Source organism: Engraulis encrasicolus, chromosome 16 (assembly GCF_034702125.1).
Source record: "Engraulis encrasicolus isolate BLACKSEA-1 chromosome 16, IST_EnEncr_1.0, whole genome shotgun sequence".
NCBI lineage: Eukaryota > Metazoa > Chordata > Actinopteri > Clupeiformes > Engraulidae > Engraulis > Engraulis encrasicolus.
The window spans coordinates 23,364,463-23,508,641 of record NC_085872.1 but is presented as its reverse complement, the minus strand read 5'-3'; the positions used below and the strand labels follow the sequence as shown (position 1 = coordinate 23,508,641).

At 43.8% G+C, this 144,179-nt stretch overlaps 1 protein-coding gene and 2 long non-coding RNA genes across 3 annotated transcripts; 1 reads left to right on the top strand and 2 right to left on the bottom strand.

Annotated features, from left to right (window-relative positions):
• The first annotated feature begins 5,840 nt into the window (after positions 1–5,840).
• LOC134465405 (uncharacterized) lies at positions 5,841–8,223 on the top strand. The gene is made up of 5 exons (XR_010038151.1): positions 5,841–5,939; positions 6,604–6,644; positions 7,182–7,270; positions 7,616–7,760; positions 7,930–8,223. It is a non-coding gene; the product is annotated as an uncharacterized LOC134465405 (long non-coding RNA).
• A 4,885-nt stretch (positions 8,224–13,108) lies between these two features.
• Positions 13,109–13,742, bottom strand: LOC134466411 (uncharacterized). The gene is made up of 2 exons (XR_010038293.1): positions 13,645–13,742; positions 13,109–13,449 (listed from the first exon to the last, which is right to left on the bottom strand). It is a non-coding gene; the product is annotated as an uncharacterized LOC134466411 (long non-coding RNA).
• A 31,906-nt stretch (positions 13,743–45,648) lies between these two features.
• cdh7a (cadherin 7a) lies at positions 45,649–110,017 on the bottom strand. Its single transcript, XM_063219039.1, has 12 exons — positions 109,662–110,017; positions 104,499–105,040; positions 84,729–85,023; positions 81,582–81,701; positions 76,667–76,834; positions 75,456–75,643; positions 74,600–74,853; positions 73,641–73,777; positions 67,535–67,656; positions 61,860–61,977; positions 58,932–59,183; positions 45,649–49,771 (listed from the first exon to the last, which is right to left on the bottom strand). Exons 2-12 carry the CDS (start codon positions 104,742–104,744, stop codon positions 49,260–49,262), a joined length of 2,412 nt encoding a protein of 803 aa, XP_063075109.1. The 5' UTR covers positions 104,745–105,040; positions 109,662–110,017; the 3' UTR covers positions 45,649–49,259.
• Between the last annotated feature and the right edge of the window lie 34,162 nt (positions 110,018–144,179).

Here is a 144,179-nt window from a genome sequence, read left to right as displayed (position 1 = left end):
TGCTGATGCTTTTTTGCTGGATGTGCGCACTTTCCACTACACCTTAGATGGAGCAGACATAAGTAAAGCAATCCTCGTTACAATGCAATGCAATGCAATACAACCTGTATTTATATATTGCGCAATATCACAGAAGTTGTCTCAAAGCGCTTTAATGGACTGAATTATTCTCAAGTATTGTCAATTGCTTATTCTTTCTCCATTGACTTTCCATAGATATAAGACATGATTAATCAGTTATTCTGCCTGTGGTTGCCTTTTTACTTGATGTTTGTTTCAGGTTGTTTCAGGACATTTTAAACTGTTACAATGTTGAATACAATGTTTGTATGACTGTATTATGAAATTGATTATGTTGATCACTGTTTTGCTGCAGCTTCTGAGACTCATTCAATCCATTTATGATTAAATAAATGTACATTTTACACCCTTTGTGTGGATAAGAGAAAAGAAGCATCATGTCTTATCAGCATATCAGCCTAAAAGCACCCACATTATAGTATCAGTCTGATCTAAAAGCCTCTGCAAGCAACAATTATTTTAGGACTAAAAGAAAAAGTAACACTTCAACCTAATTAACATTAGCTTCTCAGGACCAACGACTTAGGGTTAGGATGGATATTGGGAGTGGATTTAAAATTGATGACATGTACAAGAGATCAATTGTAATTACATTCTCATGGCCTACCATTGACTGATAAGGTTTGGAGTCATTTATCACAAAACAAATCCTGCATCAACTTCCCCCCAAGATGTTAGGGAAAGTTCTGAAGCAGTTTACTGAAGCTAAAAAATACCAACCACTGAGAGTATTGTTAATGTACTCTCCATGATACCAACACATGATGTGATATTGCACAAATGTTTACATCTTGAGGCATACCTCACCACAACCACAGTGATTTAATAGTGGTTCTTGGACTTTCCATGCATGATCGTATTTCTACAGTACGTACATTGAGAGGCCTGTTATGTTTTCTCGTGTGGCTTGTAGTAAAAGCCACTGAGCAGACCACAGAATGGTTGTTTTTTTAAAATGTTGCCCTCCAACAGGTACTCAGTTTCCACTTAAGACATTAAGCGTACAGCTCTGCATAATGCTGTCAAGGTCATCGCCAAGGCCAAAGCTGCGGTTAGCTCCTGTCCTCGTCTTTCACACCCTTGGGTCAAATCAAAATGTGCCTGCGCTGCGAAGGACGAGGACGAGCGGGCGTGCGGTGGGTCGGTCGCTCGGTCGGACGGCTGGCAGGCCAGTCAGCAGGGGCAGGAGGAGCGTGGAGGATCGGCTTGCCTTGGCTTCCCTTGCCTTGCCTTGCCTTGCCTCGCTCGCGCGCCCGCTTGTTTGCAGCGTAATCATTAAGTGTGTTGCTGAATGTGATCCCGGACGCTGTGCTGAGCTTGCAGACCGTTTAATTACACACTCTCCTGAGCATGTCATTCCCATAGCCACACAGCCAAGCTGCCCTTTACAGTGAGGACTGCACCGGCCTTATCTCCTCTCCCACCCCCATAAGCCAACATGCATCTGCACATACGTATCTAATCTGTGTGTGTGTGTGTGTGTGTGTGTGTGTGTGTGTGTGTGTGTGTGTGTGTGTGTGTGTGTGTGTGTGTGTGTGAGAGAGAGAGAGAGACAGAGGGAGACAGAGAGACAGAGTGAGTGAGTGTGAGTGTGTGTGTGTGTTGTCTTTACTGTATGTGCTTGTCTGAGAGAAAGCGAGTAAATATACTGTAGGTAGACTATCCTTTCTCACAGACTTAATTTCTGGATTCTGAGGCCCTGACATGGCCAACCGGTGGGGCACTCGTCTACCGTGCGGCTGACCCTGGTTCGATTCCCACCCTGGGTCCTTTGCCGGCCCTTCCCCATCTCTCTCTCCCCGCTCGCTTCCTGTCACGCACCTTCACTGTCCTATCATAAATAAAATAGTATAATGAAACATAATAATTAATTAATAATTAATTAAAAAAGACAAAATAAATCTTAATTCTCATTCTCATTAACTTGAACACTCATGCACAGATAATGTAACCTGCCCATTACGTCATATCTATGGCTTAGTTCCAGGAACAGGTGTTCATTAGTTCTCTATCTGAAATTTGGATTAATCATGTATGCATACATCTTCGTATAAATTTTCGAGTACGGACTTCCCGTGATCGTGCGGCTCTTGTAGGAGAGCAGCTGTCCACGAGGTGGAGCGATCATCAAAAGTGCTTCACGGGGTCCGCATGCGCGGACCACTGCCCTTGAGAAGCTGAGATAGTTGGATTATGTGGCATATGGGGCAAGATCGCTGGCCGTGGTGCTGAAATGTCTATGCGGTAGACAGACTATCTCGAGCTTGGGGGTAAGGAGCACCACTGAGAGCTCAGGCAGTATCTGCGCCCGAAAATATGTGCAAGTTCTGAGCGGACATTACCCGGCCAATGATGGTCAGAGAGCAAAGGAGTAAGGTGAACTAAAGAGGAACCTAGTGCAGGACACCTGATGAATCGACCGAACAGCGACGGAAGGGAAGTGAACGGGGAGGGGGTGGGTGTGTGCAAGAAAGCAAATTCTAACTGGAGATAGGTGAGAATATATGCTGTGTAGTTAATTAAGGAGCGTTCCAAATTTCAGTGCGCTAAAATTATACCGAATTTTCCGGCTGTGCAGAAAATGAGATTCAGGTGGGTGAATAGGCGTGCCTATCTTTTCGCTCTGAATTCCGACAAAGGCGGTTGAGCGGAGAATAGAATGTAGGTGGTAGTTAGGGAATGTCAAATTTCATTATGCTTCTCCCGAACTTTCATTTTTAACAAAACGTGCATTTAGAGTATCACATTCTAACTCTATGACAACATTACCCATGCTCGGCCTTCGCAGTGACACAACACCTTCGGCTCTGCTACACTCGCTCAGGAAAAGAGCTTGTTCACGTACAATCTGAGTTCCCCCACGCTGGGGAACTCCACCCACTTTGTCGGGAAACAATAAACTTTGAGCATCTCCAACGGTGCTGGGTAGAGGCCTGTTCAAGGCAGTGACGTGGTTTAAGCAGAAACTTTCTATTGGGACTAAGAAAATGTTTGGCTTAAACTGTTTAAATGTTTGGCTCAGCCTTTTCTGCCCTGGACCAGTAGCAAACCTAGGGAGGTGGGTCAACCATGCTGTTTAAGAACGTTAGTTGATGCTCTTGTTCAGACAAAGTCTCGAAAACATTTGAAAGTCATGATAATCAGGCTATGACAACACATCCAGTCAGAGAGGTTGGATTAGAGAAAAATAGCACTTAATTCTGTACAAATTGAAGTCAGAATGTTTTGCCAAGTCTTCCTTCTTCATGTGTTGCCAGTGCAAGTTACAACTTACTTAGGGCCTATCGTGATGGTTTCATGAAACATTTTCACTAATTTAAAACTACCTCCCTTGATCTTGTTAGATGTGCTCTGGCTCAGCAAGTGCGCATCATTTTTGGTGGGTGATCTAAAAACAGGGTCAGCCTTAAAGCAAAGTCCATTTGAATCATTTATGAAATATGTTTCCATGACATGACGATGGAAAATAAATCAGAAAATTAAGGTTCTCATGAGACATGAGTAATAGCAGGGCCGCTGACAGCTTTTTTGCCAGGCCTGGGACAAAGTAATTTGAAAGGGCCCCCAATCCAATACATACAATGTAATGAGGACCCAATTTTGGGCCCTCTCTCTCCCTGGGCCTGGGACAACTTATCCCTTTGCCTGCCAACACCCCCCCCCCACACACACACACACACACACACACACACACTCTCCACCCCCTCCCTGTAGGCTTCCCTGGGTAACGAGTAACAGCAGCAAAGAGAGAGCTCACTCCCCTTGACTTCAAAAGCAAGTGTCCATGGCACCAAATGTGTACTTTGACAGCAGAGCCAGAGAGCTGTCCTTACTGGTATGTCGATAAGAACACAACCATAGCCCCATACTGATCAGTTTATCAATCAGTCAATCCATGGGGTTATTACAAACAGACTGTGTATGTGTTTGACTGTATGTGTGGGTTAAGATGTATATGTCTTTTATCTTCTTATTTATTTTGTATTTTCTTTAGGTCTTGTATTTCTATATTTTTCCAACTTTTTATTTAATTATACTATTTATTGCTGACTGATGGAGACTGGGACCGCAAACTTAATTGCCCACTGACGGGATTAATAAAGTTTCTGAATCTGAATCTGAATCTGATAGAGAAATGGCCATGTTGCCCATTCCACAACAGGCAGGTTGCCAGACTTGCTTTATATTTAGAAATGGTACGGGCCTTGTTTTGATAAGGTTTGGTGCTTGGAGTTGCATTATCTGTAAAAACCCCCCCCGATAACCTCAGACAAGGAATTCAGGGACCGCAAAGGAACACAAGCCCACATGGTTAACTTCCAGTAGATGGCTGAGAATTCAAACTGTCCATTAGTTACTTATTATTATACACCAATATACACCATTATTGAGGTACGCATGGGTAGCTGTCTGAAGTTGACGTGTAGCGCAGGCAGGGACATGATTGACAAGCAGACACACCGCCATGCTCTACTACAACATCTGTACGGGTTTTATTGTGTGTGATAAGAGACCTAGCATAACTGAGAAACAGATGGCAGAGCTTAACAGTCATAAAGATAGTGCGTTGTCTAAAGACATGTGTCAGTCTTTCAGTCAATAATGTGCTGTTGCTGTAATCAATTTGTAAATAAAAATATGGAGATCTCGAACAACAGAAATTCTTCAGGTAGGCCTATATGGTTGATATTTGTGCACATCTGAACATGTTTCACAAGCATGTGTAAATGTTGTATGCATTTAGGCAATTGTAGGCTTACGGACTGCCTGCTGTCATGTCCTTTAATGAGTCACATTGTCCCTAAATCATTTCTGCCACTATGAAAAGCAACTAAAGAGGCATTGATGACTGGATCAATTTCAAGAACAAGTTAATTAGCAGCTCCCCGACTGAGCACCTATGATTGCCTTGCATGGTTGATCAAACGGAATCATTCATGTCCTTTTGCTTGTGAAATTATATGCAAGGTACTCACATGACAAAGTGTCTTTGAGTTATTTCTACCAGGGTAAATCTTGAACAGTATATATACTTAAGGCCAACAGGAAAAATGTATACATATATATTACATTTTAACCATACATACACAATAGCACACATGCACATACATGTATCGTCAGTTCTGAAACATTTCTCATTGTGACATTTTATCCTAAAACCCTGATACCTTCAATTAGTCTGTGGTTGCAAAAGGCATTGAACCTTTTACGATCAAGCATGACCCACTCTCTATTCTAGGTCCATTAATTTTAACACACGACTAATTAGTTTCCTCATAAACAATGATTTTCAGATTTTTTTCTCGATCTTCAGAACAAAAAATGGAAAGCGCCTGCTAGCTTTAACACCCTGTTGTGCTGCTTTCTCTGTATGGTATGTTTCTGTTGTATGCTGTGTTATTACTACACAGTCAGTGCTAAGTCAGAAAAGCAGTGTCGGCTAAGCAGCGGGGGAGAGTGGAGGAAAAGCACAAAGGGAAACACATGAAAGGACAAGACCGTGGTCTGTAAATACCTTTATCCCGTTATCCAGACTGAAGGCCAAGACGGTCTATCTTGCTTAGTTATCGAAATTATAATTACCCTGCAGGAGGCAAGCCCATTTTTTTAACAGAAATTGTATAACATCCTTAGTTTCACATATCCGGTTGTTTCCCACTCGAAATGTTGCGTGTTTTTGAGGAAATTACGATGAATGTAGCGAAAATTATTACTAACGTATCCTGAGGTGCGGTCCAATCCAAAGGCCGGTTGCTACACATCCACCAATGGCATTTTCCGGCGAGTTAACGTCACACCAGGAAGTGAACGTTCTCGTCTTGTGTGAACGTGTGAAGTCTTCACGGAGAAACTTTCAGGTAAGACTTCATAATGTTTCATAATGACTACACATTTGATATATGTATTTCAATTGTTGTATTGTTGTAAATCATTAATGCTACAACTCTTTTCTGCCGCCATTGTTGTTGGTCATAACGTCGATGGTCATGTGCCAGCTGCCCAGGATGATATGGGGGTAAACTCTGCCGACAGCTGGCAAGCTCTACCTGTTATTTCATTTCAGCAGATAGTCTGAGCACATAAACTAGAATAGTTCTAGGTTTGTGGCGTGCACCTGCAAAATAGTTCTAGGTTTGTGGCGTGCACCTGCAAAATGCATCATTCCTCACTTATTGTTTATATTGTAGGGTGACTCTGTTGGCAGAATTTATGTTGAGACATTGCTTAATATAATTCGCGGAGGTCATTTTCGTACCGCGAAATTTTGCGCGAGCAACCCGCGAGGTTATAGTTTAATGTTTTATCTGTCGTCTTAATATTGTGCATATTCATACTTGGGCTGTTGACATGTGAAAGTTGAATGTACCCATATGCTGAACTTAAGTTAGATGTTTGTCATTGTGCTAATGGACCTTTAGATCAGGCCATTTCATATTTGTCTCTAAACTATGGAGGCCAATTTCATGTCGTCGTTCCTTTTAGGAGTAATGTTCTCCCTTGTGTTGTTTTCTGTCATTGCAGAAGCGATGTCCCAACAAGAATCTGCCAGTAGGCTACCACATGTAAGTACACACACTCCCAGTATAAGAAAGCAAATTTACATCTATCAATACATTGTGCAGTTTTAGTCTGTTAATGTGACTATTACCAGTCAAGTAGGCCTACCCAGATTGTGCAGATGTAAGCTTACCACTCTGTTGCGGATAAGCACATTTCTCCTTGGGAACTCAGAGCCTTGGAAGTACTGTAAATTGTCTTGTGAATGTGGTCTTTGGTAATTTTTCAAATACTACCTTTACAATATGCTTCCTGATTCTAGACCTGAGATCCAATTCCTCTGTAAAGCTATTATTGTTATATTTAATAAAATACAAGACTATTGTCCATATCCATGGCTGTAGCATACAGGTCGAGTGCCATTCAATGAAATATACCTCATTCAGTATCTATTTACTGGATATTCATACCATGCTGACATTTTTTAACCCCAAAACCTGTCACTATTATACAAGTTCAGCTACTTATTAAAGTTGTTTGCATACAAAATGGATATTGTTCTCATTACCCTCCATGTGCCTTTTTTGTACCTCTCTGAACAGTACACCTCAGCAGGCACACCATAGAAGGACCACTCCTGGATAAGGATTTGAGCCACTGTCACGACTGCCATCTACACTATATTACACACGTGAGTCATTATCATAAGCCTGGTTCTAGCAATCCATAGCCTTGCCCTGTGTGGCTCTTATGAGGTGAAGATAAACAAAATGTATCCAAGTGATTTGTACGAATAATGTCCCAAGCTTAATAAACCTAACACATCAGTAAGTGAGACTGAAATTAGGCCTACACTTAGGTATAGAATCAGGAAGCATAATGTAAAGGGTAGTATTTTAAAAGGTACCAAAGATTACATTCACAAGACAAAAACTGTAACATCTAAGACCTATTTCCTGAGTCAAGCGATCACCCTCATAATTTGTGTATAGTAATAAAATATAACTGGCACTATATCCATGGCTGTGTGTTTCAGGGCAGCAGATGTGGGAGGTGGTGATCAACGTGACTCGTGAGCAGGTGGAGGACTTCCACGGCCCCGCGGACTACTGCTTCCTGTGTGTGGCCTGGAGCCACCTGAGGACCTCCAAGAGCTGGCAAGGACACGGTCCGCATCGCCCGTAAGTTTCATCTGTCTTTCACGGCTTTTTGTTCATAACATCATAATACAATTAGCTACAACAGGCAGAACGAAGCATTTTATTCAGAGGCCACTGGGCCTTTGTTCTGACACCTGACTATCTGAACTGTCTAAAATAATTTGTCAACCCTTTCTCTTGCTCTTTTCAGAACATGGACAAACCAGATCTGCTGCATCATCAGCTGCTGTGACGGGCCTTCCATGGTGTTGCTGTGATTATTGCAAGGACAAACAAAAACTGTTTTGTTTGGTTTATACAAACCAAAACAATATGTAAATAAACTACACAATTTGTACTGCTAAATCCTGCAATTGTAAGTAGTTATTAAGTAATGGCTGTGTGCATTTGTATTAGTAAAAGCAGCATATAATAAAAATACATTACACATACGTAAAGCCTGTTCTGGCCTTTTCTGTTCAGCATTTATGAGAAGTCAAATGGTAAAGGCATGTTAATATACAGGTCTCAAGCACAAGAAACATTGGGATGATAATAGTAAGTGTTTATTTAAAAAATAAACGTCAACACGACTCATGACGTAAATGTATATGGGGGTTCTTCTTGTGTTGTTGGTCAACACATTGCTTCAGGGACTGAAAGCAGTACTATGTATTACTTAAGTCATATTGGTTGAGACATCAGGTACGTTTAATGAAATGTAAATGACTGTTATTAAAATGGAGGATAAAGGGCTGGAGCTGGAGCTCGCTGGCAGGTTCCATCTTCATGATCTCCACACACCCATCTGAATGAACAAACATGAAGAAAATAAACCAGGAAGTTTTAATCATGAAGCTGTGGTACCATGGTGTATGAAAATAGCTGGATAGCTGTTTTGTCTGTGGGATGTTCAAGCATATACAAACACACCACATTTTAAAAATGTCATACATGCTTTAACAACCGTTGCACATAAAGGTAAATCACTCCAATGTCACTTCATGTTCTACTTCAGTAATTATAGTTGCAAATATCTTTGTAGTAGCTGTACATTGGCATTTTCTGACATCGATTTAGCAGTAGGCCTAGTGTGTGTTGACCTTTCATATCTGTTTAGCTACATACACCACCGTCAGGATACTGTGTGTGGTGGGCTAGACATTAAATACAGGGCACATCAAGATTCCTGGTGGCACTTCAAATTGGCCTAGAACTATTCATACAAAGCCTACCCATCTGATGATGAATTACTGGTGTATATGCTGTCTGTGGATAGCTGGTACATGCATGAAGTAAGTTAGGGTCAATTAATCTGATGTTGAACATAATTTGAAGAACATGCCCGCAGACATGGCAGCACAAGAACGTAGGCTATTGTTTTCAAAAAACAAAGTAGCCTTATGAAAAGGGACTGGAGACTTGGAGACATTGAAAATTGACTAGCTCTTAAACGCATTTGCTCCTTAGACATACTTCTGTAACTTTTCGGCTACTCCTACAAGCCATGCGTGCGGTGCACCTCCTTTTTCATTACCTTGCTTTGAGTGATCACATAGCCTACTTGTTTTGAGAGAAGGCTCACAACTATAGTCGCAGATTGCATGTTGCAAGACTGTTCAACTTGTATGTAATAGTCATTCCCCCCCTGTCATTAGGCCTACGTTTAAATTACAACGTGATGAATGAAGTGGGTGACATGAGAATGGGACTCGCTAGCTAGTTCTAAGCTAATATTACTCAAGTGCCATTATAAACTACCCTTCAAGATTTCATTACCGTTATATATTGATATTCGCCACAGTTATTGATCAGCAGTTTTTTTCATGGGTTATGTTTCAGTGAAAATCAAGGTTTCTTTATTGACACTTACCACGGAGATTTATATGAGTACAAGAGTACAACCAGACAGAGAGGAAAAAAAGTCCCCAACACGAATGCTCCAGACAGCGCGTGAATGCTTCAGACAGTGGAACCCGAGGACGTTTATGCCTTGTTGTCACGGAGACGCGCAATTTCGCTGTAGTTGTCCTGAGTAAATGCCTGTTCAAAAATGAGACGCTTTAAAACGATATTTTCGCTAAATGTGCGCGAAACAAAGGTGGAAACAAATCAAATACTACTTTCCGGGTTTTTATAATGCTATACTCAAAAAATGGGCTTGTATCTTTGATGGTAACTATTGAATTGACATTTTTGGGTCCGGCCTTCAGTCTAATCCAGATGTGTGTTTGCTGCAAGCCATGGTGATAAACCAAAAGGCAAGGAGGTGGGTGCAATGTCCATATTTTTTGTTGAATATCACAACTAGTGTGGATTTGTGTTCTTGTCAGAGCACACAGGTAGACTGTAGGAGAAGCTGTGAAGCTGTACAGTGCTTCGCACGTGTATGTCTGAAAAAGGCACAGACACAGGTGTGCAAAATGACTTCACTAGTCTAAATTTGGAGTCACACTATATTATGCCACCAAATGCTAGAACAACAATTTCTAATCCACAGGATGTAGCCAGGATGTAGGAATTGTTTCCACATAGCTACAACAGAAGATATGATTGCAATTGCCTCAATGCATTGGAGCCAAAAACTGGTAATTGTGATGTAAAAGCATAGACTAGGTAAGAGACTGTAGTATGCGGCTCAGGTATTTGACGTGAACCGAGGCTGAAGGTGTGCAGCCAGCCCTGTAGCTGCACTGTGGCTAAAGTGGCGGCACATCAGACATGTGACCTCTGTTGTGTAGTCCAAATAATTACACATTTTTGCATGCACACAACTCACAAATCACTTGCCTAGTGAAGCCAACAACCACACTATTGATTTTCATTCATTCTGAGGTACAGTACATGTCTGATCTAGGGGGAAAGGCGAGGTGAGTCAGAAAAGAGGTTTGATCAGTCTGTTAGAGCCCAGTCAAATGTTTTGACTTTGTAGGCCCCATGAGCCGCCCGGAAGGAGTGTAATAATAATAATAATAATACTTTCGTTTTATATAGCGCCTTTCAAAACAACCAAGGAGGCTTCACAGAGTGTTGTGTTGGGAAGTGTGAGTGTGTGTGCGCGTCAGTGTGTGAGCGTGTGTGTGAATGCATGTAAGTGAAAGTGCTTGTGAAAGTGTAAACTTAGGTAGGGGAGAGGGGGGCACAAAGTAACGGTTTTTGCTTTTGAGCTGATATCTTCACATATAAGGCAGTTACATTATTTATTTTTTAACACATGAAACGTACACATCTCTGTTACATATTAGCACTGGTGATTTGTTATAAAAACCTACCATTGCTTTACATTTTTACTGTTTGTGGAGGATGTAAAATGTTACATTTTACCCCACAGGTAGTGTAAGTTGTAACAGGGGGAGGATTAGTTGTAACACATGCTGAAAATATGTATTTAAAACAATTAATTCAGTATAATTTCACCACAAGTGTGTTTGTTTATAAATCTACGATACTTAAAGATACTTTCTTACCAAAGACACTAATACAAAATAAATAAATAGGCTTTAGAGGCTTTACTTTTATTAGTCATTAAAAATCACAAAATCCAATCTCACAGTATAGCTTAATAATAACTTTTATAAACACTTATTATGAATAATATTCAAATAAATAGAGCCATACTTCAAATAAAATGTGATAGGTTTGCATTTGTGTGCAAATTTTATTTCACCTTTATATTACCATTGACAAGAATGAGAATTTAACTGAGATTGACCGTGTTACAACTAGCCCCCTTAGCCTCAGCCATGATTGTTGTTAACCTAGCACTGGCTACGAAGTAGCAACAAACTTCATTATGGTATCATTTTGTAACTGAGAAAACACAGTATCCGGCAATATCGGAATAGTTTTGGTAGCTTGTACCCATGCTTCACTAAACAAAAAACAAGCGACGTGGAAAAAAATACTTTCAGGGTGCTAAAACACACTTTGTGGAATAACTCCATGAAATCTCAACGAAAATGTTTGAAACTTTTCCGAAGGCTTCTGTTGACTGAAACAATCGTGTTTACAGAAGTAGGCAGAAAATGATTGGTCCGTCTTGATAAAAAGTCCGTGTTACATCTTGCCCCCCGTTAGTTTGTGCCCCGTGCTCCCCTAGCCCATTACAACCTCATCTCCTCTTTGAAGTCTGTCCACCAAAGTGCAGAGTGTGTTAAGAGGATTTTTTTGACCATTATTCCAAAAGTGCATCGGTGAGGTCACATACTGATGGTGGTCGAGAAGGCCTGGCTCTCAGTCTCTGCTCTAATTCATCTCAAATGTGTTCTATCGAGTTCAGGTCAGGACACTGTGCAGTCCAGTCAAGTTCATCCACACCAGACTCAATTATCCATGTTTTTATGGACCTTGATTGTGCACTGGTGCGCAGTCATGTTGGAAGAGGATGGGGCCTGCTCCAAACTGTTCCCACCAGGTTGTGGACATGGCATTATCAAACATGTTTAAATGAATGAATTCAAAGTTATATAAGTCCTCCTGCATCAAAATTCACACTCGGCAAAGATAGTGCAGACAGAGATGTGCCATTCCCCTGGCAACATTCAAACCCAGACTCATGCATTAGATTGGCAGATGGAAAAGAGTGATTCATCACTCCAGAGAAGGCATCTCCACTGTTCTTGAGTCCAGTGATGGCATGCTTTACACCAGTGTTTCTCAACCTTTTTTAAGCGAGGCACCCTTTCAATTCATGAAAAATTTCAAGGCAATCCAAACCAACAAGCCGTAACATGGCATCGCATCCGATACCACACAAGCTTAGAAAAGTAACACATTTGGAGACGTCACACAACCTATGTTCGAAGTTATAGCTGACTGGGGCGACCTATATTTACTTTATTGTGCGTAAATGGCAAATGAAAGATTCCACTGACTAGCATTAACTTATCAATTTAGACAAATATGTATTATATTACATAATTTATTTATTAACCACGTTTCCCCGGCACCCCCGTTGATAAACACTGCTTTACACTACTGCATCCGGCGCTTTGCATTGCACTTGGTGATGTATGACTTGGACGCAGCTGCCGTTTCCATGAAGCTCTCCGTGAACTGTACATGGGCTTATCTGAAGGTCACATGACGTTTTGAGCTCTGCAGCAATTGACTTAGCAGAAAGTTGACCATCTTTGAGCTATGCGTCTCAGCATCTGCTGACCCCTTAGTCAGTTTACGTGGCCTACTACTTCATGGTTTAGCTGCTGTTGTATTCCATTTTTTTTTATAATAAAGCTGACAGTTGAATATTGGATTGTGGAATATTTAGGAGCAAGGAAATGTAATAACTGGATTTGATGCACAGGTGGCATCCTGTGACAGTCCCATACCGGAATTCACTGAGCTCATGAGAGCAGCCCATTCCTTCAAAAAAAGTTTTAGAAACAGTCTGCATGCCTATAGGCGCTTTATTTTATACAAGTGATTAAGATACTTGATTCCAATCATTTGGATGGGTTAGTGAATACTTTTGGTAATATAGTGTGCATTGTCAGTTTATGATTCCAGTGTTCACAGTTGACTTTATTGTGGAAGTGTTTTGCCCAAGCACAAGAAAGACAAGTCATTGAATTAGCAGGTTTTGGAGAGACGTGTGGTGTCACCTGTGGAAAAGGAGGGAAAGGAGAGAAAGGAGAATTCCAATAGGCCCCACCCTCCAACCCACCAAACACAAATGGCATTAGCAGGAGGAATCAGCTGAAGAAAACTTTGTCCATATTGCAGCAGTAGCCTAGAAAAAAAAAAGGGAGAGCGAGAAAAACAAATGTGTATCAAACAATTGTAGCCCACCATACCCTGGCATAACTACTTGGCTCACTGAATGCAGAGCTGTTAGCAGACAAGCTGAAATATTTACATGCCACTGAAGTTGGCAAGTAACATCATTATGCATCAGTCTAAAACACAAACAAACAAAAACACTTACTTGGTTCAGCAGTGTGTCTAACAACAAAGGGCAAAAGGCAAATTAAGGAGTAACTGTGACATGCAGCCTCTTCAGTGGAATTCGCTGGAAACTCAGGTGCCGTTTCCACGTAGCTGGATATTTTTATATGTGGATATTTTTTTCTCCTGCTTGTATTGGTTTTGCATTGGTTTTGGCCTTCCGTTTCCACGTAGCAGATATTTAAAAATCCAGGTGCAGGAGAAAAAAATAGCAGGAGAAAAAAATATCCTGTTTAGGGGTCTGAAACGCATTTGTTACAATGGAGGATTTTTTTTATCCACATGTTGCGTTTCCACGTAGCAGGAGAAAAAAATACCCTGCTAAAAAAATATCCTGCTACGTGGAAACAGCACCTCAGGTAACACCTGATTAGCATTTAGTCGAGGCCTACAGGAGAAAGTAATTTTATTAAACACATTGTATACAACCGCACACACCAACACACATGAAGTCGGCAGTCATTACGGATCATTCTAACCACAAACAAAACACTTACTTATTGTTAATGTTCAGCAGTGTGTATAACAAAAATGAGCGCAAAGGAACACCATGGAGTACTTCACTTCTAGTGAAGTTCTCAGTGGAAATGCAGACAGTCTGAGGGCACAGGTGTCCTTAATGAGCTGTGTGTCTGCTTTAGGCTGATTGGGGCTAATTGGCTGGTGCTGGGGTGAGTGGAGGAGCTGACAACAGAGTGTGGCAAACAGTGCAGCAGGGAGAACAATAAAGCCTGCCAAACAGAAATAAATACTGTAGCCTATATATACCACGAGAAACGAGAAAATTCAGACCCTTTATTCAGACTTAACCTAAATGGCATTTGACAATAAAGCCTGTCACATAGAACTAAATACTGTATGTAAAAACAGAAATGAGAACATTCAGACCCTTTATTAAGACTTAACCTGAATGGCATTTGACAATAAAGCCTGTTAAATAGAACTAAATACTGTATGTAAAAGCAGAAATGCGAACATTCAGACCCTTTATTAAGACTTAACCTGAATGGCATTTGACAATAAAGCCTGTTAAATAGAACTAAATACTGTATGTAAAAACAGAAATGAGAACATTCAGACCCTTTATTATAGACTTAACCTGAATGGCATTTGACAGGGCCTGTGGCATTGGGTGTTCTCAGTTTTGCACGCCTTGATTTTAGAATTTACTTCTAGTGTCTGGGGTGTAGTAAAGCTTGGTTTGTTTGGTATGCTGTTATTTCCATGTCTCGAGTCTAACCCGGGAACAGCTTGGACTGGATCATTGATGTATCGCACAAGGGACACTTGTGTGTTCTGTTATTGCTGGCTGTGTGCGAGAGTTATTGTTCTGGTGGGAGGTGAATCTTCACCCCATCTCTGGTGCAGGGTCCTCTTGCCCAGGTGCTTCTGCACAGTATTCTGCTTGGTTCTCCTTCAGCCCATTTCTAATTCCCCTAAAAACATAGATTCTTAATAGGAATGCCTTTGTGCCTTCATTGTGGATAAGACAATGAACACTATGAGAGGAAGAGAGAGAGTGGAGGATTGGGAACGGGCCCAACACAAATATCCAGATGGTGATTGTTTAAAATGATCCTACCTGTTCTTTTAACAAGAGTATCTGTCAAAATGCATAAACAGTCTCCAAATTACGATTAGATATCCCTCTGTACTCCAAATCATGTGAAGCCATGTATACTGTATGAAGCTTGTGAAAAAAAGTTGCTTCAAAAGCTTAATTTTATAAAAAGGAAAAAATGTGCAGTATTTTTCAGGTTCCTCAATTATCAGACAGTGTACACTTGTATATCAACACTTAATCAAAACAGGACCTATTAACCCGAAAAAAGAAGCGTGGAGGCATCGCCAAAATGGTCTCAGAGTGCAAGGGCATATGCAAATGCAGAGAGCAGTTGTTATCCTGAGCTGAAAAAGAAATACAAACTAGTCTCTTGACATAAAAGTTGACAAAATGAGAAAAGCTGAGCTCACATTGATCTTTTAGCTATCCACAAAATGTTTAGCCTATGTTTCCGAATAATGAGAGATTTTGTTGGATGATTATGTGAGAAAGAACTATGCCAAAGGCTAATAGACTTACGTTAATGAGCCACACCGGTATTACCTATATGTTGGCCGTTCTGTGTTTCCAAGCCTTTGACAGTGGCCCCAACAGTTTTCAAATCAGTGTTTTATTTGTTGAAAAGTAGTGATAACACAGTTTATTATTTGCTATGCCTTAACTGATGCCCAAAATTGGTTCTACTTTTTGGCTCTACTTTTCTGAAGCCCCCATCATTCTGAAGCAGCCATTCTGTCATAATAAGCCAAATCAGTGGTCATAGGGGAGTGATGGAGGCCTACATTTCCTACAGCCAGACTACCCATGTAACCATGTAACCAGAGTAACCAGCATGTTCTTGATAACTTCTCAGTTTTTCATTCCAACAGAATGTACTTATCTGATTGTGTGACCGGAATCCATCGCGTGTTTGAAGTTTAGACCTTAAACGAGGACCTTGAATTCTTGGCATTTTCAATATGAATGTGGAGCTTATGAGGGAATGCATTATGCAGGAATTGCTTTAAAATGTAGCCTATGAGTTTGACAAAATATTTGAAATAAAAAGAACAAATAGATGACATGCTGGATCCCCAAAATCAGAATGTCCTAATCTCACAGTCACAACAAGTAACCCAAAGTATTCAAGCTGTGGTACATTTCTAACAATCATCCAATAACGCTTTCTAATGACGTGTGAACATTACAAAAAATATCAAGGCAATGGAATTATCAGTGATAACGCCTGGTCTTAGTGTAGACATGGGAAATTGTATATGGGTAGTCAGGGAGCTTAACTTCAGCTTTAGACTTTAAAACTGCCGAGTATTATCAAAACGATTGGCTGTGGCTAGAGGGGTTGCTATGGAGACGAGACCGAATGGTAATGAGCTGCCTGGTCCTTTTTACTGAGTCCATATAAGCTGTGGTGGCTGGAGTCCTTAACATGGGCACAATAGAGCTATTAGTAAGGTCATATTACTTTAGCTCAAGGTTTTGGAAATTGCTAAGAAAAACAACTCTGACAAAAGGCCTTGTCATGTTAACTTAAAGTGATACTGTCCCATTTTTGGAAATAAACTTATTTTACATCTTCCCTTGAGTTAAATAGTAGGGCTTTACCATTCTCCTGTACGTTCAACCGTTCACTGGGTATGGCAGTGCAAATTTTACCTCCAATCTAACAGTTAACATTGAGTCCTATGAGACCAGTTAGCCGCCAGCTGGTCTCATAGGACTCAATGTTAACTGCTAGCATGGAGGTAAAATCTGCACTGCCATACTCAAAGAACGGTTGAAAGTACAGGAGAAAGGTAAAACTCAACCATTTAACTCAATGAGAGGTATAAAATTAGCTTCTTTCCAAAAATGGGACAGTATCACTTTAAGCCTGTCCCAGTACGTGTCTTTGGCTACAGCACGTGGTCTATTGAAAGTAATGTACAAATTTGCATTCAGACCTGGAAAATCCCGTAGGCGGTAGGCCTACTAAAGTATTCACTGAATTACAGTGTGATTTGTTGGAAGTTTGGTCCCCAGTTATCTTTGTTTCTCTGTCTCTTAAGCCATATCAATTCCCATTTGACTGGAAGTGATTACAAATTGGTTTAAATATGTTTGAAACTTTGATGATAGGCCAAATATGATAACTTAACAGATGTTAAATGTTTCAAAGTCCAATTTAGACGTTTTACCTGATGACTAAAAATACTCCACTGAACTACGGTTTAATGACACAGTTCTTTCAGTTACATCACCTTATACAATATTGATTAACGGATTCAGTGTCACAGATATCTGCAAAGGAACTTCAAAGCTGTAAAAATCTCTTCTGAGATGTTATGACAGTGTATGACTGTAGTATATAGATCGTCCTATATATGAAGCTTTGGGAGTGGAGGAGGACATTTCCAAAACATAAAACAGGAATTTATATTCGGGTTTGTCCATTGACCTCTGAGGCCTTTCTTTCAAACTGTGTGTTGCTTTTACTAATCACATTTAATTCCCAGTCACACTGCGCTTTCGTCACAGGTAGAATGAAACAATGCAAAGTGAGACACCACAATTTTCTCAGTGGATAATTGCCTAGGACTGTGGTTCTCAAACTTTTTCAAATCGATGACCACTTTGTCCCCCCAAATATCTTCAAGGACCACCTGTCAAATGAATTGACAGTTGACATGTGCTAATTTGACACTGCTAATTTGCATATATGACCACTTACTTTTTTCACATTACAAGCCTTACAAGCTTTGTTTAGCTTTGTAATAATGATACAAAAAGAGCATACAGCTACCTTGTCTTGGAAAAGTAGAAATCCGCTCACGGACCACTTGAGCTCTGTCGCGGACCACAAGTGGTCTCCGGACCACACTTTGAGAATCACTGGCCTAGGACTATACAGCATATTCTCACATGCCAGTGAAGTTCCACATATTGTCCTCTATAATTTTTTTCATGCATATCTGGAGCAAATGAGCTTCTCACTCACTTATAAACTCACAATATACTGTATCATGTTCAAAGCAAACACCCCAAACAGCTCTGCAAAGCCATGTGAAGCTAGTCTACCAGTCACAAGTAGGTAATAGAAAATTGTCCTTAAGCCTTTTGGGAACGACGTACTATATTATGAAAACAAAAAAACGGCAAACACTTGGCAAGTGCCATTCTGCATTAATTATTAATCATCCAAAATATTACATTTATTTATAAAGCTTAATGTCAGTGTCACAGCCTGTGGGCCAGTGTGTTACTATACACTTGTATTTTGAAAATCAATGCTGGACATGTTGCTGTTGCTTTGAGTAATGGGCGAGACATTCACTACTGATCTTAGAACCGCCTTCTGTGCTTACAGGCACTTTGCCAGAGTAGAAGGAGACAAACACAGCCGTTCCGACGCCGTTGACTTTGCACCACCTTGCCAATTTTAAGTTTATAGTCACTGGCACGCGTAAAAAGGCGCCCGGCACAGCTGAGGAAGGTGGGCACCATCACAGGCTAAATAAACAAATAAATAAATAATAACGAGTGAACACATGTTGAGTGCTAAATAATGCATGTAGTTATCTGACCGCGGGGAGTTATTAGAGCCAGGATCACTGCCAACCAGCAAAGCTTCTTGTCTCCCTGGCTTTCCCCCTGGCTTCCTCATAAATCACAGCTGAAATCTGATCATCCCAATGGCCTTTCCATTATTTAAACCTCAGTGGGTCAAAACAGGTCAATTTGGCGCAAAGTAATTTTACAAAGTCTTTGTACAGAAAAAAAGGAAAAGGAAGGAATAAAAAATCGCCAGAACTCTAGCGCTGACATAGCAGGCCCAGTGTGCTAGCTGATGGAGTCCCAGGGCTGAAGTGGTAGGCGAAACTCCAGCACTAATTATGTATGTGGGTTTCAGTACTTAATATGCTCCCCATGCAAGGGGTCATGGGGGAGAGAGTGGAATGCTTAACAAATGTTGGGGTGAGGAAAGAGAAAAAAAAAACATGCGGTAGGTGAAGTTTAACCTCACTTTCTGCTGCGTGAGTCTGTGAGTGTGTGTGTGTGTGTGAGCCCTGTAACACAAATGAAATCTGGTCTGTGAGGTGTGGCGCGATGCGATGTGGCGCAGTGGTACACACCAATCAGGTTTCTCAGCAGAAATATCCTTGAGGTCCCCCAAAACTCCAAAAAGGTGTATTGACGCCCGTGTTCCACCGGCCCCATTTGTCAGCCACGGGCGGGGAACAGGTTGGATTCAAAGCCATTAAAGCCATATACAACAGCACATCTGTGGTGCTGTGCCTTGCCTTGCCTGGCCTAGAGTGAATGATCCTTCTTCCCCAAACTCAATACAGCTAATTTAGCAGCAAGGTCTGTAGGCGTATGATTCATGGGCCTCGTTGCTGCATTCGTTTTTTCCACATGTACTTAGAGGCTAACTGGATTAATTGAAATGGGGGATCTTTAAAACATTTATTAATCTTCTCATAGTTCGTAGGTGTGCTTTCAAGTGTCCGTCGGCAGTTAGACAGAGTGCATTTATGTAATGAATGACGTCAGTGTGAGCCGCATAAAACACCGTAGATTTGACTTCACATACTAGAGCTACTCAGTGGAGAAGTAGCGGTACTATAATTTTCAAACACTTACCGGTATAAACTCCTTTGTTAACTCAACAAGCCTGAGTTCTTACCCACTTGCACTTAGTTCTTCAAATGCACTTAGTAGTTCATCAAAATGAGTGTGTTGGAGGGTGGCTATTCAAAGAAGCAAGAGAATGCATTGTTCATTTCTAAACCCTTGCCTTGTGCTGGTACAATTCAGATTGTAAGATTTTACTAGTGCTTTAGTCAAGACATCAGGGGGCAACTGCGGTTCAGCTTAGAAAAAGGAAACCCACTCACTAACAGTTATTTTTTTTAAAAAGAATACAGTGTGGCAAGGAGAGATGCTGAGGAAAAAAAGCACAGGACGGCACTATTATGGTTCCTTTAACCCTGAAGTGTTGGGCTATTTTTGTGAGCGGGGTCATTTATGACCCAAGGGGTTTATATAGAAATACCACTATATAAATCATTTTTGGGGGTCATTCAATTTTATTTACATCTTGGGCATACTTGTCCCTCATCTAAAGCAAAAAATAATGAACATTTTGTTGTTTTGCTAAAAGGTAGTCAAACTTACATGTGCATATTGCTAAATAGAGAATTTGGTCATTTACATAGACAAAACAAAGTCTCAAACTTATGCCTACTCAAAATTTCTCTGAACCTTTGTTTATACATTGTAGCTCTGAAAATGTTTCTGCCATATGTAATAGAGCAAAGAGATGATTGAACTGATGCTTGAGCCTTTGTACAACCAGGACTTTTCCAAATATGGCATTGATTTCTACACTGTAAACTGGTTTCCACTCTTTTTGATCATTAGGATGACCTCCATTTCACATTCTTATCATGTGTGTAGTATCACTGTGCAATGATATCAACAATGTATGGAGCAATAATAGATGAAATTCTACTTGGATGCCCTCAAAATGTGCTTGATTGGCCACTGCAGGGGGTGCCCTATTTATTTATAATATATTAGGCCTATATTTTAATATCATAAATGTTTATATTATAAATGTTTTAGGTCTAATGACCATGAATATAAAAACTAGAGTTTGAAAATTAAAACAGAAATGGAAATTATAATGTTGAGTATCTCAGGGATCCTCTCGGGGTCATAAATGACCCCACGAATGTTTTGATTGTAACTTCCATATAGATTGGCCTATCCTCACAAAATTCATTCACAGCATGCACAACATAGCCTATGTATTGACAAACTCCTATAGAAGGGCAAGTTTCTCAGATCAGAATTACAGTAATGGTGTACAAAGATATGTGCCCGGGGTCATAAATGACCCCACTCGGTCGCTTTAGGGTTAATAACTATTCAGCTACCACTCCGGTGTTTCGTTTTTTGAAGGGTTGTTCATGGAACTGAGAGGAACCATGGAGTGATTCCAGTCACCCCTCATGTCTTTTCAACATCCTGTCCCCTCTGTCCGTGGCCTCAAACTCTGCTCTTACCACTTGTCTCCTCTCTGAGTGAGCGGAAAAGTACGAAATTGTTTTGTAGGATGAGGCGTGGTGCACCTTCCCCATAGGGTATTCTTCGCTGCTTGTGAGCTTTCAGGTTAGACAAGCTGAAATCAGGGGGTAATTTTTCTGTTGGCATGACTTCGGGTTCACTGAGCTGGATCTCCCAGTGGACGATCTGACAAGCTAGCTGAACGTCTTCTTGTTCCCCTGCCTGTCTCGCGGGCCCTTTTGTTTTTATTTAGATCGCTAAATTAATGCCTGCTTCATAGGCCTGTCAGCTTGCAAATATTTCCCTGTCAAGTCTCCTCTCTGAGTTCCTCAGCATCAAACGGAGGGTTCTATCCCGAGCAGTGACAAGACGAGGTGAGAAGTTGGAGAAGGTGAGAGGGCTAAAAAATGGTGCCATATCCATATATCGTGCATGGTTTTGAACTCACTCCCCCTCTCATTCACAGGGCCTCTGATGACATGTAAAACTATTGCACTTTCATTGTTTGTTCACAGCTGTCATTAAAAATAAGATATAATGATTTTAATCTTTGAAACGATTCATGCATCCGATTATGAATCTCTTGTTTTAAAGATTCTCAGCAGGAGCTGACAGACACACTGTAATTACTACAGAGAACACGGTGCCTGTGCTGTTCTTATACACGTTCATAAATAAAGGTGTGAACAAAGCTCTCCTGATTATAGCTGCCAACATGGCCGTAACTACCACTGAGGACACAGAGGTCATGTCCTCTGTACTTTTTTTTCAGTACTGTAAAAATTATCTATAATAAAAATGGATATATGATCAGCAATGATAAATTTAGTCTGTATCCACCACCATGATTTATCCTCAAGGCAGTGATTAATGAAAACAAACCTAAGAGTTATACTGTGTTTGTATCATTCTAAATGTACAATATGCAGTACAGCACGCTGTATTTGACCTCAGTATTTGAAAATGTCGGGTTACGGCCCTGGCTGCCAATAAGAGTGAATAAAACACATGCATGAAAGAAACACAGAAATGAAAGATTATTAGGCACAGTATTAGGAGGCGACAGTGTCTTGGAGCTATTGCATTGTCTTCTTTTTTTCCACGACGCCATGAAAGGGCATCTAATAAACGTCACTGAGATTAATAATAAGGAGTCATGCTTCAATTTCAAACCCATTTTAAGCAGTGCTAAGCGACGCTTCAGCGCCCATTACTCTGTGTCACATACACAGACAGTCCATATATCCAGGTACAACACACTAACCGCTCTCTACAAATGAATCTGGTTATGGAAAAATAATAGTTCCTGGGGAGTTCCCGTCACTGTACACTCATACTGAACTGCCGCTATGGTTTCATCTTCCGCATGCATGGTGACATCTTCCGCGTCGGTTTTCCTCTGGCCTCCATCCAATTGATCCTTCTCTTTCCCGGAATACAGCATCCACGAAACGCATGGGCCGGATTGTACCCAACCTCTGCCTTTATTCAAACCTTATCGAGACAGAACACAAGAGTGACACATTTGTATGTGCAGATTAGTTGACAGTGTGAGCAGTCTGACTGAAAAGAGAGAGAGAGAGAGAGAGAGAGAGAGAGAGAGAGAGAGAGAGAGAGAGAGAGAGAGAGAGAGAGAGAGAGAGAGAGAGAGGGCGGTGAGAGAGCTTCATGCAGAAGCGTCTGCATCCTTCGGTCCTCCCCAGAGTTCCTAGCTGCCTTTTCAGCCGGACTCACAGCGCCAAGCACAAACACAGAGAGCCAAGCTGATCACACCATTCGCAGAATTGCATTACAATGCCAGATCACTTTGGCACTCCTGAGGATTATTGTGGCCCCAGCCAAATGTGGCAGGCCGATAACATTTTAATACACCCCTCTCTCTTCTTTTGTCTTTGCCCATCATCTTCTGCCTGACCTCCGCCACCCCCGTCCAACCCACCTAGAGACCATGCGGGGGGAATAAAGTCTAAGCCTGGATGAACCTTGGGAAGGGGGGGGGGGTGGCAGTGGGGGTGTCTCCTCTCTTCTGCAGCAGTTTGTGTGGCTAGGCAGCGATAAAGGTTTTTTTTCTTTTCTTTGCGTTTTGTTGAAGATATGGGGAAGCCCGAATTCAGGCCCAAGATCTGCAACCGCAGCTAAGTGTCAATATCTACACAGGGCTGATAAGAGAGCCGCTATCATTCCTACCTGGATAAGTTATAGGGACATTCTGTCAAAGGTTGTGATAAAGTAGCCTATATGTCCCTTTTACAGCTATCTGATCCTTCTGCATTTCCTGCCATAGCTGAGGAACACTTTGAAATATTGACTGAAACAGCAGACATGGAAAGACAAACCACCAAAACATTCCATGCAGCAGCTGACACGCTAGTGTATGGCCCATTCAGTCTTCACACATTTCAACAGGGGAATGTTTAATTGACAGAATTGTAATATTCAATTCACAGACCTAACATTTGCACAGTATACATATAGTCCAGCATCGGTAAACAGATGAATAAATTAAATTTGAAATCCAAATTGCTTACATGGGTTGTGATGGGCTTCAAGACCAAAAGCCTATCCTCAGATTACCCCGAGTTCAAGCAGACTCACAAATAAGCAGATTGCCTTGCACAGCAGATCTGAGGCAGGCAATGCTGCGCTCTGGCTAGGACGCTTTCAGATGCACATGCAGGTGTCGGGAACGGAGCCGTTTTACATGGTATGGAAATAAGAATAAAGGTTGGAAGGAACAGTGGGAGAAACAGCAGCCCACACAGTTGCCAGGCGTCAGTCGACCAGTGGTGCACACACACAGAGCATTCATCCGCCTTTCAAAGAGCTTTCAAACCCAAAAAGACAGCCATCCGACTGTCATTATTTTTCTCCCCTGCAATTTCTGAAACAGTCCCTGTCTGTTAAATGGATTCCTACTGCTAAAACAAAGCTAAATAGAAATGCTGATGCCGGGATAAAAAAATGAAACTGTGCAAAGTGAGCTGGTGTGTGCGGAAGGGAGCAATACATTTACCTCGAGAGTTATTGCTCAACTGCAACAAAAGACTTTAATTTCCCTCTGGCTGTGCGGGGAGTTTTCTTTTGTTTTGATGGATCGGCATCTCAGAAGCGACGGGACCGTATACTTTAATAATTAATAATGGAAAATGCATCAAATAATTGCTGCCATGTGTCATCTTAAATGCTGTGTTCTCCAACATTGACTTGGCCTTCTGCAATTTCACAATAGGGTCTCTATTCCCAGCGAGTGCCTAACAAAGAGTTGACTAAGCACAAAAAAACATTAAAGGGGTGCTGCTGTGGTCCCGACTTGTTCACGCTAACATTGATATGCATAAAATGCAGTGAGGGAAGGGCGGAGGACTGCATTGCTTCGGGGACTTTTCGAAAAGTTAGAGCCACTGAAACAGAATCCTCTCGCTGCTTCATACTTCAAGCATGCATTGCATTTCAGTTGGATTACAGTAGGCCTATACTACAGTAAATGTGCGGCTGGCAGTTCAATGCACATTTTTTGCATTGTTGTTCTAAGGTTACACTGTAGTGTAATTAGTTTTCCATTAAAAAGAAAAAAAAATCTGATTACAAAATTTCCCAAGCGATCAGTCAATTAACCTATTAATAAGATGCTGATATATTTTAATGGGGAAAGTGAAACTGTGAAATCCAAAAAAAAGGGAAAAAAAAGATCTGATGTGAGTTGGGGGTGGGGGGTGGAAGGGGGGTGGGTGATGTCTAAAACCCTCTCGACCTTTCTCTCAGCCCATTAAAAGCGACTGCCAGCACCTGCCTGGTAATTAATGTGCAAATGTGACTGTGTCCACCACCCGCCCCCTCCGCTCAACCGCAGACTACGCCAGCTCTTTTTCTTCCCCTCCCCTCACTTTCTCTCAATTAGTCCGCAGCCTCTAATGGAGATTCTCATTATGGGGAGCAAATTGGTTTTAAATTCCAAGTCCATCAAAGGCTAAGTAATCTTGAGCCTGTACAAGAATGCAAAAGCTGCCTCTTTGTGTTGTCCTCAGAAATCCTGTCTGTCCTGTCTTTGATGCAGGTTCCTGAATTCATTCACTTAGGCCCGAGATGAACAGAATAGTAATAAGTGTGAGGTGAGGTGAGATGAGGTGAGGTGTGGCGCTGTGTGGTGGGGTTGCGTGAGGAACACCTTTCCCTGTGGTGAAGACAGGCGAATACAAAAAAAAACTTTACCAAAGTGGATCCTAACAAAAACATATTTTTTGACAGTGACAGTGACAGTGACCTATAAATGTTTTTTTTTTTTATTAAGAGTCTTTTCATCCACATACACTTAAACAAGAGCACCTCGCCTTGAAGAACGTTGTTGCTATTCAATGTGTTGCTAACGCATGTGACACTAGTTCATGTGTTACTGCTCCCATTGTTTGAGTTGGCACCCTGAGACTGGCTGAGTGCTTTTGAGCCAAGAAGTTTGCGCTCTGCTTCAGACATGACAAAGACCAAGGGCACGGAAGAACCATTACTCCAAAGACTTAAACTTGTATTTGCAAAGCCTTTTGGATATGAAAATACAAATCAACAATGTTAAGATGCCTTCCCTCATTTCGAAATTGCGGTTTGGCTGCCAAAAGAGGTTGAGTATGCCGTGTAATGTTTAATCTACATAATTCACATTATTTTTTTAACTGCTTTCATAAATATAATATATCAAGTGATGTTGTTTAAAAAGAAACAATGCTTGTGACTGACATTCACACTTTTTCCAATAGCTTTTCATGTCTTCATGTTTTCATTTCTTGTTAAGGTGTTTTTCTCCGCATGCAAGATCAGTAGGAGAGCTTACATATTTCCTATAAAGCAGTTGTGTCTCTTCTCTTCAGTCAAAAACATGATTATAAAAAAATCACCAAAAATAACAGAAAAAAGCAATTGTGTCTCTTCTCATCAGTCAAAAACATGACTATAAAAAACCCACCAAAAATAACAAAAAAAAGCAAATGACTTTGAGCAGGCCTTGTCAGCGTGACACGCCAAAGGTCATGAAACGCTCTTGGCCATGACAGATGCATTACCTGCATCTGGAGTAATCCACGCTAAATACCTCGTTTTACAGTGTGCAGAGAGCCAAGTCTTGGCCGTGAGATTAATGACGGAAAAGTATAGCCAACGCTAACGTTAACGTCAGAACTGGTTAGTCTTCACATCGGGCTGCCTCACAGGCTATTATGTAAGGGCTGGTCTGATCTGTGTCTGCACTGTCCTGATAAGACCTTGTTTGTTCCAGTGCTTCAGTCTTATTGGCCGGCACTGTTTGCCAGAGGACTGCAGCCAGTCAGAGAATGTCTGGAGGAGGAGACCCTCTGGACTGACTTGTGTTGTGCGGCATGCACGTCCCGTTCTGACAGTACAAATGGCACATTTGAATATTACCAGGATTTTTTTGTCCTCCAAAGGAGGACTCACGAAGCAGAACGCTCACTAATAAACTCGAACCAAAGCGAAGCATCTTTGTATGTGTGTGTGTGTGCGTGTGTGTGTGTGTATAGAATTGACAATAATCCGCAATCACCCCCAACAAGCCCAGAATATAAATGTGAAGGCAAAAATTAAATGTAGGCACAAGCCTTTAAGTTCCTGGCCCAAAAGCACCTCCTTGATGAACTAAGAGATGTGTCTAATTAATTAAATGATTTACATATCAAAACATTACTTTCTCCATGATAATGGATAGAACTTGGGCCAAGTCCCTGGGAAAAGTACCTTGGATGAAAAGGAGCCCAAAATGATTAGACTTTTAAAGTAGGAGGGGGCTCTGGCTATCAGTTCCTTTCATCAGATGAATTTACCAGTCACTATTGCACTGTAATGAGAACCATTACAAAATGAAAAACCATCTACTTTGCATGTATGAGACGATGAGATTCACACAGTGAAGCACAGTGATAATACTAAGCAGAATTTGTAGAGTGCGTTTTTTTGAAACTGTGAAAAGCTAAATGTCAGGACCTCGACTCCATGCTTGCTTTTAATCATTGGAGGAGCGTGATCAGAAAGGGGTATCTGCAAGGTGAGATATTAAGCACGCAGGAAGAAGTGTCAGGATTATTTGATGATGTTTTTTCAGTGTCAATTTTGGTGTTGTGAGACACATGCTCTTTGATTTTGGGCTGTGTTGAGAGTAGTTATATACTTTAAGTGTCACATTGACTAGATCACATGGAGCTACTAGTGGTGTGAAGACCTGCATAGTATTTTTTTCTAAAATACATCACTTAAAATAATTCTAGCGTTAGAAATCCCATGGTACTTCAGTTCATACAGGTGAACAGAAAAATATTGTGCTCTCCGTAACAGCATCTGTCTGAGAAAAATAAACTTTTGTTGTGTGCAGCAGCGCGGTTCTCATATGACCAAAGCCATTTCCCTGATGTGGTGTTGAAGATTATGATTCATAATGCGAATCAACTCCACACTAATTGTCAATGGTGATTGGAACAATATTTCGAATATGCTCGGGCATTGCTGCAGCAGATGCTAACTGGCTGGTCATGAATGCGGCATGAAGAAGAAAGAGAAATTGTTAGTGTTATTACTGTCAAGATCAATGTATTAAACCTTAGGCGGGCTCATTTGATGTGGAGGAGAAGAGTGATACCTCTGGTTCTTGTGCTCAGGCAGGATGCTGTACTGTAGAGGGCTGCTGCTGATTACGGCGGTAGGGCAGACAAGGTTAGACGTCAACCTTCTGAGGTGGAAGATCTCAGTTGTTCTGTCATCAAAGGCAGCAGGAAGGAAATGTAGACATGTATCCTGTAGGAGTTCCTGTCTGGGAGCGGACTGCATGGGCTGGACTTCCACTAAGACACTTTGATCTGATGCACTGCACTGTAGCCTACTACTGTGCATGGTAAACTACTGGGGAGATGTTAGCATCCAGCTTTCCATCATGCAAATAGTGTAGTCTGTAGTGCAGGGGTTCCCAAACTTTTCCAACGTGGGGCCCACTTGAAATGTTCACTAATGTTCGGGGCCCACCTCTGGCCCAATAACGAATGAAACTAAAATATATAGTCAACAAGCAACACACTCAGAAATATTATTTTGATTTTTAGAAAACGATTTCAAGGGCCACTTGGAACACCCTCATGGCCCACCAGTGGGCCCCAGCCCACAGTTTGAAAATCACTGCAGGAGGCAGCATAATTCTGGAGGAGGGTAGAAATAAAAGTCATGCAGACGGCAATTACAGTATAACACAGCAGGAAATGGCCCTTTCTTTGGCTTCACATCCCGAGACTGAATGTGATGCCACTACCACTGTATTTCAAATTAATAAAACATATTTATGTTCAGAGACATAATATATATATTTTTAAATATGTTCACCTTCAGAAATGACCTCATTAAGCTGTATCATTGAACAGTAAAACATCAATTTTGCTCCTACGCAGTTCATCAAAAGACATATCCATAAGTCAGCTCGGGTTTGCATATCACTTAGTATGGACGGCCAGCCTCCCCGTAACAAATCAGCAAATGATCAGATCAGTATCTTTGCACTTACATGCATCAGAGCTCATCAGCGCGCCATGCATCACCATAATAATCATTTGAATGTTAGAGCAGTCTCTCAGGTGTCAACACTCACTTAATTGTAATTGAAAATATATAAATAGGCTCCTGATTGCATTGATGCTGAGTGTGCACTCACAGTACATTTTTTTAACGGTGAAGTGTCAGCACATCGTGCAGATGATGGCATTCCCAGAGTGTGTACAAACAACTCATAGCAAGAGCTTATATCACAATCTGTAAAAGAAGAGCATACAACCATGCTCCCATAGAGAAACCTTATTACTCCTCATTAAAAAAAATCTGCAACTGCATAAAAGCCTCATTTGTTTAAAGAGCAGTTAGTTTCAGAAAATGTTTGTGGGTTACAGGGGGTTTGTGGGTGGTTAGCAAAGGTGTGTGTTTAATTACACATATGGTTTATGTCCCATGTATTGTAAAGGGGCACTAAAGTGCTTAAAAAAATCCATGCTGCTGTGTGTGAAAAAGTGATTATCTGTGTTTAGGCTTTGTGTAAGCAATTCACAAATGCTATTATGGACTACACAAAAGAAGACTTTCCAAAGGTCTTTAAGTAACCCTCCATTCAACAAGGCTCGGTGAACGGCATACAACAGTAAGTTATGCAACTGCAGTATTCTTACCCTGAGATACAGTATGTCTGCCAGGATCATGAACTGTGCTCCCGACATATGCTTCGCTGCATCTGTCCTGCCAAGCCTCAGCATGAAAATATGCGCTAGTCTTGTTTTTTCTTATTCGCTTTTTTGCATGCAGAGTATCGTAGGCTGAGAAATGCTGATCAGAAACTGGCTGCCAATCACGACGCCCGCGCGCACAGTGCACGCAGACACTGTAGTGGAGACAGATATATCAGTATGGATGTGCGATAAACAGTGATGGACTGGTATATCTTGGTGTGGTGGTCTGTGAAATGGTTCAGAGACAGTTCAGAGATGGTTCGCTCTGTTGGAGGTTCTCTCTCTCTCTCTCTCTCTCTCTCTCTCTCTCTCTCTCTCTCTCTCTCTCTCTCTCTCTCTCTCTCTCTCTCTCCCTTTGCAAGAGAGGAATCATAACCCTCCCATAATATGTTTTACCGGCCGGGATGGTGTGGCCATTGGCTTGGGGACGGTAAATCATCTATAGATAATCAAGCAGAAGCTCTGCCTATTCCCCGCGCAGCCACTTCCAATCTCTGTTGTGCCTTTCACTCAGATAGGGATGGGTTCTGTTCGGGCCCGTCGAGAGCAGCCAAGTAGGCCACAGATTAATTCAGGTGATTTGTGATTACTCCACTTCCTGTCCTGGGACTTTTTGGCACCAAGTTTTCAGACCATTTATTACGTACTAGTAACTTCAACTCTTTCCATTTGGTATAGTGACATACAACGCAGGCTCAATTTCTTATGGCTAGCACTCATAATTGTGGATAAATGACCAAGCAGGTAAGATGTATAATATAATATAATATAATATAATATAATATAATATAATATAATATAATATAATATAATATAATATAATATAATATAATATAATGTAATATAATATACCGTAATATAATATAATATAATATAATATAATATAATATAATATAATATAATATAATATAATATAATATAATACCAGAGAGGTCCTCTCTGATAATACCATGGTGGTGCATCACATTTTATCCTGAGCATACTGTAGAATACCATCACATAGTAAAGAATTCAGAAAATAATCTCAGGGATACAGTATTGACACACGTATGTTGACTGTTGACTCATGTAGCTGTTGAAGATGATCAAATAAACGGACCTTTTGATGTATCAACATGTGAAAATCCACATCTCCGGTCTCGCAGTCTTACGTGCCTACGTGTTCTGTAAACACACTGTGATTATATAAAGCCCAGCACTGCACAGCGCCTTTGACATTTGCCAATCGGAGCGCTTCCAGGCCACTCTCAGACACGCTGTCAGACACGTCGTTGACTGATATGTCATAGGAGGATGAAGGAATCTCTTCATGTATAATTTATTGTTGGAGATGGAGAGCTGTGGGAATGGACTGTTTCAAGAGCCGGCAGCAGGGTCAAAGTATTTCCTCTCCATCTCTTACAGCGCACCAGTGATGTAGTTCAGGAGGCAGACCAAAGGCTTCCTATGGTGTCAGAGGCAGAGTGATGTGGATGTAAGCGCACCACTGTGGACTTTGATTGCACCTCAAAGTGCAGCAAACAGCTCCTGGTCTTTTATGCATACCATTGTTTCCCATCACACGTTTTCTTTTTTTAACGTTTTGCCAGGGTAGATTTCTGTTTCTGTTTTTGCAAGCTGGATGTGACGCAAAAAGCCTATAGGCAGCATCTAAAAAAAACTGGCTATGGGTGAAACATGTCTCGTATTACTCAATATCATACAGTACTAGCATGTCTGTCAGATGCCTATTTACCCATACATGCATCACGGCACAGCGTCTAAATTGGACCAATGTCCCTAAATATGTTTAAATTAAGCTCAATGTGTATGTGTATACATGCGCTTGTGTGTGCGTGCGTGCGTGCGTGCCTGCCTGCCTGCGTGCGTGCGTGCGTGTGTGTGTGTGTGTGTGTGTGCGTGCGTGTACGTGTGTATGTGTGTGTTTCCTTGTGTAGGCCTATATATACTACTATGTGTGTGTGTATGGGGCTGTCTTGCACTTGTGTGTGTTTGTGCGTGTCAGCCTCTGAGGGAATGCACCTGTCCGACCAGACCACCTCTCTCTCAGGCTATATAGCCGCCGCCGCTGTGCTGTATGGCACCGTTGGGGCCCCGGGGCCCCCTGCCCTGTCAATCTCAATTAGGGCAGGAGCCTGAGCTGAGCTCATCTGCATGTTGGCCGGCCCAGCTCCCCACGGCAAGCCTTCAACATGGCTTGATGTGACTCAGGCGCAGTGGCGGAACAATTGTACACAGGGCCCTGGGGCAAAACACTGATAGGGCCCCCCCATATGGTCACAATAGGGCCCCAGCACCAATAGAGAAGGGCCCTGGGCCCAGGGGCAAATGCCCCACTTGCCCCCCTATAGCTCCGGCCCTGCTCAGGCGCCAGGAGGGAGCGACGAGACGGCAAGGTAAACAAGTGTGATAGGCAGCGGGAGCGGCGGCTAATGGAAGGTGATGCGCTGTGTGTTTTCTTACTGTATCCAGTCAGTGTGTGCATGTGACAGAGAGATTGGACAGAATAATGTGATACCGTCAGCCTTTCTTTCCTTTTTTTTCTCTTAAAAAAGAATAATGAGGTTGTTGTCATATGGGTGGGCTGCTGTGTATTTCTATCTAATTTATTTACATATTTATGTCATAAAATCAGTCAAAAAGGACCATTTAAAATGTTTTTCTATATATATATAAAGGGAAACAGTATGGACCAGTACTCTCTCTCTCTCTCTCTCTCTCTCTCTCTCTCTCTCTCTCTCTCTCTCTCTCTCTCTCTCTCTCTCTCTCTCTCTCATACACACACACCCACACACACCCCCCCACACACACACACACACACACACACACACACACACACACACACACACACACACACACACACACACACACACACACACACTCAAAACATCCATTACCGGTCCATCTTGAAAGATGGATAAAATTGAGTTTTGTTGAGCAGATCCTGCCATCATGGAATGACAGACAGAAGATTCTAGAACATCCCCTGAACAGGACTCCACTAACATTCCTAGCATAACTAGCATTTCTCAGTACACGCTATTCATGATCCCTGAGAGGAGAGCCCTTCAGACTAGATTAAATCTGCGCAGGAGCCACCGTTAGCCTCATCGTTTCATTTGAGCATCTGCGAGTGGCAAAGGATGCGGCCTTAAAACTCTGTTCCACACCCCTCCCACTCTGCATGCTCTGATATGCCAGCTTTGCATAGGCCTATGCTGTGACACTGCCATGCAGACATCCAACAGTGCGCAAGTGCTTGCCACCGCAGGCCAAAGGTAAATACGGCATGGCTAATATGGTTACACAGAACCTCGGCACCGCCACAGCGCAGTAAATCAGCCTATTGTTTGTTTTTTATGTCATAGCATTGGGCTAATGGGAGGCATAAATTTCATGCTATGGCACGCAGCGACAATTTTATGCGCAGAGGCGAAAGAGTGTCACTATCCATACTTTAATTACTGCCACGCGGGGGGAATCTGATGTGGCAACTGCAGTGACTCAATCTATTTGCGTAACTGTTACGAGATGAATTGATCGTGAGCAAGCAGGAAAATAAAGAAAGAAGAGAAGGGTAGGGGAGGGAGAGAGAGAGAGAGAGAGAGAGAGAGAGAGACCCAACGAGGGGAAGATAGAGAGAGAAAGACTGCCAATGTTCAGTCCCGTGTACACATATTAGGCTCATTATTGGCACCCGTTTGGCGCTGGTAATCCCAGTTATAAATCCAACGGAGGCCACCGCTTCTGAGGGCTGACAAGCAGGCCCACAGCAAGCCCATTTCCAGGAGCCCATTCAGACACAATGGCCCAGTGATTGGCCCCGTTTAGCATTAAGTGCGCCAGCGTGCTGGAGCACAGCGGTGCGGAGCGACGTAACTAAGTAAAGTGACACGACGCAGAAGCAGCAGCAGCAGCACAGAAGTCAATACATATTTGCCATGCACACTAATTGAAGGACTCATTTTGACCTACTGATTGAGAGGCAATCAGAATCCATTGTTCAAACGTAGCCGCCCGCTCGGCTCCCCCATTTGTTTCACAGCTTATTTGGTCCCAAGGAGACAAAGGGTTGAATTGATAAGCAGACAAATAGCTAGATCAAGAACGGAGTGTGTATAAATGAATTGAGAAATGGATACGGTATGTATATGCCGACAGAAAGAAGAAAGGAGTCATTTCACTCGTTGTAATGCCACTTACAACTGTACGAATCGGTCCAAACCAAAAGGGGCAGTGGACTTCCTGCTCGCTGCCTACTCTCGAACATTATTATTTTGTCCAGATGCCTTTGGGCGGCAGGCAGGTGGTGCCAGGCCGTGTCGTGAGTGGTGTGCAGGCTGAAGTAATCACGCCAATAAGCAGACCACAGAATGATCTCCTGTCAGGACGTCTTTCACCATCACAGAGACCCACGCCGCTTGAAGCAGTCAGGTTTAGAAATACACTTAGAATTAGTGATGGAGATGGGGAAAGAGAGAGAGAGTGTGTGTGTGTGCGTGCGTGTGCGTGTGTCTGTGTGTATGTACAAGGCACGCACTGTGCGGCACGCATCACTGCTGCACCACCCATGCAAATTACAGACATGTGATATTGAAATTGACAGACAGGTTTTCTAAGTAATACTGAGTACAGAAACGTGCTGCTTCTTTTGCAAATTTCACCACAACATGACTTTGTATATTGAAAGGGAAATCACTTCAAGCATGTCTCTCTGAAAACTTTTGGGTAAAAAAGACAACACTTTTTGTTTGGCTATTTCATAAAGCCTTTGATTCTTCATGACATTCACAAGTCCTATTTATAGTTTGAGTTACTTATTGGACTTGTCATGTAAAGAGGATGGAAATGGCTTTGAAGTACACACACTAAAACAAATATGATCCTCGTCAGCCATGTTTTTTTCAAAGAAATGTGACAGTATAATGTAACTTTTTAGATGCGTCCCACGCATCTCTATAAGAGGCTTTGGTGTCCGTCCCTCCGTCCGTCCGTCCGTCCGCCCTCCCGTGATGTGTTTCCCTCCCGTGATGCGTTTCTGAATTGTGATTCCCTCCTGTGATTCCCTCTTGTGTCCACAAGGTGGCAGTCGCTCAGTTTTGGCCTGGAGCTCATGCGTGCAAACCAACCGTGCTCTTTGCCAGTGAGAAAAACATGGCGGCACTTCCTGTTGATTTTCACATGAAAGTTTTGCTTAATTTAAAGTCCCTAAGCGACTATAAATGTTGTGGCTTCCATATATTGATGTAAAAGTGCCCCACGAAGTAATGAAGCACAACAAAGTTACTCCACATTACCATTTGACCACTCGTTTTTCTATGCTAACAGGGTAGCTAATGTAGCATTGTAAATGATCCAGGGAGAAAGGGGGAAATGTTGTGATTTCAGTCCGCCTGAGGCAACGATTTTCGTGGGGAAGATGACCTGCATCTCGGTGGCATTGAACCACGCCCCCGTGCCTTATTTGGCTCGCTCAGCACGTGCGTCCTCAGTCCAATCGCAATGCTTTATTTTCCCCAGACGTTTAATCGCATTTAAGTGAAAGTGCCATGTATACACATCGCAAAATAACTCTTAATCCGATCTATTTAAATCACATTTATTAAATCGGACTTAAAAACATCATGTACACGTAGCCAATGTCTCATTGATTAGTTTATGGAACTTACGGTTTGTCTGTTACGGTCCACGAAGACAATATCCACGTGAAAACGCAAACGCCTGCAAACCACTGTTTTGACAGAAATACAGTTCACCTGTCGCCTACTCTGTTTTCTTCCCAAAGCGGCATTTAAAAGTATTCCATGAAATCCAACATCAACGTCACTTCAAATAGGTGACAGCATCATGCTCACACATGAAATAACACTTCAGTGAGGGGGGGACATCACATATTAAAGTGAAAAGAGAATTTCACATTTTAGTTTATTTAATGTAGGCCTATGCAAAATTGCAAATAGCCTATTCATTGAAATCTGTCCAGAAAGGGTTGTAATGTTTGCCTGTTTTTTATGTTTGTAATTAAAAAAAAAAAAAAAAAAAGTGATTTAAAAAAAAAAAAATAGCCTAACAAAAATAGAGATTTTATGTTAAAAAAAATGTGATATGGGATGGACCGATGGCCCCCCTAAGCTAAATTCGCCTTAGGTCCCCACATTGCTAAATGTAGTGTAAGGGATTATTTTGAAAAGACAGTAACATGTAATCAGCAATGCATTACAGTTTTTCAGTAAATTGCCCAACACTGTTGAAATCCTATGGTACTTTTTCAAATCCAGGCTTATACAGTACATGGTAGGCTTATTGATAAATTGCCTTGACAGGTTATGAGGAGGCCAAGGGGGCGTTTGGGCAAAAAAGGTTCAGAACGGGCATAGACGGACGCATCTGTTGTCCGCCTGTCGGACTTGTTTCTATGAAGAACTGCGATCACAAATAAATTGAACATGGAGTACAGCAATGTAAAGGCAAAAGCAAAGAAGCTGAGACCGAAAACAAAGAAGTAAAAAAAAGTCTGGACATTTTTCCAAAGCAGCAGTTGTCTACACAGTAATGAATACTGCATTATGGACTTGTCATTGATGTTGTCAGACTGAATGGACCAGTGTAACATTCAGAGGTCATATATGTCTGTATAATGAGAAAATATAATAATAACAATGCAGTCAACAATGGCAGTGAGTTTTGTGCATCTTTCGCATCATTTCACACTTGCAACATAGCCTCTAGACTTGGCCTGTTGTGCAAAAATATCATCAATGTAAGTTCGAGTGACTCATTTAACAGCTGGGCATATTGCTATGCAGCGATTTAACATTCTATTTCCTAAAGTAAGTGAATTATTTGTGACAGCAGAAGATAGGAAGCTGTAACTTAATTTTTAAATGTGCAGTTGATAGAAGTTCCTCTACCATCTCCTTTTTTCTATTATTGCAAAGTAGCTGTATAATAAGCGGGATAATGTTCTACCAGGCAATGCATTCTCATTGAATGAGGCCCCTCAGAGTGATTCGACACCCATCCTTCCTCTTTGTATTTCTGCCCCGTATCTCTCGGCTGTGCTTATTCCATGAGACTGATCGCCTCTCGGAACATTATCCCCTGCACGATAGATCTCACTGATCTAATTCTAGAATGTCCGTTACAGTGGTGCAAGGTGAGGCATCCGAAAGTTTTCCAGAGGTATTTGCTAACTGTCGTGAACACTTGAGGGAGAGTGGCGTGAGTCATCTCAATGGAATGTACACTCAAGGGACACTTCCCTGGCTCGATTTGTAGATACCTGTACATAAAAAAGCGAGTTTCAATCTTGCACAGCGGCCCACAATGGACACTTATGCAGCATCTCAATGCCCCGGCCTGCCAGGTCTGTGTCTTCTGTCCATTCATAAAGGCGCAGGGGCAGGGAGGCTGACAGGGACACACACACACACACACACACACACACACACACACACACACGCACGCACGCACACACACACACACACACACACACACACACACACACACACACACACACACACACACACACACACACACACACACACAAAAAGGGGTCAATTGTCCCGGGCCCAGGGAGAGAGATGGGTCCCCGAATTAGGTCCTCATTATATCCCCGAAACGCGGAGCGTCGGGGATGTAATGGTTTTGCGTGCGCCGCCGCCGCGTCCGCCGCGTCCGCCGCCGCGTCCGCCGCGTAAGGTCTTTCGTGTTAACGCGATAACTTTTGAACGGATGTTTGGATTTGTCCCAGATTTTTTGGGTGAATGCTCTAGGGCAGGTTCATGAACTGATTCGAGTTTGGAGGTCAACACTTTCAAGATGGCTGAATTCAAGATGGCTGAATTTTTGTTTGGTCCATAACTCCTGACCGGGTGGATGGATTTGTCCCAGATTTGGTGTGTGAATGCTCTAGGGTAGGTTCATGAACTGCTTCGAGTTGGGAGGTCAACACTTTCAAGATGGCTGAATTCAAGATGGCCGAATTATTGTTTGGTCCATAACTTCTGACCGGGTGGATGGATTTGTCCCAGATTTGGTGTGTGAATGCTCTAGGGTAGGTTCATGAACTGCTTCGAGTTGGGAGGTCAACACTTTCAAGATGGCTGAATTCAAGATGGCCGAATTATTGTTTGGTCCATAACTTCTGACCGGGTGGATGGATTTGTCCCGGATTTGGTGTGTGAATGCTCTAGGGTAGGTTCATGAACTCATTCGAGTTTGGAAGACAACACTTTCAAAATGGCGGAATTTTCATTTGGCCCATAACTTCTGACTGGGTGGATTGATTTGCCCGGTAACACCTTATTTTAATGGTTCACCATTTCAGTGAATCTACCATATTAGGTACAGTGTAATAACCAATGTAACAATATTTAATACCATGTAATACTAGTGTAATACCAGTGTAACAATATGCAATATCAGGTACAGTGTAATAACGAGTGTAACAGTATGCAATACCATGTAATATAGTGTAATACCAGTGTAACAATATGCAATACCATGTAATACCACTTACGCACAAACACATGATGTAAGTAAAAAAAATTACATTGTATTAAATATTGTTACACTGGTTATTACACTGTACCTAATGTGGTATATCCACTGAACCATTAAAACAGTATTACCATTTGCCCCATTTTTTGCTTCATTTTCTCAATAGTCATTTGGTTTTAAGCCTATGCACGTCATGTCACGTCTGTATGTATCATATACGGTTACGAAATGGTGGACGGGAGTGGTAGGAATGATGGGGGACTGGAAGCGTCGCGTTTCGGGGATATACCTTAAGCAGTCGAAGGCGACTGCACAGGCAGTCTAGTTATTATATTGAATGCATTCAGTGTGGGGCCCTTTCTGAGGGCTTTGTCCCGGGCCCGGCCAAAGCTGCCAGCGGCCCTGCGTAGGGGCAGTCAGGCTGTAAGGGTGATTAAAATGTCCAGATTTCCGAATGTCTGATGGGAGTGTCGTTCAGGATGGCTAATCCATCAGCACAGGGGGAACGAGCCCCCAGCAGAGCTGTAGCTGGGCCTCTCTCTGATCAGAATGAGAGATGCTGTGGTGGTGATCAAGTTGCAGGTCAATCTCTTTCCAAACTTCATTTACATGAAAGGCTTCATCCTCCTCCTCCTCCTCCGCCACAACCGCAAGAGCAGGCAAGCGTAGAAGCAGACTGAGAATCAAGGGCGCACAAGCGCACGCATACAGTACACGCACACACGCACACACAGCACGCACACACTCTCACGCACACGCCCGCATGCATGCGCACACACACGCACACGCACACAAACACACACACACGCACACACACACACACACACACACACACACACACACACACACACACACACACACACACACACACACACACACACACACACACACACTCCTGCCTACTGACTGTTTTCTGAACAGGGTGTTGCTGGATGCCCTTGAGACAGAGTCATAGTTGTCAGGGGATGCAAAATCAGCATAAATCTCTACGTTTTATGTTTTATATACTGTATATATATAAACGTGAGCGCATTCACATGCACATTTTTGGCACACACATATGCACGCACATGCGCGTGCACACAGACACAGACACAGACACACACACACACACACACACACACACACACACACACACACACACACACACACACACACACACACACACACACACAAAGTACATGTGCACACAGTAACAAACCACAAGACCCAAACGTATAATTTTAATGATGCAATTTGGGTAGGTGTGTTGCAATGTTCAGACAATGATATAATTACATTCTCGTCTAAATTTTCTCCAGTAGCTGGCAATGTATTAAAGTCGGAAATAATATTTTTCCCACTGTCGGCAAGCCTGTTTCTCAGATGCTACAGAGCCCTATAAGGACCATCTTTATGGACTGGGATCATAGGCTACTTATCTGTTTATACAGTCACAAAATAGGTCTTTGTTGAGAGAAAAAGCAATTTTATTCATATCCAAGTACTTTCATTTATAACGAATTAGAAGTCAAATCTATTGGTTATGTTGGGGCATTCAAAAAAAGCCTTCTTCTGCTGAGAATAGATTTTTTTTTCTTTTTTCCTATTTCTTTAAAGGGTTAGCTAGTAGCAACCTATCTGCTGTAACACCATCTGGTATTTGAAAAGACCACAAGGGATGCCATTAAATATATTCCACAAACTGTTCTTCAGCGGAGAGTAAGATTCCCAGGCCCCCGAGCACCAGGATTTAGCACAAAATAGTAGCAAAAGTTTTCAGTTGTGCCGGCAGGCTCAGTATCGGTGAACTCATGCAGAGACCAGATGCAGATGGTTTGGAGTATGTTGAGACCTTCAGTAACAAGGATAATAGGAAGAGCAGTGACAAAACAAATCTTCAAGATCCTTTTGCCATTAGCATACTGGAAACTGAAAGAATGGTCAGAACTTACATGAAAATGAATCACTCAGGTGAAATATCTGTGACTCTGCGTCTAAACTTATGTAGCATATCAGAAGTGACCTCCATTTACAAAGGTTGGAGGCAATAATGAAGTGAAACAGACAATCATCTTGTTCACTTGCAAAAAAAAAATGCAAATAGTAAAACCTGTGTGATAGTTCTTCATCTAAGCCACTGTACAATCACTGTACAATATGCCTTCAAACATTAAATAATACTTCAAACTGTTTCAATGGTAATGGATACTGTTGTAGAGGAACCCTACCCTAAATTCAAATTTTGAGAACCATTCAGGCCAAGATGTCTGTTTCTTCTATGTACCTGTGGTTAAAGTTGTCATAAGATTTGGCTTCCAATGGCTCGTTTGAGACGGGCCCCAGGCGGCACATTCTCATCTGTTATTTTGCCCGCTTCTTGTGTGTCTAGCCAGAGGAACGAAGGATTTGATTGGCTGAAACTTCCACCAGTAGGATGCCGAGGCACAGGTTAGGCACATAGGGTAAATTCACCCTCTAAGAACTCTGGATATATGGCAGCTTGGCCATACTAGAGGCTCATGAGAAGTTGATGTTCAGACTATATCCCAGACAGAGCCAGGGAGGGGGTAAAGTGTGACTGAGTCACCAGGGCCCCATGTATATAGGTGGCCCACGCACACGTCGGATGTATGTAGATTTATGGCTGGGGGGTTCATTGGAGCTGATTGTATCATATATAGGGCCCACAATTTGCTGCTACGCCCCTGCCCAGAGCCCTGAAAGTTGTCAAAAGGCCTACACTTTGAGTGGCAGTTTATTAAAGCAAGCCTGACACTTTATGTTTTTCATCTTTGTTTGGCTTGTCAAAACGCTTAAAATTAATAATACAATCCCACCAGGCTTGGAATTAAAAACGGAAACATACCCAGATGTATTAAGGTTATAAAGTTAAGAACATTAATTCTTGATTGGCCGGCACGAGATCCAACTCCACACCCATAGAGGTGTTGTACTTCCTGCCTGGAGCGGAATCCAAAACAGTTCTGGCCTTGCATCCTTTGACTTGGCAGGCAAGTTACCGCTGCTTGGCTGGATCCTAAATTGTTGCATGTGTAGTAATAACAGGAAGAATTTAGTTAGTGATAAATCAAGTTAAATACGGACAGTGTGATAGAGCCTAAAACTTAATCTCTACATGACCAAAAATGAACTAACGAAAACAAAATGAACACAAGACTAACTCATTCTGCTCAACTAATCTAAATCTAACACTAAACATCAGTCTCAGTCTAAAAATTAAGTTTTCAACATAAATGACCATACCCATATGAATGTGTCTAAATCACATTCTGATAGAGATTTTTTAAAAATCTTCTGAAGGACATTCATTGTTGGATTGAGGCATTTCATGTATATTTCATGTATTTCATGTATATGGGGGCAGCCGTGGCCTAGTGGTTAGAGAGTTGGTCTTTCAATCTAGGGGTTGCAGGTTCGAATCCCCCCTGACCTCTCCCTACATTTCCATCCATGGCTGAAGTGCCCTTGAACAAGGCACCTAACCCCGCATTGCTCCAGGGACTGTAACCAATACCCTGAAAAATAATAACTATAAGTCGCTTTGAATAAATAAAAGCGGCAGTTAAGTGCAATGTAATGTAATGTAATATAAAGGTCATCTATGGAGTAAGGATATCTGGTGAGCGTCGTTATAAAGCATTTATTTCGCAGCAGTAAAGGTGGGGTTGCCTTCCTCAGAAAGTGGGCCAGGGACAAGTAGCAGGACCAGGATCGACAAAGAGATCCTCCATGGTTAAAAACATCATGCATGGGCATCTGAAGCAACACAAATTTGGTTGTAATTGCGTTGTTTTTGGAAAGCACTGTACTGTGGAGCACTGTGGAAAGCACCAGCACTGTAGCCATGAGACAAAGTGTGATATATAACACTGGCTAACTGCCCACTAAATGTCAGGCTGTTTCATTCGTTTAGCTGATACTACACACTGGTATAAAGAACTAAAAGGATAACTTCAGCCAATTTCAATATGCTGTTGTATTGCTCACGCTGCCCTTGACTTGTCAGTACCCAGTGATGCCGCATTTTTCGGCTCCACAAGATCTCGGCTTCCAAGATACGGCTTCCAAGATCTGAGCTATTATAATGGGGGCAGGTGTTTGTTTACATTTTTAAAAATCTTAACATAGGCCTACTCCAAAAGTTTTCCCAAAAGGTATCGCTGTTTGCCAGTTGTCTGCTGATGTTGCATAACCTTTTGGATGTTTTTGGGAATAAATCAAGATGTTTTTTTTTTTTTTAAATGTAAACAAACACCTGCCCCCATTACAATGACCAGGATCTCAGAAAAGGCAGGAGAGAGAGATAAAAAAAATCTCTACTGACAAGTCCAGGGTAGTGTGAGCATTACAACATGTTGAAATAGGCTGAAGTTGTCCTTTAAGACTTCATCCGTGCCGTTATGCAATTCACTCCAGTTGACCCATCAATCATCAATCACTAAAGGTAGTGTCTGGAAATACAAACAGCAACAAAAGTTCGTCGCTAAGTGATTGTGAATTGTCCTATTTACGAGGAAGGACCACAAGCACACTCCTAAGTGGACTATGGGGCTTTAAAAGGACCTCGTCCTCTTGGGTACCTCTGAAAAGAAAGTGGATAATTTTCTGCCCCTAACACTCCTCAGCATGCCTGCCTTCGGAAAATTCACTTTCTGAATGGCAATATGAGGCTGATTTGTGGACACAATAAAAATGGCTCGACGTTTCACGTTCATTCGGCAACTCTATGGCCCTTTGGTCCGCCAAGGCTGATCTGCAGATTGGGTTTCTGATAGTTTCTGATTGTTCAGATAGTTTCTAATAGTTCTGTGTGTCCCTGATTGACCCCGCGTGTCCCTTGGGTTAGAAGGACACTCAGGGTTTCCTTCTCCTTCTGATTGGCTTTTGAGCCTTTGTGGCCTCGGAACATGTAGTGAATACGGGCCATCCAGACGAATCTTTAGATTTGGACCAGGCAAGAGGCCATCCTGACAAAAAAGTATGTCTCGATATAAAATAAAAAATGAAAGGGGACCACTGTCCATCTTTCTGCATTGTCCTACAAAAGGCTGCAATAAATGTGAAAAATTACTTGTTTTGCAACCTGTCCTGAAACAGAATGTGCTCAGTCCGGGGGAAGAAAAACCCTAACTTGGATCAGTTCAGGTTCATCTGACTCACATATTTTGTTCTTGAGGGGAACTGTGGAATGTCATTTTAGGGTGGTGCTACAGTAACTTCTCTAAACTTTTTAAATCTTTGGCTGTCAGTGATTGCATGCATTTCTCTCTCTCTCTCTCTCTCTCTCTCTCTCTCTCTCTCTCTCTCTCTCTCTCTCTCTCTCTCTCTCTCTCTCTCTCAGTGTGTGTGTGTGTGTGTGTGTGTGTGTGTGTGTGTGTGTGTGTGTGTGTGTGTGTGTGTGTGTGTGGGCACGCATGTGTGAGTGTGTGCAAACTGTGCACGCATGTGTGTAGGCTACATTCGTGTGCATGCTTCTGTGTATACAGGAGTATGCAGACGTATATATGTGCATTTGCAGTCAACACTTTCAAGTCAAAGGATATGATAGTCTGCCAAGGTCAGTTCAAAGCCAGTAACAGTAACTGATTCAGTGCAGGGCCGACCAGGGGCTGGCACCTTATTAAACATACATAAGGCACTCACATAAGCCTCACTTCAGAAATGACACCAAACGTTTTTTTTTCTCCCGTCTTCACAAGATCAGACCTACACTGTTTCTTATTTTATGGATCTGATATTCATCTCCTCAGACTTCGCCCATTGATCCGTTCTTTACCTTTTGCATCAGTGTCGACAAACTTTCTTTGTGCTCATTATTTGTTTGTTTGTTAATATGTGTTTTGTGCGGCATGTGTTGCCTCAAGGATTTTTTGGCAGCCACTAAAATTTTCCCCTGACGTTGCCATGGAACCTTTGACGTCTCCTCCAACCGGCTCTAGATGGACCCCAATCATGGTTAACCCGTGAGTGGTCTCATTAAGGGTCAAAGCCAATTGATACCCTTTCCAAATGGCTCAAAATGCCTATTACTCGTATAATTATCACGGGCCCCTTTTAATGACTTTTCCACTGGCTCTTGGAGGAATAATTGGATTTTTTTTGTAAAGCAATCTTGTTAAATGTATGAATCACATATTTAATTCAGAGAGAAAATCAATGGCAGTGAAAATGTCACACTGGCATGGATTCCGACCCGATCGGGGGGAATAAATGTAACTGGGTTCCTTAAAGCGGCAGCCACCTTGGTCATCGGCGGGAATATCTCATTGGGATAATGAAAGTAGCCCCCCCCCCCCCCCCCCGCCCTTTTTTACTGAGGGGGGCTGAGGGGGGTGTCTTTGTCCATTAAACCTTATGAAAATTAGCCATACTGATGGCTTTTGCACCGCTGTAGCATTTCTCCAAAATGGATGCAGTATTTAATTTTGACCATTAGCCCTTCAGCCTGGATTGACCTAATGAATATTGTGTGGCAATTCAACTCCCCCCTCCCCCTCCCCCTCCCCCCGTTTCCCCCATGGGATTTGCTTCTGATGAAGCGAGTGAAAGAGGTATATTTCATTTTACAGGATGCCTGGGTTGTACTTACACTGCATGGCTGAGCAGAACAAGACCTCAAAAGGGGCTGTGGGCTGCAAAAGTGTACCGCGGCGTTGTCCATATTACCCACTTAAAGTGTTACGACGGCGGCCTTCATAAAGATCTACAAATGGAAACCCGTAATGAATGCAGTGCAAATGCTGTAAGTACACGTTATTACAACTGCTCCAATCAAATGCCGCGGACCCATAGCCTGACCCCTTTGTACTCGGGCCTCAAATTAATTTAGTTAATTATACCTTAACAAGATTACAAAAAATGAATGAGGAGAATCTCTTTGCCGTAATGTGTTATTGCGGTGTGACACTTTGACGGGGATGCAATACAACCCGGTCTGCCTGTGTGTGTGTGTGTGTGTGTGTGTGTGTGTGTGTGTGTGTGTGTGTGTGTGTGTGTGTGTGTGCGTGTGTGTGTGTGTGTGCGTGTGTGTGCGCGTGTGTGTGTGTGCGCGTGTGCGTGTGTGTGTGTGTGCGTGTGCACGTGTGTGTGCGTTTGCGTGTGTGTATCCTGTGGGATGCTCACCACCACCACCACACTAATTTGGCCCACTGCAGGAGACATACGGTATGTGTGAGAGTGCACTGCTTATTTTGGCTGCCATCGCAGGTGGATGGCTGTTGGCCAACTGTCAGCATTGTTGGGGGGTATCTCAGGTGCTCTCCGGTAATGATCTCTAAATCATCCCTCATCCGGCAATGCCGCCCGCGGGTAATTAGTGAGGCATGTCAACATGCGGAACATGTGTCTAGGCAGTGCGGCTAAATGGGAGGGAATTTAAGGGAACACCTGTTTTAATTGATGACGACTGATGGAAAGAGTTGCAATAGTGCTTTTTATATGATCATTTCGAACTGAGAAATAATAAGGCAAAGGAAACAAAACAAACAAAATGAAATATACAGACCTGTCATGACCGTAACACACAGCTAGGCTAACAAAGATAAGCCATGACGAATCTGGATGAAACAAGACTTATTTATTTAAAATTATACATATGACTTTGAGTCAAGAGCGTTGTTTTTTTTTTTAATTTTGTAATTTCCTGTACAAAAATGACAGTTTTGACAGTTTTTCTCTTTCCCTCTCTGCCCAAACCCAAGGAGTGTATTGAACCAGGGGCACTGATTGTCTGCCTTAATTCTTTCAGAGTTGGGGTTTCTCTTCTGTCATTCAATTCAGGTCATCTGTCTCCTCGGCTGAACCAGGAAAGGCCACTTAAGATATCCAGGGACACACAAGCTACCAGAACGTAGGGATGAATTAAGGTAAATTGGGCCACTTTTTTTGCATGTAAGTGAATGGGGGAAAAGTGGCCCAATTTACCTGAATTCACCTTAAGTAAGCAAGAATACCAATTCAGGAACAATACAAAAACAAGTAAATAACACCATACATTTTACATTTTTTTTTTAGACAAAAAAAGTTTAACGACAGTCCTTGCAGTCACGCGTCTGCCCGTGACTGTCCGTCCACCCAGTTTTGTTCCAACATCAGTTCCTGATGTCTAAGCTGTCTGTTTAAGAAAGCGTGGTGAGTGCAGATGGGGGTTTGATGTGGATTGAGGCCGAGAGTGCCAGTCTGACTGATTCCCCTGTGGCAGGACACTGGCTGCCATGACAAAGTCAACTGTGGCTGATCCTTCCAAGTGATGTGCTGTCATTTTCAACCCCCTATGCATGTGATGCAAGACCACAAGAGCGCAAGAGTGTCCCAGCTGGTGAAAAGAAAGAGAGAACGGATGCACTTGGAGAGTGGCATGAGGGAGTTAATAACTTTGCAGCGTGATGCTTCATGACAAACTTCTCTGGCTTTTTTTGTGTAATTGGCCCTCCCTCTCCCCCTTCCCTTGCCCTTAAGTTAACGCCATAGCTGATATACTGTGCATGTGATTATTAGGGGGGGATGTAAATGTCTCGTGGCGAGGATATTTTCGGTCTTGTCCTTCACCCCCGGGGAGGCCTTCTCCTAGTTTGTTGTATCTGCTTACTGCAGCTAATCCTTGGCAATTCACTTAATTGAAATGGTATTTATTATTACTTAGTGCCAAAGCTTAATGAGATTCCAATTGCCCTTTTAGTTTTCATTTAGTGGAGCCGGTTAACAAATAATTACATTTGCTTTACAACATGAGATATTCGCAGACTTTCACAGACAATATCCTCAATCTTCATTATCCCCACTTTGGTTGTGAAATGACTAAATTATCATTTGGCTCTCATTAAGGAGGAACAGTGGCAACAGAGTGAGATGCACTTTCCCCGTCAGATATAATGAATGCCAGCGTCGTAACAAGGATGGCACTAATGGCGGTAATCAGAATGCACAGAAACGTTGTCTTCTTAAACAGGTTCCTCACTGCATTGTTTTTTTTTAGATGCACAAAACATGAGGTGTAATACTACACCACTCGTGGTTTTGCATTTGTGTATTCTGAAATTAAGCATAATCAATATTTTTCTTTGCAACAAAAAATGGGATAATGGCATATCTCTGAGACACAGCCAGTCGCAGCCAAGGTCAGATGCATTCTTTATAATGGCACGGGGATGTTTGCGCTATGTGAACTGAATAGAAGGCCACGCAGAGAATGAAACCCTAAAAAGCCTTTCTTAGAGCAATACACTTGAAGAAAATCGATGCAACACGCAATTTTCACATTACTTTGAAAGCAACGCATCTTACTTTGCTTAAGAGACACTCTGTTGTCTGTGGGCAAAGGGCTCTAATTTCAGCTCCCTGCATTTCAAACAGGAACTGGGACTCGGGCCACGTTCCCCTCCGCAAGCATGTTTGTGGATGTATGTTTATGCTCTGTAACAGCTAGAATCATCCATCAAATCGCTTTCAGGGGTTAATTTAGCTAAGGCCTTTTAAGCATTTGGACATGCCCTGGCCCATTCATCAAACTCACTGGTTGCTTACGCCAGTGAATTCACTGGTTCCGCACTCTCTCTTCAAAAGCATGACTTCATAGCAAATATCAAAGAACCCAATATACTTATTCCCAGGGTCATATTTCAGTGACCGCTGGGGAAGCATATTAATAATGCCGTCCATTAGCCGATTTTAAAAAAGATGAACCAGTGAATGTCTCTGTCCACTATTCATCAGTCAATACTTTTTTGTGGGCACTTCCATGTAATCCTATGTCAGGGGATATTCCCTTTGAGGATGTTATAAATATTGTTTTATGGTCCACATCAATATTTCAGAGTAACGAGAAACTGTAACTGAATGCACTAATTACAGACGTCCTAGCTGCTCTGGGCTTTGATTAGCGTATCGATAGTTCCTTCGTTTCTTAAAAAATAAAAAAACTATCCTCAACATCTTCCACCTTCTACATGGCACAGTATCTAGTGAGGCAGCCGTACAGAAAAAAAGCTCCATATGATGCAAAGTAATCCTCGCAGCATCCCAAACCCACACCACCCCACCCCACACAGTAAATTCTGCAGTGCTCATTCAACACTTAAAGAGTTGATTTGGCATCATTTGGACTTAAATGAACTCTTTAAGTGTTGAATTAACACCGCAACATTTACTGTGTACCCCTACCAAACCGCACCCCTGATTCTACTCTAGGTTTCCTGACCAGTCACGCATCTGCTGACGGCAACAGTAATAACCATGTAATAACCAGGGCAACAGTAATAGCCATGTCTTTCAGAGCCACATCTCCTTCACCTGATTAGGCTCATTGGCGAACAGGGAGGCAGTCTGCAATGGTTCTGCTTTTGACAGTAATAGTCCTTACATGTTGTGCAGCACGAGACCAAGCATACAGTAAAACTGGTACTTTCACTGTGGTACCCGTTTACTACTACAGAATACCTTTAGTCTTTACTGAAGCCTTTGCCTTCAAACATTTGTCTCAAGCTGACTGTTTCAGAAATGTTCAATTGTACTTGACAGAAAAAATAAAAAAAGTTCAATATTAGTGTTGGGCAGGCAACATCCCACTAGGAAGGTTCACATTACTTGTGATATCTTTTTTGCCCCCAAAAAGCCAAGATTCACAAATGATTCCAATACTCTTCATGGTTGTAAGTAGAGCAACATTGATTTGGACTGAGGAGCGCATTATGACGAGACCAGCGGAGTAAGAACTCCAATACCTACATCCTTCACATTTGACAGCAATGCACTGAAGTGCACATCCTTCATATAAAAGGTTCTTTTATACATGTGGCATTGAGCTCCAATGACACACGAAGTCTCTCCTTTCCTGTAAATTTCAAGTGTTGCAATTATAAACAAATTGAAAAGTCTGCTGGAGCTTCTCTGTGGACTTTGTATTGGCGATAGTTGCGTCCGTGACACAACCTACTCCCCCCCCACAGAAAAAACCTTGAAAACAAGTCTTGCTCTTCACTTTCAAGAATGTTTCTTGTGTGCTTGTTGGTTTTTCAACACGGAGACGGATGGTTGTTCCACAGTAAATTGAAATCATATTCAAGATTCATAATATTCATATTCCCATCTGCGCCACACTCCTCTCCTGCTCTGGCCAAAGCTTCACGCTGAAGGTCAGGCAGCCAGGCAGGACGTTACAAAATCCAAAAACCTCAAAAAAAAGAGAAAAAAAATTGAAAAAAAGATTCGAAATGCAAACACAACCCCCGGCTAGGAGAATATATTACTGGCATCGGCGTGGCCGTACATGTCAGCCAGCTTTCTAAAGCGTGGACCCCAGTCGCTGAGGTAATCGTAGTTCTGGTCCGAGTCCGAGCTCAGGGAGTCCAGGGAGCTGAGGGACTCGGCCACGGAGCCGCTGCCCTCGAAGGCGTACGTCTGTAGGGAGTCGTACGGCGGTGCCCCGGGGTCCACGTCGGCCTCCTTGAGCCGGTCCCAGATGAACTCCCGGAAGAGGCCGTTGTTGTCCGCCGGCGCGGCCTTGTAGGGCGGGGGCCGCGGCGCGTACAACGTCGTCACTTCCGGGGTGACGTCCCGGCGGGCCTTGCCGTCGCGCACCACGTTGAGGTTCCGCAGCGCGACCATGTCGAAGGCCTCTGTGTCCTCCTCGCCGCCGCCCTCGTCGTCGTAGCGCACGATGTTCTCCCGCACGTCGCGGTCCTCGTCCAGGATCAGGGGCTCCTTCTTGCGCCGACGCATCATCACGATGAGCAATACCAGCACTGGGGGAGAGGGGAGATAGAGAGAGAGAGAGAGACAGAGAGACAGAGAGAGAGAGGGAGAGAAATGAGGGAGAGAAAACACACAGAAAGTACAATGATTATTAACACCCACCCAGATAAACAACAAGGCAAAAAAAAAAAAATTCAAATTATTTTAAATCATGCTTGTCAAGCTAAAGAGGTCGCCCCGCGGGACACTAGTGTTTTCCATTATCTTCAGGCAGCACAACATGTACTGTAAATACAGCACAATATCCACAGGGGCCAGCACTGAAGTAGGTAGATACGGTAGGCCAGTTTTTCTCAAAGTGGGGCGTAAGCCCGAGCGCGGAGGCATCTCAAGGGGGGGCGTGTGACATCTGATTTTGAGGGTTTTTTAAAAATGATTTCTTGTCACGCCAATAAGTCAATAAGTTTAAAGTCCTCACCAACATTATATTATGAATTGTCATGAATTTGAATAGCATAGGAAATGAATAGGCCTACACATCTGCATTCGACTGCAGTCCCTCTTCGTATAATCTCACTAGTCACCTTTCCTTTGATTCTGCGCAGCGATCGCAAAATCAGTCTGCGCGAGGGGGGGGGGCTCGGAAGCATTCAGACCCTCTGAAGGGGGGAATGATGGAAAAAGTTTGAGAACCACTACTGTAGGCACTGCATGAGACTGATCCCCTCGCGGCCCCATACGTTCGCATGTGGCTTCATGAGCCCTTAGGCTTTTCCCTCGTCTCTTGCCTGCAGGACACGTTTACTGCGAGCGGAGATAAACCCGGGCAATAGAGAAACACAATCACCCAGTGTTTAGGGGAGAGATGCTATCAGTCATATATACTACATTGCCCCGGGACCACAATAATCTTTATGTTATTATTTCTCAATTCAAATCTGCACCTGTAAGCACACACAGCTTCCTCGATCCACCCCCCATACACACACACACCTCCCCAGCTCACATTCTTGTCTGAAGGATCACCTATATTATCTGCTCAATTCAATTAACACAGCAAAGGGGTACATTAATTCTATCAATATGGCCATCGGATTAGGGCTTGATCGCTTTTATGGTGCCCCTGGCACATCTTTAACAGCGCACATTTTGTCTTGGGTGGCGGTGGAGATGGAGATGGGGGCGGGGGGAAGTTGTGTGTTGCGGAGGAGGAGGAGGAGGAGGGGAGGGGGGGGTGCATTTGGAGGCTGATTTAATCTTCTCCTACGTGGGTGTTGACAACAGTGAAATACACCCCCCTGACCCAGCATTCCCACAAACACTCATGTTTACACACTCAATCATATGGTGCACTCACAGCCACACTCACACCAATATCACACAACACACACACACACACACACACACACACACACACACACACACACACACACACACACACACACACACACACACACACACACACACACACACACACACACACACACACAGACAAACACACAGTAACGGACATACACACAGAGGTACACACATGCACATGCATGCATGCACACTCATCCACACACGCATGCATGGATGCGCAGTATAAACACATTCAAACACCCACGCAGACACATACTCCTCCTCCTACACACACCCACACTTACAGTAGTGCAGGCGCGTGCACACGCACGCACGTACGCACGCACGCACGCACGCACGCACGCACGCACGCACGCACGCACGCACGCACATGTGTGTGAACTTGCACACATATTACTTCATATAGCCTATTTAAAGGCATGTTTACCATAATGATATTCATAAATAGATGACAGCTTTAAGACAAAATATAAACATGTTTGAGAAAATCAAGTGTATTGCAAAGGCTTATGGCAAATAAAGCCATAAGAAAATGGCAGAAGAAAAGAAATGACTGTGAGACATATGCTTCAGATTGCTGGATGTCAGCACAGTCACAAAGATATGCATATGCCCTTTGGCCACATGCATATAACACAATCAGGCACACACACAACACAGAGACACACAGACACAGACACGCACACGCACACGCAAACACGCGCACACACACACACACACATACACACACACACACACACACACACACACACACACACACACACACACACACACACACACACACACACACACACACACACACACACACACACACACACACACACAAACACACACGTACACATGCAGAATTCAGGAACACAAACAAAGAACCAAAGAAACAAACAAGTGAGCAAATGAATAAATGAAATGGCATCTGTGCACAAGCAGAGAGTTCCATTGTGTGGGACCAACTTCCACACACAGTACTGTAACATACAGTAACATGGAGCACATGTGCAACTCCGTTCTTCTCCGCACTAGGCCTATAGCCATTTCACTTTCGTCCCTGTCAATGTTTGCTGATGCACAGAAAGCATGGCGCAATATGCATGCAGATGCAGCTGGGCGCGGGGGATTTAAGACCAGCAGAATATGCTGTAAATATCAGGGTTTAACAGCAACTGGCTCGACTGCAACCCGCTCACACAAGCAGCTTACACTGTCCGAGCCGGCACTAAATCCTTTTTATGGCCTTAGCATATGCCCACAGTATCTGCTAAATAAGACAGAGTTATGTGCAAAGTCAAAAGTAAATAAATAAAATGTGAATAAATAAATAATATTAATCACATTTTCTTTCCCATTCCATGTCATATTTACGCAATGAGTAGGTATAGGACTAATTTTATTAGATAGGCTGATATTGCACTGAGTTCATTATTTAATTAGAAACATAAAATCCCAATATAATCAGCCTCCATATATCAGAAAACCCCAAAATATAAAGCAATAATAATGCTGGCAGTAGAAAGGCTGGCTGGCTGGCGGTGGGTATTGTGAATAATTTCCTTATAAAGCAGCAGCCATTGACATCATGCCTTGGAGGGGGAGATCAGGCTGTGAGAAGTGTGATGCATGTCAGGCCAAAGCAGGAGGCACGGTGTAACTCAGCGGTCGCAAAGTAAACAGGCTCCGGCTCTGCCTGTTTATGACACCATAGAAACCGCATCAACCCTCCACCCACCACCACCACCACCACCACCCTCTACCCCTCCCCGGCCCGCACCTACCTAGGCAGACTCCTGCCAGCCTTCCTCAGCCCAGAAATACATGAGCCTGTCGTCACTGCAACTAGCTAATAATACATGCTCTTAATGTCTCCCATGGACCGAGAAAAGCAAACACAGACACGGGGAAAAGGGAGACTGACAAGGTTTGTCGTCCACCCGTGGAAGGTGAGAGGTAAATGTGTGATAAGCATTGAAACAAAGGGGACGTGTGGAAAAAAAGAGGGAAATGGAGGGAGGGATGTAGAGAGAGAGACAGGGGGGGGTGGGGGTCATGCAGGGGAGAGAGAGAGAGATGTGTAAGAATGTGACTAAGAGTGAGGGAGACATAAAAACGTGTGTGCCTGAGAGAGAGAGAGAGAGAGAGAGAGAGAGAGAGAGAGAGAGAGAGAGAGAGAGAGAGAGAGAGAGAGAGAGAGGGGATGTCTAATGATCCATCCTTCAGCACTGCCACCAGCAGGGTGAAATATGGCGGCTGGGGCTCATAGCTCATCCTGGGGCCGCCAGCATGCTGCTTCCCTGGGACGCGCGAGCAGAGGCAGGATGGTGGTGGTGGTGGCGACGTTTGGGATATGGTGGGCAGGGGTATGGTGGGTGAGGGGTGGGGTCGGTCTGGAGGGACTGGTGGGTGGATAGGAGAGCAGCACGTGCACTTGCATAATCACAAGACCAGGGCCACTGACAGCTTTTTCTGGGACCAGGACAAAGTCATCTGAAAGGGCCCCCCAATCCAATACATATGTAATGGGGACGCAATTCTGGGCCCCCTATCTACCTGGGCCCGGGTCAACATACCCCCTTGTTCCCCCTGTCGGCGGGCCTGACGAGACAAACACTGAAGGGGGTTGGCAGATGAAGAGGAGACTGATCAAGATGGATATGGAGTGACTTCATGCCCCTGCTCCAGGAATGTAGTTAAAACACGAGACGAGGCCAGAAATTATTTTCGTCTGGGATTTCTCCTCCATTGTGTCTCAATTGGGCAACCTACCCCTCCCCCCCCACACACACACATACACACACCCTGAAGACTGGCTAAGCGTAAGGATGGTAAACAACCGACTTAACATAATCGGAAAAACATTAGCGCCATATCTGTCTACATGTGGGATGGCTCTTGGCCTTTGGCATGGCAAATCACTTCCTCCAGAAATAGCACCGTGTATGACTGATTAGTCTAAATGGTGGGTTTCGCCAAATATAGTGACGAAATACATCACAACCGTCAGCCATATGCTTTGACATAAAATTTTTGTCAATGCACGCTGCATGGATATTTTTACAGGAAGACAGCGATTTATGATGCTCCTCGAAGCATGGAAATGTATTTCTATGGCATCAAACTCCAATCCAAATGCCCTTTAGATATGAAAACAATCCAGAGAAAAGGCTGTTGTTCTTTTATGTGATGTGGTAGATGCCACGCTGTGATTATGTGGGTGTTATAAAGACCTAATTTACACCCCTTCATCTAAAGTGTTACAGACTGCCCCCACTTGAAGGCCTGATTTAGCCTTAGTGCAGTTTTGACACAAGATGGATGTTCAGAGGGAGCAGTGGATCAATTGAACATTATCCCCAATTTGCGGTAATTGGATTGAGAAAACAATCCATCATGCAGAATCAATGAAACAACAAGTGGAATATTTTGTGGGGGTCTCGTTCACATTGATGTCTTCAAAGTGGATCTGCGCTGTTAGGGTAGGTAGGTGCTGTTTTTTTTCAATCTTTATTGCTCCGCCTTTCTCTCGGAATTTGCATTCTGTCTTTTTTTCATTTTTCTCCCTCTCTGTTCACCTACGTATGTCACTTCCTTTTTATGGCTTAACAATGTAGCACAGAGCAAAGGCCCAAGGCTTCGGCTACTTAACAAGTCTACCACGGTATGTTGTGAAAATTGCTATTCCAACCTTATGACCTTCCATTGTTGTTTTTTTTTCTTTCTTTTTTTGAACCGAACAGTACAATCCATCCCTTTGCACAGTCTTGGCATGACTGCATGGGCTTGGTGAAAATCTTGCAACATTAAGGACCACCGAGGTAGGTTAAGTCCAGGGTCAGTCAAATTACACTGCTACATCTTATTTATCAGAGAAAGAAATGGTCGATATAAATTGTGATAAAATGAAGGAGAGAGAGAGAGAGAGAGAGAGAGAGAGAGAGAGAGAGAGAGAGAGAGAGAGAGAGAGAGAGAGAGAGATAGGCATACAAGACAAAGACAAAGACAAAGACAAAGACAAAGACATACATTCTCTACCGTCCTCCGTCATGTAATGTAGCATATTTTATCATAATAAAGGAGAGACGCTCTTACAATCCAATTAGGCCTACATGTTTCCAGCAATCACTTTATGATCCCCCTCCAATCCCCCCCCAAAACAAACAAGCAAACAAACAAACAAACAAATAACCAAAAAAATAACCCAAACGAACAAGCAAATGCAGAAACAAACAAACAAAAATACACCAGAAACGGAATGCTGGAGCAAAACAACTGTAGCAGGCAACTTTAAGTACCACTTGTGCATAACCACGGGAAATTCAATATGGTGTGATAAGCATTTATTTCTTTAATGCTGATTGGAATACTGAGTAACACAGCTCGCACTGCCCCAGTGAGCACACTGCATCTACTCCTTGTCTTTTGTTCACGGCTGCATTAGGTGCCTTGCTGTGTCCTGCTATTTTGGTTGTTTGTTTAGTGTGACTAATACAGGCGACATTGGGCAAACAAGGCTCGTTAATTCCCTATTTCTTTAAGAAGAGAGGGAGAGAGACTGAGAGAGAGAGAGAGAGAGAGAGAGAGAGAGAGAGAGAGAGAGAGAGAGAGAGAGAGAGAGAGAGAGAGAGAAAGAGTGTGTGTGTGTGTGTGTGAGAGGGAGAGAGAGAGAGAGAGAGAGAGAGAGAGAGAGAGAGAGAGAGAGAGAGAGAGAGGGAGAGAGACAGAGAAAGGTTGGAGAAGGAGATAGAGAGGGAGAGAGAGAGAGAGAGAGGTTAGAGAAGGAGAGAGAGAGAGAGAGAGAGAGAGAGAGAGAGAGAGAGAGAAAGAATGTGTGTGTGTGTGTGTGAGAGAGAGAGAAAGTGAGAGAGGGACAAGGAGATAGAGCGGGGAAAACAGGGAGAGAGAGAGAGAGAGAGAGAGAGAGAGAGAGAGAGAGCAAGAGGGATCTGCTCGTTGGTTTTTCATCTTTCCTCCTCCAGAGCGCTCCCCATCCTCCACCTTTCCTCTGAGCCAGAGAGTGAGCAGGCAAGGGCCCTGCGGGCTCTGCTTTGCCTGCCCAAAATAACTGCCTGGATGAGCCGGCGCCCAGGCCCTAATCCCACTGTTGCAGGATGCTGGGAGAGTGCTTTTTTTTCTTAGTAAGGGCAGAGACAAGGCAAGGCACTGCTACAAATGTCTCAGAAGAGCTCGAATTAATCAAAGGATGCATGGCTAAGAGGCTTGAGGGAGAGTGAGGAACAAGGGGACGTGGAACCTTTGGGTGACTCTCGGAATTATGTTTATTTCACCAACATGGTCCTGCAGCTCCTGTTTACACGGTGGTGTCTTCAACTCTACGAAAGAAAAAATTGAGAAACCGGTCCCAATTCTATTGAGTAAAAAAATTCTCATCTATTTCAGTGCAGTTATAATATTTAGCTTTAAAAATATTATTACTTGAAGAATCTGAGGTGTTTTAATTATGTATTCTACTTTTAAATGTAGTGGTTGAATCATTCATTGTATTTCAAAAGGAATGTTTCAGTTTGAGTAAATATTAGTCAAAAATTAAAATAAAACTTGAGAACAGATATCCATTACTGAGATCCTATCAAGTCATAACACTATGTAACCTGTCCGTCTCTCTTAACCTGAAAGTACCTAGAAGTATGGGTTAGGGGTTTTTATTTCTGTCCGAGCACTTACGGCGGGGACCCTAATTTCATAGGGCAATGAACACAGCGGAACGTGCTTCGTGCATCAGCAACCATGCAGTGAGAGTAGACAGGGAATCCTATACTGGCTAATTTCATTGGCATAAAACAGGGTACAAGAAGCCATAAATGGATTGAGTAATTAGTGGATGTGGCAATGAAGTCATCCTTTATTTTCCAATCTCAGTGACTAGACCACACCTTATTAATGTTCACATTCAGCACGGTAATTGCTCCACCAGGGAGCACAGCACACACACACACACACACACACAACAGATGTCCTGTCGCAGAGTGGAGTGGCCTACACAAGAGGAGACACGAGTTGCGGCACGGCAAGCGCTCATTTACATGGGGCTCATACGACTCTGTGGACACACACACACACACACACACACACACACACACACACACACACACACACACACACACACACACACACACACACACACACACACACACACACACACACACACACACACACACACACACATCTCAGGATTGCCAAGGATTCACTCACGTCTCCATCTGATTGATGTCTCCATATTTAGCTTGTAACTGTTTTTTTTTTTTTTTAAACCGGCATTAACGATTTTGCCAAAGTTATTAAATTAGCTTTACATTAGGCACAGTATATTTTTGCATGTTGTTGGCGTTGCCCAATTATGAAACTATTGATTGCAAGTTAATCCAAATGGCTCTTCGACTCAAGGAGAATCCTATCTTTTTGCCAACCCGCTGCATTGATCTCTGACACTGATGTTGATAAAATTGCTACACTATTGCAGCATGTCAGTTTGCTTATGGTGTAACTGTAGGTTCCCCCACCCAGACAACACAAAGCTACCACCTCCTTCAAGATTCCACCTAAGTGTTTAATCTGTCAAATTCATGCTCTCTGTTTCCCCACCCCCCTCACGCGTCGTGTCTATTTTACCACTGCTAGCCTGTGTGCTGAAACACATTATCAATGTCAGAGCCTTATCAAGGAATCAATCTGTCCATCAACAAGGGATTTGGTGTGTCTACAGTCTCCACCGAGTCAACAAATCTGAAACAAAGCGTGCGGTGCGCCATCAGCCAGTGCAGGGAGAGAGCCGCGGCACACGCCACACGGCACACGGCACACGGCACATGAGGCCGATGCTCTCTCATGTAACAATCAACTAATGAATCCCCTGAAATAGCAATCAACAAAAGGGCCCGGCCACCAAAGAGCAAGAAAATGGGACAGGCTGACCACGTAGGTCATTGTGAGACAGAAGTGGAGGGGAGGGGCCGGCTGGCTGGCTGATTGCTACTGTGCAGACCAAACACAACACACGAAAACACAGAACCATGAGCAGAATGCCCGTCAGCGCCGCTGACAGCTTTCGCAGGGCCCAGGACAAAGTCATCTGAAAGGGCCCCCTACCCAATGCATACAATGTAATGAGGACCCACTTCTGGGCCCTTTATCTCCCTGGGCCCGGGACAACATACCCCTTTGTCCCCCCCCTGTCGGCGGGCCTGATGCCCATCACCGCTCCTTGTGACAACCAGTTCATTGCTGAAACTGAATTGATATTGAGCTGTTTTCTGCGAAAGACAGAAATCATGCATTTATAGGAAAAAAACCCCACAAACAAGCACTGGAGAAAATAAATAGCCACATGTGGATTCTAGCATAGGTTTTACACAACATGTATGATCCAACTGTGAAAATGTGACCGTGTGTGATTGGCACTCATTCATGACTACGGCACACACTGCCTGTGTCCATAACGACCATAATGAGGTAAGCGAGCATTCTGTGCTGTGTGGACCTGGAGAGTGCAGAGAGCACGCAGGGAGTGCAGACAGCACTTAAGGGGGTGTGCCAGTGCTTGACTGCCACCAAAAACCAGCCGGGCGTTTTTTGACTTAAACTGGCGCATCACACATACAAGCCGTTTTTGCTCTTATATCCTGCTTGCTGAACTCCGCTGTCTTCTATGCTGAAGATGGACAAATAGGCCGCCCCCTCTAAACTGTGAGTGAAGTGAATAAGAATACAAACAAACAAATAAACAAAACAGCAGTCTCGCCCCCCCATGGGGACTGTCAGCCCACCAGGAGAACACCCTGCACGCCAGATGACCAGTCCAGCAGCCCTGGGGGGAGTGCCGAGTGTGGATGTGAGACTTACCCAGCAGGGTGAGGATACACGCCAGGATAGCCATGAGGGCTCCGGTGCTGAGTCCCGCGGACAGCATGAAGGCCTCGGCGCCGCAGGACTGCGGACGGCCGTCCCCGTCGCACTCGCACACGCGGATGGAGAGGGTGTTGGTGCTGCTCAACGCCGGCATGCCACTGTCCACAATGAGCACCGGCAGCCGGTACAGGGACTGCTGTCGCCGTTGGAAGCCCACGCGCTTGGTCAGGATAGAGGCCGTGTTGTCTGCAGTGTTGTGGAGAGGGTTGGGGAGGGGGGGAGGTTGGGGTATGGGTATGGGTAAGGGAGGTAAAATGAATTATTGGGTTATATGCTTTAAAAAATAATTGGGAGACATTTAGATGTGAAACTAAATCAAATATCTTAGATGGATGGAGGTAATTTTCCAAGCTTTATAATCCCAAGCTGTGTGGCGGTGGGTTTTATATTGAACTGACTCAGCTGACTGAGTGTCCATGGGCCCATTAGCGATCATCCTTGGGAAAGTTAGTGTGTTCAGAAAAGCCTGGATGCCTACCAAGCACAATACTGCACAATACAGTACCAGTATCAGTAATGAAAGATGCTTGTGCATATGTTTTTTTTTGGTGATTAAATCTGTCAGTCTAACACCACTGGACTCCATCCCAGGATATTGTTTTTTTTTTTTTTTTTTTAAATGAATATGATTAGCATTAAGTCTAAGACAAATGAATGTGGTTGTGTGTTTGAAGCAATGTACACTAGGAAAACACCTGGAAAATAAGAATCAAACTTCGCACTGAACTTGTCTTAACCCCTCTTAAAATATGTGGCTATATACAAAATATACAGCAACTACTGTATAAGTTTCAAGTACATTTGCAAATCTGCAAATCTCTCCTGATAATGGACAGGGCAAACCAGATGAAGCAACTGCAGCTGATTTCTTGCAAGAAAGGTGAGCCCAAATGTCAAAATTACAGCCTAAAGTAGGCTAACTGGTTATCTCATTCCCATTCCGTGTGGCCTACTGTGATAGACCGAAGTCGAATAAAAAAATAATTTCATTTTTTGGCTTTAATTGTGATAGGCTATTGAACCCATATTTGTCTTTGATATAGGCTATTCATAACAAGTCACAAGACCAACATAGGGTCGGTCGATGTTGGTTCAAATATCCAAATGATAGCAAAGGTAATTTGTAAAATGAATCAAGAAAATGTCACAAACGTGAAGATGCCCCCTGTCACAGCAGATACAAATTGTGCGAACTTGAGAGAAGGTGAGCCTATTTTAACTAGCCTAATATCCTAGTGTTGAGGGAAAGCAGTTTCTCAATCGGGTGCATCAAATTTGCAGATCCTCGTAACGATATTAATGGACGTCACGTTCATCAGTTGCCAATGTCAAGGTGGCGGTGCGAGCTGTCAGTCCTGAACCGTCATTCTGCTTTTATTTTGCGGTCTCAACACTCTCAATATGAAAGCTCTGGTTACTTTCCCTGGCCATCTGACAACGTCCGTTGTAGCTGAAGTGTGGTAAATTAATGACGAGATTTTGACTGGGCACCAGTCTGCGTTTTGAATGCTGCTGACGCCATTCTAATCTGCGCAAAGCGCACGACAAAAGATAGGCAGAGTAGCCTACCTACCCCCGTGCTGAGCAGGTAGCCTATCTGCATTGAGTGCTCATGACAATTACCCATTTAAGGTACTCTACTGTGAAATAGTTACTGGCCAATTTAAATCTGAAACTATATGCAGTAGCCTAATAAATAATGATTTCTAAATGTGACTAGGTTCGGGGTGCCCTGACTTTAAAAGGTTGAGAATAACGACATCAAATCCAAACAGCGATAGGCCTACTTTTGTTCTATCCTATTTTAAGCGACATTCCATAGTAAGCTTCTGCCAGTAAATCACAGCTGATTCTCTATTCCTTGCTCTCCCTAAGAACAGCTAACGGACAAATGACGTGCGGGTGCGTGCAGCGGGTCAGTGCAAGTGAATGAATGTGTGCGCGAGCGCGTTTGTTTCTGTTCAGGGATGCACATTGAAGAAAGTGCAGTTCTATAGCCTATCAATGTCTCATGTCTCCTTAGTGCACGAAATATTAGGCTAAATGCATTGTGAAGAGATATTTACCAGTCTCTCTCCTCCCCCTCACACCGTAGTGATGAAGTGATTAAAAGTCATCTCTATGAATATGATAGCCCACTTTTCACAACTGGTGATGTGAAAAAATAAGGACATTAGGCCTATGTATGTTCTGTGATAGGCTATCATATGGTTGAAGATGAGGATGATTCAAGTGAAGGGGAGGAAATCATAGAGGAGTTTTCTGAGGAAGGCAAGGAGGATGACAATATCAGACGGTAAGCGCGCGCGCGCTCGCGCGGAGGGGTTGTTGAGGGGGAGGGGGGTTTTGTGAGTAGGGGGGCCCATGAAAGAAGTTGTTCCTAGGGCCCCAAATTTGGTGCTACGCCCCTGATGTTATCTCCAGATGCAAAACAATATAAATTTTGCATAAATGAAAAAACAAGGAAAGAAAAATCTCATCTTTAAGTCAAGTAACCCTATAACATTTCCAGCTATTGGATTACATCACCCTCAGAAACAATAATAACAGCCGATTCCTTTCCCCTCGTTTTATTGGCACACTCCACATGACCTCTCAGAATCAGGTCGTGTCCGTTCTCATTACAGGAACCTCATCTGCCAACACAGCTCTGTCTTACATACGGTATGAGTGCAAACTGAGAGAGAGAGAGAGAGAGAGAGAGAGAGAGAGAGAGAGACAGAGAGAGAGACAGAGAGAGAGAGAGAGAGAGAGAGAGAGAGAGAAAGAGAGAGAGAGAGAGAGAGAGAGAGAGAGAGAGAGAGAGAGAGAGAGAGAGAGAGAACAAGCCTAAAAAGAAGGAAAAAGAAACCAGGGAAGAACCTTTGTTGTCTCTCAAGGTGAAATTCAGGTTGCCAGCTGCCTCGGGACCAAGGGAGAAGAAGAAGCGGTGTCCACTGGGGGGTTCGTCTCGATCCACTGCACTTATGGTTTCGATCATCTGCAGGAAGAACCAGTTTATTAGTCTCCCCAAAAGCAGACCTGAGGGCTGCATTAATATATTGTCAAGATATTAGCTAAACAATCCAACTCATAACCGAAAGAAAAATCTCATCTGTTGGGACTGTGGTCAGGGCTGCAGCAAGAAAAATCAATATCCAGAAATACCCGCAGTGAACCTGAATTCCTTGTAAGGTGTGAGAGCAATTATAGATATGTTGTATTGGAACTTCAGCTCAGGAAAAATGAAAATGTCTGAAAAACACAGTTGATTCCAAATGTAACCTGTTTGATATGTTCAGCAATATATGGTTAACAGGCTTAAAGCGAAACGAAATCATGCCACTTTTTTGAGAGAGAGAGAGAGAGAGAGAGAGAGAGAGAGAGAGAGAGAGAGAGAGAGAACGTGTGTGTGAGAGAGAGAGATAGAGAGAGAGAGAGAGAGAGAGAGAAGAAGAAGAATAAGAAGAATAAGAAGAAGAAGAAGAAGAAGAAGAAGAAGAAGAAGAAGAAGAAGAAGAAGAAGAAGAAAACCAAGAAGAAAAGTGCATCTCCAACCCCCCAAAAAGTGCTGTTTTCCAGATGATTATCTCGGGGCCCCATCAGGTGGTGGTGCTATAAGAAGATTCCCTTGACAGCGCTGTGGCCTAATCTGTGGGCTTGGGCTAGGTTAAATACTGTGTGCAGAGTGATCCTCTGGTGTCCAGCTGCAGTCAGCACAAACTCAATCTGCGAGAAAATCTCCTCAAACCAGCTCCACACACTGGCCAATACGGGAGAGGCTGCAATAAATAGACTCGCCCCAACGCGTACATCTTGCTTTCCAGCCTGCTACATTAATAGGGGGAAGTGCTTAACGCTTTATTTATTTAGTCAATGATTCAGGTTTAATCTTTCACTCTTGCTATAAGTGATTACTTGGCAAAGGTAGGGGTAATGGGTGTAGTTTTTTTTATCTCTAAATATATCTTAATCATGAATGAGACTCTAACAGGAAATGACTTAAAGCAAAAAGGTTTTCCGTCCACCTCCATAACATCTGTAATGTGAAATGCTTGACTTCTGCATTAATGCACACAGCACACTGCGCCGAAATTAAATATGTACAAGCTTACAGAGCAATTTCTGCTAGTGAAGGGACTCATGGTCCATCATGAAATAAAATGAAAGTGGATGAATTAAAGGTGTAATCTATTAGCAAAATAAGGAATATAAATATGAGGTGAACGTTCTATCAGTTAAAACTTTTTAAAAAACCAAGGATTGCCAGAGACGTGTATCATTAACCCACACTTTCAAAACCTTTACAAAAGACCTGGGCTGTAAATTGGAAAATTAAAAATTAAAAAGGCAAAACTCGGAATTATTAATGAAATGAATCATATATTGAGTTCCACTGATGCTATGATTAAGTTAAAATCAAGTCCTAAACAAGGCCTACATTGTCATTTATAATTCATTGTCATTAATAACTAATATGATTGAGTGGACTAATGAATGCTGATTATCACGTGGACTGTCTGATCAGAAATTGTGAGGCCAAATGGGGGAAGGACGGAGAGAGAGAGAGAGAGAGAGAGAGAGAGAGAGAGAGAGAGAGAGAGAGAGAGAAAGAGAGAGAGAGAGAGAGAGAGATTGTGTGCATGGGTATGAGTATGTGTGTGAGTATGTGTGTGACTGAGAGAGTGAGAGATGTTGCTCAGCTTTCAGCTTTCAGGTTTGCTGGAGATTGAGCATCGCCATTCATGTGACTGAAGCGGCGGTAGCTGCAGGGCAAATCTTTAACCCCATACCGCGAGCATCTCAGGAGGCTGGCCAGTCAAGCGGAGACTAATGCCCTGACCTGACAGCCGGAGATGACCACATTATCACAGTCTGTCAGTGGCCAAGCACAGCTCACCGAGGAGGAGGAGGCCTGCTCGTCTGGCACGAGGCGTGATGACATAAGCCTCCCCCTAATTGCAAACCCTAGTCTTGCCAGAGGGAGCGTGGCAAATAAATATATGAGTAATAATACATAGACCTTTTCCTCATCCTTCTTCTTTTTTTTCCTTTTTCTTTTAAATTCAAATGACTATGGAAGGGAACGTGTGGAAAAAAAGAAGAAGAAGAAGAAGCCTTGAGAAGTCTGAGACTGAGACTGAAACGGGGAGGGTCGTGAACGTGTGAAAGACAAAGTACCCAGAAAACCCAGATGTTGCCCTAACTTATTTAGTGATGTATCATGCTGTCAATGGGTAGACAGTGTTATAAGTCTCAGAATGACACTGGAGACAAAGGGGCAAGCCGGCTGAAGGGCGCGGCGGTGAGGGCTCCGAGCTAAAAATGCCAGCGTGCCGCGCAGAGAAGGAGTGAGGACGACCCCATTAAGGCAAGCTTGTTTTCTGGGGATTTGGGGGATACTCTTATACTCTTTTGCCATCTGTTTCTAATTCCGTCAGCTGGGAGTTCTTCTACCTGTATCCTCTTGGCCTGTTCATTTCTTTGGGTACATTGTATTTTTTTATACTCTAAAATCAGTGAAAAAAAAATCAGTTACATGACACAAAGGATCAACCAGTGATTACTAGAGAGTGCCTCAAATTGTGGACTGGAAAATCTGCAGCAATGTTGTTTTCTTTCTCTTGAAGAGAGGCAATTTCACAAATATGCAAACTGGTGTCTCAATCAGGTAGGTGATTTACAATTTCCCACCACTACACTTGAACTTGATTTTGCATTCCCTTGCCAAAGCACGCTCTTGTGCAAACATTCAACAAATGCTTCCTGGGGAACGCATCTCTATTCTCCAGGGAAAATGCTATCCCCTCGAGAGCTTGGAGGAAACAACAATCAAACAAAACGCCAAAACAAGGGTAATAACTGGCCACAGGGACAAGTAATCTCCTCTCCTCTCCTGAGGCAGCATAAGCGATCTTTCCCTCCAAGAGTAAACCCTATAGTCCCACAAAATAACGATGTGGCATTCTGGCAAAGAAATAAACAACCAAAAAAAAGCCAATTGGTGTAAAACTGCAAAGGACAAACACCTTCAGTTGGGCTTCACCACCAAGCTGATTTGAGTAAAAGAAGAAGAAGAAGAAAAAAACTGCTGTGAAGTGCTGTGCTGTACACATATGATAACACATCATAGCGGACAGCGCCCTTTCATGCTCAACGCTGAACAGCATTGTCACAAGGCTGTTGCTCAGAGCCAACCCTTGGTCAAATATATCAGAGCGCTACACACCAGCCGCAGACGGAAAATGATCACAAAGACATCCAGTGATATTCATAGGCCGGCAGACAGATGGGATACACCCTGGGTCTGCTTGGCTTCAGGGAGACGGGAAAAGTAATTTAGCCGGTGATATGAACGCTAGTCTTTTGAAAGTTAGATTGACTGAGAGCCGAGGGGGACAAAGCAAAAGCACAAAAAAAAAAGAAAACACATAGACTGGGATCCCGGGAGGCATCTGTGTGCAGCTTTCAAAGGCGTACTGTAGCAATAGTGTCTGTGAGATGAGCCTACCAGCACTTCCCTCACATATTATAAGAGTGCGACGGAGGGTGAGAACCAACATCAGTCTCCCTGCAACATTGGAATGTCAGCGCTCTGTCCTAATTGCTGTAACACAAACACTGTCGTTCCAGGCAGGAGAGCTTGGCTGGTTTTATATCATTTTATTTTATTTTTTTGCGGCTCCACAGCCTACAGCCTACAATTTTCCCGGCACACGTCCTCTCCTGGGTTTTTTCCCCCCTGATTTCAACTGGGGGGCCCTGATATAGGAGTAGTCAATTGTCCTCAAGCCCTCATTATGGCTGCGTTACGGCTCTCTCAATCAGCGCAACAATCAACTTGTTTTTCTTACTAGATTGACATGGTAATCCAATTACCCTTAGATACTCGGCCCACTTCTGCTGCAGCCAACGCAGACAACAGATAATTTGCAGCAGCCAGAAACGGAGCGCCTCGACCTACAGAAATATATCCAGGCAGCGCCTTGGGTCTGTGAGCTGCCCCGGAGCCTGTTTGTCTCCATTCCCCCTCGCCTCGCCTGGCTCTGTGCAGGGAGGTCTGTCTGCGCTAAGAGAGGGCTATGCAGTGTGTCCAACGGCCATATCATTTAGCATTGCATAAATGTAAATGTGACTCAAGCAAAGGTCAATAGCCTGTGCAGTCCATCAGACACCCTCTCCTGCCAGCGCGAATAGCTTTTATTACGCTCATTAGGGGGAGGCCAAGGGTTTAACACCTTGTCGGCTCACGTTGTAATTGAAGCTATTCATAAGTGAGTAATGCCATTATACTTTTAACCACTGTGACTGCATAGTTATGTTCTTATTAGCCAAACCGGTGGTTCTGAGGTGCGTGACTGCCACAGTCACATGCCTGTATATTTGAGTGCCAACCGCAAAAAAATGTGGCACAATGGGTTAGTCTATGGGGCCTCTATGTTCTGTGCATCACAGTCAGAGAAGTCCAGATTTCACTCTGCCATGGCACTGGCCACAACTGGCCCTTGCCCCATCTGCACACACTCTCCAGCAAACCAATTTCATGCCACAGTCACCTTCATCCCATTTGAATTGATGTGACGCATTTTCCACACCAGCGAGTCCTGTTTTGATCCTCTGATTGGAATGGCCTGCTGCTGAAGTCCATGTGTGGCCCTTTTCAATGATTTTGCACAACTGCTCCTTTGTCAGCTGTTGGCTGGTGTTCGCCATTGCTGCACAGTAATAGCCATCTCCTACGCACAAGTCACTTCATGGTACAGACAGTAAATGCATAGCGTATGGCTTACTGCTGTTCGGCCGATGGCCCCATTTAGTGCTTTCACTTCAGCCTCTGATGGCTATAGAGCTGAGGTTCCAACAACAACAAAACTACAGGAAGCAACATGCCACAACTTGCCGTTAAAATACCAATGTGTCCTACTGGTAGACTGTGTCATGGTAGGACACAGGACCAGCAATGAAAAAAGCAATGCCGGTTTTGTTTCCTCTTGGCTGATCCCTTCGTTCTAACACCATCGCAGCAGTTGTGAGCTCTATTGCTCTTTTTGGGAGATGGTGACGAAGATGGTGATAATGAATAATCCACTCAGAAAAGAAAAGCGTTGTGAAGCGGGGGTGTTATAATAATAATGAGTCAAAAAAAAGAAAAATACAGAATTACAGGCAACCTTCCTGGAATTTTCCCTGGAGCAGATAATGCTGCAAATCACATTTTAAACATGTTAAAATTACAGATCGCTATGTCCAATCTGCCCTTCAAACGCAAAGTGCAGTAACTACATACTTTGTCCAATTTGAGTTTAGACTGTAAATAACGTCATAACATCTCCTTTATCTTGTGACAAAGCCTCAGGGTCCAAATGTGTCCCGTTTTAGTGATGTTGCTGTGTCAAATTTGCCATAACGACAATATGCAAACCAATGCCACGGCTTTGAAGGCCTTTTTCTCAGTTCCAATGTTGGCATAGTTACTGCACTTTGCCTTTGTAAGGGCAGAAATATACAACGCAATTCGCATGAACCAAAAATATAATGGCCTGGAGCCCATACAGTACCTCGCCGGGAGTGGAGCTCTCACACAGGAACGTCTCGTACTCTATAGCAAACACAGGCGCGTTGTCATTGATGTCCATGACAGTAATCAGGGCTGTACCACGTCCAACTTGAGCAGGGTCGACTAGAAACACAAAAGAACAGGAGGGGGTATAGGACAAACGTAATTCATATGCATGAAACAACACTGGGCTTTTATTTCCGAATATCATTTGCTCCTTCCCTTGAGAATATGGTGGATACAACACTCGGCAAGCATGTCAGACAAAAATACGCTGCTTAAGATCGGCAGCAAATAAACATTTCGTCTTCCCCTGACAAACAGTATGAGATCTCACTGCATCAAAAAGAACTCGGTTACAATATTGATTTTGGGTTGATTGAGGATCAGACAAAGTCGTCGCGAAGTAGCATTGTGATCATGTGTTTATTATTCCAAAGGACAAGTTACCTCTCGGTTGCCATGCTTGATCCACTGCTTTAAAAAAAAAAAGCAGCAAAGGGTAGAAGGAAAAAAAAAACAGTTGTTACAGGAGAAAGGCGGGTCAAGGTCTTTGTGTAAGTGTGTAGGCTCTCGGCCCAGTGCGTACTGGAGCAGATGCTGTTGTGGAAGGGTAGGGGTGGGTGGGTAGGTGGGCTTGTGGTGGTGGGAGAGTGATGCTGGCATTTGGAAACGACACCCTCAGTGAACCTGAGGGGCTGAAATTAGGCCAGCGAGACGAGAGAAGAGCAAGCGCTGTATCGTGCTTTTAAACATCAGTGAAGCTGGCGCTCTTTATCCTCGAGCCGAGGTGCTCAGGGGACAGGTGGTAAATTTTCCGACAAAGGCACGCCGGTGATTGATGCCGCTATACTTTAATTCGGGCGATAAGCATCGGCGATGAATTCATCCTCATGTCCTCAAGTCCCCGGGGAGCTGTGGACAGTGGTGAGCTGCCTACAGAAATGAAAAAAAGGCCTAAAATGGTGGTTCGCCTTATGGATCTCATCAAACTGTTTGCAAATTAGGGGATATGGAAACAGCTGGGTGATTATTTGCAAACGGTGGTGGTGTGCTTTTAGGTGTGACTAGATTGCAGTCTGAATCGTAACGCTGGTGGAATGATCAACCGCCTTAACGGCAGCAGCAGTTTATTTTCACTTCGATTTTTTTCAAAGTTTTAATTACAGCACAACAATCTGCAATTTACTATAATGTGCACATGATGAAGACAGTGCCACCATAACAATGTACGTGATAAATGTTAGAGGCCTGATACTTGGTGTGTATGTGATAACTGTTGGTGACCTGAACCTGCGCCATTCAACTAAATACTTTCAGCATACATTGCAGGTTTTTGCACATCTTGCTACCATGGCACACCTGTGGAGGGCAAAAAGAACAAGTCAAGCAGAAGACTGGCATCTGCTACTGTATGTCATTTAATTGCGATGTGGAAGATGAATGTAGACATTTGGAGCTTGTGTATTTTGGAATGTGTATAGTGTATTTCTGATGTGTATTTATGTATTATATTGCATGTTTTGTATATTACATATTATACAGAGAGAGAGAGAGAGAGAGAGAGAGAGAGAGAGAGAGAGAGAGAGAGAGAGAGAATGTGTGCGCGTGTGTGTGTGTGTGTGTGTGTGTGTGTGTGTGTGTGTGTGTGTGTGTGTGTGTGTGTGTGTGTGTGTGTGTGTGTGTGTGTGTGTGTGTGTGTGTGTGTGTGTGTGTGTGTGTCTATGTGTCTGTGTGGGTGACTGATTGTGTTAAGTGGCCACCGGTTGCCCTCTAAAAGCGCAGAGCACAGCAGCATTTGTGAAGACTCCCCCGCTGCNCCCCTTTGAAAGGCAGGCTCATGTTTTTTACTCTGTTATATATTTTTATGACTTAAGATGGACAGCTGGGGGGGGTATTAAATTAAATATGAGTTGGCATTATCTATGCAGCAGCAGTGGTCAAGATCAAATGTCTTCTGTGATTGAAAGTCTGGGAATACATAAACAATCCTGTCCACACTGACAGTGAGACAGCGTTTTTTAAAATGTAATTTCAATCTGTTTGTTACATGATCGTCCCCCTCAAGCACATCCTAAATGGAGATGTTGAAGTTACCGCAGAAATACACCAGCGGCGATCTGAGCGAGGCGAGCGACGGAAGTAATTGACTTTGTATTGAGTCGCGCGACAAAAGCGATTCTGGAGACTAGAGCAATTTGCGAGACAAGCGCGACAGTTTGAAGTTGAAATCTTTTCAACTTTCTATGACGCAGTTCGGCGACAAGCCGCGACAGCCAATGACTGTATAGAGGTCAGTGACCACAGCCAATGGGATGGGAATGTTTGAATGCTTTGCCTTCTACCTGTACGGACATACTCTAGTCTCCTCAATCACTCGTATCGCTTGCTGCTGCACTCTGTCGCTTGAATCGCATCGCGCCTGGTCTATTCGCGCGGTTACAGAGGTAAGCCCAAGAGCAACAGAATGAGGGATTTTGGTTGACGTAAAGCATGCTCTGTTGCTGTTCATCTCGTCAGAAGAGCACACACTGAGACGTTCTTAACCCAACCTCAGTACCTACGATACATAGTGTGTGAACCGTGAAATATTGAGCACTTTTTAGCAAATTTGATTTAGCTATTTCATGAATCATCTAAAATAAAACATTAATACTGAATAGGTAAGTATGAGAGAGAGAGAGAGAGAGCGAGAGCGAGAGCGAGAGAGAGAGAGAGAGAGAGAGCGAGAGCGAGAGCGAGAGAGAGAGAGAGAGAGAGAGAGAGAGAGAGAGAGAGAGAGAGAGAGAGAGAGAGATGGTGAAAGCGAAGGAGATGATGGAAGAGAAAATGATATATGGGGAAATGTTTCACAGGTTTCTTTTCTTAAACAAGTTGTGAATACCATTTGCATATAAAACAGTTTAAAAAAACTACTTCCCAAAATGAGGTATCCAAAGTAGAATTTTCTACATTTACATGGGCTGTGATCAACAGCACCACTGATCCGACAGAGAAAAAAGACAAGCAAGCAAATCAAAGCCATCAATAATTTCCTCGGTGATAAAACAATAACATTCAATTTGCACAGTTCTATTTGAGGAGTAACACCACCAACAACGCCTTGTGTGAGAGGAAGACGTCTTCCACTCACACAAGACAAACAAATAAAGGCATTTGCAGGGCACAATGTTTACTTTCAAGCACAAATGTATGACTTCATATAGAGTCAATGTCTGGTTTCAATGACACCGCTGTGACTGAGTAGGGGAACTTGCAAAGGAAAACTCGCAAAGAATCTTTGTAGCCAAATTCAGTCAACAGCTTTGAAGTGAATGACTTCAAAGGGCATGGCACAAGACACATAATAGAAAACAACCAAAAACCTACTTGCGATCCTGTTGCAACTCCTCTGCTTTGAAGAAAAACGTGTCCAACGCACAAAACTACTTCATTAAAATATTTCTCATTATCCTTTAGCCGTGGCTGACATGAATTTAGCCATGCATTTTGAAATATGAAAACTAGCAAAGCTGCCAAGCACAAAAAGTTACGGCATAATTAGCAAAGATCAAAAGCTGTTACGTGAGATGATGTAAGTATATTTTTTACCGCAGGTGTTAACATTTCCAAAACGTCCCGCATTCACGAAAAAACTGTTATTATCAGTCTATGCAACTTCCTCAACTTTCTACTCTTTCTCAAGTCAGTTGCCGTACAGAAAAAAGGGGGCTTCTAAGTTAACTTCAACAGATGCAACAAGACCCTCAGTCACACGGCACAGATAAATAGAAAGGGACATTTCAATCTCCTTTGCCAAGAGCCACTGCAGGGACAGCAGATGCGGGTGACAATGATCTATGGTGTGGAGGCGAGCGCTACCTGCAAACCGCCATTAAGCTTGCGCATGTTCATGGATATTGAAGCAGGAATATTTAACCATTTGAAGTTATTATTATTATTATTATAACCTATCATCATTCAGATGGATGTCAGGTAAGCTTGCCTGCCAGTGGGTGGGGGGTAATTCTGGGCAGAGGGAAAGTTGTGCACGTGGACCCGTGTCTGTGTTCGTGTGTGTGTGTGCGTGTGTGTGTGTGTGTGTGTGTGTGTGTGTGTGTGTGTGTGTGTGTGTGTGTGTGTGTGTGTGTGTGTGTGTGTGTGTGCGTGTGTCCATGTCCTTGTGTGTGTGGGTGGGTGTGCATGCGTGTGTGTGTGTGTGTGTGTGTGTGTGTGTGTGTGTGTGTGTGTGTGTGTGTGTGTGTGTGTGTGTGTGTGTGTGTGTGTGTGCGTGCATGCGTGTGTGTGCGTGTGTTTGTGTGTGTGTGTGTTTTCCTTTCTGAAGGTCGTTCACTTGCAAAGTCAGCAGCTCAGATACTTTGAGTCTGCCGAGGTGGGGGAGGAAGCGGAGGTGGGGGTCTGAAGCTCAGTTGGAAGAGGTAAGTGACCTGGCCATCGGCTAGAATCAAAATGAGACTTCATCAAGCCCCATGACTTCTAGGGTGGAGGTAAGGGAGGATAGTGGTGGTGGAGGTAAGGGAGGATAGTGGTGGTGGAGTGGGGGGGGGGGGGTAAGGAGGAGTGTGTGTGTGTGTGGGGGGGGGATGCTTGGCCACGGTCACCTCTGGCAAATGGCATCTCTGCAGAGGACCTCCACGGAAGCTTTGACTTGGATCAACACATGGAGAGGACAGACGCAGGCAGGAAGACCTGAGCCCAGCACAGCACAGCACTGGCCAAGCCAAATCATTCATCTGTGCTGCTTAGCAGACAAAAACGCTGGCGTGCGTGTGACTGTAGGCAGCGAGTGCATGGCCTCACTGCGCCATTAGCTGGGACAGTATGCAAATATCGATCGCTAAAGGACCACATTCCTCTGCTAATTTAGTCCAAGCTGCACAGCATTTGGAATTTCAAAATCCATCCTTACTGTACTCCTGGGATGTTGATTTGTTATGCCTAACAATAAATACATCACTCACAAAAATATGTTACTCTCACAACATAATTTCTCAAATGATGACCCTAGGTAACATGATCAAGTCATACCACACACCATGACTGTATGCATGACGTTATATAAAAACAACAGGAATGAATGAGACAAACACTGGCCAGCGATGTATGTATATACTGTATGTACATATCATTCATGTCTGAAAAGTCTATATCACTCCATTGCTTAGACAATGCTAAATGTTGAAGTTTGACACACTCACCATGAATTTGCTTGGTTTTCACATCCACATGGTTTTTCTGGTTTAAAGTTGTGAAAAAATGCTTTCACTTAGATTTTTTTTAAAATGGCAGAACGATTTGGCAGGCAGAAATTGATATCACAGGTCTCTATTGAATGATGCAGACTTCCTTGGCAGAAGAATGAAAAAATAAAGACTAAGAACAGCCAGACAGAATGGATGCAGGTTCACTGGTTTTGCAACCCCCCCCCCTCCCCCCCCTCAATTGTCCATTTTCCACAACATGCAGATCGCTCTGCTTACTGCTCTGCTGGCTCTATTGCCTCAGACAAGAGCCGCTGAGCACTGCTATGCTTCATTACATTCAATGCAAAAAAAATGACAGTGGATGTCTTCTCCAATCTCACATACTGCAGTTAACAGGCAAGAACCACCTGAGCTACCTGCGCTCCTGAGGAACATTGCAGTAGTAATAATGAGGACGGTGTCTTTTTCATGTGGGCTACCGTAACTGACTCTACGACTCTCACTGAAAACTTTAAACTAAACTTGGAACATCTCCATTCCATTTTTTTCAGTCGTGGGCGTGAGGACATGGAAGATGACATGGAAGTGAAAGGTAGAGACAGAACGCTATAAAGGACTTTTAGGAAAAGCACAACAATTACCTCCTCTTAATGTATGTTCTCTACAAGTCTTCTGTTGTCCAGTCTTGCACTTAAATGTCTGTATGAGCACTGTCTATGTCCATACTGTCTTATGTCCATGTATGAGTACTGTCTATGTCTATACTGTCTATGTCCTTACCTAGATTAGTCTATGTCTGCATGGGAAAGCAAGAAATGTAATTTCAAATTCTTTGTATGACCGTGTATGTGCATGTAAAGAAATTGACAATAAAACCAACTTGACTAGAGGGAACTAACTCACGCGTCTTAATGGCGAGGATGGTGATGTTGTGCACCGCGTTGGCCTCTCTGTCCAGCGTCTTGGCTGTGCTGATGATTCCACTTGTTGCGTCGATGTCAAAGAAGCGCTCCAGGTCTGTGTTGCGGTCTATTGAGTACCTGCAGGATCGAAAGTACATCACTTTACAAAAGGGCTGACACCACAATGGTGGTTTTCAACGATGCACCTCCGCAACTGCAGCCTGTAGTCACTCAGTCTAGATGGAAAATTGACAAGATTTTAGTTCACAGCAACTGAGTAAGATGACTTGGAATGACAACATGACAAATCTCATTTGTTGAGTGCCCCCTTGTAAATACAGTATTTGCTTCCAACATACTGTATTTGACTCTATTTTAAAGGAAATCCGAGACATACTGTACAGTATGTATAATAAACCCATTGCAAACAAACGCAAATATAAATATGACAAATGAACAAGAACATAATGATAACGATATGCACACACTTAAACATCACACGTTCACATACACACACACACACACACACACACACACACACACACACACACACACACACACACACACACACACACACACACACACACACACAAACACGTACGTACGTGCATGCACACGCACATGCACACGCACATGCACACGCACATGCACATGCACATGCACGCACACACGCACGTGCGCGCACACACACACAACCTTATGGGACACTTGGGGTTATCGGGGTCGTTAGCCGTCGTAAGTAACACACAGACATGCGCATGCGCATGCACATGCGCACATGCACACACACACACACACACACACACACACACACACACACACACACACACACACACACACACACACACACACACACACACATACACAAACCACACACACACACACACACACACACACACAGACACACACACAGAGACACACAGACACACCAAAATCTTAGTCGTGAAACCAGTGTCTCACCTTATGGGACTCTTGGGGTTGTCGGGGTCGTTCGCCGAGACCGTGCCGATGGTGGTGCCCACTGCGGCGTCCTCAGACACCACCATTTTGCTGAGCGGCGAGGAGAACACTGGGGGCTCGTCCACATTACCCACGGTCACCCTCACCGTCGCCGTGTCAGTGAACATCCCTTCGCTCAAGTACCTGGTGTCAGGATATGGATTTGCGGCCTCAATCCTCAGGGAATATTTCTCTTTGGTCTCATAATCCAAATTCTGGTAGGCAAAACAAGGAGGGGGGGGGGGTGATGGGGTTGTAGGAGTTGGGGGGGGGGATTGAATTGAATGAAAAAAGACACACAAAAAAGGAAAGTATTCTTTGAAGAGAAAATCTTCAAAAAAAAAGGTTTTTACTTTTCAATATCTCTCCAAGGTGACTGTTTCGCAGACTATGGTGACCTTGTTCACTAAGTGAATCTGCCGCCTTGAAAGGTTCATTTTCTGGTCGTGAAATGCTATCATCCATCTCTCATCTGGGTATAGGTATTGACTGCTGCTCTAGTGACAAGCCAAATATTGATTTTAAGGCTCAGACACATTGCTTTAAAATGTTGAAATGGGTCCTTGGAACCTTATTTATCATTCTTCTCTGAAGCTTGCATGCATTGTACAGTCCAACTGTTTGTCCTGAACGCCAAACAAACAGCAGCGGGAATACATCTTTCTGTGAGCACATTTTTTAGAAATCAGATGTGTCAAAAATGCACACTTGAAATGATAGACACTAAGCTGTCTCTTCTGTTAATTGAGTAGGTCGGTGAATAAACATGACATTGTATAGTCTGCACAAGGCTCAATCAGGACAAGGCCCAGAATACCTTTAGTAGAGTGATGACTCCTTCCTGTGTGTCTTTGTCGGTAGTGACCTTGAACATCCCAAGGCCGTCTCCATCTATAATTCTGTACTCCATCTCTGCGTTGCGCCCAATATCTGAGTCCAGCGCCTTTATCTTGCCTACTGACGATGCTACAGGCAGAGACTCGGGCACCCAAAACTGATAGGATTCTACAATAGCAAAGAGAAGAAAAGAACATCACAATGCAAACAGCCACAGCCACAGGCGCGCACACACACACACACACACACACACACACACACACACACACACACACACAGGCGCACACACAGGCGCACACACACACACACACACACACACACACACACACACACACACACACACACACACACACACACACACACACACACACACACACACACAGATAGAGAGATAAAGGAAGAAAGAGAGAGAGAGGGACACAGAGAGAGACAGAGAGAGAGAGAGAGAGAGAGAGAGAGAGAGAGAGAGAGAGAGAGAGAGAGAGAGAGAGAGAGAGAGAGAGAGAGAGCAGAGAGAGAGAGTTATTGATGATACTATTTCCCGTTTCATATGTTTTCTGTTATGGCTTTTGGGTTTCTGTGACAACTGACTCTCCCACTTCTCAGCGTCCCCCCACCCCAACTTCTCCAGGTAAAGGTTTGCACACAGGAGACTGCTGTTCCAAATTCCTGACACAGTATGTAATAATTCAAGCTCATCCTTTACAGAGCCCATTTTAAATGAAAATTAATACAGAAACCGTAACAACATCTTCAATTAATTAAAATCTGGGATCAGGTCTGATGAGCACTGGAGCCATTAGCAGCAGTGGAGGAGGAGGTGGACTGTTTTGCTTTCGAGCTCTCCTTTTCATTTCCAAAGTACAATGTGTTGATTATCCTGATTCGGACAGAACGGCACTGCTGCCGCCGTATCCAGTACCTGTTCTGGCCTACGCATGAATTTGCATCAGCACATTAGTGCTGGATTAGACACGCTTGGCTGGTCTGTGTGTGTGTGTGTGTGTGTGTGTGTGTGTGTGTGTGTGTGTGTGTGTGTGTGTGTGTGTGTGTGTGTGTGTGTGTGTGTGTGTGTGTTGTGTGTGTGTGTGTGTTGTGTGCGTGTGTGTGTGTGTGCACGTGCGTTTGTGTGTGTGTGTGTGTGTGCGTGCGTGCGTGCGTGCGTGCGTGCGTGCGCGCATGCGTGCTTACTGGGCTGGAAGCGAGGTGGGTTATCATTCACGTCCGACAGGGTAACCGTCACCGAGGTGGTGCCAGAGAGGCCGCCCATCTGTCCCACCATATCCTTGGCCTGGATGATCAGCAGGTACTGTTCCCGCGTCTCGCGGTCCATGCCGTCGAGGGCTGTCTTGATGACCCCTGAAAATGACACCCTTGTGTTACTTTTGCCATGTTTTACTGTTTTTTTGGGGTTTTTTGAAAGAAAGGGCGTCTATCTGGCCTTTAGCCTGAGCTGAGATGGTGCGTATGAAGAGCAGCATGTTTGTCATGGGTCAACAGTGAATGGTGCAGGGTTGAGCTCCTGCTGGAGACAGTGGCATAGAGAGAAAGAACCAACGTGGTGTAAAGTGCGTAGCACCCTCTGAGGCGGGGGACATGGAATAGATCACAAGACAAGCCTGGTAGACCGGATGATCCTCCAAACTTTTCGCCAATGTTTATCATACTAATGCCTGGCTAATTGTAATGCATAAGTAAGTAATATGTGTTTATTGTATTCATATTGCTGTCCACATACATGAATCCATTCCATAAGCACGGCAAAATGGTTGTTTCGACAACTGTGTGGGTTTATTTCCAGCGAAGATCATGCGCTGTGAAAACAAACACACGAGCCAATAGGTTCTCGCTCTTATGTGTGTGTGGGACACCAGACATATTTTTCCAGCTTTGCAACAACTTCCATTTATTTAACAGCTAAGTCTTTACAAGCATTTTCTCTAGCCTGTATAACAACCACAGTAGTGCAGTTCACAAGCCACTGGAGCAGAGAAAAACAATCTGGGAGGGGAGTCTGTAAGTGGAGCTGCAAGCAAATATATTAAGTCATACGGCAGAGTTACTGGATTTGGAGGAAGGGACCACACAGGTCACCCTTCTCCAAATGTCTGCTCCACCAGCTATTCTATTTCTCTAAAATGAGCCATACATTTTAATTACAATTTCTTATGAAGACCAGGGATAAGCAGGGATAATATAAATTACCTTCCGTCTTAGTGAGCAAACTAGCCAACAGAAAAAAATCAACAACATTCAGATTTGCATGACAAAGGATTCAGTGGACAGTGGTACTAGTGAGATGTAGAGGGCCGATGTTGTTTGGGGGAGAAATTCAGAGGATTACGTGTAGGATTAACCTGGACTACAAGCCGACATGGACTGTGTAACAAGAGGGAACAACAACAGGCACACTTATCTCCCATTCACAACACATCATATTTGTATTTTTGAAGATATTAAATAAACATTAACAACAACAGCAACAAAGACAAATTATCTGCGGAGTTAAAAAAAAACAAACAATTGCATGAATTTGTATCCGACATCCCCAAAATCCAAACACACCTGTTATTTTCATTATTCCAGTCACTGCTGCACTTCTATGAAAGAAGAAATGTTGTGTTTCTTCTTTTATTCCTGTGTGTTTCCCCATTCTGAGCTGTACACCACATGCACCAGCACTGCAGCTCATGGGGAAGATACACTGCATCTGAAGAAGAGCCAGTAACACCCTTTACGCCAGTGTTTCTCAAAGTGTGGTCCGGGGACCACTGGTGGTCCGCGACAGAGCTCAGGTGGTCCGCAAGTGGATTTCTACTTTTCCAAGATGAGCTAGAAGTAGGCTATATTTGTACCACAATTACAATGTCAAACACATGGTAAGTCTTATTTCCACCACAATAATACAGGCTTGTAAATGTAAATAAAAAGTAAGTGATCTGCATTGAAATTAGCCGTGTCAAATTAGCACCCCTCAAATGTCAATTGACTTGACAGGTGGTCCCTGAACACTTTTTGGGGGACAAAGTGGTCCTCGGTCTGAAAAAGTTTGAGAAACACTGCTTTACGCTTACCAACTGAAAGCCTGGGGTAGAGGAGGCCTGAGGGCTAGTCTGGTGGAAACTCCTCAAAGTCTGTTCACACTTCATGGCAGGCTCAAAGCAGCTGCATTCATTTGCTCTGATTACCGACACATGGAATCTTACTGATCTACTCTAATCAAATGATCGGTGTGTTTTGTGCCGTGAAGAAAATTAGAAGCATGCCTTCAGTATGTGTCATCTTAAATTAGTGTGGCCGTGTATGCCTTTTTATTCAACTCCTTGCATAAATGTCACTGAGGGCTGTCCCCTTGCATGGGGGAGGCATAAATGCAATTTCGTTGTGCGCAGTGTTCACTTGTGTGCTGTGGAGTGCTGTGTCACAATGACAATGGGAGTTGGAGTTTCACACTGGGCTTTCTTTCTTCTTTCTTAAATGGCATGCCTGAAATGTTTCCGAGAGGCCATTTACATCTACAGAATATATTCAACACCCCCCGCCCCCCACCCCCCACTCCATGACACCCCCCTCTGATCACAATGCAAGACACATTTCACACAGATGATATCTATCTGCTTTGCCTGTGGGTGCTCAGACCTTCCTCCCACAGTACATGCTGCGATTCCCATCGGCCCCCTATTTATCAGCTGAGAAAACTGATCGAGCAAAGCCAGGCGTCTGCCCTTTGTCACCTCGGCGTGCGAGGAACATCAGAAAGAGATGAATGCAGCCGAATCAGTCAAGGGGACAAGTTCATGTCTTCCCCGCACAGAGGTGGAGTAGAGTAGAAGACGTTCGACCCAGCCAGCACCCGTGTCGAGACGAGCGGCTACCACGGCGAGACCCCTGACCTCTCCACAGTCGCCAGCCAGTTCGTTCAACACTCACTCCACCATGAGCTGTCACAGCACTCACAGCTCTCTCCAGTGCGCTAGGCAGGCAGGGCATGCATCTAACCCCAAGCAGAGCCACAGCTTCAGCATACGCTCCCCTGAACATAAAGGAGCCAGCTGCTTTTGCTTTATATGCCACCCCTGATCATTACCGTACACCAGCAACAACATCACACAGTGACACACAAATAAGTAGTTAGCCTATACTACTCCATGCTACGCTACTGCTCTTGCTGAGACAACCATTTTTCTCGGTGACTCGTGCATCTGTGAGGCAGGCTGCTATGCCGTCGTACACTCTCTCCAAGATTTATGGATCGCAGTACACCTGGCTGACTGCGCCTCCCACAGCTCTGTGGTCTGGCCAACACACTGCACTGCACTGCACTGCACGGGCCTATCATTGTGGTCAGGCCCATGTCATGTGTGTGCACACAGTCCCTCCCTAGTGGTACCCTGTGTTGTGCTTGCCTGCATCTGGAGGCATGCGGTTCATGAAGCAAAGTCATAACTCATGCCAGATGATGCCCTTTCAAGATACCAGCAGCACACGACAAGTAAATCATAAAAAAGCTGTACACACGTGCTGTATGGGTTCCTCGTAGTCTGGTTAAATTGATATCTTACCAAAAAAACTCTGCTGATGCTCTGCATTACAAGTACAGTGTACTTTGTACACACGTGAAGATTTTGAAAATTAATTCTCACAAAAGTTCAGGAAATACAGCAGTATAACAACACATCTTCAATAGTATCCACCATAATCCAAAGTTACCCACAAAGTTACATACAACCCGACAGAAGCCAAACTGTTCTCAGATAATCAACAGTCAATGTATCAATCAAAATAACTTAATAATACAAACAATATAACGATAATCTAATCAGTTCAACATTAAATATGAGATATGAGAAGTCTTCTCGTTGTTTAGTTACTCTACTTTCCCACTTTATCAGATGGCATTTGACACAGATATACAGCAAGAGCACAGGGCCACATGGTATCCTCATCTCACCACACGATTGGGCCTCAACAGTGGCAACCCACAAAATCTCATTCATCAGCGCAGTGGAATTGTGAAAAAATGAGGAAATGACGGCCGCAAACACTCCAAAAGGTGTTTTAATCAGAACCCTGGCTGCTTTCAATGATGATAGTGTCCATGGATGAAATGAAATGAGAAACGGATCCGGCGTCCCTGCGCTCTAGTCCTCGCTGATTGCGCTGGAGGATTTCGCGCCCTGTAATCAGGTGAGGCTGATGTGTTGCACTACACTACACTAATGTAGCAGAGACCTCATTACAACCTCATCACAACCAAGTCCCATACTCAGACGGCTCCATCACAATAGCCACAGGCACAGGCCTCCGCGCCGCACCACGCCGGGGCGGGCGCAGAATACAACGCTCTGAATCATCATTTAAACAGCAATGATAATCATACACACCATAACAGGTGTGATTGTACGTAAGCTCACACACATACTGCAGACACACACAGGCCTATCTGTCTGCGTATCAATCTTGAGAGGAAATGGCTCCTTTAGTTAGACCTGTAGTGGTAGAGTATATTTCAGCGGTGATGGTGGCTCGAGAACATTTCCTATCAGACGGATGGTGGCTGAAGTGCGCAGCAAATCAAAGCGGCCGTGGTCTCTGCACAGGCCAATTAAGGTGGGAATGTGCTTTCTCATGGCCTTAAAAGGTGGAGGTGTTTAATAGCCAGGCCGGCCGTGCCCTCCTAGTGACGCAACGCCTTCAGCGTTGCTACTAGTCAGGTCAAGAGCAATGCAAGTACTTTCTGAGCTCCCGAAAAATCGGGAACTCCTCCCACTTTGTCGGCAAGCAAACAACCCTTAGCAAACCAAGGAAGGTTGGTCAACCATGCCGTTTTGGAAACGTTAATTGTTATGCTCTTGGTCAGACCGAGTCTCGAAGAGATTTGAAAGTCGATGATAATCAGGCTAGGTGTTTAGTGGTGGAATTGGCACCATTTACACAAGTGAGTGAAACGATTAGCCTCTCAGTCTTGGCAAACTCACCGTGGGGACAAAGTTCAATGTATGTGTATGTATAACAAAGTTAAACAATCAGTATGTATAGTAAACATAGTCCTGTTCATATCTCAATGACCCTTTGTGTTCGTACAATACAGTATATACAATATTACCTGTTTTGGGGTCCACGGAAAAGTATGGCTGTCCCGAAAGGATGCTATACACCACCCGAGCACTGTTTCCATATGTGGGGTCATCCGCATCTGTTGCCACCACTTGAACCACCGATGTGCCTGGAACGGAGGGGGGGTGGGGAGAGAGAGAGAAAGAAACGATTGCTTGAGGGCAGGGCTGGACTGGCCATCTGGCATACTGGGCATTTCCCGGTGGACCCTGCACCCTTGTGGGCCCCACACCCTCGTGGGCCCCTATTTTCAGAAATGTAAAAAAACCCCTCTTTTTTTACATTTCTGTAAATAGGGGCCCACGAGGGTGCGTGCCCACCCGGTGAGTCAGTTCTGTGCCGCTAATTACGAGGGGCCCCTTTAAAGGGCTATGCCACTATTTTGGGGCTTAATACAGTTAAAATCGTTGGCCAGGGTTTATAAAGGAGGTAAAGTGTATTATTTTTCATGTAAGCCGTTGTCTTGCTTTAAGCCAAGTTAAAAGAGGGAGCATGTCGCTAAGCTAGTGAAAGTCAATGCATCCGTGTAGCATGCTACATGCTACAGTGATCCATTGACTTTCACTAGCTTAGCGACATGCTCCCTCTTTTAACTTGTCTTAAAGCAAGACAACGCTTAACCCCTTAGCGCAGCGCTATGGCTCTCTGTAATGTCATAGCAATGTTGTTATGATGTAGGTAAGCATTTTCAGCAAGTAAATAGGGTCTCCGGCGACCCCATCTGCATTAAGAGGCTACCATGAAAAATAAGACACTTTACCACCTTTATAAACCTCAGCCAACGATTTTAACTCTATTAAGCCCCAAAACAGTGGCATACCCCTTTAAGCCAAAAGTGACCGGGCCCTTTTGCTTACCGAGTCCCGCCCTGCTTGACTGGAACAACGCTATCCAAAACCCCCTGAACTTGAAAGACACCGCTTCAGCCCATGAACGTCTGTCAGCCATTTGATCACATTTGAAGTCGCCGGCGTATATTTAGGCAATCGATCTCAGCTGTCAATATAACAATACCCACCAGGCACCATATACACCAAGATGTCGTGGGCCAAATTTCATAGCTCTTTGTAATTACGGCAGCCAATGCGACCACTTCAAACAGAGTGCTGCTGTACACTGTGTCTGGTGCCTATTTGGACTGTGGAAAAAACGCTCCCTTAGCTTAATGCAGGTTTGAGACTAAAAATATGCACCCCAAAAGTGTGGTTACAGTCTATACGTATAGGACATTTTTTTACCACCAATTACTTCCATCAGGCCAGTGAAAGAAAGCTTTGCCTGTAAGTGTCCTCATGTGTACGTTGTGCATGCATGTGTGCTTACATGTGCATGTGCGCATAAATGCATATGTGTGTGTGTGTGTGTGTGTGTGTGTGTGTGTGTGTGTGTGTGTGTGTGTGTGTGTGTGTGTGTGTGTGTGCCTGTGCGTGTGTGTGTGTGTGCGCGCGCCTGTGTGTGTGTGCCTGTGTGTGTGTGTGTGTGTGTGTGTGTGTGTGTGTGTGTGTGTGTGTGTGTGTGTGTGTGTGTGTGTGTGTGTGTGTGTGTGTGTGTGTGTGTGTGTGCGCGCGTGTGCGTGTGCGTATGCGTATGTCTGTGTTTACACCCAGTCGTGGTGGCAGATGTCCTGTTTTCCATGGCTGTCCTGATTGCCTGCATGTGTTTCCTCAGTCCTTGGAGAGGCACACACATAACCGCAAGAGACTGGGGATATTTTACACACACACAGCTCAAAAAATTCTGCCACCTTCAAGTGTGTTCGTATAGAAATCACAATACTGCGCCACTCAGCATACGTACTGTCAACATAAATTTAATATTGGACTGGTTGGGAATTTTCAGTGCAAAGGACTCTGGGGAGGTTTTTTTTCCAGCCTCAGTGTTTCTGATGCCTTGTTCGCTAAATACTCTGCATGCCTGTTGCTCAATTCTTCTACTGCCGGCCACTTTCAGTGGCATAACAAGTGGAGTTCCAAAACAGCATGCTGTGCCTGTGTGAGCACTGCTTTTTTCCCCTCCTCCCGTTGTACTGTAGCTCTTTCTTCTGCGGCCAGAACTGTAAAATCTCGCAAAATGTGGTCAAGAGATTGGAATATTTCCTAAGGCGTCAAAAAAAAAAAACGAAATCAGAACATGAAATACAAGAATATGAGAAAAAAAGAGTTCTCTCAGTACTGAGGCATGCAGAGAAGCTGAACACTGGCACTGCTACTACATGTATTTTTCAGACAGATCTCCTATAAGCGGATAAACGCCTGATGGAAACTGCCAGACCTTCACTTTTCACTTGAGGCCGATTTATGGAGCAGCGCAGACCACAGGGCTTGACCGAAAAGTTTGGCAAATGGTATTATTGTTTAACTGGTACCCTGTCGTATGAGGCTAAATACAGATATTTGGTAGGGAGCCCTCCCATATTGTGGTTGATCCTGAAGGTCGACCACTACTGGAGGGAGAAATGGCACAAAACCACAATGTGGATAACTCAACATAATGACTACTAACATAAATAAACAGTGGACAGGGTGAGACACGTTGGTTAGAGATTTCTTTTTTGACTGTGCGGATATGGATTTTGTACTGACATCAAAGTTAATTGAGAGGGAAAACTGCAATAATCAAGTTTTTCTTCAGCAGGCTATTGGCTTAGACGGATATGGCACATTAACACAAAGGTCTACGTACAAACAAACGAGGCCTCACTTTCTAATTACCAAATTAAATTAATCATTTTCTTGTTAATCAAATCCATTCATCACTCCTTGGCCGCTAATGATTTTAAATGGATCTATAAAGACATGCCTGTCCAGAGAGGTCAGATGCTTTCACAGGGGCTAATGGTGGTGTTTAAAGATTGCAGGAGATTTGAGGAGGCATGGACATAAATTGCACGTGTAATACAGGCCAGCCAGCCTAGCCTGTAGCACGTCTGCTGTCGACGAGGTGCCATTCGACCCCGCAAATAAATCAGCTCATTGTCTTCTCCGGCACGGGTGGGTGACAGCCCTTAGGCCTCTTAACATAGTGATCCCTGACAGGACCGATTTCTCGACCGCACCGAATGCTTTGTTTGTGTCCTATTTCACAGGGTGTGGGGGCATGGGGTTGGGGTGGGTGACAGGTTTATCCACATGCTCACCAACTGGGGACATCTCCGGCACTCTGGCGGTGTACGGTCCATTGGGGAACCGGGGCTCGTTGTCATTTATGTCCTGGACCTTGATGACGAACTCCGACTCGGGTTCGACAGGGGTGCTGGAGTGGTAGTCCAGGGCCTGAGCCCGCAGCGTGTAGTAAGCCTGCTCCTCGCGGTCCAGGCGCTTGATGGCGTGAATGTCTCCCGTGTTCTCGTCGATGGTGAAAATGGACGAGGCACCCTCGCCCATCAGTATGTACTTCACCTGGCCCTCTCCTTTATCCACGTCGGAATGCAGCTGTGTGAGAGAGGAAAGAAACTGTCAGGTACTGTATATCAGACGGCACAGTAGTTGCAGGTTTGGCATCATCTCTGACTGAAATCCAATTTACAGTTCATGAAATCTGCCAAAAATGGATCAGAGACCAAAATGTGTAAACATGATCACAAGTAGTGTAGGCCTACTTGCCATAGGCTCGCCATGGACAAGTACATTAACTGCTCTGCTTAATACACGTATTTGTATATTAACATTGGCACCACTGAGCACTGAGTTATGGGCTGTAAATGATTTTTTATTTTCATCAGCGTGCTTGCTAGGGCTGCTCAATATTATATAGAAAATGTATGTAGACAATAGCACACTAATGAAATGTAAAATAGTGCAATGTACTATACGTATTGCAACTCATAGTGCAACTGTGGTAAATGGGACATGTCTATGAGCTACATTTTCATGCTCCACATATAAATGCATGTGACGTCTAGTAGGACCCCTATTACGGTACCCTTAATGCAGTGTATATAGTTTTGCTTGTTCAAGCACACAGCACTGCCAAGCAAGAACGTCATAAAGGAGCACACTGTTTTGTTGCTCCTCCTCAAGTGTTTAGCTTGAGTGCTTACTTACTATTCTCTCTTCATTTTCTTTTAAAGCTTTTTAGTGTGTTTGTCTACAGGTAAACATCTTTGTCAATATGCCTGCAGAGTAAGCCCACTAAATGTGAAAATGTCTTGTTACAACAATTTGGTTAAGAGCTTACTGCTTATTATAATCAACAACGATGAAATTATTAATTTAGCAGCTATTAAGACACTACCGGTTTTAGCATCTGGCTGGTTGTGTACCTGTCAATGAGTCAGTCACACTGGGGCGTTTGCAATTGTGCTCATTAAAATAGCTTAAATTAAATTTAAATTAATATTATATTATTGTTGGGATAATACATGAACTTGTTTAGTTTTCAAATGTGCACTCAACAGTTTTATTTTTGATATTCCCATTTAATGGTGTAATCTTCATCAACTATTTTTTGTAATATGAATCAAAAATATATAGTATGACTGCAACTACGAGTATAGAATCTTGTTATTAAATAATAATTAGTCATGTGGTTCTTTTATGACTTAACCTGATTTCTTATTCATTGCTTCTGTTCCACAGAGAGAAATACACCACTCTGCTGACAAGCTCATTCTGAAATGAATTTGATCAAAACCTGAAAACCATATTACCAGTATTACCAATAATACAGTGAAAACCATAATTCTATGCAGCTGAAGACAGCCACCACAGCTGTGCATTAAAATAAAATGATTTTATAATGCAAAATGTTGTGTGTAATTACTACATTACCTGTATTCATCTCTGTTAATAATGCCATTTTGCTCAGACCAACACCATAAGAGCGAATCTAGCTATATGTATTTCATATTGATTTAAAATCTGATGAATTTTTACGGTCACCTCAAGAACAAAAAACATAGCCCTAAATAATGGTGAACTTGATGACTTTCATTTGTGTGGAGTACATTGTTGTATTAGTCTAGAGCCTTAACGCTATCGTCATATCCAGATTTATTCCAATAACGATAACTCTAATGATATAAACATTTACCTTATACAGCTAAGGCTCAAAGAAATGGCTGAAAGACACATCTTATTACCTGCTAATGCACTGGCAGCAAAGCTTTCAATTCAGGGGTGAATTTCTCAAAACCAAAGTTGCTTACTACATTAGCTACTTCGTTGTTTTCAATGCATTTTCCCATTGGCAACTACCGAAGTTGCTAACAGGCTAACAACTTCCCTTTTGAGAAAATCACCCCAGTATTGTAAGAGTGTGAGTGACCAATATCTTCTCCCACCAACTACAAAGGTACACTATACAATAACAGCCACTAAAGAGAAGTACAGTCTTCAAATAACCTTCAAATTGATCGGGGGAAAATCTAAATGTTCTCAGAGTAACCCTAAAAGTTGGTCCAAATGCTGTCCAAAGACAAATGCTGAGGCACTCAAGGTTGCAAATTTTTTTAAAAACTTTTTTATTTGGCTACAATGCCTACGTGTTTCGACCTTTATGGCCTTCTTCAGGGCGTATCAAGAGCAGGTTTACGCCCTGAAGAAGGCCATAAGGGCCGAAACGCGTAATTTCAACCTTGCGTGCCTCAGCATTTGTCTTTGGACAGCATTTGGACCAACTTTGAGAGCCCCTACACTGAAGAGCACCAAGGAAAAAGGTGAAGACCCAGAAGCACTCCAATTACCTGCTTGTTTGTAACCCTAAAAGTACTCCTAACCTACAAGTTCTGGGAAGATCCCCAGAGTTTCTTAGAGAACCGTTTAGGGCTTCTTCTACATTAGCAATCAAAGAGTTACTTAAAGAACCTTTGGATTTCCTGAGTTCTCTGAGAATCCTTAAAAAGCACCTCAGGGCTCTTCTGAGAACCAATTTGTCACATATGGTTCTTCAGAGAACTTGTAGATTCGTCTGAGAACTTTCAGAGGTTTCCTCCACAGTGGCAAACAGAAGCTTCTCCTGAGAACTTTTAATTATTACAGTGTGAAGAGGAATGGCTTTGTTGCCAACCAGTGGAGGCAGGTTGTGTGTAGAGACAAACAGTCTGAGGAACTGAATGAAAAGTCGATTAAGTGGGAGGCGGATTGTTTGTTGCTCTCTTCGGAAACCGCCAGCGCGGGTGCCTCGTTGGCTCCACTCATTTGCTTGAGAAATCACTTGGAGAGTTTAATAATGGGCCGCAGTTCTATGAACATCATTACACATCTCACAATGGGGCATGTTGCTGAATAGAAACTGTTGCATGACAGAAATACTAATGGGTACAATCGATAACTTCAGATCATTATTTACATCATTACATCAACTAATAACATCGTCTATGACAATGTGAGCAAGGCCCTGAAGAAAACTGCACCATTAGAGTTCCTTCATTCATCCCCTAACACTCACACGGGCAACATGCAAAGAAATCACGATATGGTTACCATTATAAATTGAGGTGCCCAAAATATCCTGCCTTGAAAACATGTCTCAAAAACTGGCATGTTCACTGACTGTCAAAGGGTCTCTAACTGCATTAAGCACTAAAGTGTCATTGTGACAAGCTGTCAAAGCCGTCTTGCTGCGGTTCACCAGGTCAGGGCCATAGGCCGTCACACTCCGTCCATTGTTTGAGCAAACACCTACAGAACAGTAGCGAGGCAAAGAACACGCTTGTCCTTCTGAAAGATCCAGTAAAGTCAAAGGAATACTTAATACGCAAAAGAATGAATATGTCACTGCGCATGCGCACGCATACACACACACACGCACACACACACATGAATGCATGCACAGACATATAACACACACACACACACACACACACACACACACACACACACACACACACACACACACACACACACACACACACACACACACACACACACACACACACACACACACACACACACACACACACACACAGGCAAGCACGTACACATTCACACATACATGCCTAACAGAGAGTGAGTCATGATGTTTCATTCAGTTTACAGAGTGCTAAAAGTCTTATAGCATGCCTGAATAATGCACTTATTCAATCACACATTGGGGGTGATGGGTGCTGAGTGTGGTGTATGGACTCTTTTGAAACAGATTCAGCCCTAACTTCACATTGCATGGGTTCCTAATACTGACGTCAGGAGGGCAATTTACATTTTCTATGATACAGTGTGGCAGTAACAACAACAGAAATTTGTCACAGAATATGAATAATAATACAGTAACAAATTGTTTATTTTAACTGCAGTAAACTACTGTATTATGCAAACAATTTGCTACGGTGGGTTACTGTATTATGGCATTACTGTACTTTCCTGTAAATTCCCTGTGTGTATGACTACGGTATAGGTCAAGGTGTTTCTGAGCCAGACCCTGAACCCTAGCATACTCTACTGCACCAGATGTGCTGCTTGGTGGTGCCTTGACTGGCAGTCCTTTGCCATTCGCCTGGAAATGGGAGAGAGGAAATTCCTGGTACAGCACTTTGGGTGCTGGAGTTGCTGACTGTGCGTATATATAAAGCACTTCATAAATGCAACCCATTTGTCAAATGTTGACCAAGATGTAATAGGCTAGAGCCAAATGCTATGATATTTCCAACCAGGAAAAACCAGGTGCAGAGCTACCTTGACTTTGGGATAATCCATGTTGCTTATCCAACAACATTGTAGACTTGCTTAGTAATGGAAAGTGGTTTGAACATAACATAATGTGTAATATTTCACTCTATCCAAGAACATAAACCCAGATAACCAGACTGTGCATAAGCAAAATCTCTGGCCAGATATGTATTGATGTAAAGTTCATCATTTCGAGTCAAAAAAAGCATACATGCACAATTAAAGGCATGCGTCTGAGTGGAACAAAACCCTGTTTAGTTGAACATAATTTCACATTAATACTTAAAACCCATCACTATCTGTTTCCTTTGGTCAGTGTACTCCTCCTGACAGCTCAGCAACCATCAGGTCAAAATTAAAATGAAAAAAAAAATCAGTTTAGTTTCCGTATGTCAGTAATGTCTAATCAATAGCAAAATCAAATAGTTGGATTGATGTGTCTAAATAGAGTACGGCAGCAGTTTAACATGCCAATAAGATAGAGCGTTGCATGTTTTACTTGGTCAAAGACTGTGTGGTGTGGAGGGCAAGACAGGCACGTTAGGTACTGTAAGTAGATCCGCCTACACAATCTGTGCTTCCCATTGTGAAATGCATGCATGGAACTTGCTGAGAAGGTCAGACGATGGACACGCAGTGGGAATGGTGTTGAATACAAATGGCTCAAAATTTATTTAAATTTTAATTAGCATATTAAGCTATGCGAGTAATAGCCAGGCAGTGTTATGCCGCAGAACTGTTAAATATTTAAATTTATTTGAATTACTGATACAAGTAGTTCATATACTGTATATATACAGTCTAATTTGGCAGAAATTTAAATGCAGATAAAATGTGATTCTTTTATGTCTTATGGTAATTATTTATTTAAAATAACTATCTTTGGTAATTGATATTTCAGTGCTGAATACCAAAAAGCCATTATGGAATTCTGCCATTGCATGAATATAGCCACATAGATCATGAGGGCGAAGCCTTGGCCTACAACATAAATCTCTTCACTCAGCTAAGCAAGATAGTTGGTGTGGTTACCTTCATAACACTGTTGTGTAGTGTTTTCAATTTCCTGAAGCAACTTTGTTAACAAACCATTCATATCAGGGGGCCTATACTACAAAGCTGGTTCAGGAGTAAACCAGGTTAAGTTAAGAGGTAAATCATCTAATAGAAGAGCCCTTTCTTAAGAAAATGAGGACTCCAGGTTCTTCTATTAGATGATTTACCTCTTAACTTAACCTGGTATAGGCCTACTCTTGATCTCCCCCAGCACTTTATAGTTTAGACATACACCTTGACAACAAACACATACGGTACCACCTTGACTAGGTCCCCTGACAAGATACAATTTTCTGAATGTAATATATAACATTGCTTCACAAAAGTGTACTATGTACAAATACTTGTGAGCTTTTGGACCAAATTTCATATGAAAACTGCCCAACTTGGCTCGCTCTTCCAATCATGATAGTCACATTGAACATTGCAAGCATCACAAACATGTCACATGTATGTGGTGACAGCTATCTCTGGACCCACCTTGACTAACAAATGTCCTGCGGCAAACACTGTATAGATTTATAGTACATGGACAACATTATCATATTCGCCCCTGCAGCGACACACTGACACCCAGCTGAGCCTTATTGATGCTCCAGTTCTGTCCAAAAGGCTCACTATATCACTGCATAATGTACTGCAGCACTGCAGCCTATATTGTGGAAGAGTGAACATTTTGAATTTGTCGTAAACATAACGTTCAAAAATGCAATCTACACAAGAGTGGAAACAAACATCTCCAAGTAGTATCGTGTAACCTAAATGTAAATCACACATTCCAACCTGGCATGGCCATCTTAAGTCAGCAGGTGAGCTCTTGATGGTAGCACTGAATAGGCTCACCCCTACTACCAACTTGTACTGCTGATACGCACTAGTTATATATTCTTTATTCATGTGTGCTGGCTTGTATAACACACTGTAAAGGGCAGATACTGTAGGAGGGAAACATAAAACACTTCATTGAATTACTCATTTTTGGCCTTGGATTTCTAGACTGTACATACTGGAATGAATGTTGGTTTTGACACATATCGGTTTTGAACACTGTTTGTATACCGTACACTGAACACCAACCTCTTTGGATGGAAATTGGGTAGGTAGAGATTTCAGTAACGGACAACTAAACCACCAATGTCCATTTTTATTTTCAATAATAGTATTCTGTATTATACACCATAAGCACCATATACATTTTTAGAAAGTTAGCTGAACACCTTTAGTAAAGCCTGGACCATTGTCACCAGCAGGTGCAGCACAAAATTGGAGAAAATAAGAGAGGGAGGCATGCCAGACAGCCAGTGCAAAGCAGTTGCCAGGTCAATATATACAGGAGAAGGCTGCATTTGTACATGGCCTTACAAAGTATTAACTGTTTTCATTTTTTAAATCATTTATACAAGGCCTAGATCATAAAGCAAAAGTTCTATGATCATACTATTATTTGTTCATTACATTACATTACAAAATCATTTCATTACATTACATTACATTGCACTTAGCTGGTGCTTTCATTTATTCAAAGCGACTTACGTCTATTATTTTACAGGGTGGTTACAGTCCCTGGAGCAATGTGGGGTTAGGTGCCTTGCTCAAGGGCACTTCAGCCATGGATGGAGATTTAGGGAGAGGTCAGGGGGGATTCGAACCTGCAACTCCTAGATTGAAAGACCAACTCTCTAACCACGGCAACACAATGACTTAAAGTACAAATGTCTAGTTAAAAAAAACTTGACAGGTTAGTTATATTTTAAAGCTCAAGTAATTTCTCATTTTAGATGTGCCTTTTGTAACCTTCAGCTACAGCTAGGCTTGAACACATTTCCTTTTTTCCGCCTTTGTGGAAGCTTTGTATATAATTTGCGGTTGTCCTTTTACAGAAGGTATATGTTAGTGTACTCATTCCAATGGAACGGCAGCTGAAATAGGTCAGAACTAATATATACATCCAGTCACACATTTATTTACCTCCTACGCCAGCAAAAACCTATTTAAATGTAATGGTCAGGTGTTGCCATGCAGCATAACTGCCAACATGTAGAATTGCCTCCTGACAGTAGTCATGTTTAGAGTGGGATTAGATTACATCGGAATTCATGAATAGCAATGGCATTCTACGCTGCAGCCTTGTCTTGTACAACACAATATATCACCACTGAGTAAGTGTAGCCTTTCAAGTATCATTCCCGGTGCCCCACTTTGTAGGATACTCACAAAGCCATGTTTATGTCTGTCAGTTTACTTATGTTTTCTGCACAGTGGGGCTTACGTGCTGATGTTTGCACACATTTGTCAAAAAGCATCTTTCATTGTTGAAGCAGTCCACTTCCAGTCTTTGAGAAAAGCCACTATACTGTTGATAAATTGTTGATGTAAGATAAAGTATGTCATGAAAAAAAAACGTTCACAAAACCTCACATTGGAGGTGAACCGCATAGCAATTCGAGATGCAAAGAGGCAATGGATACAGCCGCAGTGACACAGATGGAATATTGTAAGTGCATTTCAGATATGTTGGACTATATTTTCAGAGATTATATGACATCTGCAGTGAGCAAAAGGGGAGGGAGAGGAGGGGTTATTTGGATGCTACTCTTTGTCAATACTTTGATTTTCTGTTCATATGCCTCAGTCCGTCTGGCTCAAAGGCTTTGTATAATGACATTTTCTTGGGCCTCAAGCACTATAAACAAGATGCCATGCCTCCTCCTGTCTATAAACCATCTTGGTGGCTACTTTCTGGAACAGAGGTGTTTCGATCCTGAAAGCCACATTTGCTTCTTCTATTTAGCAAACTACATCTAACCACATAGAAAAAAACAACAACATAAAATTAGCATTCTATATGCATGGTCTCCATTGTGCAGCCAAAGGCATTTTCACACACAAAAAACCCTTCTTTGTTTTGCGTTCCCGAGAGGGGAAATTCTTTTTGACTAGTTACAAGCCTGTGCCTAATAATGTTCCTGCACAGTGTTGAAATTTCCAAAGGAGAAAAAAGAATCTTTTGCCCCCGGACCAGTAATTCCCCATTACACCATGACCAATCCAGGTCTTTCACAGTCTTCAGTTGCCCGTATTTTTTTTACGGATGCAAGTTCTTAGTGAAGAGAGAGAGAGAGAGAGAGAGAGAGAGAGAGAGAGAGAGAGAGAGAGAGAGAGAGAGAGAGAGAGAGAGAGAGAGAGAGCTTTTGTGGGGAGCAAATAAAAGGAAGGACTGCAAAGAGGTGAGTGGGAAGCAGAGGTAAGGTGCCTTAGGAAGGGAGAAGAAAAGGGGGATTTTGTGGAAGTCTTGTTCCTGTTCACTGGTCAAAGAGCTGCTGAATTCTAGTGCTCATTTTCAGTTGGTGGCTACAGTAATCCTCCCCAGAGCAGCCCAAAATCATGCAGCTGTCCCCAATTAGGCATCAAACACCAGCATTACCTTATTCATCATCCAAAAGGAGGGGTTATTCTAAACACGATTATTAGGTGCATTACAAGTCTCTGCTGCTCTGCTCCCTGAGTATTGACAAGTGCTTTAAAGGGACACTGTGCAGGAAATGGTCAAAAAGGGTACTGCAACTATGCTGCTCATTGAAACTGGGCTGTCTATTGCCAAATTTGATCTTTACATGAAAGTTTACTTAGTAATTAAGAAATATTTTCTAGTATGGTCCAAGTAGAGTCATTTTTGCAGCTAAAAATGGCTATTATTGGAAATTCAAAATGGCAGACCATGGAGAACATCCCCCTTTTCATGTATGAAAAGTGCAAATTTTCCAGTCACACTGAATACTTAGAATTTTACGGTGGTGGTAAGTATTCATGAAAAAGGTAACTTTAGTGAATGGGCAGCATGAATTCTGGAAATAAACAACTAAAAATCTCACACAGTGTCCCTTTAAAGGGGCCTTTTACACTATTAAAAGGCATGTGTGTCGGTGAGTGTGGAGGACCATATTTGTTTGTGTTAATGTGCTTGTGTGAATCACACACTGCCATAACTGTCCTGCATGACAGGCCCCTCCTAACAGCTTTGCCTTCGCCTGCCGCTCCTCTCTGTGTGAACACCGGCGGCGGCTCCCCGAGCACCGGAGAGGAGAGGAGAGGAGAGGAGAGGAGAGGAGGGGAGAGGAGAGGAGATTAGAGGAGAGGAGAGAAGAGGAGAGAAGAGGAGAGGGAGAGGGGAGGGGAGGAGTGGGGAGGAGAGGAGAGGAGAGGAGAGGAGAGCGGGAAAAGCAAACAGAGGCTAACACGGAGATCAAGGGAGAAACAGAGGACGGCAATAGGAGAGACAGAGCTGAGCTGAGCTGAGATGAGAGGAGAGGAGAGGAGCGGAGAGAGAGAAGATGATGAGCAGATGACAGAGCAAAGTGACAGTGGAGACAAAAAACGGTGTGTGTGTGTGTGTGTGTGTGTGTGTGTGTGTGTGTGTGTGTGTGTGTGTGTGTGTGTGTGTGAGAGAGAGAGAGAGAGAGAGAGAGAGAGAGAGAGAGAGAGAGAGAGAGAGAGAGAGAGAGAGAGAGAGAGACTAAAAGGCCCAGAGAGAAAGAGAACAGAGAAAGGTGGGGGAGAGAACAATGAGGAGAGAGAGAGGTGGAGAGGAGGTATAGTGGATGAGGCAGAAAGGTGGAAGAGGCGGATGTGAGGCTTAAAAGGGGAAAGAAAAGGAGAATGGAGAATACACGGAGGATTGTACAAGAGGGATAGTGAGAATCTGGTGGGAAGCTACTGTAGGGAGCGGGGAGGAACAACACTGAAAGTCTCCTGTACTCCAGCCTTTTCTCTGGCACAAGGCAGCTCACCGCAGCCAGAGATGAGATTTTCCTCCCCCTTTTCCTGAGTCTAAATCACCGAGCGTCCAGTTGGCGAGGAAACTCACACATCCTCTGCCCATCAGGCCGGCCATTTCTTTCTTTTTTGTTTTAGCTGAGTCACATCTGTCTAATCTCTCTTTGGAAGCGGCACATTTGTTGTTGGTTACAACTAGAGCTTTTAAGCTAATTATTTCGGCCACCAAATTCCACTGTTGTGACAGCATGTTACATTTGCGTCTGGAATCATGCTAACGAGGATGTAATATTTGAGCAGATCATGTTGATGAACTGCAGGGTGATCTAAATACAGAACTGAATTAAGGACAAATTAGTGCGGCCCACTGCTAAAGGACTCCACTGCTAATATGTGGCAGCGGTACAACAGGCATCACACTGTATATCCGCACCCCCCGGTACTGTTGCCCGGCTCCCCCTGCCAATGTATTACTCTGCAATAAAGAGAGATAAATGAAGACTGTCATTACAAGCCCGTCATCTGTCTCTGGCAAGCACTGAGGCCCCATTACACTCCCAGATTACCAACACTGTCTGTTTTCCACGCCGCTAATTTGGTGTTCATCTGTCGCTTTTCCTCCTCTGCTGTCCTGCTAGAGTGCCCTTAATATGATGTCCTCTCCCCTCCGAACAGCGTCTGATGACAAATATGGAGCTGCCAGCTCCGCCAAAAGGCATCAATCGCCTCATTCAGCAGCCTGAGCCTCAACAAATGGCTTTCAATTTACAATTGACTTTGCTCTGGCAAATAGCTGAGGTGAGTGTCATTTCTTGAGTGGCTGGCGTGTCTCAGTGTTCGTGCACTACTTTGGGTGTTGTGCAGTTTATTTGCATAAAAAGGATGTGACCACAAATGACCCCTTTTAAAATTCCTCAGTTCTGCCTGCTTCTCACAACTGGGTGGGCTATGCAACACTTATTCAACTTGTGAAGTGCGGGTCTTTTTTTATAAAGCGCCCGCGCGAAGTAAATTACTGGTAAATGCTTATAGGAAACATTCACACAAGCGGTCTTTCACACACGGTAATCATGTCAGCCTGGCATACGGATAGCCCCATTAAACCGGTGAATACAGCAAAAGGCTCTCATAATGATATAACTTGTCAAGACTTTTTTTTTATAGAAATGAAGGATAGTACTCTAGGCCTACACCTTAATACACAATGAAGATGGCTCACAAATATGGCTCCCACCAAACATGGACAAATACAATGAACTAGGCCCTTTAGAATACTGACGGGTGTTCGATTGAATTTGAATAGACGACTTCAACGTTCAGAGGTAAAATATTCTTGTCTAATTATCGCTGAAGACATATAATATATAATGACTGCTGTCAATGACAACAGGCTTTTTGCTTCTGTCATAATGGTTGGAAAACAGTCAGTTATTTAGCAGCTGGACATGTTGCTATGCAACACTTAAACATTCTGTTTCCACATTTAAATGTTTTTCTCAGTGATGGCCATGCAGCGGCAACAAAATCATTCAAGTATTATTTTTGGAAGTTTCCAACTGTCATTTTTTAAGTATCTGAACAGTGGCATATTGCAGATATATCAGCGGCATACTATTCAGCAATCTGGTGGTCATTTTCACAGTTGAAAAGCTTCCTCTGTTTTCTGCAGGTGTTCTACATCACTTCATTGGGACTTATACAACCTTATAGAACTACATTGTATATTGTATCTTATAAACCACTGATGACATCATATGCGTCATACGTCCCAAGTACAACACCATTCAGAGCTGATTTTTTCTTCTTTCCTCTGCAAAAGGGAGCTCCTCAGGCCTTGAGTAACTGCCAGGCTTTGTACACGGTAGAGCCAGAGAGAGTAGAGAGAGAGAGGTTCCATTGGCCCATTGTTTCCGGGTTCTATTATTGCAAGGGGGAGGGGGGTGAAATCCCCCTTTAGGCAGACCTAGGCAGACCTAAGGACTGTTCTATTCAATGCTAGGAGTATTATGACACGTCCCTTTAGGCAGACCGGAACCTGGTCACGTTAGGTGCCCATAGCAACCTATTACAATGGCATCTCTCTATATACTTAAAGAATCTCTGGTAGAGCAGCCTATTGTGCCTCGAAATGAATTGCTCAGGTCCTGAGTAGCTGCCATGCTTTCAATATGGCAGAGCCATGCCTATTGTGTCTATTGTGGTCTAAGGATCGAAACATGGGCGGTGAACGCTTCACTTATGGTGGTACAGTATAGTGAAATGGCATGTGACATGACGAATGCAATCTAGCGTGTCATCATCACTGTCATAACACAGTTGCAGTGCCTCTGATTGGAATTCAAAGCTAAGATCCTCCACTGAGCCAGCAGCTGGGCAAAGAACACCGCGAAAGGGGAGAGCAAAATCATTTCTGACAGTTTTGAATTGGACAGCCTCATTTTCACGGCCTTGCTCTCTCTACTCTACTCTCTCCAGCTCCACCAGCCGCAGCTGCAAACAATAAGCATATGGTCTTGGAGGAGATGTGTCAACTGCCGTTTGAAAGATAAAGTATTGAGACTGACCACATGTGACACAGTCATGTGTAACTTCAAAAACGCAGCGCTCCAGAGCCCCTGGACTAGGGAAGCCACCGTGTAAACGCTCAGGAAATAAGAATTAAAAAGCAGCTGTGGCGGGCCGCCGGGCCGACTTTCCTTGAGCTGAGCACTAGAGCGCTTCAGAGGATAGTCAGTCAGCATGGGGCCCCGGCCCCGCAAGCAAACGGGGAACACACTCACCTCATGGGTATGTATGGAGAGAGCACAACCATGCACACACAGCAGCACTCACAACCAGCATGACCCTGTGACACATAAAAGACTTGCATGAACTTTTTTCTTCCTCTATTCGCATGTTTACCCATGAATGGCTGCCCAAGCAAGACATTCAAAGTTGGCATTCACAATTCGTACTTGAAACAAAAGCACACCCATATATGGTAATACTGCACGAGCCAGCCCAAGTCTATACAAGATCTCTACTCTTACCAAAATCTCGTGGGTGATATTCCTTTAAAAAGTTAAGCCTCCTCCTCCGAGTATGGCTGTGGAGGGGTTCTTGGCTGTGATACCCAAGGACAAGTGTCATATCCAGGGCATGTGTTGACGTACAGTTTCATGGGAGAGCTCAGGTGTGCCTGCAGCCTTGCTTGTCATCGTCCCGAGGTCTCTGGTATCACCTTAACAATCAGAACTGCCAGAGCAATTAAAATCCAACAGACAGGCCCCATGATGTCGCAACAAAAGGGGTCCGAACCCACATCCAGAGAATCTCTGTGTCATTTGTATGCTACAGCTCCTTAACCCAGGGGACTGATTACTCGGGCTTTCTGAAAGCCATCTAATGGCGTCGTCGGGCTCTATTCCTCCCTCTCTATGTAATATCCGAGGTGAATCAACACCTAAGAGAGTGCTGCTATATAAATGCAAATGCCATTGTGCCGCATTGTGCTGCGGATCCATTCAGGGGAAATCTATACCTCCGTCCATCCGCAGGCAGACACCAGCGAGGAATCCCCCCCCCTCTTTCACGCTCCCACCCCCTCCATTCATGTCATTAAATCCAGAGGTGTCAGCTCCTATCATCCTCCCAACAAAAACGGGTGGCTACCAGCTTCCATCAAAGAGACCTGCTCATGCTGCCAAGGGACCTGATTCCTCTGCAAGGGACCCTATTCATTCCCTGCAATTCAAAGTGTCTCAGTGGGTGGTCAGGTGGAGAGAGAGGGGGGAATATTTTTCTTTCTCCAGGATAGAAAAAAAATGTACTGTTTATGACTACATATATTGTGTGCCCCCCCCCCCTGTCTTTGTCTCCGTCTCTCTCTCTCTCTGTTTCCGTGTGAGTGTGAGAGAGTGTGCCCGCCCCGCACGCATGTGCATGTGTGCTCCTGAAACAAGGAGCAAGTAAGTTTATTTGAGTATGTCTTTGAAACTCAGTTTGGTATGTGTGCGTGTGTGAGTGTGTCTATGTGTGTGTCTATGTGTTGCACAGTGCAGCCCATAGGTGTGACTGAGGTTGCCACTGGCCTCTGGGGCCCCTGATTGCCAACCTGATGGCTTTCATCTGCGCTGCCGACAAACGGTCATAGCAGTGTTGCATGCAGCATGCCTGGGAAGCAGATGAGAAAGCCGAGCGAGCCCTCTCCTCCCTGCGTTGCATTTCATTAAGGAACACATGTTCGAAATGACTCCAAAGAGGATTTGGGGTGGGTAGGGGTGGGGGTGAAGGGACGCAGGTTTACAGAGTGGAGTGGAGTGGTGGTGGTGGAGGAGGAGGAGGAGGAGGAGGATGGTGAGGAGGAGGAGGAGGAGGAGGAGGAGGGTTTGCTTGTTGATCCCCAACATGAAAAGACTGCTTCCTGCTCCACTACTTCATTTTGTTTAATTCGGCTGCTGCGAATCATTGATGTGGTGGTGGGAGGAGGAGAAGGAGTGGAGTGGAGACTAGCACATGTTTAATCTCCCGACTGGCTGACGAAGGGTTTCCAGTGGCCAGGCCGGGGGAGGCTCCTCCTCACTGCCAAATGCTGTGAAGGGAGGGAGGGAAGGGAAGGAGAGAAACAGAGGGAAACAGAGAGACAGACGGAAGGAGGGAAGGAAGTAAGGAGAGAGAGAGACCAGGGAGGGAAGGCAAGACAGGATGAGAGAGGAAGAGAGAGGGGGGGAGGAAGGAAGGATAAAGAACGGAAGGGAAGGAAGCAGAGAGAGAGAGAGAGAGGGAGGAAGGGAGGGGGGAGGGAAGGAGGGAGAGAAAGAAGTAGAAGGGAAGGGAGAGAGGTGGGCGTGCCAGGCCTGGTGCTCATTAGGAGTGTGTTTTGTGGTGTTGGTGGTGGGAGGGGACGGTGGGTGGTGGTGGTGGTGGTGGGTGGAGTGCGTGGACGTGGAGGTGGGTGCGGATGGAGGGCGGTGCGGGGTAAGAGGGACGAATGTGGTTGGTATAGAGAGGAGGAGGGGGTTGAAGTGCAAGTTGGTTTTGGCAGCCCAGAAAAGAGAAATGCAAATGCAAACAGACCACTGCTGAAGCAAGATTCCCCGATGCTCCCGTGCAGGCATCCACCATCAAAGACTCGCCTCCAATTAAGGCAGAACTCAAAGGCCCACGCTGCCCCCTCGCCGCATGCCGCGCGCACACCCGCGCCGAATATGATCGGACACCGCGCACCCAGGGATTCCTCAACTTGCGGGCCCGCGTGGGATGCCCAAGTTGAGGAATCGTTTTGACGGACATATACAGTACACTGGAGGAGATATTTATTCATGCGCAACAGCCACTAGAGATGAAGTACACACTGCATGCTCCTCCACGCTTCCTTTCTTGCATCCGCAAGGAGTGATTGTCCCTTTGACAGTACACAGATAAGCATGAAAATGCAACCATTAGGCCCAATGGCCGGCCACTGCATACTATCCGGCACTGAAACGAGCATGTAAGTGAACGTGCTTTCAGTGAAGACACCATAGTCATGGGCAATAATTGTTGATATTACCAAAACCCTCCTTCGAGACATGTGCATGCATTATTCATTCTTTCCTCTCGTTCGTATCCACTCCCATCCACTGGGCTTTAATTCTGTTGCTTACATTCATATTCATCAGTTCCCAAAACACTTGTTATTGGACACAGAACAGCTGCAAAGTGCCAGTGTCAGCCTTTGGGGGAAAATGGCAGGATGTCGCCTGGTCATCACCCAAGGACCATTGTTTAACACAAATCGCAAATGCAAGGACCCTTTTGTGACCTACTAAAATACATTATGAAACATGCAAATGGTTGAAGTATGCTAACACATTCCCTTCTGTCAGTAAATATCAGGAGCTCCGGGATAGAACAGAATGTCTGTAATAACACTGTAGGTTTAAATGTAAAAGGGTACTATGTTTATGGTAAAGGGATTTTAAAGTCCTTCCGGTCAGATGCCAATAGAACTGGGGCCTCGTGTCAAACTGCCAGGACACGACAGCCCTTTGCCCACTCACTCCTATAGTCTCAAAAACGCCAGCCAATAGCGTGGCCTTAATGCTAGACTGCCTTTGGTATTCCAAACAACACTCTGACTCATCGCAGCCTCCCAATGTTCCACAGAGGACAGAATCATCACAAATTTCAACACAAGCCACTCCTTGCTCCTCCCTCCCCACTCCAACGTAAAAAAAGAGAGGGAAAAAACTTGAGCTGACAACAAGGCTATTCAGCCTTTAATTTGTCCTCACGAAATTACTTCCATTCTACACAGGGCATTCAGACAATGTTAAGGTCACTGGGGACAAAACTGTAAAAAAATAAATAAAGAGAGGTGTTTGTCTGAGCTTTAGCCTGGGCCTGTCCAAAGTATAGAGTGAGAATAAAAATATATGCTCTGAGAAGGGTGAGAATAACTTTCTGAAAATGATTTCTGTTTTGGTGCTTACGGGTATGTTTTGTATGGAGTACCTCTTTGCAAGCCACAAGTGACAGTTATGATCGGTTTGAGTAAAATGACTTTTGTGCTGTTGTTTGGTTAGTTACTGTTTGAAGATAAAAGGAAGGACAGCACTGGAAACAAGCTCAGGCAAAACCCCCCGTCTGACAGTGAGTGTTAATAATCAAGGCTTAGTGAGAAACTAATTGCACCTTGTTTCCTTGTATGTTTTTCATGCCTCCTGGCTCCCCGAGGTAAACATTTGTCGTGTTCAGTATGCTACTATCATTTGTTAGGTCTAGTTGGATCTAGCTCAACATCCTCTTTCCGCAGATCACACTGAGAGTCACATCACTTTCACAGAGACACAGAGAGAGAAAAAGAGAGCTGTAGGTTGGAATGTCCAAGAGATGGTACATTATCAGAAAGCACCCCAAAACGAGTCTATAGGAGCTACCAATTATATAGCAGGTTCATCTGTAAGCTGTCACATCCAGCATGTTACATCAAGACAAATCTCCTCACTGGAGTGATTCATTATTAATGACCTCTCCTTGTTCTATAATTAAACAGGAACAGGACCCGGACACAGAACAGAAACTTGGTCTAGACTGCTGGAGTGCGAAAAAGATCAAAGAGCACTGCAGAGACCACAAAGAACCCTGAGCTTCTGAGATGGTCAAGGAACACGCTGTTTCTTGACCACGCGATGGGGTGGACTTTAAAGTGGGGACAAGGAGGAGATACTCGAACCGATCTGATACTTCTCTCATGTTATTCTCAGAGGAACATGTATGGAGAGCAGGCTGCTCAGTAGTGCACTGCACCCTGCTTTAAGAATGGGAAATAAATGACTAGCGGCCGCGATGTGAGCTTAAAGTCCATCCATCGCTAAAAATGTCAAGAAATGTCTTCATCTTTTTTTGTAAGAGAATATAGTAAAAGGAGGGGAGTGGGGATGGGGAATAATAATAAAAAAAAAACAATGAAGTGACAATATCTTGGAGACAGAATGGAGTTTTTGCAGTTTCTAGATGGCATGCTTTCAAGCAATGTTGGAGACAGAGAGTATAGGCTGGCCCCTGTCAGTCTGTGATGTCAATTAAAATGTGAGGGCTGGAGTGACTACTGGTCACGGGAGCTGTGTGTGTGTGTGTGTGAGAGAGAGCATGATGAAAACCTCTCAGGGGACACACAGAGGTTCTGTGCTGTTCTCCTCCCTGTCTCCCTGGATGCTCCGAGCATGCAGTCCACAGCCATCAGATCCATATCAAGATCAAACAACTTCACAGACTACTTTTTATTAAACTGACATATTCATCTGCTGGTATTGTGCACCGGCGTGCTCTGGGAGAGTGTTAATTACATTTTAAAGATGAAGGAGAGCTTTGAAGAGTCAAACTGTCTTGACTGGGAGATGACACATTTTGCCTGTGAATTTACAATATGCACATGCTAATAGCAGATGAACCTCTTTGATATGTAAGGGAAGTGGTAATGTGTGCAACTTCTCAAGCATATCATAGACTGCCTCACAAGGGGAGGTCTTTTCAAATGGCTAGGGCTCTCGAGTAATTTACGGATGACTTTATTCCGCTCTTAATATGAGTTGCCTGTTTTATATGACAGGAGTTATCTTCATTATACAATAAGCTGTTCAAATAACTGAAATAAAAGGTGTTGAGAAGTTCAAACAAAACTTCAAAGTGAGGATGCTTTTGGGTGTTTAACAATGCACAACTCTATTAAAGGATAACTTCAGCCAATTTTCGACATGCTCACACCACATGCTCACACTACCCTGGACTTGTCAGTACCTGAGATTTTTTTTCCCCCTTCAGCCTTTTCCGAGATCCTGGTCATTGTAATGGGGAAAAGCGTTTGTTTAAAGTGAAAAAGTGAAGTGAAAGCCCATTGGGAAACTCCAACTCCCATTGTCATTGTGACACAGCACTCCACAGCACACAAGTGAACACTGCACACAACGAAATTGCATTTATGCCTCACCCGTGCAAGGGGGCAGCCCTCAGTGGCGCCCCATGGGGAGCAGTGCGGTGGGACGGTACCATGCTCAGGGTACCTCAGTCATGGAGGAGGATGGGAGAGAGCACTGGTTGATTACTCCCCCCACCAACCTGGCGGGTCGGGAGTCGAACCGGCAACCTCTGGGATGCAAGTCTGACGCCCTAACCGCTCACCCATGACTGTTTACATTTCAAAAAGACATCTTGATTCATTCCCAATAACATCCAAAAGGTTATGCAATATCAGCAGACAACTAGCAAACAGCGATACCTTTTGGAATAATATTTGGAGTAGGCCTATGTTAAGAACGTTTTAATGTAAACCAAGTCTGCACCCATTAGAATTGCTCAGATCTCGGAAAGGGCTGAGTCGGAAAATGCAACTTCACCGGGTACGGACAAGTCAAGGGCAGCGTGAGCAATACAACAGCATATTGAAATTGGCAGAAGTTATCCTTTAAGCTTTTCTGCTTTTATTAAGCAGACACATGACATATTAAACATACCTGCATTTCAGCCTCTTACCACAGTTGCTATTGACTAACAAAGAGAAGTTTTTGAGACGGCCTGTTCCACTTTCAAAAGACAACTGACTTTTAATACCCCTGGAGCGTCCCAAAATAGCTCTGCCCCAGAGACCATGGCCAAGTGACAGATGTAGCCAAAACACCAGGGCAGTGTTCCCCCACAATGCAACACAGTCCCATCTCATCACCTGCCAAAACTCCAGAGCCCTTTCAGCTACGCAGGCCAATATGCCAGGAAGGTGCGCTCGAAAGGCCAATGTCAAAGTACCAAGCGCGTACGTCACTGGGAATCACCTTAAACCTCTGCAGTGCAACACCACCTGAGCTAAATTTAATTCTGTTTTCCAAGCTTGGCACTGAAAGCAAGCAAACAACAAGACAAAGGACGGATCCTCCGCAGCAAGGCTCCAGGTTAGCATATGCACTGGTGCCAGCCTGTCAAACATCTGTATTTTTTTTCCACAACACACTTTGCCCTACCTTGCCAACGTAGAGCGGCTCGTCGCCTGTGAACTCCTCCAGGACAAAGAATTGATTCCACACCCAGCTGCGCTTCTGCCTGTGGGCCAGCACTCCGGCACGGGCCCTGTGGGACTGGCGAGGGACCCGCGGGAGAGGAATGGAGTTCAGAGTCATCCCATAGCATCCCAGCTCCCACTGGGCCACCAGCAGCAGCAGCAGGGCCTGGCTGATCACACTCCACATAAGAGGGCTGTCTGGCTTCATTTGGACAGCGGACGCCAGGCAAAAAAAGGGGGAAAAAAACAAAAAAACAAATGAAGCTCAATAAAAAAAGAGGAAAAAATTAGCCTGAGGCAAAAAAAAAAGGAGGCGCGCTGCTTGGGACACGTTTGTAAGTGTCCAAGACACTCAGCACATGTCTTGTTCCAGATTTGACGGCGGCTTTCTCTGTGTCTCTCAGAAAGTTGCAGTCAGGATTCAAATGGTGGTGCTGATTGGTCCCCACAGCATCCAGCTTGAAAAATGTACACACACCTGTCTCACAGCTGCTATGTCCTCACCTGGAGAAAAAAAAAGACAGAGAAGGAAATGGTAGGTGATGGCCCACAAGAGCACAGTGGTAAGACTATGGACATTTTGTCAACAAGTATTTGTTGTGACATGTTTCAGAGTATTCTGAGGCCTTCGTGCAGGGTTCAGCAATAGCCAATTCTCAGGGAGTCCTCTGCGAATGGAGTGTGATACAATGCCCCTCTCTGAGGCTTCAAAACATGGACACAAGAGGTACTCTAGAGAGCACAGTGCCCTGCTGAAGAAAGGCATCTCGGCCTTGGGAGCGAGGGAGAAAGGTGTGTGTGTGTTTGTGTATGTGCGTGTGCGTGTGCGTGCGTGTGAGTGTGCATGTGCGTGTGTGTGTGTGTGTGTGCGTGCGTGCGTGCGTGCGTGTGTGTGTGTGTGTGCGTGCGTGCACACATGCTTGTGTGTATGAGCCTTCGGGGGAGAGGGGGTGCTGTGGAGTGACAGACCATTTCAAACACACATGATGGTAATCACATTAACTGTAAAATAGCAGCACTCTTAGAATACACTGCTATTACCCACATGCAAAGTTCATGTCTGAATAAAGGGTGTGTTGTGGAGAGATTTTTATATTGGCAGTCGTGCTGAGCTGCGACGGGGAGCAGTGAGGAGAAGCTGCGCCAGGGTGCCAAGTATCATTAATAATAAATGAAACAAAAGCAACCGCAAAAATCAATTGCCAATACTGCATTTAGATTGACTCAGTCAAAAATGTCTTCCTTAACACAATAATGCAATCGACTCAGACACCTTGAATGACATCGAGCTGCAAATAAGCCATATATCAAATTTACCTTGCCATTGTCAAAATGATAAAGAAAAAAATCTAACATAACATCAAACTATACCCCCCCAAAAAGTGCTGAAAACAAGGACGTGGCACGGTGTTCTAACAGCAGTGTACAACTGCCTTTCAAGGCAATATAACCTTGGGTAACGCAAGAAATGTTCCACTTGCAAAATCCTCCTAAGGGGTCCCAAGAGGACCTGACTGCATGGAAACCTTTTAGGTGTTTCAAGCAGCCTTCTTAAGTCAAACACTTACAGTCTGGGGAAAAAAAGAGAAGTTCAAACATGATTCCGGGCAGAGTAATACAGGTTCTCTCAGGGGAAATCTGCCCTTCCTACAGTTCAGAAAGAAGTAGTGCAGGACTCAAACTCGCATGGCTTATTTTGATTCAGGAGTGAATTGTCACAGAAATCTCTTCCCTTTTCTCCAAAAGAAAAAGAAAAAAAAAACATTTTTTAAAAAAAAGTCCACTATTTTTGAAGGCGTATCCAGAACATCAGTTCTTTCTGCCATAGGCACTTGGTTTACACAAGCAAAGTAACCCCATTTATAGGTTTATAATGACCAGTGCATAGACCAGTGTGTTGAGCTTTGCCTGTGTGTGTCATGATGCATGGGTTGATAAGGGGTATAGAGCTCAGAGGAATAGAAATTCACCCACTCCACAGATAAGATCCTGACATGATAAATGAAATCGGGCTGAGCCTGAACAAGCGTGCGTTTTTTTTTTCTTCTTCTTCTATTACCCACACTATCAAAGCATCTGGAGGGAGAATCTACACACAATCAGGGTGTCTAGGCATGGTGAGAGGTAATTCCCTGCATTCTGCCAGGACTACTTAATGCTGGTCACGTGGTGTGGCCACCAACTTTGTTCCACACTACTGCAGCATAGAAAGGAGAGAGAGAGCGAGAGAGAGAGAGAGAGTGTGAGTGAGTGAGTGAGTGAGTGAGTGAGTGAGTGAGTGAGTGAGTGAGTGAGAGAGAGAGAGAGAGAGAGAGAGAGAGAGAGAGAGAGAGAGAGAGAGAGAGAGAGAGAGAGAGAGAGAGAGAGAGAGAGAGAGAGAGTGTGAGTGAGTGAGAGAGAGACTGCAGGCCGGTTCTACCACAGCGACAGAGCCAAGCGAGGCTACCTCATAGGGAAGGAGATGTCTGATCTGAACCCTCCTAATCTCTTTTATAAGCCTCACTTATAGGGGAATTACCAGTGCTTAGCAGCTGATTACATCTCGAGCCTTTTAAACACCTTCCACAAATTTGGCCAATATTTGAAAATGACAGAGGGATATGAAGGAAGATTTAGTACCCGCCGAGAAAGGCTTTGAGTCAGCTGCGGATCTTTATCACGGCCATTGTAACCCCAGCTTATCCCCCCAAAGAGATGTTTACATTCTGCATGCTCAAAGTGAGCCTCACTTATTCATAGAGAGGGGTGGACTACCGTTTGACGAACAGGACCGCAACCAGCCTCATATCCATAGGCACGTTTATCAGCAGAGACACACAGCCGTGATGGAAGGCCTGAATTTTTCAAGAGAGGGGGAGGGAGAGAGAGAGAGAGAGAGAGAGAGAGAGAGAGAGAAAGAGAGAGAGAGAGAGAGAGAGAAGGGCCTGGCTGAATGTGTGAGGCTGTTGAAACGAACAAGTGTGGCACAGGCTGACAACATTTTCAAAGGGAGTAAAAATATAAAAAAACAAAGGATTCACTAATTCGATTTACTATTCATGTCTGCAACGCCCATCTCCTCATGCTCAGTGGCAGCGGGGGCTACAGTCCATTTGGCCTCTCCTGCGTCTTGGCCTCTCCCTCCTCCCGCGTCCCTCTCTCCCTTGTCTCTTCCGTCATGTTTAGCCCTGGGTGAATCTGTTCGCTGTCGGGCTTGGCTGCCGACCCAGGCTTTATGTTCAGCGCAGCTCGCCCCAAATGGTGTGGGACAGGATGATGAAGCCTCATTAGCCTCCCGTGCCATCTGACGAGTGGTGCCCAGGCTTTTTCGCAATGGGCCCCCCTGTAGCGAGAGCGACCGCAGCCGGCCCGCTCCGGGAGTGGAGCGCACAGGCACAAAGTCACCACCAGTGCTAAACACCCTCCCTACACCACCACCACCATCCCCTCCCGCTGGGGAGGAGTGATAGCAGCGCCGTCCAGAGATGGAGGGTGGATCTCTGAAACGGAGGAGCATCACACTCTGCTCCTGGCATCTGGACATCAAACACGGCATGGGGAGGACTGGTAACATATGGCCTCGTTATTGTGGCTGCCTTCTCAGCCCCGCGCGCGCGCACATGGGAGGGGCCGAGGCAGCATGTTCACCAGGGAGTTGGCATTCATTGCAATGCAGGCTCAGAGAGAAGTGGAGTAACTAAGACAGGCTCTTTTTTAATTTAAGCTACCCAAGGTGGTCTCTCTCAGGGCCTTTTCTTTTTCCAAAATAGTTTCACAAATTATTCCCAACTTCTTTTCTTCCTCACTTGTGCCTTAGCCAGCCATTGTGTTGTTGTAGTGCAGACCACCACATAGAATAATAAACAGCACACACTAAAAGGTGATTTCAAGGCCAATACAAATACAAATAAAAAAAAACAAAATTTACAATCATGATGTAATGTACTCCTTGTAAATATTTTGCTGTATTAATAAAATCCAGTTCTGTTAAAGACAGCTGTTGCTGTAGAAATTCTTTACACTTTCTCTCTGTGAGCTGAACTATTGTTCCAGTGAAGATATTGTAGCAGGCTTCGCGGAACAGTATATTTTATATCTCACCCGTTATTTACACCACCTAGTGGACGAATCTGATTCGACAGTGACAAGGGGTCTAACGCCGTTCAGTGTAATTTACTGCGCGCCACCTTACATGCATTTAAATAAACCCGGTTGATATTTTCTTTAACTCTTCTCTGACAAACGGTTTTCCACCTGTGATTTGGCAACATAGCTACATTTAAATTCTGTTAAAGCCGATAACCATTATCAAAAAATAAATCAGAAGGGGACAAGTCACGAACCTTTACGCACTGTTCACAACGCATTCAGGTGCCTTAACTCAGGCAAAACTGAGAATCACTGATAAGAGTAGACACTTTGCATTCCATTATGTCGACCCCGTAGTTCACAACTGCGACAACTCGGAGCGGAGACACATATGCCCACATGTGTTGGTTATAACGCCACACGCAAAGAAGCATGTGACACACTATTTATCGCCAAGTTTGACCAAATATACCGGGATGAACAACACAAACCAAACAGCCTTGTCAAAATCTCAAAATTTCCACAGCCATCTACATCAGATTAAAAATTATCGGCACACCACAACAGTTAATGCTATCAATTGGACAGACTTATCTACAATTTACTGTGCATCTTAAGTATGCGGAAAATCGTCCTAAATGAATGTATCATTTCAGATGGATTTCTCCATGCGAGTTTTCAGACGTCCTTTCCTTACCCATCCTAACGCAACCGGACCACATGTAAGGCAATAAACAACCGTTTTTGGATAAAGTAAACCATGGCTCCAAGGTGGAATTCAGATCGTGTCCACGGGATTTCGGACTGAATACTTAAACTCCATGCAGCACATAAGTCTTCATACACATGATGAAAAACCTTTACAACTATACGTCCTGAAGTCCATTCCTTCCTTAAAATTGCTATCAAAAACAGGTATGTTCCCAAGCCCTTTGCGCAGCATCAATTACTGACATCCACATAGTGTATAAGCAGGAAAAGTACCAAATCGATACACACTTGAAACTGTCACGCACTTGTTATAAATTAAGAACATTATGAAAGCAGTTTTTCTTACCTCCACATTCGTTAAAAAAATGTCCTGTCTTGCTCCCGCACAGCCGGACGATGCCAGAGAGACGCAGCTCCGTTCCCCGCTCAGCGTGATTACATTCACTGCGCCGTTCACTCGTCTCGCCTGCCCTAACAACGTGTTGTCGCTACAATGAGTTTCATTGAGGAGTCGCAGCTGCAGCAAAATGCAGGCAGAGGCGACTACCGCATACTATAGAGGGTGTTTCAGAGTAATAAGTCCGGATAGATTGTGATATTCGAACCTCTGCAAAAAACTTGTAAAGGATAGTATTAGGGGAAAATGTTGCGACACTTTTTCACCTCTACAGCACAACTGCACAGTTCGCACTGGCATCCTCCGGTGTGTGTCTATCAGTGCGCACTCTGGATTCAGCTGGCAACGCCACTGAATGGATTTTGAAAGGGGTGGTCCTCACGTCAATCGCCTTTTACAGGGCACACTGTCCAGGTCATATCTAAGACTTACTCAGAGTTTTCAGGAATTACAAATGTCACTTATTATCCATTACCTAGACATTTAGGAGGCAGCAGGAGGCTTGTGGAGAAAGAAAAACGTGGCTCCTCTCCACATCCACTTAGCCTAATGTCAAGGTGTCAAGACTGGTCCTTTCAGTTGTTGTTGTTTTTTCAACACAAGTGCTTGCAACAACACCACCACCACCACCACCAACAACAACAACAACAACAACAACAACAACAACAACGACAAAAACATTAGCCCACTATTGCTACTAATAACAATAATCATAAATATGAATAAACATGGGACAGGAATATGAACAGGAATATGAAGTAAGGGATGAATGTCCGCAACACTGTTAATGCTACCAGATTTTTGTTGCAGACTTTCATCCTTTAGTTCAGTTATTTTCATTTGTCCAGCACCTGTGCCACTGTGATGTGCGTGCATCCTCTGCGTTCTTGAACTGAACAGGAATCACAATATTATCATTCAGAGGATTGTTCAGCCTTAACTCTAACCAGGAGTTCAGACTTAACCTGTCTGATGCATGAACACAAATAAATCAGGGAATGTTTACCTCACATATGTTTGCGGACTCATATAACCTCACACAAACACACACAAATACACACACACACACACACACACACACACACACACACACACACACACACACACACACACACACACACACACACACACACACACAAACACAAAACACACACACACACAAACACACACACACACACACACACACACACACACACACACACACACACACACACACACACACACACACACACACACACACACACACACAAAACACACACACACACAGCGAGAGAGAGATAGAGAGAGGGTGGCTGAGAGCACATAACAATCTATTATAAACTAAGTAATACAATTATGATGTGGACATGTACAGAAGTGTCTATTCCTTCGTGTCTGTTGTAAATTATGCTACGTGAAATTTGATGTGGCCACATTAACAGATCTTTTTACTTTTGAAGGGCCCATAATGGTTGCAGACATTAAAATTGTAAGACGGCTATTCCAGAATGTCAGTCTAATTAGTTCTTGCGTGAGACAGCCAACAGCATCCTGCTAGGATAATACGAGACTAATCACCTTGGCTTGGTTTATTTGGCTTGACTCACCAGCAGGTTGCATTGCTATCACGGCTATATACTGACTCATGGCCTGGGTCGGTGCACACCTTTAGGACCAGAGTAAAGTTATTCCCTTTTGGCTCACCCTTTGCTCATATTGAGAACGGATTTAATTTATTTGAATCACTGCTGCATATCAGTTATATGGTCTTCATAGTTTGTTAGCTGTCACTTTCAACATTAGTCATCTTTAACCAACTATTTAGGCCTATTTGTAAAGCCATAATTTATCTCAATTAATCTTATATTTCACATCTAGTAGCTGTTTAAAAAGGGTTTTGCATCTTGGAAATATGTAAATTAACCATTCACATTCTATAAACACATCAATCTTTTATCAATCTACATTTACTTTTAGCACGTTTACATACAGTACCTACAATCAATGGGAACGTGCAAAATGCTTTGATAGAAAATAAATATTATGGAGTATAAGACATGTAACCACAGTCTACAAACACAGTATACACACAGTAGGGCACATACTGTAAAGAGACGCAAGGCAAGGTGCTGTTCCGCACAGTAGCACAGAGCAGCGGTGTAGTCTACTTTTTTGAAGTGGGTATACTGTATATTCGAGCATTTTTTGAAGTGGGTATACTGTATATATTTATGCTACTCTAAATAATGGATCAATCAATTTTAAGTGGGTATACTGAAGCCCCTAAAATATATAATATATAAATATACTCTGTATACCTGCGTTCTACGTAGACTACACCACTGGCACAGAGAAATGGGCCAAAGTTGTGTAAATTGGCTGGCATGGTGCACCTGGGGTGAGTGTACTGTATGCACACTTACGTATATGTGCTGTATGTGATTTAACCCCTTAAGACACAGCATTATAAATTAGCTGTTACCAGAATGGCAATGACCAAGTCGTAATGTATTACTAAAGGCCCCGTGCACTTAACCTGGTTCTCACTCGATGGTTGTTACCAACCACGAAGTGTAACGAAGATGCACGAAGCACTAGAGGTCTCGCGAGAGCCAGGCTACCGTGCACTGTCATAGTAGTGTAGTACTATAGTAGTTAACTTTCAATGTCTATTACAGCGTGCCTCAGGAGGTACGGCGTGCATTAAGGGGCTACGAAGTGCAGAATTTGGGGATAACCTGTTTGGCAGTCAAGACAAAAGCTACACAAACGTGGCACTACAGTACAGTACATCAGGTCTCCACATTCAGGTGTAAGAAACATCCTTCATTCCCCTAGCAAGTTCAATACGTTTTAGTCATCCGTTATATTTCTGTAAACGTTGCATTGAAGTTACATGCAGGTGGAATAGACAGTGTGAAGGACCCTTCTTACACTTGAATGACAACCTCAATAACCCATGCGCCTGTAAACCTATAAAGGTGAGCAAAAGAGTCGTTTTTGAACTGAAGCCTATATACAATGCAGGAGTTCTGGTAGGGTCAGGAGCTCTGCTGCCGGGTTCAGCACACCAAGAAATATAAAGAGTCCAGAGTCCTGAGAGAGGCCAGACATCGGACTGGCAACAAAGGAGTTTCTGATCTACCTTGAGATGGTGCATGGGGCCTTACAATACCCTCATGATTTATGATTGATATAGTAGTGAACAGCTCTGTCTGCACAGTACCACAACATGTTTGCCGAAGACAGTGTGTAGGCCTATAGTGTGCGGTGAATGAGAAACTTTGGCCATAAGCCTGTATACACATACATCCACTCAATGATATCCTTGATACATCGAGTGATTGGTTTCCTTTAATCATCATTGTTGACTATAGCCAGACCAGACTTCTACCTTTGAATATACACTCACCGGCCACTTTATTAGGAACACCTCTCTTGTGCTGGGTTGGACCCCCTTGTGCCTTCAGAATGGTCTGAAATGTCTGCAACAATACTCAGGTAGGCAGTGGCATTTCAACAAAGATATTGATACTAATTGGCCCACATTGTGCTAAGAAAATATCCTTATGCCATTATATCCAAGATATCTTATATCTTAGCTGGCAGGAGTGGCACTAAATGTGGTTTTCTGCTGCTGTAGCCCATTTGCCTCAAGATTTGATGTGCTGTGTAATCAGAGATTCTCTTATACCTCGGTTATAATGAGTGGTTATTTGACTAAATGTTTCCTTTTTATCAGCTCACACCAGTCTGGCCATTCTCCTCTGATCTCTGCCATCAACAAGACATTTTTGCCCACAGAACCGCCACTCACTGTATTGTTTTTTTTTTCCGGACCATTCATTGTAAACCTTAGAGATGGTTGTGTGTGAATATCCCAGTAGATCAGTCTTTTCTGAAATACTCAAATCAAGCCCTATCAGCGCCAACAGGCATGCATTCAAAGTCATTGAAATCATGGGCGCAGATAGCGGGGGGGACGGGGGGGACATGACGTACCCAGATTTTCATTCACGTGGACCCGTCCCCCTCACTTTTATGGAGAAAATATCTGATTTCTGCCTTGCATTTTGCAATGTGCGAAATAGCGCCTCCCTGGACCATTCACTTTCATATGTGGCAAAAAACGGCATTACACTCTATAAACGGCTCTGTCAGCTCACTGTGTCAGCTGACTCAACAGTGACACCAGGTAGCGACATAGAATCTCTATGCTTGCGATGGTGTGGTGAGGTATTGCAGAATTAAGCAAATGAATTGAAGTTAATGGCAGTAAACCTATTTTTTCATTGGCTAACAGCCACTGAAGTCCCAGATTTGAAGCGCCATAAGCTTTTTGCTTCTCACGGTGATTGGCTTTTGACAGGGCTAGATTCAGGAAGTGGAGAAGAGCAGGCGTCATATTTACATTATAGCCTATTTGTGGCTCAGACCAGTTGCTTTTGTTATTAAAGTTAATGTCGAAGACAGTCCCTTTCTTGCTAACTGTGATGTGGATTACAAAAACTGTGGAACGTGAACGATGGTGGTGGAAACGCATGGATTAAAAGTTGGGATTTAGCTGCTTTCAAGACAACGTTTTAAGGTAAGGTCACTACCCAGGTAGCAAGAACCGTTAAGAACAGTCGGCCAGATCTTGGCGGAATGTCGGCACTGTCGGCTGAGTGTCGGCTCGGCTGGAACACTGGTTACCGTGACTCAGCCAACACTTCATAGAACACTGACAATAACTGTCACTTCATGCAGTAACCGAGCCAACACTCAGTCGACACTGAAAATAACTGTCAGTCTCATGCAGTAACTGAGCCAACACTGAGCCGACACTGTCGGCATACGGTAATAGGACCATTATTGGGCCGCGGACAAAGCCAGAATCGGACCGACTGTTTTCACTCGTGAAAAAAGGATCGGGCCAACAATGGGCCAGATAAACTTTGCTACCTGGGTATGGGTTCATATCCGCTGTGACGCTGTTTGTAGTTGCTGAAGTTAACAGATGTTAATTGTTCAGAAGGGTTTTTTTTGTCTCTGTCGTGGGCCTGTTTTCGAGTGAAAAGACAGCTTTGTAGGGCCATGCCATGCCAGCTGTCAATCAAAGCCAACGCAAGTAGGCCTAGCTGTCGTGTCGGTCTCTTGTTTTGTAGCCTAGGCCTATGCTGTGAACATCGGACTAAATGTCTTTTTTACGGATTTTTGGAATGATGATTGCGGTGGTGTCATTCTGTTGGATGCATTTACTGTGGATTGTTGTTAAACGGCGGTATTACAACGCAAACGTGTGGATTGCATTAAGTGGTGGAGTGAACTGAAGGATACAATATGACACGCAGCGTGGTAGAAAAATGACGAGTAGCCTAGTGGCAGAGAGGTTGTCTGAAGAGCTCAAGAATAACCATTTAAGTCGCTTTTATCAAAAATGTCTAATCTGGAGGAGACCATATAGTTTGACTTGGTTACCCAGTTTCTTGCTTAGCCTACCAATATCAATCACACGCCCCAAAACCGCGCCTGGACTCAAGTTATGTTTGCATGCAAAACCACTACAGCCATAAATCACACACTGTTGCATAGCCTGCTGTAGGCCTACATTAATACAACGTGAAATGTGTTGACACAGTTCTCCTGTTTAAAGTTTGAATTGGCTGGGAAAGTAGCACTTGCTGATGGGATGGGAGAGGTGTTTAGAAGCGCGCACTGGGGCGGGGTCTTGGTGGGAGACTCGTGCACATTCTGAGTAGAAGCTGGAGCGGTTTAAACATTTGTGATGTTTTAATTTTTTTAATCAAGATTTAATTTTTTTTATGTAGTAGACCTAGGCTACTAAAGCAAATACAATTATTTAGCGGAAGATGAATAGGCGACTAACAATAAAAAAAATGATATTCAGTGTATTATAATCAGGGTATTATAATAGCCTAATAACCCACCCCCCCACGGCGGATGGTTTGTTGTGAAAATGTCCCCCCCAGTTTTTAAAAGCTATCTGCGCCCATGATTGAAATAGTCTTTCTTCCCCATTATGATGCTCTGTTTGAATTGCATCACATCATCTCGACCATGTCTACATGCATCGAGTAAAATTCATAAATGCATCGAGTTGCCACCATGTGATTGTCTGATCAGAAATTTGCCTTGTAGCAGGTGTTCCTAATAAAGTGGCTGGTGAGTGTATGTTACTGTAGGATCAGGGTTGTGTTTAATGTAATGTAATGTAATGTAATAGGCAGTGTCCTGGGGAAACCACTCACCTGGACTCCCTCCTGGACCGCTCTCCACATAATCATATTCAGGGACACCAGCATGCATCTGGAAGGAACAGTACGGTTGTGCTGCCCAGTGAAAGCCACCTGCTGTGCTGCCATAGGTCCTCAGGCATGTCTGCGTGACATTGGGCTCAACATGCCTCTTCTTTTGTGGATGGAATCTGAAAGCCCAGTGGCTTAACCACCAGCCCTAGCGATCAGCTCCAGCAGTGTCTGCTAGGAAAGTAGTTCCACACTGTGAAATTGTGATGGCTCCTCAAAGAACCCTCAGTTGAATCGTGGGGGGGGGGGGCTAAAGGTTATTATAAGAACCTTAACGTTCTATAAAGAACCTAAAAGCTCCTTAGAACCATTAGAGATCTGTCCATAGTGGTGGTTCCACCAGAGGTTCTCTGATGGACCTTCAAGAAAACCTTAGGGTTCTTCCTAGAACCAAGTTGTCACATAGCCTATAGGTTCCTCAGAGAATATTAAAGTTCCTCAAAGAACTGTTAGGGTCTCCTCTACAATGGACAATGGGTTAGGGTTAGGGTTAGGGTTAGTGAAGTGAAGGTTCTTCAGAGAATGTTTAATTTTTACAGCACATAGAAACTGTTTTGGTTCACTTGCCAAATTTCCAATGTTTCCAGGGTCCAAAAAGTCGCTACAGACCGATGCAGAAAAAAGCCTCACTCACTGGCCGCACTGGCCTCTTGTTCGCTCACTGAGTTGTCATAGTGATGATACTTTTATTTGTCGTAAGATTACCCTAACCATAACCCTGAGAATCTTCCAGTCTTTGGTCAGGTTGCACTTTCTCAAGCTGACCCTAAGGAAACTGAATGTGGGACAAAAGCATTTCCATATCCATCTATACCTTGTTTGAGAGATGGAGCAGAGAACAACCAATCATCGAAATATGAGTTGATCTTCAGCTTGAATTGTTGTGTCTTGTTAATACCTTCATACCATTGCCATTACATTACCTCCATTTAATCCATTATCTACATTCATAAGGAGGCGACTTATGTACACCATCTGAACATCAGATTTAAGAAATATATACATATTTTTTTAGGGGTAAGACTTTCTTGTCAGTTGACCCCATAAGGTGAAACTTGGTCATCACCTCTCATCCATCTGCACCCTCAGCACCAGCTCATCCCAAGGGTGTTTCCTAAACGTCTCCGTGCGCAGTGCGAGCCCGAAAGGTTCGTGGGCTGCCTTTCACACTGCACAGTCAACGTCCATGTTCTATCCGCGGGCAGCAGCCATTCATTTTCCATGGGAGCATATTTTCAAGGAGCAACGCAGACATGTCCGGTCAGCATTTGTTTGAATGCATTCTAACCGTTTCGGACTGATAACAGACAAGTTCTGTGGACGTACTGTGGATGTTCGCGCCGTTGGTGTGCATGTACCATTATTCTTGCTGCTCCATATTCCCACATTTTTCTATTATTCAAATATAGACCCTATGTTCCACAACTCCATGTTCCCACATTTCTAAGTAAACTAAGAGAACATGCCTTTCTCCCTACCATGGTCTATGGGGCCTAAATTGGAATAAATTCTTAGAAACGTGGGAACATGGGCCAGCAGGTATAAGCTGTGGGACCAATGGGCTGTGGGACCTATGGGCCTAATAATGAATGCTAAAAGTCTTAGTGATGTGGGACCAATGAGTAGTGGGAACACAGACACGCTCCCGGTCAAACAACAACTAAACTAAACGCCCAGCAGTGGCACTTCCTAAGAGTGCTAAAGAAAGAAGAACTAGACACAAGCTTGCTGATGACCTTTAACCATCCCACCATAAAGAGCCTGCTGACCAACGTAGTGTGAGTGTGGCACTCAAGCGGCACTGAGGCTGACAGGAGGAGGCTGCAGACGGTGACCCAGCACTGCACAAAAAAAAATCATAGGCTGCCCCCTGCCTCCCATAACCTACATTTACTCCCCCTAACTCCCACTGCCTAGAACTAAACAGAGTCAGGAGTATCATAAAAGACCACCCGCACCCTGACTTCCATCTGCTGACACGGTCGCCCTCTGGCAGGCGCTACAGGTCATTACCAATAGAATGAAGGACAGTTTCTTCCCCAAAGCTGTCACAATTCTAAACCAATAGAATGAAGGACAGCTTCTTCCCCAAAGCTGTCACAATTCTAAACCAATAGTATGAAGGACAGCTTCTTCCCCAAAGCTGTCACAATTCTAAACCAATAGAATGAAGGACAGCTTCTTCCCCAAAGCTGTCACAATTCTGAACATACACTTGCAGGATTGTGTTCATCTATCAAGGAATCTGTGTGCCTCATAGGGAAGGCTTAATATCTCATTACACTTCGTATAATGACAGTAAAAGGCATTAAATATGTTAAAGGGACACTGTGTGAGATTTTTAGTTGTTTATTTCCAGAATTCATGCTGCCCATTCACTAATGTTACCTTTTTCATGAATACTTACCACCAGCATCAAATTACAAGTATTCATTATGACTGGAAAAATTGCACTTTTCATACATGAAAAGGGGGATCTTTTCCATGGTCCGCTATTTTGAATTTCCAAAAATAGCCATTTTTAGCTGCAAAATGACTCTACTTGGACCATACTAGAAAATATTTGTTTAATACTTAGTAAACTTTAATGTAAAGATCAAATTTGGCAATATGCAGCCCAATTTCAATAAGCAGCATAGTTGCAGTACCTTTTTTGACCATTTCCTGCACAGTGTCCCTTCAACATTCAACCAAAAGCTATCAGAGAAAAAATAGGAGAGGTTGTTTTATAGAGCGGGTCTGCATTGGATATGGTTATTCTATAAATCCAAATGAAATTGGTTTTCAATTAAACTGTGTCAGCTCATTGGCAAAACTTCACAGAATTATAACTTGTCTTTTTTACTCTGTCGAGAAACGCACCCCCCTGGTCGTCTAACTGTGCATGTACACCAAAAGTGAAAAATGTGACCAGAGCAACTGAAATTGTTGGCGGGTCGGCGAATTGGGTGACCAAAGCAAATTCGCCAGTAGCGAAGTGACATGCGTGACCAGATCGAAGTTCAGCAATCAAAAGTCAGCTAATATATTACGATAATGAACTATGACACGGTCAGGCAAAATCCTTTGGAAGAGTCATATGTTAGTTAGTCACAGGCTGACAAGCCAGAGCCAGATGTGATTAGTTCAATCAAACATGTCAAAATCAAGTCCAGAGCGAAAACAGTGAATCTACAGCGAAAATTCGTCAACGCCCTTGGCTACTCGATCACTTTGGTCGTTTCTGGTGTACACACATTCCTGTCGTTGCCGGCAAATATGATGGATCCCTACAGGCGCGGAGTGGCCGTCGGGAGATCGGGGACTTATCCCGGTGGGCCGCGGCCGTGAAATGTAATATCGCGGCCGCCTACATTGTTATCCGGCCCTGATGTTTTGAGATTCTACTTATATGCACTGACTTCCAAATTTCACTTCCCTGTATATCATCTCAGCTGACTAGCTAGTATTTATACCGCATACCAGACGGCAATACCTCACTGACGGTGTCAAACAGTAAATTGGCCACACCCCTTCTCTACTGATAATTTTCATACACCGTAGATCGCGGAAGTTTACAAGATCTTAGTAACACAGTTTCGTTTTCAGTATTTAAATAACCTTTGATATGTAGATTGGTTACCAAAGGATGGAAATATTAATTAATTATGATTTATTTTCCGATTTCCACACGACTGTTACAGTTTACAGTCTTTCCAGTCCAGATTCACTTGCTCTGTGGTTATTGAATTGGGTTACGAACAGACTCCACCAAGTGGTAAGGAAGAGAACTGCACCTAACAGAAGCAATGGGTTTTGTTTTGATTTGTTAGAACTACCAGTATATCTCCTTATAGTCGAAATAATATTATTATCATACATATATTTATATGTGGTACATTTAGGATGTAGCCTATGTCTGAAGAAATGGAACAAAATAATTACCACACAAGATTCTGATGTGACCAGTGCTGGGTGTGTAGGCTAAGCTCTGGATTAAAGTAGAGTGATTGCAAGAAACAAAGACATTTGCTGCGACGAAGACAGCGTTTTAAGGTAGGCCTACACCGTTTGGTTATACATTTTGTTGACTTATGGTTGTGCTTTGAAGTAGCTAGGTTTGGCTTATTTGCTGCATGGTGGGTTTATTGCACAATGTAGACAGACTTTTTGTAAGCTATAGGCTACTATACTATATTTTGTAAGCCTACTCTTCTAAAAATCCCCACACTCAAAACTTTGTGCCCATGCTCATCCTGTCTTCCTTAAACGATATTTCAATTTCAAACTGTCAAAATGACAGTGGAGTGCACATTTGCATGGAACAGTAGCGTGATGTAGCCTAACCTAGTAGGCTAGGCCTATGAATGCTTTGGACTGTGATGATGGCTCCAGTGGTGTAGTCTACTTTTTGAAGTGGGTATACTGTATATTTGAGCATTTTTTGATGTGTACTGTATATATTTGTGCTATTGTAAATAATGGATCAATCAATTTTAAGTGGGTATACTGTAATCCCTGAAATTTTGAAATGGGTGCGTATACCTGCGTTTTACGTAGACTACACCACTGGCTGTGCATTTCATCAAGGTGTAGGCTAAATTCTCCAATTCAGGTTGATATTTTGACAACACTAATGTTCACATGTAGTACGACTGCAGATTTCGTGGCTTTTGTCTTTTTGGTTAGGAAACCATGTTGTTCGCTTTTTTTTTTTTTTTTTTTTTTTTTTTAAAGAGGGCCGCCAAGGGGAAAATTCTCCCGGTGGGAAAAGGTGGGCCACTCCGCCCCTGGATCCCTAGTTAGCCGACCCTCCATAGAGAAATAATGATTTCCATCACTAATCCGCTTTAGATGACAAATACTAACTACAATTTACTAGCCATGTGACATGCGGACCAGAAGTCACTCCATTCAACAGTAGGCACATTTGACTTTGCACAATGTCGACCAACGTCACATGTAAGGTGTGTGTGTGTGTGTGTGTGTGCTTGCAACACCGTTGGGAAAGCGCATCAACGGCAAAGATCGCCGATTGATCAGAGCGCCGGCACAGTTTGAAAAAACAACAGGTTGTTCTCATCAGCAATCGTCCGAGGTATCGTTCATCGGGGCCAGACTAAATCACTCCGGTCTCACATTTAGGCTGGTTTATCAGGCTAGAAGTGTGGTGCATTGCAAACTTTTTAAGGGTGTGGTACAATGCATCTACACCAGTGTTTCCCAATCAGGGGTACGTGTACCACAAGGGGTACGCGAGCACACTGCAGGGGGTACTTGGAAATTTTTTATTATTATAACAAATGTATGGAGCAGTCACATCAGGACAGAGAAAGTGATATAGAACACGAATTAGGGGGTACTCATGGCACAACTAAGAGGCATAGGGGGTACACAAGACAGAAAAGGTTGGGAAACACTGATCTACACCATGGAGGTAGTATAAGACCTGGAGACAGTGAACAAGTCCCGCCCCCATTCATTTCAATGGGAAAGGCTAGTGAATTCAGCCAAAATTGAAAAAAAATTTCAGTTTCCAAAATGGAGCTCATTACCGATACCAGTTTACTCAGCCAATTACGTGCCACGTTACTGACTGACGTAAGGCGGGCAATGGATGCATGGAGGTGTCATAAGGTGCCGTCTGCGTGCCCAACACTAAACTCGCGCACCCACCAATCATCATAAGCGAAGTGGTATCGGAAATGAGCGAATTTGTGAAAATGGCGACGAGGAAGTGCCTTGCTAATCGGTGAAGCTAACCAGTCCTGACCCCCTGATCTACACAGACATCAGTGAACCATTGGTCAACCAGAGGTGGGTTTCTCGACAGCGTTGTTGCTAACTAAGATAGCAACTTACTTGATTGCAATGCAATTTCCCATTGACAACTTGTCAAATTGCTAACTGGTTAGCAACAATAATTAAAGAAACGAGGCCCTGTTCAAGGGTGCGTCACTGCGGAGCAAGTATGCAGACCCCTGCAACAAACATCAATGGGGATAAGCAACTGCAGGAGTTGCAACGTCTGTCTGCAAGCACATTGATCCCACAAGAGTTTGACATCATCCCACACTTTGAGTCTTCATCACAGCATGACTGAATTTTGTAAAGTCAGTCAAGATTTTTAACCATCATGCAACATTTCCAGTCCAGAATACATTGTTGTCTGTCTGCACTGGTAGACGTTGCACAAAAAAGTCAAATGTGCAAAGTGTCGTGGGCACAATTTTTAACCAGACTACATTGTAACACACTGCAGACTGCTGCAGGATATGCCATCTGTCCGAGCAAGTTAATACATGCACTAAATACGTTATTTATAATTTACTAAAAGTGATACACTAGCCCTAATAACGTGTAGTGAATGGTTTTGATTTGAAATGTTGGTGCGAAGTGGGGAAAACATCCTGAGAGTCTAACGCCGAATGAATGAATGGCAGCACTGTTATAGATGGATGACTTATTTACATGAAAGTTTGCAAAGTAATAAACAAATATTTTCTAGTATGGTCCAAGTAGAGTCATTTTTGCAGCTAAAAATTGCTATTTCTGGAAATTCAAAATGGCGGACCATGGAGAAGATCCCCCTTTTCATGTATGAAAAGTGAAAATTTTCCAGTCATAATGAACACTTCAAATTTGATGGTGGTGATAAGTATTCATGAAAAAGGTAACATTAGTGAATGGGCAGCATGAATTCTGGAAATAAACAACTAAAAATCCCACACAGTGTCCCTTTAATGAGCAGGCCTTCAGGAAGTTCGCAAAAATGGTTTCCTCCTCATAATCCAGATGTTTCAAACCAAAAACATTCCCTACAGATTCAAAGTGCTACCATATCAAACATAACACATTACGTGCCAGTACTCACTCGCCCATGCGAATGGCAGCACTGTCGTAGATTGATGAGGTCATGGTTTTGTCCGCACAGATGTGTCAAACCAAAAGCATTCACTACATGCTATTAGTGTCTGTAATCACATTTTTCCTGCAAGAGTGGGATACCATAGTTAATAATGACTAGAGATGCACCGGATCCTGATTTTTAGGATCCTGCCGGATACCGGATCCTACGAAAAGGGTTGAAACACATAGCCAACTCGCACACGTGGGTAGGGCTGAGTACCGATCAGAATTTTTCGGTTTCGGTTCCGGTTCCAGAACCTACGTTTCAATGCCGGTTCCTGACGGTGCCATTTTCGGTTCCTAATTTATAAACACTGAACGAAATGTTTAAAAATCTCAAACGACCACCGAGCCTACCTCATTATACAGTTGAAGTTCCCGGGAATTTATTTTAAATTGAGAACTACAATCTAAATCCAACCCTATCCATTTCGTGGGTGTGCATCTTTGCATCGGAGCATCAGGTCATAGTCATACAGTCGATGTTCATGGCAATCGCAGACAATCGTGCGAATTTACCTGATTACAAACTGAACCAGCATGAAGTTTTGCATCAGCCCCAGACAACTTGAGCGGCAAAACAACAAGGAGAAACTCTTATTTCATTTTTTACGCTGCACACGCTCCTTTTAAAACATGCCCTGTGTGAGGGGATTTTGGCCTCGCGCAGGGACTGTTAAATGGAAAAGCATGGTGTACTGTCTGACCTGTCACTGCCGTCCCGTTGACTGTCAGGATTTGGCCTGTTGAAACTTTTCCAACTTTTGTCTTAAAATCAGGCAATTTTGCAGTTTTTTTGTAGCTAAGAGGTATGCTGTTCTTGCAAACACTTTTAAAACAAGTAAGGTCGCCAAATTCCGCCCACTTCACTGATCACTTCACTGTGAACGTGATAATGTCACTATTTCAAATACTATTTGATTATGCTATCGTATATTTTTGGATAGCGGCAACTGTGTAGATGAGGTAATGGGCAATATTAGCTAACATTGATGGCCCTATCTATCGTAATTTGGAGATAACGTCCAGCATGTCCAAAATCTAGTTTCAGCACAATTCGCCGGCGAAAGGCTCCCAATTCCGCCCGCTTGATTTCAGGTCACGTCGGTATTTCCGTTAGCCTACTGTTATTCCTTCATGCTGTTTTGCTTATTTCATTCACACTTGTAGTCCTAAAGCGAAACAGGGAAGCAGCCAGGGCGAGTTTTTAGCCAGAATGTCGTCGTGAAATTAAAGTTCCACCTTCATGCTGCCGTTACGACACCCTTCATTACAATGCTGTTTATGGCCGTTTGACTCAGTTTTAAATGTCATCACCGTTTCAAATTGTATGCATACAAACTCCGTATCATGTCTATATCCATTCCTGACTTAAACAGTGGATACATAATTAACTATCATCACTTATAAGTAGGCGGGTGGATTTGGGGAACGGGCGGAGGCGACCTGGCTATAGCTTGTTACGCACGCAGTGAAGCACTGGGCGCGCTCTGTTTCGAGTTCTTTGCATGGTCCGTAATTATAGGCTACCAAACGGAAAAAAAATATCCACATAGAAGAAATCAAGTCTTCAGTTTCAATAATCCACGTCACTGCCTTCCGTGGCACAAAGAAAGTATCTCGCGGCCAAAAGTGACTGAGCTCACCTGATGCTTCTGATATGAGTTTACATTTTATTGACATGAAATTTAAACTTTGCAATGATTCATGGTGTAATCCAAAAAGTCAGAGAATGCGCGCACCCACCACTAAAGGGAAAAGGTCCCCAACACTGTTTGATGATTCATGGTGGAGTGAACAGTGTTGCCGACTTTTACTTTCCTCATACGCCGATGTAACCATCTGCGTGAGAATGATGGAATGCTTCGTTTGCACACCTCTTGCTGTTTCTTGGCTCGCAGTGGCTGTGTCGAAGACAAAGTTTGAATTCTTTGCCGTCTACAAACTCTAGAAATAGGCTACTCTTCTCAGTAAACCTACAAAAATTAAAGATGGGCTGATGGTAGTTTCTCTCGTAACAGCGTTAGTATCCATAGATGATTTGACGACCTGTTTAAAAGGGGGCTGTAGCCTGCCAGCAGTCTCTGCAAGCCCGAATGATCACAATTAATGTTACCAGATTTTTTGCCAGAAGCGACTGCCGTTCTGACTGCGTTAACGTTCTGGGGTTATAAATGCGAAATGATAACTGACGTGATGGACATCTAGGAACCGAAATGTGGAACCGACAGCCAAGGCACGTTTCGATGCCAAGTAGAACCTTAGCCTTTCATTCAATTCCATTAAGGAACCGAATTTCGGTACCCAGTCCATTTTTATTACGTTGGCACAAACATTGGCTTACAGCCACACTGCCTTCAACGGCCGCTTCCAAAGGGCTTTCACTCCATGCAGCGATTGAAAAGCCTAGGCTACGTAAAAAGTACAGATGCCCCAGATCCTGATTTTTAGGTAACTGCCGGATACCGGATCCACTGCTTAAGATCCTGCCGGATCCGGATAGTCTGAAAAACCCTATTATCCTGCCGGATCCGGAACCGGATCTTGGATCCTGTACATCTCTAATAATGACGTATTTAGTACCTGCATTTACTGCACATGGCATTTCATCGATATTTCATCCAATATCACCAATCCCAATTTCTTCGGGAGTGCTCCAAATGACATTAACTACCATGGGTGAGTAGCACACAGTATTGTACACTATAAATAAGGGGATGATTGAAAAACAGTATTTTCGGCAACACTTAAGCTTTATAAACACTTTATTAACATTATAATGAACATTTAACAAAGAATTTACAAATGTTTGTAAATGAGTAAGAACCAAACTACGATTACACAGTGGAGTGGGAATCATCTGTGTGAGTTTTATGTGGTTTCATGTCTTTGGTTCTGGTCTTTGGAGGAGAAATTTCCAGGATCAATGGGACTGTGCTGTGTCTGCTGTGTTAACATAGTATTTCTTGTCCATTTATAAACATTTGTAAACATTTTGTTGATAATTAGTTCATTATTTATGAAGTGCTTATAAAGGTCTTTATAAGTAGTCATTCTTAAGTGTTACCGTATTTTCCTTTAAAGGGAAACACGTTGAAAATAGAAACTAAAGAGACAATAGTATCAAGCCTGCTGCAAAGAGAGGCTAAATGGTCAACCAAAAAAACCTGCTGTGAAGACTGACTAAGGAAAATATGTTCATTCCAGACAGGTTGAAGACTCAGTGATGTGTGTAATACATTTTATGGCACAGTAAGGAAACTGTCTTTTTAAAATCTTAATTCCTTACAGCCAATTGTTTTGTCAGCTAACCTGTTAAGAAACATACGGTACACCAACAGAATTTCATCTGCATTGTATTGGAGGAAAAGTGGGTGTTATACAGAAATAGTAACCTAGACATGACACCATGTGATTTGTTTTCCCAACTCGTTTTCCACATTGCTTGGTTAAGTGATGTGACATCACCTGTCTTTGCCGGAGGAAACTGTTTGGGGCAAGCATCGGTGAAATGTGTTGAAGTGTTGATGCTACGGATAGCTCTCGTGAAGATTTCTTTACCGCGTTAGACAGGGTGACATTCTGAGCCACCACGGTAGCACAATGGTGGTATTGTAGCACTTTTAATTACGTGACAAATGCAACGATCTTCCGAATTAAATTTAAATGGCCCTGTTAGGTCCTCACCTCTATACAGTAAATGAATGAACACACGTATAAGCATCACATTTAGGCACAGGCAGATATGCCACCTTTGTTATTTATATCTCCGAGTGAGTCAGGTGGGTGAGGAGGATAATGATGGATCTGCTCCATCAGCAGGCCTACAGCTATGGGGACTCCATCACCTTGGCCTCACTGGCACTTGCAGTATAATCAATTACCTGCACAGCCATAGACATTTACATTCTGTTAGGTAATGTCATGCACCCTCATTCTGGCTTGCGCTTGGTTTTTTAATTAGGCTGAATTACACACAACTGATCATCTAGGACGGTGAGAGCACCTTGCTTGCTATTGATGGACAGAGGGGATGTTTTACAGGCATGTATTTGAGACAGCCTGGTTTTACAGCCACAGTGTCTTCAGCACGTTTTTCTTCACATGTTGTGACCTCTGCATGCGGTAAGTACACAAAGCAATTACTTATGGAAGACCACATTTAGATTGAACAATAATACATTTCAGGTTAAACAATCTGTGGCAATTACTGTCTCAGTAATAACAATTGTACGTGGTTTTTTGACCGTTTCTTATCAGTGCGTCTATATAGATTTTGTGTGTGTTTGATACTTTTTCAGAAATGTAGTCATTTCCATGTTTCCTTCACTTTTATTCCTCTCTCTCTCTCTCTCTCTCTCTCTCTCTCTCTCTCTCTCTCTCTCTCTCTCTCTCACACACACACACACACACACACACACACACCAAGCTATACATTCAGTACACTGCCCTTTGTGGGAAAACCATGGAAACACTGTGACATTCTGAAAGGCTGACTCTGTTCATATAGTGCACAGCCAATCATTGTGCACACTTCATGTCTGTGACCTCTACAAAGCTCTGAAAAGCATATGTCTGTTTTCTAAAAAGTTCCCATATGAATGTCTTTATTGGAAGAGGACCCCTATGACTCCATATTGCTAATGACAAAACATGACAAGCAACCACATATTGCAATATTCATGATTTATCTGTGTGTGCATCATGGGTGAATATGAATGTCTTTATAGGAAGAGGACCCCCTATGGCTCCATATTGCTAATGACAAAACATGACAAGCAACCACATATTGCAATATTCATGACTTCTCTGTGTGTGCATCATGGGTGCACTCACGGGCGTCCTCCCATTGTCTACATCCCAGTTTCATTCATCAAGTGGATTTGGCCTAGCCTGGCTCTCTCAGGTTAGATTTGGCCTGCTCTACACACCTAAAACACCATATGTGTTGTCCTCTCAGTTTTCAGCCGAAATGTGCAGCGGTGCAGCTTCCCATTTAATGCAATTAAGAAGGCTTACACATCTGAAGACATGAAAGAGGCGCTGTGCACTCTCGCGTCTCTCAGTTCATCAACGAGCACCGTGTTAAAGCTGACACCTTCCTCTCATCGCCGTGTGCCGCAGTAGTCCAGAACATGCAAGGTGACACCACGTAATGAGTGTGAACACGTTTTTTTTAAAGGATGTGTTTATTTCTGCCAGATAACTTGTCGTGCAGACAGACTATCAGCCCAAAGGATGTGAAATTAAGCATTTCCCCCTGGACCGACTTTATTAAACTTCGTAATTAGATGACGATCTCTCTCTCACTCTCTCTCTCTCTCTCTCTCTCTCTCTCTCTCTCTCTCTCTCTCTCTCCTCAGGCCTTTGTGGTCAGGTGGTGGGAGTTTCGGTTGGAGCATGGGTTTGTATGATGTGTAAGAGAAACTATTAAAGAATTAGCTGTGCATGAGAGTGGGATGGGAAAGGGATGGGAAACTTTTAGCTTGTGTGTGTGTGTGTGTGTGTGTGTGTGCGTGCGTGCGTGCGTGCGTGCGTGCGTGTGTGTGTGTGTGTGTGTGTGTGTGTGTGTGTGTGTGTGTGCGCGCGTGCGTGTGTGTGTGCGTGCGTCTGTGTGCATGTGGAGGGGTGTGTGTGGGACTGCGTAGATGGTGGTAGATGGTAGTATGGTGGGGGTTAACTCATTCCCTATGTCAGCTCCTCACAGTCACGTCCACGCACGCAGCGCACGCCGACCTCACGGTAATGGCGCTAAGGAGAAAAGACATTGCATCAATTCCATCTGAGATTGTGAAGAGGGAGTGCGGAGGAAACTGTCACTGCTCTTTTGGGGTTTTTTGTTCTGTCTTATTTATTTATTTCATTTTTTATTTATTTATTTTTTCCCCTCTCTTCCGCTTTTCACTCGGTCTCTCTTTAGGAGCCTGACTGTGGGCTCCGATCAATCACATCTCCTGGTGATGGGGAGCAGATGTCACCAACACTGGAGCACTGAGTGTCTACCCCCCGCTATCATGCGCCTCCTATTGATCTAAGAGAGACTGAAAGACACAGAGAGGGAGAATGTTTTTTTTTTCAGTCGTGAGCTTTTGTATCTCTTTTGTTTCATCTCCTGCAGGGTGTGTGTGTGTGAAAGAGAGAGAGAGCACAAGTGTGTGTGTGCACAGTACGCCCGCATGGTTCAATGGTCCCCCTGAAAGACAGGGGGCCTATTTGCTCCCTTTCACACAGTTGCACCCCATCATCATGCTTTCTCATTTTTTTCCTCCTCTCTCTTTCTCTCTCCCTCTCTCTCTCTCTTCTTCTCATTCTTTCTCTGATTCTCATTCACTGCCTCCCTCTCTACCTATCCCTTTCTCGCTGCCTCTTATTATTCTCTCCCTCTATTTATTCTCTCCCTATATGCTAACCCCCGCCCCGCAACCTCTGGCTGTGACTGGAGCGACTGACACAGGCCATTCCTGACCACCCATGACGACCAGAATAAAACGCTGGACTCTTTCTATTCGCTATTTCAAAAAAGCCAACGCCGCTGTTAAGCAAGTGTAACTGACTCTCCTTAAGGTCATCACAACAAAAAATACCATGGGATTGGATTTGATGCCGCCAATATAGAGGGCACACACATTCACACATGTTCACACACACACACACACACACACACACACACACACACACACAAATCCAATTCCCACCCCCGTAGGCTCCGTAAGGCAAGCTCAAGCTGTCATGGATACAATGACGGGATCCTTAAGTGAGTGGCCGACACCATCGGGAGAGAGTAGCTCCGGAGATTACAACCATGGGCCTAATTAGAGCATGAAAATCCCCTTTGAGAGGGGCCAGCCAGAGGAAGGGACCAGGGTGAAAGGGAACATGGAAAGGTTAGTATGAATCCAAATGCACATGGGCCCAGTGTGTCCTGTGTGTGTGTGTGTGTGTGTGTGTGTGTGTGTGTGTGTGTGTGTGTGTGTGTGTGTGTCTGTGTCTGTGTGTCTGTGTGTGTCTGTGTGTGTGTGTGTGTGTGTGTGTGTGTGTGTGTGTGTGTGTGCGCGTTATACATGTGTGTAGGGAGGAAGATGTCTCTTTGAATTACCTTGATGACACCCCAAAGTCCCACGGAAATGACTTTTTGAACTTTCCATCACTGTTCACAAACCACATGTGTGCTAAGAGACAGATTTAGTCAAACTGTCCCTTTGCTGTTACCCCACCTTGGCATGCAGAGATAGTGTCACTGTGTCTTTAGCGAAACTGAGGACACTGAATAGACAGAGGAGTTAAACCTGTCATGAAAGCCACAAGTTTTCTGCTTTCCTGTTGTACATTTTGACCTTGACCTTATTGAACTTCCAAACAGTTTTTTACTGTGTAAAGATCAAATGACATAACCCTTTTCCTGGGCATATTTATAACTATCTTTTTTAATTTTGACTGTAATTCACAATGTCCTGAACACTTGTACATTTCTAAAATCGTAGCCAGGCGTTCCGAGTACACACACTACCATGCTGAACAAGTCGTCTCTGATCTCATCCCTTTTGAGACCCGTGAACTCGGCATGGCGTCCATGAATGACTCTTTTAAGTATGAAATAAGTCTTTGGTAGATTGTGAACGATGTTCAATTGGCAAACTACAACCGAGTGACTGTGAGATTAGAGGGAGAGATACTGCCGGCACCGCATCCATTTCTCTGCTGGCATTAAGTCATAGGAGATGTAAAAGCGTCTTTGTGGCAGGTCGTCTAGCACAGCGGTTCCCAAACTTTTCCCCCTGCGCACCCCCTTGTACATTTCAGTGTGATTCGCGCACCCCCTAAGCGAATATTTTGAGGTGCTGATGGCCACGCAAGTATGATTCACTGTGCATTCACAGCACATTATGCACAGTTGTTTTGGGGAAACCTCTTTTCCAATAAAAACTCACATATCCACCATTGCTCTATTTAGCTCGCGCACCCCCTTATGGCAGGCCGCGCACCCCCAGGGGTGCACGCACCACAGTTTGGGAAACCCTGGTCTAGCAGGTAGTTAGTTACATCAGCATACTCTCTCAGCGATGCAGTGCCGAGGCCGCTGCAGCGTGCGGCAGGCAGTCAAAGGCTATTGCTTCACTAGCTCTTTGATATATATCTCTCAATTTCGGAAGGCGCTGATCATCATGAACATGGCCATAGCTTTTTACTTGACAGACTGCAGCGGGGTGTATTGGGCGAGGCAGTGATTTGTAAAAGGATCACACACAGTTCCATTGCTGTGGCTCAAAGGGCCTCATAAAACCAGTGATAAAATGCAGTGGCACCACAATATGCGCCGGATTTTCCACTTGACTTGCTTGCGCTTAAAAAAAAAATAGTGAGGAATTCATACAAGGTGCATCTGTCAAATGTGCATGAAACAGAACAGAACAGCCCTAAACAGTGTCTGTTCATCAGTCAACAGCTGAGGCACCTTGCCTTAATTCATTTCTTTGCCCTGCGAGGATTTACCACGGCTTAATTCAATTATTTCTCATTCAATCACGCTCTATTAGGTCACGATCGCTCCCATCTTAACTCGTTACTGCGGGAAACAAGTTTGGGAGGATCGCGCAGTGACACTTCCAAGGTCTCTCTCTCTCTCTCTCTCTCTCTCTCTCTCTCTCTCTGTTTCTCTCTCTCTCTCTCTCTCTTTCTCTCTCTCTCTCTATCTCTCTCTCTCTCTCTCTCTCTCTCTCTCTCTCTCTCTCTCTCTCTCTCTCTCTCTCTCTCTGTCTGTGTGTCTCTCTCTCTCTCTCTCTCTCTCTCTGTGTGTGTCTCTCTCTCTCTCTCTCTCTCTCTCTTTCTCCTGAGGCGATGCTCGCAGAATGGGCTGGATGGACTTGGCTGCGGAGAGTTAAGCCAGAGTAAGACATGCTGAGTCCTCCAACGAGGAATTACCTCGGAACCACTGCAGGTCGTGGATGGAATATCTTGCGCAGTTGTCTTTTTGCTGCATGAGTTGCAGAGGAAGAAGTCACATGCATCAGGCATGTGTGGTACTCAGGTGTCTTGCCCCAAAACAAAGTGCACATGAGGGAAGCTTAATGCCCCTGAGAATGATTTCGCTTTGTGGACACTTAATCAGAAACAGTGCACATGAACAGCCACAATTCAATTTCCAAGTTGTTCTGTTGGTTGTACATTTGAAATTCAATAGGCAGTAGCAGAGTAGAAATTAGAGCAGAGATGTGTCCATTGTCTGACAGATAGTGCCAGAATATGCCATTTCCTAACCCACTATAATTGCTGCGTCGCATTCGTTAAAAACTGTCAGAAGATGGATAATTAACGTATGCCTTGGTCTATAAAAGACACCGTCATTGCACATCATCACAGAGGCAGTAATGTCAGCTTGGTTTAAAATGAACAAACCCTTAAATGAAAGAGACAGCCTTTGTGCAAATGGAAGATGTTTTTCCCCAGCCATTTAAATCATCTTTGAATTTTTTGGCTGCCCAGATATGCTCTGCCCAGAATGGCAACAGGCAAATCAAACTCAAGATTTCCGACAGCACGGTACACTTCCTCCTTCAGGCTTGGGACTGTAGTGCAACTGAAAACCTGATTCAGTAAATGCAGACATAAACACAATGTAATGAGACAAGATGCAACCCGACATGTGTTTTTAGCAATTAGGTAGGGAACCAACCAACACCCCCCCCCCTTTGAACACCATCCTTTTTTCCCCTTATGTGATCATCCATCCTACTGGAGGGAGGGAGGGAGAGAGTAAGAGAGACAGAGTAAGAGCGAGAGAGAGAGAGAGAGAGAAAGAGAGAGTCCATCCTACTGGCTCTGGTCCACAAGCTGGAGCAACATCAGTTTACTCTGTGTTGTAGAGACTGTCTGTGCAAATAGCGTCTGTATAAATTCCACTGTTTCCCGAGTAAATACACCTCATGGCCCTCCGCCGCCACAACTCAGACAATCAGACCTTTTTACTGGAGCTGAACCATGTGGCCAGGGCCAGCGCAGTAATGACAACTCAGTTTGCCCTCTCTGACACACCGTGAATGGGGTCATGACGAGGGGTCGAAACAAAATGACCAAGAGGCATCTAACATCTCCCACTGACACTTCGCATCTTGCATAGTAGTAGAAGTACAGCAGTAGTTCTTGTAGAATTTCTTGGAGCACTGCCATATAAAATACCAAAGAGTTTGGTAGTAGAAAGATAGAGGAGTAGAGAAAAAAAAACTGTTTTTTGTGAGATGCCATCATGCAAATTGGTTTCTCTCAGGGCCCCTGTGGGAGTGGCAGCGTCTCGCAGGCTAATAAAGCGCACATTAATGAGGGCTTTTACAGTGACCTTCCTGAGGCTCTGCCCCGGTGGCCGCCGCCAACCACACACACACGCAAGAACACACGCACGCACACACACGCAAGAACACACGCGCGCACGCACGCACGCACACACACACACACACACACACACACAAACACACAGCTCACTCTTCCTGAGATTCTGCCCTGGTGGCCGTCAACCACAGACGCACACACACACACAAACACACGCACGCACGTAAACACACGTACGCACACACACACACACACAAACACACACACACACACACACACACACACACACACACACACACACACACACACACACACAGCTCACTCGGGTCCTTTTTTACCGCCTGCCAAAAGAATTACAACCGCTTGTCCAACTCAATGGACTCCTGGCAAAGCGTTGGTTTATCATCTATGTTAACTTAACCGGCGTGGAAGCTTCAAGGTGCTCTTTTCCTTTTGTAGTTGGATAATGGTGTCTGTGAAATGCTGAATGGCGAGGAGATTAAACGTGGTTAAGCTGGATATCTGCCCATGTCCATATGAACGTTGAAATATTCAGAAGTGGGAGCACAGAGCACAGGAGCACAGGAGCACAGGGGCCGCAGGGGCAGGGGCTGGTAATCTATGCATACTGTAAAAGCACCTGTCATGGAGCAGTCCGTCTTAGTGACTTGTAAAATTGGATCTTAGTGTGACCTCAGAGGAATTATGGACAGCATGATGACTTGGTATAGCCCCCACACTCAGGGGAACGCACGCACGCACGCATACTCACATTCACACGCACACGTGCACACACACACACAGACGCACACACGCACACACACACACGCACACACACACACACAGACGCACACACGCACACACACACACGCACACAAACCTACAGACATAGATTTGTACACACACGCTCACACATACGCGTTCACACACACACACAAGTGAGCAAGCACATACACAGAGACAGGAATGTGCAATCCCACACACGCACACACACACACATACACAGGAATGTGCAATCCCACATGCACATGCACACACCTACACATACACCAACACTTACACACGTGTTCACACACACACACACACGCACGCATGCACGCACATACACCTACTCACACTCACACCTACACACATGCACGCACATGCACACACACACACACGCACGCACACACGCACACAGCGCCCTGAACTGATGCCTAATGTGAGAATAAAATGAATTAAGAATGGAGTGAGGCTCTCAAGGTCACACAAAACAATATCCAGCGTGTGCAGCCCCCACTGCGGGTCCTGCAGGTTCATAAAAACCTGTGGCTCCTCTTTTGACATCCCATGAATTGTGGGGGAATATCATGGCTAATGCCTTTGAGGCAGACTTTATTAAATCACACCATGTCAAAGCCAGGGACGTGATATGATACACAGTGTTGTGCAGCAGCGGTCCATATCCTCTGCCATCGTGTGTGCCATTAAATAAAAACACTCAGGTGGATATAGAGGCATTCTAGAACTGTCAATGTCACAAATTCCAAGCGCTTCGGAATTCTAATCGGGTTTTAGAGCCAATCACAGCTCCGACACTGGCCATACCAAAGCAGTAAGTGATCGCGATGTCAGTTAACGTTTTTGCTCATGGCCCTTCAAGATGTAAGTGCAAGCAACAATTGAGCGCAACATCGTTTCAAATCATCTCACATCCTGGGTAGTTCTGTTGGCTAATACACTTTCTATAAATGGTTTGAATGGCTGCTTGAGGCGTATACTAACTAGAGCCTTCCTTTACGTTATGGATACAAACCAACACTCTCCAACCTCTTGATAAACAGCTGTGCTGCAATAGATGCATGAGTAGTGACTTCCTTACACTATAGCTGAGCAGGCACACATTATCAGAGGAGAGGTGACAGAATAATCTACTCTCTCGTGAACTTCAAACCTAAAATCAGTACCTTCTGTAGAATATTTCTGTTTAAAATACTAATGATATTATGAGTAAATAATGTATGTTTTAATTCACCTCTTCCTTACCAAGATGGACATTTAAACATTTCACTGTAATGCCCAATTCACAGTCCTAAAAACTACATTGAAAAACTACACCTCATTGAAAACACAGCCTCGAGACTACTAATAAAAGCAAGAGGGAGAGAACATTACCCCAAAAGGACTGAACCGGCTGCTTGGTGTCCAACACAATTGACTTTAAAGCCCTCTTGATAGTCTTTAAAGCTGTTAAGGATCCCACCCTCACACTTTATCACTGACACAATGTCATTTTACATTCATACATTAGCCCTTAGAGCCTCTGAGACCACCCTCCTAAGGATTACAAAGGTGTCAGAGAAGCAGTCCCCAAAGAAATAGATTGCCCTACCCCAACACATCAAAGAAGCAGAACATTTTTAGACAGCCTTTAATCGGTAACAGAAGACTCCCCAGTTTAACCTTGTGCTCATTTAAGTGCCCTGCTCAAAGACTTCCAGGCATTCAAAGACCTTCCATTCACCATGCCCAATAGAGATTTGCTCATACAGACATTTGTGTAGACCTCCAGTCTAGCAGTTGAGCACCCCTGGAAACTTAGCCTGGCGACGCCATACTATGTACTCCATCCAAAGATTTTGGCTTCGCACATAGTCAGCTTTTCGCTCAGGCTACTGGAAACTACAGACATATACTAAAGGAACTATCTACAAGATTGCTACACTTGCTGCACAGATAGAGCATTGTGATCAGAGTGGGTAACAAAACTCCCCTTTCCACTAGCACCACCCCCTAATAGCTTTGTCAGTCAAGGCCATGGTTCTCAAGTGGGTGTTTACTGCAATGTGCAATATTGTGTATTAGGTCTTTGTGTATGTTTTGTATTTTTGAATGTATGTAAGCTGTCAGACACCTTCATTTCCCTCGGGAAAAGTACCCTAATTTACTCTACCATTGAAATTAAAGCAAGTCAGGGTATTGTCTAAGTCATATTTTATGGGTATTTAGCTGTTCTTTGCAGTCAGAACTGATATGACACATATGTCCATATTAGGGAGGAGTGGGCAGAAACGACTTTTGTATGCGCCTGAAAGCCACATAGCCACCGCATAACCTGTAGTGTCATAAATTGTGAAATGGGGAAAGGGATCTCAATGAAATGGTAACATGGTATAATTATAAACTGTGCTTGTGTACTTTGGGAGTGTGGATAAATGCACCAGTCATGTGGAAACGTTTAGCCAACCTGTGTGGGGGCTGTAGCTATTGTTTGATGTTGGGTTGGCATCTTCATGACCACAGCTTAAGTTGCTTTTTATGACATGATGCATCATATAAGCACTTGTGCATAATAATAACACACTTCGTGTAGGCTATCTTTAACATTGCATGAAATTCAATTGACAGCTGGTACAATGGTCCATTGTGGAAAGCTGGCTCTTATTGTCGCTAGCTGTCATGGCTATTTCAGAACAAATAAAGGCTGTTTTACTTTCCGACATTTACCTGCCAGCTAAGTCATCCACATTGTTTGAATCTACACCTTACTTTTTATCATGGGCCTCGGAAATGGAGAGAATCTCTCTCCCAAGCCTCCAAACTTGTTGGATAGCTGCTATCCCATGCCATTGGCAAATCCAATTCATCTCTATGTAATGGAGGCCAACTAGCAGAGTTCGACGTGGAACGTTCATAAACCTCCCTCCCGAAGCCTCAACACAGTCCGGTAGCATTGGGCTATCGGACCAGCCCTTTAGCTCAGCACGCTCTTACTGTGACTCCCATTGCCGAACCGATGTAGTTGATGAGGTGGCAGGTTCGCGCCCAGAGCGGGACGAACTGTGCAGGAACACCTCCGTCACATCTATGCAGAGATAATTCAGCGACTGACTTAGCATAGTTGGCATTTTGTTGATGGGTCACTTGATGGTTTTAGGGTATGACTCTGGAAAGGTCCATCTATGGCAAGCAAGAAAAATGTTTTCTACCAGGTGGGTTTGTCTAGTTTACCAGGCTAACTGTACTGTCGGCCCCAGCCAAACATGCTGATTAATTTACATCCTTTGAATTAAATATTGTTATATATTATTATTACTGCCAGCAAATTGCTGTGTGATAAATCCATAAGGATACTTTGGAAGAAAAAAAAAGATGTGCCGTTAACCTTTTATCTCAGATGTGCATTGTAAACACAAAGGTATTCAGTCTATTGCAAATTAGCCCACAGAAAGGTCATGTCTTTCAAGTGATCTTGGCCAAGCCACGTATATGTGATAGAAATGACCTGCGTGAGTCAGGCTCAGGTAATCAAAGTGAAGCATTAGACACTAACTCATCTCATTATCACTTGCCATTTCATCTTAATCCCGAGACCATCCCAGCCCCTCTGTTTCCACACCCGAGTGGCCTTCAGGGAAGAAGCATGCTTCTTTTGTTGCCATTAAAGGAGACATGGGCCCGTTTTAGATGCCCCTAAAATAGATGCATTCTGTTGATGATGGAGCAACTGAGATGATTTACCTTGACTTGCTTCATGGCCATCCTACTACAGTATACCTACAGTACATCTCCGCCAGTTACATTGTATGTATTTACAGTATATGAAATGCACACAGACACAGACACAGACATAGACACACCCGCACGCACACACAGACACAGACACAGACATAGACACACACACACACACACACACACACACACACACACACACACACACACACACACACACACACCACACACACACACACACATATATTGTTTGACCCGGTAGCAAGATAGAGGAAGCGCAAGGGGTGTGTCTGCCTTGAAAACAGTGTGACACCCACTGTCTTGTCTGACACAGATGGGAGCTAGCAGGGGAAGGGGACCCCCACATAATGACATTATACGTGGGAACAAATTCCACACTGTGTCGGTCCCTTCTCTCATCTTTGGCCTTTAACTCATCATGTGGTAGAAATGTCTTCCCACACAGAAAGGTCAAGGATATCATATCTAATAAGAGATTCACATCACTATCTTTCACAACACCTTGAGTGTCAGCCAAGTCATATTCTGTCAGGGAGGAGCTATGGGGTGATATTTAACCATACGCGCTGTGAGCCGATTTGCCAAAATAAGCCACAGTGGCCATGAATTCAAAATTATAATGTAAAAGAGTAAATTAGTTTTATGATTATAGTCCTGTCAAAATACATGCAATTCGCCATAACTATAGAAATAAGATAAGAAAAGTAATCTTGATGTTTTAGGTTACATTTCAATACTCGGAATCACATGGGGATTTCATTGCATGCTAGCTCTATGTGTGCGTATAAGTTAGGTCTTTTTGGGCATTTTCCATGTGCTATTTTGAAGCAAGAGAAGCATATGGAGATTATTATTGAAAGACCTCTCGCTGATTTAGACAGATTGCTTTCCAAACACTGTTGATTAGGTGAGAAGTGTTAAATGAGAATTAAAATAGGACAGGTGCTAGTTGTTGTTTTTTTTTTGTTTTTTTTACAGAATTATATATTTTGCAAGCATATGTTGTGATGAGTCTTGTTAACGTCATTGCCATATACAGTATAAACAAGGTGCATGGATGCAAAACTAACCACAAGTTCCTTCAAATTAAAGGTTTCTGTCATGTACACACATTTCCCTGAACTTGGTTATTTCAATGTCCACTTAAAGGACCAGTTCAGTCAATTTCAACATGCAGTTGTAATGCTCACACTACCCTGGACTTGTCAGTGCCTGAGATTTTTCTTCTTCTTCAGCTGTTTCCGAGATCCTGGTAATTGTAATGGGGGCAGCGCTTTGTTTACATTTAAAAAAAAAACATTTTTATTTATTCCCAAAAACATCCAAAAGGTTATAAAACATCAGCAGACAACTAGCAAACAGCAGTACCTTTTGGGAAAATATTTGGAGTTGGCCTATGTTTCATTTTTTTAAAATGTAAACAAACGCTGCCCCCATTAGAATTGCTCATATCTCGGAAAGGGCTGAGCCGAAAAATATGGCATCACCGGGTACTGACAAGTCAAGGGTACCGTGAGCAATACAACAGCATATTGAAATTGACTGAACTGGTCCTTTAAAGTGTGCACAAAATGTATGATATATGAATAAACGACTACAAAGCAAAGAGTGTCCTTAAAACTACACTGAACACTGAACAAATAAAACTATTCATTTGACAAATTGGGACAATTCCTCATACATTTCATAAATCCAAGAGCACCTAAGAAGGAGGCCGCCTGACTGAAATACTGTGTGGGGGATAAATCTCAGAAGAGAGGATACGTTTAGTAATGGCAAAAAAACACAAACTGTTTTCAGATAAATCATCCTGTGACCAACACAAGAAAAAAGGTTGTTTTTCCACTTTAGGGGGAAAATAAGAGTACCACCACCAGTAGGTTTAATTGAGGCCTGGAGCCTGCACATTTGGAGAGGCTGAGTCTCAGAGGCAACAATATAGCAGTGACACATCAAAGTGAAAATTGTTCCTAAAGTGAAATGTGCACCAATGCAGGTATTCCCACTCCTCTCTTTTGCTCATCTGTAAATACCTAAGAAAGAGGAAGAGAGAAAGAGAGGAAAGAAGGAAGGAGAGAGAAATAGAGGGGAAAAAAGGAAGGAGAGAGAGAGAGAGAGAGAGAGAGAGAGAGAGAGAGAGAGAGAGTGAAAGAGAGATGGGTAGAGGGCAGCTGACAGGCATCTGAGTTGGGTGTCTGGGGGGAAGGTGTTTGTATTGCCTGCTGTGGGGTAGAGATCCATCAGCGCTGCCTAAGACGTGTCCTTCTCTCGGAGGGCGTGGGGGCCTGGACTGGCAGCTCTCGGTGACCAGATTGGACAGATAAGACAATGATGAGAAAGAGCGTGTCACTGTGCTTCCCAGACTTACACCAAGACAGAGTGTGGAGAATATATAGACACATGAGTATCATTGGAAGGCCACACTCCCGAGGCTGGGAATGGGCCATGCCGTACGTATACTGCTGCCATTACTATGGACCCTCATGGCTCCAGGCCAGGCTTCGTCCCCCATATCACCACACATAGAGCTGATGCACCTGGGCATTGCCACATTCAGACAGCCAGCTATAGCTCTCTCGCAGGGTGACTGCAGAATGCGTAAGTGGCTGAATTACCCATTTGATGTATTGTGTTTTGGCGCCAAACTAGCCCTGTTAGTTGAGTAACAATGAACGGTATTTATTACTTCCTATATGGTTTATGGGATCTCAAATTGATAATCAAATTAACAACTCGGTGAATAGACATCTGGTCTGGCAGTTGACTACACAAATTAATCCAGAGTCCACCCAAGCCTGTCCAAGCGCAAACTATGGCACTCGCCTGCAAAGCCCCCACCCTTTTTGTAATCACAGTAATTCCAATTAGGAGATTTCTGTAATTATACTGTATGTCCTCCCAGTCTTCTGTCCTTTTTAAAGAAATTAATTTAGTTGAAATGATTCATCCATCAAACAAGATGGATGTTAGCAATGCTAATCTGTTCAGTGTGAAAACACAATCCTAATCCAGATCCTATAAACAACGCTAATGTCAAGTACATGAATCTCCGAGCCCTGCCATACTTGGGCAAAGCCCAGGCTGGTAAGCCGTACATCATTTTAATTTCTTAATTCTTTCCCCACTCTCTGCCGCTGTCCCCAGGGGGGGCTGAGGAAACAGCCCCTGAGCCTGGTTTGGGGCTGGGTAGGTGGGTGGGTGGGTGGTGGTGGGGCAGTCCCAGAGGAACCAGTTATAATGCGTGCCAGGATTGCACAGGGAACATGACATATGTAACAAATTAAGTCTCCACACACACACACGCCCTGAGCCGAGCGGAATACTAATGAGTGGGAGCGCTGCTCATATCAGGCTGTTTGGATTCAGCCCCAGCCCTCTCTGCCTCGGCCGCCTGGCCTCTCTTCCCGTGCTCACCGCGCTCTCTCTGCCCCGAATCAGCGCCACCTCTAAGTGGATTAATTGATGGTTTGGTGGAAGGTTAATAATCAACATCAACATTCAGCCTGATGAGGAGCCACTCAATGAGTGGTTAATGTTGTTCTATTATTAAACAACCAAACATGCGAGAGAGAGAGAGAGAGAGAGAGAGAGAGAGAGAGAGAGAGAGAGAGAGAGAGAGAGAGAGAGAGAGAAAGGGAGAGTGGTGGAGGAGTGGGGTAAATAACGTGTTGGGGGTGGGCTGGGCTGGAGGTGGTGGGCTGGGTTGGAGGTGGTGGAAGGGGTGGTAGGAGGTGACGGGAGGTGGAGAGAGGTGGTGGAGGGGGTGGGCAGGGGTGGAGGACGTCTGATTGAGAGGTCATTAGAGGAAGTGCTAGCCCAGGCTATCATGACTCCTCAGTGTGTGATCAGTTTCCTGTAGGCATTCCTTAAGTCCATCCATTCACATGTACCCTCATGGTGAAACTCTCCAGGACAGAGGACACACACACCTTTCTCTGCCAAATGTCTTTTTTTCACACACACACACACACACACAACTCCCCCTTCTTTACTATGAGAGAGGTAAGTTGAAACAAACACCCCGACCAAATCATTCAAATTCACCTATGCCTTACTTTAAATGCTAATGCAGGGTTTTATTTATGCGGCAGGTAAATTACACATTGCCCAAGTCTTGCGCTAGGCCATGTTCTCACCTAGTTCTCTGAATTCTTTCTTTCAAAATTGTTGCGAGAAATTACAGTATTCATTTTATAATGGGAGAGGAATGTAATCAGGCGTGAAATCTTACGGCGTAATCTCTGCTCTCCTGTGAGTAGTAGCAGTATGCCAAAAACATGGCATAATTCCCTCCGATTCCAGGCAGCTGCTCTCACCACCAAAAGAAGATGCACCTAAGCGTAGCTGCTGCTGGCATAGCCTACCTGGGCTGGTAGATTACAGCATGCCACATGGGGTAATACAAATGTGACAGCTTTCTGAAGGCAAGATGAGGCCCTAACAAAGGCATGCTCGGGTACATGTTTAATGTTATTTGGATTTTGACAGAGCTGCTGCACATCGATGCTTAGAGGAGCAAGCACCTTGCCTTGTCAGTGTTGCCAGATTGGGCTGTTTCCCGCCCCATTGGGCTGCTTAGGATGGCCGTGTGCGGGGAAAAAAAAGGCATTTTGCAGAAAAACCCGCCCAATTTTTGCCATAGAAATCCATAGAATTGGGCGGGATTTTGTGGGTTTTGAGCATTTTTTGTGCTGGAAATCATCAGCCTCATCTGGCAACCCTGCTTGCCTTGTCAGTGCTTGGATCAGAGGTCTTTGAAGCTTGCTCCTTCATAATATCATTTGCTTTCGATGCCATTTGCTCAGCACACACAGTCTTTTTCAAACGGTGTTATTTAGAACTTAATATTTCATCCCACCGTTACTTCAATGCTCTGCTCTGACATGCTGTGATCGGAATGGGAACTACTAGAAAGTTTAATGGCAACCTTCCATGTCAGCAGCAGACTGATCATTTTGAGAGGAGGGAGAGATTTCTCGAGTCAAAAGCCTACTACTTGACATATTATCTCCTGCTATGCCACATTTATAGCAGCTGTCTGAGAAGACAATGATGAATCTATCGATTTCTTAGCATGCACCATGATACACATTTCTTATTTGTTAGCAGCATATACCATGATGAACATATGGTACACAACGTTCGTTGTATGGATAAGCATGCCAAATGGGGAAAGTGGATGTATGATGGAAAAGAAACTCAAATTAAGTCAGACATATGGACTTTCGCTCAACTGCCTCCGGAGTTGCACACTACCTTTCAAACGTTACTCATCTCCAAGTAACTTGTGTTCTCACAGCTTCAGCGAGAAAACAAGGCTGCTCTCACCTCTCTTCCCTGTGGTAGCCACGTTGGAAATAACAGGGCAGAAAATGCTAATGATCCTAATTATTTTTTAATGAGCAAAGGGTAGAACGGAGAACGCTGTGTGTATGTGGAGGGGTGCCTTTGAATCTCACAGCACTGCGCTGATATCATGCCGTGCTAGAATCGCGAGAAAAAGCCATGCTCACACTGCCATCGCACCAATACTCGCACACCCGGCAGCAAGCACCCCCCCACCATCACCACTGTCAGTGCCGTGTGATCCGGCCCAGGATGTAATTAAACTCTAATTCCCTGTGGGAATATCTGAGGAAATGGCACTTGAGGTCCAGAATGGAATGGATACCGTTGGTGACCTCAGGACTTTCTCCCCACACACCCGCACCCACCACCACATTCACACCACGGTCGTTTTACTGTACATTTCCCAAGAAATTTCATTTTGCCTGGTGTCTTTTTCGCGCTTTTGTTGTTACCGCATCTGCTGCGCTTTTCTTATTTTTTATCTGAAGCTTGCACATGGCTGTGCATAACCGGCCATTTGCTTGCTTGCTTGCAGAGGGAAATGTGAAAGTCCTTTTGCAAGTAGGCTACACTGTAAAACATTGCAGCCAGTTAATCGTAAAAAAGTAAGTTACATGGAAACATGTGAAAGTCCTTTTGCAAGTACACTGTAAAACATAGCAGCTAGTTAAACGTAAAAGTAAGTTACATGGAAATATGTGAAAGTCCTTTCGCAAATACAGTAGTCTACAGCTTGCATCCAGAACATAGAGGCCTGCAGCGAGCTTCATTACCTGCTGTCCACATCTCTACTCTCCCTAAAACACTGTATGGCTCTCGGGTCACCCCTGCAGAGGAGCTGGACTCCTCCACCATTCGATGCAAGATAATTACAGATCTATGAAGCAATGGGAAATAAATTAATGACTGCGGTGTACATGGAATGCATCAATCATGCTCTCCGAGACCCTCCCACAGGCTTTAGCGCTGTTGATTTTTCTCTCCTCTGTGCGTACCGAGAGGCGATGGGGGGGTGGGGTGGGGGGGGGGGGGGGGGGGGGGGGGGGGGGGGGGGGGGGGGGGGGGGGGGGGAGGGGTGTGCGGTAGGGAGGGCATGTCGATCCCGAGTCGA

Bases quoted from the DNA above. Each gene is read 5' to 3' on its own strand.
- cdh7a (XM_063219039.1), bottom strand. From the start codon at position 104,744: ATGAAGCCAGACAGCCCTCTTATGTGGAGTGTGATCAGCCAGGCCCTG. The intron at 76,835-81,581 runs GTAATATTGTAT...TGTCATTTTCAG, and splicing joins TTCCGTGGACCCCAAAACAG to GGGTCATCAAGACAGCCCTC. The intron at 59,184-61,859 runs GTTCTTCCCTGG...ACAACACTGCAG, and splicing joins CACCTTGAGAGACAACAAAG to ACAACACGGCCTCTATCCTG.